General features: G+C 39.7%; 1 protein-coding gene across 3 annotated transcripts; it reads right to left on the bottom strand.

Annotated features, from left to right (window-relative positions):
* Window positions 1-1900: 1900 nt before the first annotated feature.
* On the bottom strand, window positions 1901-101686 carry dlgap4b (discs, large (Drosophila) homolog-associated protein 4b). 3 transcript variants are annotated; one of them, XM_027279549.1, is made up of 15 exons: window positions 101292-101686; window positions 71370-71436; window positions 36876-36924; window positions 23736-25015; window positions 23335-23549; window positions 21692-21793; window positions 20815-20965; window positions 19235-19490; window positions 18731-18898; window positions 10554-10993; window positions 9836-9924; window positions 8347-8834; window positions 7112-7203; window positions 4448-4618; window positions 1901-3531 (listed from the first exon to the last, which is right to left on the bottom strand). In XM_027279549.1, the coding sequence occupies exons 4-15, from the start codon at window positions 24939-24941 to the stop codon at window positions 3289-3291; spliced, it is 3621 nt and encodes a 1206-aa protein (XP_027135350.1). In that variant the 5' UTR covers window positions 24942-25015; window positions 36876-36924; window positions 71370-71436; window positions 101292-101686; the 3' UTR covers window positions 1901-3288. The 3 variants fall into 3 exon arrangements, with proteins under 3 accessions (XP_027135350.1, XP_027135349.1, XP_027135351.1); XM_027279548.1 differs by lacking the exons at window positions 36876-36924; window positions 71370-71436; window positions 101292-101686 and adding an exon at window positions 25611-25647; XM_027279550.1 differs by lacking the exons at window positions 21692-21793; window positions 36876-36924; window positions 71370-71436; window positions 101292-101686 and adding an exon at window positions 25611-25647.
* Between the last annotated feature and the right edge of the window lie 18500 nt (window positions 101687-120186).

Raw genomic sequence — 120186 nt, 5'->3', positions numbered from 1 at the left:
TAATTTTTACAATGATGGATGATAACATACTCCACCAACTTCACTACTATTGTTTAGTATGGCTGAAAGAGGCCTATTAAAGAGTGCAGCTGAATACAAGTGTTGAAAAACCAGTTGACTTCTCAAAATAAAGCTTTGCCACGACGGAACGCTGCTTAAGTAAATGCTCATAGTAGTGACAGTTTTGACTTTAAAAGAAGGAACCCATCAAACCTACATGGGGACCATTATCACCTTCAAATCAATGGCTTTACAACAGCAACCCCCCCACAGTGCAGCTGTTTGGATCATGGATAACTCTACCCAGGAAACAGATGTAGGTGTGTCCCAGTGATATCTGTGTGTATTGGGGAGAAGCCTTATTTAAATGTATGAGATGAGCTTTCTTTTTGTTTCCCTAAAAAGGAGGTCACTGACATTGCTCGGTATTTTACACATCCAAGTTTTAGCAGTCTGGAAAAAAAACATTGCTTTTATGTTTGTGATGGTTAGATCACAGAATAACTCTGTGTGTGTGTCCCTGTGCTCCTTCTCTCAGTGTATTTGAGTTGGTGTTTGATGTGCGTTCAAGTCAAGCAAATGTGGAAAAACATGGAAATGATATGTTGTGTGAATTTACTCTGGCAGTGTTTGCACGTGGGAAATATTTAAAGCTAGTTGCATGATTAAATACAAGAATGATTAATTCTTTAGACTGAATATTCAATATCCACGACAAAGATAATCAAAGACGGGTCAAATAATCTGTCTGAAATTTGTGTAAAAGTGGGAGACACCAACAGTACATTGACACCACAAAGGGTGTTTCAGAAAAACAACTTGTCAGACAAACAACTTTTTCCTGGCAGTCAGAAATCAAATCAGGCTAACGACTGAGTTGAAGTCGCACAAAAGGCCTTCAGGTGCTAACAGTGCTAACCACCCCAGTCAAATGGAAAGGGGAGGGGGAGGCATTGACAGCAACCAAGGAACAGGCTATTGACACCCCTGAGCCATTTCTGCTTGTGGAGAGTCATCCACAACAGGCAAACAAAGGCCCGCCATCAAGAGAAAGCTCTTGCCAAGACAGAGAATAGTGGTCATCAGGCTTTTCCAATTCAAAGCCCCCAGGCTGCATTTTTGGGTCACAGTGGGTGAGGAAGAGGCATCACAGCAGTCGAAGCAATGGAGCTACACTGAAATAGTTTAACATAGCTAATTAGGAAGGGGGAGTTAGGATTAGTTTGTTTGCATTTTGGAAGAAACCAAATGTGAGTGGAAGACAGGCAAACAACTGTGGCTGATGTAAGGCAGGTCAGGGTTGACTTTCTGGCTGGATGTGTACTTTTAGATAAATAACTCATAAAACCGAGAGGCCTCATTTCACTGTGTTTTGGGAAACTGGCTTCAAATGAGACAGAGAAGTCTGTAAATATGTGTAATCCACACAATGTGTCGCCTTAATGCAAAACAGGGCAGGACTGAATGTGGCCTTATAGTGCAAATGCCTTTCCATTGTGTGCATACAGTATAGACAATGTACTGCATATCAGATTGGAAATTAACCACTGTTGCCCCCTAGAGGTCAGAAATGGAACATTTCAAGATATGTGTTTCCAGGATGAGGAGGGAAAGGGGTCCTGAATGATGCAAAGCAATCACTCAATATTGTTGTGGTGATGGGCAGTTCTAGTTAAGCTTCCGGGCATGTGCATATCAAAATGTTAAACCTGTAATACAAATGGTGCTGTGGCTACCGTCCACTCCATCTATTTTCACAGTAAACACAGTTACTGCCGCGATCCCTGCTGCTGACATTTAAATACATGAGATGAATTTGAAACAGGGAATTCATCTTTGGCTTATGCAGTCTTCCATGAAAAAAAATAAGCAAGCAGCATTTAATAAATGACACACTGGCTAATGTATGTAATGGTTTAATTAAATATGTCTTATTTGAATAAAAAAAAAGTGCAGGTACTTTGGATGATGTTCAATGGGGGAAACAACAATGGTAACAAAGTAGTAAGATTGATTTTGTGGTGTGACGGGAGGCAAAATAAATGAAAATGCTTTCGGAAACAAAGTAGAAAAATAACAGCAAGACACACATCCTACTGTGTGTACCCATGAACAATAACACAGTGTCATCCTGCATACTCAGCCTGCTGCATTACTTTAATAAAAGCCCTAGATTCATTTGAGATGTACGAGTTGAACGCTAAGTGTGGTTAATAAAAGCACTTAAAGAAGCATTAGATAGACAGATGGAATAAAAATCCTGAAATATTCACATATCTGCAGTTACAGCATGAACATGAAAACAGTTAATGGGACAGAGAGAAGAAAAAGAAGGAGCTGAAGAGGTCTTCCCTACAAAGAAAAAAATGTATTCAGTAATACTGTGGCCACTGATACTCTGACTGAAATAGAGCTCCTCGTGCTCTGTCGTCATTAATATTGGGATGAGCTTTCATTCAAAACCATTAAGAAACTAAACTTTACAGATTCTCACCAGTGTTAAAAATCTTTGACACAAGAACATTTTAAAGGACATACACAAGAGTTAATTGCCAGGAACTAAATACCCCTTCAAATGTGACTTTCAGTTTGAGCATACCAAAACGATGAATAAAGTAAACAAACAAATACAAGGAAGACATACATAAATGTGTGAATTTGCAATGTGAGAGTGCGGTGGATGTAGTGTGCGCGTTGTGTGTGTGTGTTTGTGTGTGATGGCCACAAGGTGGTGTTGTGCAAAGCTACAAGATGGCCAATGACCTGGGAAGAAAGGACGACGATGAGAGACAGAAGAGCATTAATGTTTAGCTCCTGTCCACTTAATAGATCTTATAGCCAAGGTAGAGGAACGTTTAAAACAGTCTTCATATAGATTCTTTAGGATATAATCATCGTAATAACAATACCTTCATTAACAATTTTATGATATCAAGAGTAGTAACAAGAAATGAAGAAGTTCATCGGCTGAGGTTTTCAATGGCAGCCTCAAATGAGGAGTCTGCTTCATGGTCTGTCAAGTCCACAAAAAAAAAAATCCTTTCTTGTTATGTTGTGTTTGATGTCACCAGGACCAGCCTATAATTGTAAGAGTGTGCCAAAAATGCCCAAATCCACACCCTCCCTAATCTCTAGGAATTTGATCTCTCCTCCCCCCCATCTCCGTCCGTGTTTTCTCAGAGTAGCTCATTTGCATTGCAAAAGTTTTCCTCTCCTTCTTCCAGGTATTTCAGCAACACTTATCTGTCCTTTGATCCAACCATATATCCTTCCCTCTCACTGTCTCTCTCAGAGGCGAGTCTGGGCCTCAGGGACATAGATTTCGATGCTGTCCGCACTCTCTGTGGCGGAGTTCTGGCGAAAAGAGGCGGCCTTTTTAGCAGCCAGCAGACGCTTGCGAGCCTCTTGTCTCTGCTTCTCTGCAGAGGCAGAGGAAGATGTGGACGAGGAGTCGCCACTCTTCTCGCGGCCCAGCAATGGTCGTCCTTTACCGGGCTTCTTTGATGCTGGAGGGGTTGCCTTCTCCTCGTCCTGTAGTGTTTGGAATGATGAGGACAGATGAGGGAGGAGAGAGGGAGAAAGCAAGGAGGAGAAAAGACAGATACAAGACAGTGAGAGGATGTAATGTGGAAACTGTCTTCAAGAGGGTCTATTTGTTTAGGCAGGTTTGGCAGACAGGACTTTGACAAAGACATTATGCCAATGCTGACTGTTTTTTTGTTAAAGCTTGAAATAAAATTTAGTGGTTTAAGGTGACAAACAGAAACAGACAGACAACTGGTAAAAATAGTCAGAATTTGAGAAAAACAGTCATTTATATGACAATTTTCACAAGACATGAAATGGTAACATGAATTAATGGGCTTGTTGGATCCAACTTAAAACACAATAAAAAGGATCACAAGACACACAGTCAATGCAATTTGCATTGCAAAGCAACATAAAGCAAGAGCACCTCAGGTACAGCAGTCAGTAAATTTAAAAAACACACACAGACATACGGAGACACACCACAGACCACAGAGAGAGATCAACAAACAATGACAAAGACACACAAACACAAGCAAAGACATTTCAACAGAGAAGGAGAAAAAGCAAGACTCCATTCGGTCATGTGAGCCACTGCATCTTAGCCATGCTCCACTGCAACACGCACATCAGTAAGTGACACATGCATGCTCAAAGCAGGGCTTTACATTTAAAAAACACACCAATGACAGCCCTCTTTGAGATGAAGTTTTCCATGCATGCCTAAAGGGATCTCTCTGGCCCCTTTGTACTGGACAGGGAGGCCCTGTTAGAGGTCCATCTCACGCAGGGACGGGGAAAGTCAAAAGGGGAGGTAAAAAAGACTGGGAAAAATGGTGGTGGTGGTGGGAGGAGAGAGGCCGGTTTCGGCGGCTTTCCTACCCCAGCCAGGGCACTGGGCAGCAGGGGTGGGAAGTACCTTCCGCTCAGGGGGCGACTGGGCAGCCGCAGATGGCACAGGCTGCCAGTCATTGGACTTGAGATGGTAGAGCTCATCAAACTTGAGGCTGATGTCCTCGATGGAGAGCTGCAGCAGGTCCCAGAAACCAGCCAGGTCCTGGGCTGTGGGCCGTGGGTTGGCATTCACATTCTGACCACAAGAGGGAGAAGGGGGGTGAAAATGAGTGAACAATTGAGGAACGATGAGGAGACAGGACACTATTGTAGTGTAGGCTCAGCACAGGGCTATGGTTTCTGATTTTTGGTTTCTTGAAGGAACAGGGAAAAAAAACAGCCTCTACTTCTAATGCATATGTGGTTCCTCAGCTGCAGGTATGACTCAGATACTTGAGAAGATGTGACTCGTAAAAACTAGGCTATGTTTCTAAAAAAAACAACAACAACCCAACTTTAACCTAGATGTTCCCATAATGTAAGAATCAGGACAGTGGATGGGGTATCTCTGGGTGCAGCTTTTGTAATCCCCCCTGCCACCAATCCCAGTTTTTGGTGGTCCTGGTTTGAAAAGTGTTATCTTCATATCCATTATTTTGATGCAACTTAAGCAACCAAGGCTATGTGATGAGGTTGGTATCAGGCTGAAGGTGACTCCAGTGACTGCAGCAATTTCTGGCTGCTTAGCCAAACAGTACCAGTATGTTTGTAGATAAGCACAGCTTTCATCTTATTATTTATACACACAGCAGAATTATGCATTTTGCTCTTGGTTCCACTTGTATAGTGTCTTGTTTGTATTGTATTTCTTGTTTTTTTTTGCTTTGTGTCAGGTGTGATTGGAGTGATGGTAGTTCTGGTACAACGTTAAAGGGGGATAAGGAAGGACAACAAATTTCCACATGCTAGACTTAGGGAAGTTGTAGTTCATGATAAGGTGCCCCGGCAAAATGGTTTATTGGGTTATTACAGTAAATGTATTTTAGCTTATTACTGTGCTAAACCCCTGCACTATATTACTATTACATGGTGTGCTTGTCATCCAGTGCTGCTCTTTTCATATTCATCACTAGGGGGAGCCAAGTCACAGCACAATGCTTTTGTTCAGCTGAACTCCAGTCATGGAAGGTTCATAACAGAACTTTATAATTTCTAGTAAAAATACTGAAAATGTTACAGATGCTTCTTCAGTTTGACCAAGTAAAAAACAAACAAACACTGGGGTGTATTGAGCCAGAGAAATACAATCTTTCAGGATACATTGTCACATTAAGGTTAAAATTAACAGCAGACTTAAACCCCCTACTGTGTACAAACAGCTGCCTCTATGTTTTCCGTTTGTGCAAAGCCCGCTCAGACTGTAAAACAGATTGTAAAGTAAATCCTGGTTTGACATCTTTTCCTCTGTCACAGCCACAGTTTGTAATGCTTCAGGCAGACTGCCGTTTGTTTGTACAGGCGCCGCTCAACTCCTCATACTCAAGCAGCTGCATTCACTGCGGTGAAGTGTTCAGATATTTTCAGCAAAACAAATGTGCTATGTTGCTATCATGCAAACCGACCTGTGACGTTCAGGAAACAGAGCAATTATTGGTTATTATTATGTTTCTAACTGAGTCTAACTTAGATGTACAGCATTTCTGCATACCCAATAAGCACTGTGCTAAATATCAACACCAGATGTTTAGTCCCTGCAAAAAGGTGAAGGAAATCACACTCTGATACAGACAAAATGTCTTTGCCAGTTAGGAGACAGGAGATACAGTGATATGATGCATATGAAGAATTCATTGTTGAATTGCTTAACTAAGGCTAAATCACCTTTTCACAGTGACTTCATTTGTGTCAATAGCACAGTAATAATGATGGAATTTAACAGTGGCTTAAAGTAGACAGTTGATGTGGCTGCATGTGTTGTTCTCCAAATCCTCTTGTGATGCGCCCTGTGCTGTGTTTCTTGCTATCTGACCCGGGCCTGATGGGCCCTGACAAAGTATCAGGCTTCACTGGATTGGGTCATTTTGTTCCGTGCAGTCTTGGGCTCGGTTTGGTTACCTGCAGATGTAATTATTTAGTATTGTCTCTCTCCATTTCCACAGTAACAGCTGCTTAAGATCATGTTGTTATTATATTAAGCTTAATTGTACCCCTGCAAGCACAGTTATGCAAGTTAGTATGTTAGGTTAAATGTTTTGCTGGTACTGTTAAATGAATAATTTCTGCCAGTTTTACTGAACAGCCATGTTCAGTAATATCAATGCACATCAACCAACAGGGAAAAACAGATCTGGTTTACTAATTTGAGATGCTATAGTATCATAGTGTCATATGCTAGTAGTTGGCTATAATTTGTATAATGCCATTTCCAGTAAAACACGTCACCAAAGAGGAATGGCTTATTGGCTTATTATAAGCTACTTGTATTCTGTGCTTGTGCTCCACCATGCATTATTCTGTGTAGGCCTAATATGCTTTGTATCATTGGCTGTTCCCACATTAGTCAGTTTTCTTTTGTGTGAAAGCCTTCATGTGCATCGAGGCAAGCATATCTCACAGAGGACAGAATAGCCCAAATATAACACTGGATTTTGTTCGGTCTAAAAAGAGTACGTGGGTTTGGAATCCTGGGTGTCAGTTTTAGGTCCATGCAGACCTGTAGAGAAGTGTCACAGAAAGGCTTTATACACACCAAGTTTTGTTCACACAGTCCCCGAAACTGCTGGAACTTCTGGGATATTAGGAGCTGGGCACTCCCTACTGCACTGCGAACCTTCCCCAGCACTGAAGAGAGAACAGAAATCAACACATCCATTTGTGAAAATTCTTTTATGATGGTTTATCTCAGTGGCATCCTGCTATCCGAGCTATGAATGACAGACAAACCATTCTACTATTATTAGAAAACATAGTGTACATATGCCTATATACCATATCAAAAAGATACAGGAACAGCCTGAAATATATAAGTGTTCTCTGGGACTGATTCTGATAGCATGAAGAGACGTATGGTGTATTGGACAATGCTGTTCTCATTAAAAAGGCATCTAAAGCTTTTATAGATACTCCAGCCTTCCATCAGTCAGTGGTCACTATGCTAGTCAGCTGCTGTGTGAAAACTAGGACAAACATGTGCCCTGAAAAATGGGGACTCCTATCTGATCACTGGATTCTAAAGTTATGGTAATGTGATTATAGTGTGGTGAGAAGCAGGGATACAGATTCACATCAGATTTAATGCTGACTATTTTACTGTAAAGGAGGTCACACACAAACACACACACAAAACACATTGATCCATGAACTGAGCATCCAAAGCCTTCCACCGATTTATTTGTTTGCGTGTACAGTGTGTATTTGTGTGTGTGTGTACGTGTGTGTGTGCACGCTCACTGCTGATGTTGAAGCACTAATCTAATCTGAAGGTTTAATCAGTTCCAGAGTAGATTTGTGTAATTCTGGGGATTACAGGCCTGCTTGTGTGCGGTAACCCCAGGTATTACTTCCTCATCCCTTCCATGCTGTGTATGTCTGATCAAGTGATTGTAGGGCCTGAGGCAGAACCCTATAACTGAGCCCGTTTGAGGGAGAAGAGGCTCAAGAGTTCATTCAGAGGGCCTGCTGCACTTGCTTGCCTTCAGCAATGCTTTGACTGGACATTTGGCTTTGATCGGCCGTTTCTAGGCCAAATGACTGAGCTTAATAAAACATATCTCTTTGTATCGTCACTTTTTCCCTTACACAAATACTTTGGTATGGGAACAAAAATGATTGGATTGTGCAAGCAGCCCAGATAAACTTGTCAAACCTGGAACACCAGCTTTGTTTACTTCTACCTCACAATACAACATTGCCTGGAGTTATAAACTTGGAGCTGTAATCTAACCAAAAGCCTTGGAGTTGTAGGGAGTACACTCGCAGCCTTACCTTCTTCTGAGAGCTGGTTGTCTTTGGTCTCCTGCTCCATCTGCTGGCACCAGCCTTCCATGCGTCCCGTCTCGGCCTGCAGCAGCTTCATGAACCAGTGGCCGTCTCTCCGACACAGTGTTCCCCCTCCTCCGCTCTGGGGAACACTGCTGTTACTCCCGTTTCCACTCTCCAGCCAAGGGTCTGGAGGTGGTAGAGAAGAGGGGTCCAGCGCTGGGTCCAGACTTTCTGAGAAGGAGGAAGAGCTACTTCGTGTGGTGGAGCGATTGAGGATCTGTCTGGGAGGTGGAGGTGAAGAGATATCACCAGTAGTGTCTCCGTTGTCTAAAGAGTCTTGTCCAGGAGGGGAGCTCATGGATTGGCTGGCACTATTTACCATGATTTTCTTCTCAGAGTGTTTGACATTATTGATATGGGAGATGAAAGAGATGTCCTGTGTGTCTGAGTCTGTTTCTTGTTTTGAGGCCATGCTACTGGAGCGACTGAGCCTGAAACAAACAGGGTGAGACTCACTGTTACAAGATGGGCTTTTTCAATAGAACAAGAATTCTCATTTTTGGCAACTTAGTTTCCTTTGGCCACTGTTATGTGCACTGCAGTGGGCAAAGAACACACTAAATTATTCAAGAATGATGTCTCCATTACTGGAACAAACATGCAATGCTCAGTTTCGACGTGGAGTCACTTCTGCTGGTCAATATAGATATGAACTAACAGGACTGATCAGACTGGCACCGGACTGATCTCTCACAGGAGTCGAGCTTCTTGTTTTATCTGGCAAATGGAAGAACAGGCTGAACATAAATGTTGTCTAAAACATTATTCCCATTTCCTGTTATCACTCTGGAAATGCTTGATTCAGATAATGAAATAGTATGAGTGCTTGACTGAAGAATCTTAACTAGTATCAGAGAAGGACAAGAACAGCAAAAGAATGGAAAACAGGATAAGCTATATTTTGGTCATTGTTGAACCAAAACAAACACAGCTGAGGGGATTGTCACACAGCACAAAAGTATGTACATCAATAAGAACAGAGGAAGGACAATGTTTAAATTAACAGAGAAACTCTTGATCAGCTATGTTGATAAAATATCAGCCAAGACACTAAGCAGCTGCTACATAAAAAGCACTAAGTGCTGCATGTAAAAGTAGGAAAATATAGGAGGGAGGCATGAGGCGTCCCAGAACTTCCTGGAAATCTAAACATCATACGCACACAATACAAACTACACACAAAAAAAAAACTAGATACATAGAGTACGCAGAGACAATACTACAAAGTAAATGCTTGTGCCAAAAATCTATTTTAACACTACCAATACAACACACAAAGATAAGTGTTAAGACAAAAAAACAAAACAACAACAGACATTCACATTATTTTCACACATACATAACTCCTGTAAAGGGAAAGAATAGTCAGAACAGTGTGTGTGGCTATAATATAAATTCCTCACGTTGTTACAAGGACAGGAAGAGGACTTACTGCCACCCGTCCTCCACCTGTACTCCGATTGACTGAAATTTGGCCAGTGGTGGGGTCTCTTCTCGTGGAACTTCCTGAATACAGTCAACCTTAGAAGAGATAAAAAGTGAAATAAAGAATAAATAAATAAATAAATAAATAAAAACATGCAGGGGTATAAGTGAAAGTTCCAAAGATTCATTTCAAGGCAAAAATCTTGTCATGACTGATTTTAGAGATCGTTGATCAATGACTTTGAGCTAGCAAAGTTTTTAATTTTCCAAGTAATAAATCACATCATCAGAACATTAAAATGCAGGGGAAAAAAAATCACAATTAATGGTTACCACAGCTGAGCTATTTTAATGTGTAGGTTCTGGAAAACGGAGAAAAAGGCTGTCATTTTAGTACATGCAGAACATAAAGTTATAGTTGAGGGGGAACGAAACTATGAATTTTCTGCCTTCTATACTACATTACACAGCCAGCTCTAATGACAGAGGGATGTTCACTCTAATGAGACCTTTAGCTTGCAAGCACATATTTGGGCTTGAGGTGACACACACAGACATAGCGATACACCACAGAGGATTTCTGTTAAAAATGATCCTTTTCCTGGATTTAAGCGCAACAGGAGGAACAAGCTCAACACTTTAGAAAGCTATCTTGACTTTAGTATGCTTTAATATATGGTAACATACCACAAACTGCATGCCCTGTTTAGTGCAACATTACTTACCTGAATGCCAATGGATGACAGTTTCCGCCTGGGTACTGGCACTACTAGGGGTTCCTCTGCCACGAGATTCCCTTTATTTAATCCTGATTTCAGGGATTCATGCTGGGTGACTGGGTCACTTGTATCAGTGGAAGCATTAGAGGTGGTGGGGATGATTGGCTCTCTAGGGGTGGCGATGGGAGTGGGGATGATGTGTGGAGGGCGGGGAATCCCCCGGGCCAAGCTGTTGGCACGGGTGCTGTCAAGGCTGTCAGAGGAGTTGCTGTGAGCGTGGCTTGACTGGCTGTTGACCTCTGACCTCCGGTCTTGCTGGTCCAGGTAGTTGTCTTGGGCTGATTCTGTGCTGCTCTGTACTGTCACAGAGATGTAGGGCTTGGAGGTTGTACGGGGCGGCACTGGTGGAGGAGCAACCTTCTTACATGTGGTTATGCATGTAGAGACTGAAGGGGAAAAGAGGGGAGGAGGATGACAAGAGGAGAGGACATGAGAAAGAGAGAAAAAAGGACACAGGTTTTAGCAAATCTTTAAGGGCTAACACTACTTAACAACTCAAAACAAGAATATACTAATTACAGAAAAAATAGTGTGCTGAAAACTGCTTGAAGCATTGCCCTATTTGTTTATCAGCATCACTAACAAGTTGTCTCAGCATGTCCAGAGCAGAACTTTTATACCATACATGAATACACAGGGACATTGTAACATGAAAGCTGGAGCACCAGCAGAAATGGAAAATCATCCCATGAAGTGGAAAATCAAATCAGGCAGGACACTGAACAAACATACTGTTCCCTACCGGTGACTAAATGAAATCTCACAGAGACACACACAGACACACACAGACACACACATCAAAGCCTCGATCATGAGACAGGTGATGAAATCAGTAGAGCAATTTGTTGAACATCTGAGTGAATATGGTTGGGAAGTTGAGGGAAGGCTATCTGAACCACTCCCTTTTCCAGATGTCATCCAGCCAAATAGGAGACAATAGAGAGGTTCATTAAGCACAGAGACACTGGAGGGAAAGACAACTCAGACAGAAAGAAGTGCATTATACTTTATGACATGAACTTTGCATAGTTTAATTTGAGTGTTACTCAGACTATTTTACACTGCTTATTTTGCTGGTCATGTAGTAGCATAATATATACAAGGTTAAAAATCTAATGCTGAGCTTCTTACAGTGCAAATGTATGTGTACTTATGTGGTTTGAATGAAATCCACATAGCACGAGTAAAGTAATAAAAAGCAGAATTTGTTGCACAAAAAAAAGACTCATTGTTATTCCTCTGTCCTGTCTGTCCGAGTACATTATTTGACTTCCAGTAGAGCTGTTCATTTACTGCTCTTATCTATCAAACAAACGGCCTGGTCAATGGTTACTTTCCCTTAGAGTCAGAGCAGGAACAAATGGCCTGACTGTGAGCAGGAATTCACACAGTGGAATTCACACAGTGTGTCAGAAGAGATGGAGTTAATGGGCTACAAATAGAAATTGTATTAAAAAGTAGTGGCAAATTACAACTGTGTGCAATTGAGACATGAATCAGACATTGTGTTCAATCATCAAGACGGAATGCAAATAAAAAAGTACAAGAGAGAGTTCTCATGCAGATAGATTAAAGACACAAAGGTTATGTTAAGTCTATGATGCCATCTTTAAGAAGGCCACAGAAATCCCATCATGCTACATATTTAGTGAATCTATAATCAAAAACATTAAGCCTGTGACTATTATATGATCCCTTAAACAGGTGCCTTTATTTGACACCACACAAGAAAAGCAACAACAACAGAGGAAGGAACAAACTGTAGGCTGAGAGGAAGAGAAAAATAAAGTTTGTATATATAAAAGTATAATATAGTACAAATGGAAAATTATGTTAACAGTAGTGGTTTTCAAATCAAAATACCTGTAATACGAGTAAGAAAATAATAAGAACTAAATAAATGTAATAATAATTCAATTTGTGGATACACGGTGCATTTGCTTCCTTTGACATTTTTGCTTACTCTGGAAATCAGTGGGACAGTTAATGCCCAATATTAATGTCTAACTCTCAGACTGCTGTCAGTGCAGTACCAACAGATGATGGATATTAATGTCATTAAATGATTTTCCAGGGAATTACATGGTGTGTATTACAAGTGAGAGACATACTGTGTCGGATGGACAAATTCAAAATGTGTTGTTGAACAGTCTGTTGGTCATATTATTGACTTTGGTAAGTGGGCCCACACCTTTCTGTAAAAGTCAGCCATTCTGTGCTACAAGCCCTGGCTCAAAGGGTAAAAACTTGCACGGACACAGTACATAATCACCAGATTTGAGGCATTTGTCTATATGAGCAAAACTTTTATGAATACAGAGATTGTAATAAATAGTCACAATTTCCTGTGGTGACACTCAGAAGGAATACATCTGAGATAAGAGGAAACTACATGACAGCATTTAATGACCCCCGTGAGGCACTGCATGAAGAAAACATTGTTTATGCCCTGTGTTACTTTTTTGAATGTTGTGGTCATAAATCTACACAAGTCATCAAGGAGTTTAGAAAAGCCTTGCAGCAAACATGTGAAGTGCTGAGAAAACACTCAAACAAAAGGCTTGTTGTTCACTGTAATCCACTTTTTTACCTCACACATATCTTTATGTCAGATTAAGCTCCTGAACTGTGAGTTCAATCGTCAAACTTCTGGCAGTCAGCTGTTTCAGGGAATTGTATAAGCCTGAACAAATGCACCACAAGTGGTTCCACGGTCCTCCTCGTCTTCCTTTCAGAGTAACTGAGTGCGTTTGTGGGTTTGCTGCCCTATTATTAAGAAAAGCACGCTATTGCATTTACAGTCTACTATTGGCTGATATTTAAGCAAAAGATCATCCAGTCCATTCCTGCTGTGTTCAGGAATGGACTTGGAATTGAGGGAGCTTAGCAAACTTTATAACTGACAGTGGCTTCAGTCATACCGCTCTTCTTTAGAGACACTGTCCTTTGTGAGTAGTAATCTGGAGTCAGCTGCAGACTGGCTCTGCTTTTAATCACTACCAAAAGTTACAATCTTTTTGTACTTATAATAATAACTTCATACCTGAACTCGTACATTCTTCACCTGATTTTTTTTCCCCCCCAGGAGCCACAAACTCAGCTGGATCACTAAATAGCAAACTGCTCTGATGCATGCAAGATCACAGATATGACATCCAAACCACACCCAAACTGGACCATCTCCAGACCTTGCTTATGCCTTTATATTGCACCCATGAACAATACAAAGAGGAACTTGTACATACACACCCTTTTGGATGTGCAGCCCTAATTGCAGATAATAAGTGGACAATACAAACATCACTCCAAATGTACGAGGATGCATGCTGGTGCCTTAGCGCACACTTTGCAAGGGAATCTAAATGTGGTGCTTTGATAGCCGGAACATACCTTAATCCCCATATTTTTAAGAAGGGAACCAGTCTGCTAGTAAAAAAGCCGTCCCTGAAAGTAAATGTGTCAACATCGAGCTAAGCTCGCCAAATGTATTATGCTTAACCAGCAGTTTAACATCTTACAGCACTTGCTGCTAGCCATGGATTATCCACCGGCCTCTGACTATCATCGTTGCTTTATGAAAACCTGCTGAGACAGCTTTTCACTGTCCATGTTCCCTCACATCATGACAGCGATAGATGCTGGGCAGAATAGGGTTGTCCCTGTTGTGGCAGCTATGTGATGCACCGGCTCCTCTCTTGTATCCCAGTCTGCAGGATAGCTGTCAGTAACTGGGTGTGAGAGAGAATAGATATGGGTGTACGTGTGTGTGTGTGTGTGTCTCTGTGTTTGGACACCTGCCCTGCAGTTCTACAAGTGTCACGTTGTGCTTTCGTCATTCTGAACACAATACACCCTAAAGCCTTAATGCCAAAGAATCTGCTTTACCCACCAAAAACAAGCCGTGAAATCATAACTGACAGCTGCCTATGAGATTAGAGTAACAGAGTGGACACAATAAATGTACCGAGCCAATATAATCAGCAGATTTTGGCTCACAACAAATAAATAGATGCTATGTTTATGTTGCCTAATGGAGTCCCTAGGGATGGCAATGTCTATCTGATGATTAGTCAGCCACTTTTGTTAAGAGCGACATATCTCAGCTTTAGTGTCCTCATGTCAGAAACTCAGATAGTTAAGAGTGTGCTTCTCCTGTCTTAAGACAATTTATTCTGATTGTCAATAAGAGCATGTTAGCATGTTGAAATTAGCATTCAGCTCCAAGCACCATTGTGCTCAAGTGCAGTCACACAGAGATGCCAGCACGACTGGAGATATTCAGTCTTGTAAATGTCCCACTCAGTACATATTTTGAAAAAACATTTTTATATTTAGTTAGAGTTTACTGCTTATTGTTAAGACTTTATTGTTCTACTTTATATATTTAGCTAAGAGTCTATTGTCTATCTTATATTGTATTTTTAAGTGTCTGTATGTTACTGGAAATTCAATTTTCTAAAGGGATCACTTTTATATGTGTTATCAAAATAGCAGCTGATATATCATTATCAGATATTCTCATTGCTAAAATATGGGGATGTAATCTGATTAGATCCCTCTCATCTATGGCATGGGCAAACAGCAACCACGTAAGTGAGCAGACAGGTTTTAAACAAGTTTGAAGTTTAACCACATTGTCTACTGTTTACACTGTATTATGGCTGTAGATCCTGCTTTTTGAGCTTTTAAGAGTGAAACCAACTACCCAAAACTAAAAAAAAAAAGCCAAATGTAAAACATAGTGTGGTAAAGAGATTAGAGCGTAGAAAAAGAGAAATCTAGCTGATTCCCGAGAAATGGCTGTTAAAACCAGAGAATGCAGCCCTGGCAGAAACTTCCTACAGACAGATGGATAGCAAGTGGCACATGCTCTAATTCAGACTGTTTCCTGTGCTTATTTTACAGAATTCAGCCTCACAAACATACACAGCTGTGCAAGCACAAAAGACATCCTTGACAATAGAACAAACGCTGACAAAGCCTTTCTTAAATCCAAACACTCATCAGTTACCACAGAAAAGAGCTATGAAAATGGACATGAACATAAGTACTGCTGCAGCTTAAATAGGCTAAATTTAGTGAGCAGGAGTTGCTCCGTAGAACTTATTGGTTGCTCTACTGAAGGGAATTTGACAACAGAAACAACGAGACGCTTTGTGCCAAAATGTTTGAGTGGAATCTAGAGTGGGCACTGAGCACTGCTGTTTAATGCCATCTGGACAGTACCTCTGTTGTCTACTGCAAGCCCTGGTTCAAGATGTGATTTTCAAGGCTGGAAAACAATTAGCTGTAAGAAGCTACAAGCTACAAACTGTTTCCAGCAACCCAGACTGCTTTCCACTAACCCTTTCAAAAGCCTAAGAAGTTTTCACCACTTTATAAAAACAATCAAATTCTCAGATGATGCATCAGCAATGAAATGCATACCAGCAGATTATATCTTGGCCAGATACTCACAAACTGAAAGAAAAGCCACGGAAATTGGAAACTTTGGTCAACTTTAATGTGCTAGAACCCACGCAGTGGTCTCCTCCCTGTTAATAGCATTTTACTGTTTGCTTTGGGAAGACTGGAGAGATAATTATCCAACCACAGTTCCCACAATGACATCACAACATCTTTTCAGACACTGAAAACTTATTTATTACAGAGGTTCTATGTGAGGCATTTATCTTATAATGACATGAATGTTGTGAAGTGACATTTTTACCTCGAAAGTCATAAAATTGTAAATAATGAGTAAAGTAAAATGAGGTCCTTGGCATTGCCATCATATTAGCCTTAATTGGGCAAACTGACCTGGGTCTCAAATGTTTATCTTTGTTAATTTTAATGGATCCATCGCCTCATTGGGCACAATAATCCTCCTGTAAAAGAAAAAACTGAGGGTAAACAAAGTGGTTGGTGCGTCTGAGGATGGTAAAACAATCTCAATAACTGTGGGTTAGAATAAACACCCAGGATGTCAGTTCTGGTCCCCCTTTCTTTGGTGTTATATAGGCCAGCAACAATATACATTTTAAGCTGATTGGTGGAGGTGGTGCTGTCCTGTGTTCAGTTGAAGCTGGACAAGAAGCAGTGACAATGAGAAACAAAAGGTGGATTGTGATGCTCTATTTAACAGTTTAGCATTGCTTGCCAGGTTGCCTGCTGTCTGCCAGTTGACCCATCTGTATTATTTAATCAATTAACAGCCACAAGATGAGCACAGCCTCGCCTGAACTTATCACTACTCCCTTGCCACAAAAGCCACTATTCCAATGAATTATCACGTGAAATGCTTTTCAACAAGAGCACAGCTACAACACCACATCATTAAAAAATGTGACCTAAAAATGTGATTTAAGCCATGTTGCAATACACAGGACACCACATGGAACAAAAGTGGGGCAGACCTCAAATAATCCCCCATGAAGGCCAATTTTCCATTTCAGCAACCAAAAAGAAACAGCTTTTATACAGACAGGCAAATGTGCTCAACTGGATACAGTAAACACACTTATCCCGATTCCCATGATAGAGCATCACATCCAAACATGGAAAGAAACATCTAATAACTGAAATAATAAAAAGTGCATCACTGGTAGCAATGCACCAGAAAACATTTCAATGATGGAGGCAGATGTGGACATAAATAAATACATAAAGTCACATATTTCCCTTCATTGTTTTAGTTTGGCTTTTAAATGTGTGACAGATACAGATACTTCATAAGTTGAATGTGTTGAATAAATTAGACAATTCCTCTAGATTTAGTTAAAGTCAGACAACAAATGAGCACATATAAAGGTCAATGTGAGACAGACAGAGAGGGAGACTGGATGACTTAAGGAGTCAAGAGTAATGTAAATGTCTACTAAATAATTAAGTTTATATTACCGGTGAACAACACGCACACACACAAATGTCAGATCATGGCTTTGAGTTAATTTACTGGTGATAAAGCGACTAACAGAGAGCAAAGCAGCGGTACAAGTTTCGGTGGTCAGCGTTTAAAGAGCGTCCAGTCACCGCGCAAAACTAGTTTGTCTACTGACGTTAGTGATGGGAAAACACACATAAGCGCTCCCAACACAAGCGGTTCAAATACTTACCGTGCTGTCAGGCGCAGACAAACACAAGCACACAATCGCCTTCAATTAAAGCATTTACAGCGCAGCAGTAACCGGAGTCTCTGTCAGGGCAGTGGGGAACAAACGCCGGGTTTGGTTGCCTTTTGTTTGCGTCTCTAAGCCCGAGGGAGGCGTGCCTGCTGATGCCTTCAGGAGCGCGTCGGACACTCAAACTCCTATAGTTTGTTTATCGTAGAAGGGGAATTTGGTGGATACTGTATTTGAGTTATTACTTTTTGGGGACACACACAAAAAAAAATCTTTATACTCTGTGGTGAGAGATGTGTCTGCCCCAATGATCTTGTCCTTGCTCACGCACCCAGGTCACGTCACTCTGGCCTGATGCAGAACCAGAAAAAACCCCCACACTGGATACCCATTACATTTGAGGCTGTAATATGTCACACTCGAACACACAGACGGTTGCACCACCAAATTGTACTATTAATATATAAGTAAGGACATCAAAACATATCAGAGAAATACAATCTGTCTGATGCAGACTGAGAATGAAAAAAGGGGACAATCTAGGAAGTTATTTTTTTCCCATCAGCTCTAAGGACCAATAACCTCTCCTCATTTCCTCAAAGGTTTCCTCAGCAATATCATCCTGGAGAGTGAAAAATTCTACTCAAATGAAGGCAGCATACACTCTAGGGACCATTTAGAAGACTGTGGTGCAGAGCGCCACGATGTGGATGATCTGTGGTAATAATCAAGCAGATGCAAATACTGTTTATCCATGCTCTAATTCTGCACCACAAAGTCAGATCTTAACAACTGGCTCTAAAGTTTGTTTGACCATCATCGCACACGTTCACAATTCCTCTGCTGTAGCAAATTCAACATCAGTGTCTGTCCCATAAATGTCTGTCCAACAACTGAAAGGACAGATGTTTGATAAAAGCAGCTGTATGCTCAGCACAGCTTTTTTTCGGTCATCTTTTGTAGTCCTTGACGTGGTACATTGCTAAACATATTTTTTTTAACATAATGGTTTCAACTTGTTACCTGTGCGTGTGGGTAGGATGGTCTGTCTGGTGGTCTGTGGTCTGTCTGTCCCCAAATGCTGAAGAAAAAGTGCAAGTTGTTTCTCCTTTGGGGCTTTGTCCAAGCCAGTGGCTATCAGGTAAGAGCCAAACTGTTCTTTCCATGTCTTCAACTGTGTAGGAAGGTCATCTAGCATGGGCAAGAGGATGCATTTGAGCTAAAAAATGCTAGTGTGTGCATGTTGGACCCAGGACCAAGTCTATGAAGAGTTTTCTAATTAATGTCATAGAAAATACAAATCAAAGCAAGAATTTGGCCCATGTGTCTGAGTTACTCTGCAAAAATTATGACCAAGTAATCAAATCAGATATGTACTACTGTGTATGTTATAAAGAAAACATTCTGACCTCAGTTTAGCAACACTACATCATGGTAAGAACTCTTCAGTTTTCCCACTTTATATGATTTATGATGTCAAATAAATTCATTTGCAGCAAATGTATCATCTGTTTTTCAGTGACTCACCAGTGCTGGTGCTGTAGGTGCGAACAGTGGTGTCAGTCAGAGGTGGTGAGCAGCCTGAGTCTATGGATGCTGTGTCGTCATCTTGGGAACAGCCAGCCTGGATGGCTCTCAGGTAGCTATGGCTGCGTGATCTGAAGCATGTTGGCATGGGCAAGTCTGGAGGCTCTGAGTTGTCCTGAGAGTGAGAACGGGAATCTCTAAATGTGGACTCGGAGCTGCGGTCCTCATAATGATGACTCATTTCCAGGTCTCGTAGCTGCAGGAAGGAAAGGACAAAATTGGTAAAGAGGGAGCAGTCGTATAGCCAGGAGAACAGCACTCTGTGACAGGGTTTGTTTTGGTCACAGTAGCTGCTCCCAGAGCTGAGGGTGAATTACTGACTGCCCATCCTCCACCGGTGAGACACATTTGATAGGATGCTATAAAACGGCACAAGAGGTGTTAACCGTGTAACAATTAGGGACAAAAAATACAATCAGCACTAAGCAGTGCAGAACAGTGAGCTCTTCAACCCCAGTGAAGCCAGTGTTGCTCCTCCTCCTTCACTTCATGATGGATTATGGGCTGTCATTTCATCGTTAAAATGTGTTTTCATTTTTTGACATTTCTTACATGGCATGCTACACAAAAAGCTTGCACAAAATAAAAGAAATGCCAAAAGATATCACTTTGAAAAGTTTTTAGTATGTTTTATGCAGCACCTACAGGCTGATAAAAAAGTCAGAGACTTCTTTTGAAGAGTAAGAACCAGCCTTGCAGATGATGAGTTTCATATTCTGTTGAGTGACTGAAACAGGAGTCAGAGTGTGTTTGTGGCAAAGTTAATTTGATGGTTCAGTGATGGCTGAGTTCAGGAGAGGCAACACAAAGGAACACGAAGCAGAAAGTCTGGGTGGTTTCAACTCTACACATTTTAGAAATCATGTTAAATGTTGGATGTTTTCACTTGTTCTGATTCAAATGAATTTTGTTTTGGTACAGCTTGACCTCAAAACGTCTGAATTATAATGAATAATACATTTGTTTGGTGTGCTGCTATGCAAACAAATTAAAGCAATAAATTGGACATATTTGTTGTAATGCTGTGACCTGTCAGAGATTGGGTGCAAATCCTGTGCTAATAGCCTTCATGATGTTCATCATCTTAGTGGCCTTGTCAGTGTGAGGCTAATAGCTCTTATGTAAGTAGATGAATTAGACTTAAACCTTCTAATGTCATTCATTTGGATTTTAGGTTCAAAACATTGATATGAGATACATTTAGAAAATAGGGATTCTTTGTTCACTGGAAGCTCATTTTGTCGGTCTGTACTGTATCTGTGAAAATACAAATTATACTACGGAAATTAGTGCTTGTTAGTTAAAGGCAGACAAAGAGATCTTTGAAACTCACTGGTGGTTTGACAGTAGAGCGTTTGCTAAGAGCTAAGTGATGTCAATTTGAGCAAGTACATATGCATTATTTTGCTGAGCTAAAGAGAGAAAAAGAGACACAAACATTCACATTCATTATCTGGCCCCTGAAAGCTCACAAATTCCACATTCACTGCAATCCCAGTCTGTCCTGTGCAGGTACTGACCTGTGCCATGCAGCTACGTCTGCCTAACGTGCTGCAGGCCTGGCTGAAGTCATCATCATCCCAGGGTGGCAATGATGAGCCTGTACCCCCAATGCAGTCTAGATTGTCCAGGCTGCGATTATTGGAGAGCTCCCGGAGAGATGGAAGACAGCTGGAAAGAGGAGTAAGATAAAAGTGAAAGTGTGAAAGAGTACATATTCTGGGAAAACAGTTGATGTTAATATACAATGACGGGAAGGCAGAAGGGAAAAATGGATTGAGGGGAGAAAATGAACAATCAGCAAAACCAGGAACTGAAAGAGAGATAAAAGGAGGATAAGATTGCTGTTCAAGTTATCCCTTTCATTTCCACTTTCACTTATGAGCCATCATGAATCCACATCTCGACTCATTTCCAATTTCATCTAATTTCAGCATCAATTGTTGTAGCATCTGAGCATGCAAAGCCAGCGATGTCAGGCGACGCATGTCTGTGCCATCATGGTGCCAAAGACAAAGAACAGGTTCAGGTTTATTCAAACAGCAGCTCTGTTGTTACAGCTCATGTTTTTACATATTCTTTGTTGGCACACAGTGATAGTTACATGGCAGTGAGCTGCCATGCCATGGTCTAAGCACACAGGTGTCCCCTGTTCTTACCAATTGAATAGTTTCAACGCTACTTTTCACCTAAAAGCACCAGCAGATGGTATTCACAAGCTTCAGCTAGGTTGGCAGTTGTTGGCAGCGGGATATGTATTTGGCATTTGGAGTTGCCACTGACTTTATGGACATTTGAGGAGGGCGCAGTGCAAAGTCAATGATTGTAAATGATCCAATCAGACATAAGCGTTTTGCACCGCACCCCTGAGACGTGGCTTACAGACCTATCACTGACCTGCTCATTGATCTGCCCAACTGGTGCAGAGAGGACACACTGTGGAGTGGAGACCACAGGGCATCCAGCTCCCCCTGCAACAAGGTGTATTCCAGGGTTCTGCTGCTCACGCCAAACAGGGTGAAGCAGACCGGGAGAGAGTGGGGTTGGTCAGGGATTGGCAGTGGGAGTAGGGTTAGTCATTCAAACACGCTTTAGGGAAGAATAAATCCTTAAATTTCTATACATAGACTTTAAAGGGATTTCAAATCTTATGTGGAGGTGTGTATGTCAGGTAGGCCTGTGGCTGTGTTTCTCAGTGATTCCCTCTTGTTTCGCTTGAATGGGCTCCTTTCTTACATCAATACTCTATCATGGATCCAGCCAGAAATATGCCCCCTGTTGATGTTGCTGAGAGTCTGTATATAGTTCAACACTGACATTTTGAGGCTGCAACCTCCAAACTTAACAAAAAACAAGAGCTGCTTTCTAGAAGCTATTGTCATAAACATACATTGTATTTATAAATCTGAATACATTGGCAAAAATCTGAAAACATATCCAAAATACATGACTCAAAACATGAATATTCATGGTAAAAGACAAAAATAAATTGAATCATTAAAATTTCATAATTTTTTCTCAAATGCCTGCTGACAGTCATTTGAGATAGAAACTTAATAACACAGAAACTACTTTCTTAGACAGCTGCTGCCAAACACTTTTTGCCCCTTTAGAGCATCAGGAGCTCTGAAACCGAGTAGTCTTTACAAAACATGACACTTCTGTCTTGCTTAAATTTGTTTAACATCGTCTCGGACACAAATGAAAGAATATGAATATATTTTCATTTTCATAAAAAGGCACAATGAACTTAGATATGTCCCATTGCACCTGCATTGTATACTGTACTGCACAATATATCTGCTTCAGAGAGCATGTAATTTAAAGACAAGTGTGGCGCAGTGCCACTCAGTCGGAGAGATGAGACTGATTTATGTTGATTTAATGGTTGAGTGGAAACAAAAGTCTGTCATATTGTGTAACTACACTGATGTTGTCTGTTTCCTGTTTGCTAGAGTGATGCTTTGTGGGTCCAACAGTAGGAAGGTAAATCACAGATGAGGTATGGTAGTAAGGCTGGCATGTGGAGGCCAACAGGGAGTCTGACACCACTTAATTCTATGCGTGAGTAAGCGCAGCGTGGACTGTGTGTGCTTGTGTTGCATGCTGTATGCATTTGTATTTTCTTGAACACTGGCATGATGAGACTGGGCATGATAGTTTCCTTCCTGTATGCACAGAAATGGTTGGCTTATTTATTTTCTTTTGATTTTGATGATTTAAAGACACTAAATAGTAACTTTCCATCTAAGCATATTCATTGTAGTATATACGTAACTGATAACTTTAAGTTATACATTAAAAATATTACTGAGGTAATCAAAGTTTTAACAGCATCAGAAAACATTAATAACTCAAATTCATAATCTGTCTGATGTTAGTTCCTTTTTGAAAAGACCTGACCAGTAGACTGGGACTGATAAAATTTTGCAATCCTGTATTTTCAATTTTAATAATGGGGCGTTTGAATTGTGAATTATACCAACATGCTGTTGGATACTAATATGTAATGCATAATAAAGCTTAGTTTGTTGTCTTACTTTCGTTGGGGTAGCTGGTCGCTCAGAGACTGCTGCGTAGCCCTGAGGTAGCTCTGGCGACGAGCTGTGGTTTTTGGCGAGGGTTTGGGGCTTCCCTCCGAGTCGTCGCTGTCTTCCATGTCTCCCATGGCCTTCACATAGCTACCACTGCGCATCCGCCGACATGGGATTTCATTGGCACCCCCGCTGCGACCTAATGTGCTGCTCCAATCCCCCTACAGGCAGCATTAATTTGGTAAAACATGTCTTTAGTTTTTTCACAATCTATGTCATTCCTTTACCACTGTATTACTGCTCTTGATAGTACAGAGAATATACACATTGGCATTAATGAGTGTAAAAATAGGCACTCTGTAAATATAACTTTTATCAAACAGTACATTGACTTCAGACTTACTCACCCTTCGTCCAACCTGTAGGTAGTTGCAGGTTAGTTCCTGTTGGCAGGATTTGGATTTGAGCATGGACCTGTCCAGAGTAGCTGAGCCCTTCTGAAGGACCTGTCTTGGGTGGCCCATTGTCAGTGTGGACCAGGACCCTCCTTTCATATAGTCACTATCATTTATTACCATTCTTCCTGTTCCACCTATTCCACCAACTCCTCCATCCCCAGGCATAGAAAGTGTCTGATACTTCATGTCATTGCTGCTTTTGGAGGAGCTGATTGTGTTGTACCCACTGTGGATGTATCTGCTCTGGCTCTCCTGGCTGTCGTGGCCAGCTGGACGTCCCAGAGTCATCATGGCCATGGTGTTATGGTAGCTGCTCAGATCACTGCTGTCCAAATCGTCTGAGCTCCAATAACCTGACATGTTGGAGCGTGGTCGCCGCTTAGCAGTTGCTTCTGATTTTGTTCCCCGATCTTTACTTTTGGCCCTGCGATTCTGCTTTCCTCCATCTTCAGTGCCAGATGAGCCTCCACCACTGCCAGTAGAGCGTCCATTGACTCCTTTCATGTTGTGGCTCTCCAGTGACTGGGACTTTGCGAAGAGCTTCTGCACTGAGTGCAACATGTAACGAATGCGACCAGGACTGTCTGTGCGCTGCTTGGCAGTGGCAACAGCAGTCGTTCGATGAAACTGCAACGTACTGAATCCGTCATGGCTTCCAGGTAGCTGCTTGTCAAACTCCAGTAGACTTGGTGGTGCCTGGTTCTTGGTCATATGATGTGATATAGTTGCTGAGCCACTCGTAATCATAGGTGTTCGTCCACTCAGCCCTGCCATGCCCATGCCCATGCCCATGCCTGTTCCCATACCCATGGACATGGATGTGCCCAGGGTTCCTGTACTTATTCCCCCGATGCTGTCCCCAGGTGGGGAGAAGTCAGATTGATCATAGGAGTTGTATTGAATCCTGGGGAAGGTGCTGCTGTTGGACAGCTGGTTGTTGAGGGGCAGCATGCAGTCTGGTGGAAGGGTGCCTGGGTTGGCTGACTGATAGAGATGAGGGTCCATGGTCCCATAGTGGTCCATCGTGGGGCTCAGTAGGTAAGGGCTGCGTGGCAGGGTGCTGATCCTCTGATTGTAGAGGGCGTCTGGATGGCCTGAAGAAGGTTCACAGGAGTCAGACAGGTGTCTGTTACGGTTGGTCCCCAACCCTTTCATGGTGGCAAGGAGGTCCAGCCCTCTAGAAGACCCCCAGGCCAAGTAAAGGTGACTGATTACCTCGAAGGTGATTCCTAGAAAACAGAGAATAGCAGGACAGACAGACAACACAAGAGAGAGGAAGGAGGTTTAGAACTGGTTAATACAGTACTGTACAAAACACACAGACACATTCAAACGCAACAACGCCTATTAGCTTGGCCACGCCCACTCATGAGTCAAACCAGACTACAATCAGGCTAGTTGAAGGGCTGTGAGGGAAATACTGTGCAGCTTTCCATTGCTACCCACAGCAAACATCTGTGTTCAAATGCTGGAAGTGGATTGAAAAACAACATGTGGAACAATGACGAGCTGCAGCCAGTGGGCCAGGGCACACATTATGTGAACAATTGCTGGCAGTCATCCATAACACCAGACACCTCCACAGTTATGTGGGGCTACAGTACATGCCAGCAGTCAGTAAACAAATATCACATTTGGAACAAGAAGATTAGAAGAACATTAATTCACAGGGCACAAACATTTCAATTCATTTGCACAAATCAACATATTACACTTGTTGTTGTGCGAAGGTGTAGAATTGGATATTGAATTGTGTGCCCTTTTATCAGAAAACAAACAAACAAGAATGATTAGAGATAATAAAAGAAAGTTTGCATAATATACCTGCTGTGAAGAATCTCTGCATATCTTACAGGTTAGTTGTGATACAGAACAGCTAAATCTTTGGGAGAGCCCTTTCTTTCAGCTTGTCTCTGCCCATCTGTTTCTCTTTCTCTCTCTTCCTCCACTGTTCCCTCGGTTTCCTCTTCCCACCTCCAGTAGATATCACTGGCGCTGGTCACTGTGCTCCTGTCCTATCTTTGCATGGCGAGCCAAGAATGGCGAGCAGACTGTCATAGTGAAACCAGTAAAGAGGATTTGACCAGTGGGTGGTGGGTTGCAGGAGTTGGCAGCCACATCTCCTTGTCCTCCTAGTCATGCTGCACCAATGCCCTACCTGGCAAGGCAGCAAGGGTGGTACTTTTTGTCATGGAAATGAATAATGGATGAGGGATACCATGTAAGGGTAAAGCAAAGGTGATAGAAACATTTAAGCTATTATTATTATTATTATTAATATTATTCTTCTTATTATTATTATTATATTATTATTATTAACAAATGTATTGAAAGTAAGACACATTTTAAGTAAAACTTATACTGTTCTCTTTTTCTGGTTTGTGAAGAATATATGACTAAATAAAGTCTAGCAAGTATCTAAAAAGAAGTGATTCTTTTAATCATTCCTGCTGCACTAAAGGAGACCTGCAGATATTATTGTTGAAAGTTGATTTCAGTCTCAGTGATGTGAACGCAGTTTATCAGATTGCTGTTCTACTTTGGGTCTACAGGTTATCTGAAACTCCAGAACTGGATCTTTCCTTTTCTACAGCATGTGGATCCAACCGGAAATCATTTTTTGGCCCTTTATCACAAATGTTTCCTGAATCCATCTGTCATGTATCATTAGTCTTGGCAGCTGCAGCTGAATGACACATTTAAATCAGCCCCCATAACTCGCATGTCAAATATTCTTTTTTTCCTTGCACATTTTGGTGGATCAAATTCCTCTAGAAGATTCATACTCTAATACTAGTTGAGAACAAAACTAATATAGTAGTTAAAAATGTAATCTTATCTTCATCACAGTACATTTATTCTTAATTTATCCAGAGGTATAAATGTTACTGCAGACTTGTTTGCTATAGGGTGTGGGCTGCAGTCTATCCATGACTTCCCCACTTTAATTATGGCCAGGTACTCCTTTTGCAAAAATCTAAAAAGATGAACGACAAACTATGACTTAAAGGAGGGAACAGCGTTGCCCCTTTGTTTTCCTCACTTATAGTTTCCCAGGTGAAACAGGCTATTTGAACTGTCAACCTTACAAGTATTTCATTTCTAAAACTCAAAAATCAAGTTGGAAATAAGTCCCCCAAAACTGTTGTATCTCAGTCTGGTCCATTTTTTAAAAAGAGAAATCTACAGAGAAGACTGATCTATTTGTTAATGTGTTGTAAGGAAGGATATTTGCTGTAAATCACCTTCAGAGAGTTGATGTGATAATTGCACGTACAGACAGACAATATGTGACAGCAGCTCACTTACAAGATTGCACATTATTCACAGCACAATGTGATCTGATTGTAATTTACTGTTTTAGAGACTCAGGTACTAAAATGTTTTGTGTTACCTTGCTTTTGCATAATATGTACACACGCATATTACCGCAACACACTTCTAGCAATTAGTTATTTGCGAGAAATCTCCATATAAATTATAAGCCTGCCTTTCTTGCCACCATTATTAGCATGCTGCAGGCACAGGCTCATTTAGTGTCATTAACAGAGCCTCTCTGAGTGTCATCTCTGCTGATAGGGTCAAATCCTCTAAATCCTTTTACACCACATTAGCTAACTGCCTCATATCCCGTCGTGACACGCCACTCAGCTAAGCTTAGCATACCCTCCTCAATGTGTCAACCAGTATGGCTCGAAATGACAGTGATAGTCACATTATTAATGGAGGCAGGATTGTAAACTGTACACTGTCAGTCAAAAGTTTTAAACACTTTAGCACATTTACAAAATGTTGGCGTTTACTCTTAATGCACAATAAGTGTAGATGATAAAATTACAGTCATGAAAAAGTTAGTGTGTCTTTTTTATTTTATAGTAGATGTCCTATAAATTGTCTTGAATCTCTAATGCTTTAATTCAGGATTTGTAGCAGAAAACAAAAGTTAATTTGTTTGTCTTATAATTGACATATTCTAAATGATCAAGTTGCTGACTTTTCAATGCACTGCTTTAATAATTTTTATCCATTTTTATTTATTTAAACATTATTCAAATTGTTCGTACAATATGAATTACTTGGTCAAATAAGTAAAAAGTTACAAGGATCAGTGTGTGCACTCTGTCCACTCACCCTCTCAATAAAAATGTTAGATCATTTGGTGGTTTGAGCTCACCAAGATGACACAAAATGCTTGGAAGACGCTGCAGGAAACACGGTTTCCATTAAGCAGGGCAAGTATAATTACAGAGGTCAAGATAAATTCTGACCCACGGGAAAGAACAATAAAAGAATTCAGATCAAGCTTCTGCATTCAGCAGCTCAGTGCTGGATAGACAAGTGTATGCGTGCATCTCAAGTCTGTGTACAGCGCAATACAAGAACACATGAATGTGTCTGTGTTTGTGTGTGTTTTTACACCCTGCTTGGAGCGTCTGGTTGCAGTATCTCCCTGCCTTGTGCACTGGGGAGCTACCATCTGCTCTTCCAGTGGGAAAAGGGGCGTTTGGCACCAGGTCCAACTCATGACCTTAGTGATTCCCTCAGCCACCACAGCCTCGGAGCCACAGGCAGTTCACACGGCTAACCAGAGGAGGGCAATCACACTCAGTACAGGCTGGATTATATTTCTGCCAAGTCCCATCACTCTCTAGTGTTTTCATACAACATGTGTGCATGTCATTACTTGTTCAGGTCAGAATTCATAGAATAATTTGTCATTTACAGAATCTGAAAGAAAGTGTTGGAGAAGGGATCAAATGGACTGATGTCAAGTAATGTTTAAAGTCCCTCACCAAACTAAATAGTAAATGGACTATACTTTTTGACCATTCAGGACTTCAAAATTTTACAAAACACATCACATTCACCCATTCATACACACATCATACACTAACAACATTGGCTGCCATGCAAAGTGCCAGCTGCTCATCAGAAGGGAGCTAATCACATTTACACACACTCTCACACCGAGGGCGCAGCCTTCGGGAGCAATTTTGGGTTCAGTACCTTGCCCAAGGACAATCTGACGTTCCAGATGGAGGAGCAGGGGATTGGATCACCAATATTCTGATTCGTGGAAGACTTGCTCCTGAGCCGCAAACCATAAACTATATTGAAGCAATCAATATCTTTTCTTGTGATGCTCATAAATGAGAGACTGACTGACTGAGGGAGTGTTGCTTAATATAAATCACTTTTAGAGGAAGCAGAAAAAAGGGTTGCTGTGAAATGAATTAAAAACATGAACTGCCCTATCTAGAGGCAGTGTTTAATTTGTCCATTCTGGGCCTACTGTAGAAACATGGCGGTTTAAAAAGGCAGAGTGGAAGAGGACCTGTGACATCTGTAGATATAAAATGCAAATTCTAAGGTAACAAAAATATGACAATTCTTATTTTTAAATGATTATAGTTGTATGAAAACATAGTTAGGCATATTCTATTCAATTTCTGTGATATTGTGTAAATAGAAACCCCTAACACAATTAAAGGTCCAGCCTTTAAATGGAAAAGTATTCTTAGTAGTAGCATAAAATGGAAATACTCAAGTTTTCAGTAAGTGCAGCACATAAGTAAATGTACTTTCCTTATAATTTCTCAAAAATACTACAGCAGTGGCACAGAGGGATGTAAGATGTTAAATATCAGCACAAAAGAATAGAAGTATAAAAAGTATAAAACAATAGAAATAAAAAAGAGGTCAATTTTTTGATCTTCAAACATCCGAAAATCACGTGTAATATATAACTTTTCATTATTTTTGTACTATCTGTCAGTGTTTACCCAAATAGCCCATTTATTTACATTTAGTAAAACACCTGTCTGTCAATATTTGACCATGAAAAAACACCAATACAAATACAGATTTCATCCATTTTAATTCAAGCAATATTTCCTTATTCCAAAAAAAAAAACAAAAAAACAGTGAGAATTTTTATTCCCAATATTTTCATTGACAAACCTGAGCTTTGGTCTCCTGGAAATATCCAAGCTGATTGCTAGATTGTGTATCAAAACGTATCTGGCTTGTCTGTGTTGCACCCCTTGAGTTGCCAGGTTTTTCTACTGGTTGCCAGTTTCTAGATTGGCAAGTCTGTGGGCGGACAGATTAAGATGAGAGACTGTGCAAAGGACATCATCTCCTCATCTGAGCAACACTGTACAGAGAGAGGCAGTTTGTCAGAGCACAGCTCAGTCAGGCAGTGAGCCCATCTGCTCCATAGGCTTACAGCAATGCCCTGGAAGACAGGGGGCAGATCTGTGTGTGTGTGTGTGTGTGTGTGTGTGTGTGTGTGTGTGATGTGTCTAAAGGCAGTGTGTGTTGCATGTAACAAGGGAGGCGAATGCTTACAGACTGCTGGTGAGGAGGAAGGGACAGAAGGAAGTGAGGGAAAAGCTGTGGGGAGAAAGGTGTCGGTTTTGACAGCAGTGAAAATGAAAGCAATCCAAAGGGAATGAAGAAGGTGTGAAAATGAGTAAATGTGTTGTAAACTGAGCACAGGGGAGAAGAAATATAAAGTGAAAATAAGAGCAGAGGAAATGAGTGACAGAAATCAGCAAGTGGAGGAGGAAGAATGAGAGAGGATAGTGTCAAGAGAGTTATGAGTTTGCATATATTCAGGACATGTTTAGTTGAAGAAATCATATTCTGGAGGAGGAGGAGTGTTTGATGTATGTGTTTATCCCAGAAAAGGTGTGAGGGTGTAAATGAGTGTGAATATGTGAGGCATATGCATGTGCAAGATAATTGCCTGCGACCGCTTGAAAAATTTGAATTATCTTGCTTTAAGTTATGATATGATTGAATCATTTGTCAGTCACTGAATGCCTCTGAGTGCAGAGTGAAGACACAAACACTCACTTGTATGTATGTGTGTCACGTAATTAATAATAAATAGTGTGTAATGTGTGTGCATGCATGCGTGTGTATCTGTGTGCATGTGGGTGTGAAGCAGGCTAACCTTGTCCTAATTACACTCTATCTGTTCCATCAGTGCTGTGCTCTGGCCTATTTTCACGGCTATAAATTTACCACTCTCCCCTCTGTTGTGATAGATGACCCACTCATTTTAGCCCATCTCTGAAGACTGCGAGCCAGAAAGGAAGTCGGTGAAAGACAGCGGCACCACTTCACTGCTTATGATGTGCGGCAGAACTTTCCATGTCCTCAAAAACTATTTCTTTGTGTTAAGCTGATACGTTAAAAAGGTGCGCAGTGTGACGTTGTTTTTGTTTATCCAGATGAGGAAAGCCTTGTACCAAAAAACTGTGAATAAATTTAGGAGTTGAGCGTGCCATCTGGAGATCTCCAGAATGTTTTTGTAGAGTTTTACATTTAAGAAAACAGCTCAGATTATTCACATAGTCCTGATTATCATGAAATACTAGCAACAGTTAGAGACTTGCTGTGTATTAAGCATCTAGGTCAATAAAAACAGGTCTGAAAAATACACTATTCTGTCTTGCCAAAATAACTATCTTATTTTAAAATACCATAATTACATTTTGCCATTAATCTCCACAATATTTACACATGAATAATATTAATATTCAGCATGTCAACAGGTTTATTGGTTGCGAGGGCTCAAGGGTCATGCAGTCCAAATTCAATTCAATACAAATAATATTTCAAATAAATTAATAAAAACACTGAAATCCCACTTACAGGTCCTACAGTGGTGATAACCAATTATGTTCTGCATGTTTATGTAAAAATATGTTGATTTCAGTGCTGAATTATTTCTCAACCTATTTTATAATCCACATAGTAAACAAACACAGAGCTTTCTAAATGTTTGCACTTTGTTCGTTTCCACGTCCAAAACCAAATATGACTGCAAATCAGACCAAAACAATGCATCTGTATAAACTAAACCACAGAGCGACTGTGGATTTGAAAATAACATGCTGGAAAGTGAAAACATTTAATCCTAAAGCCATATGAGATATAAAATGATCCATATTCCTTTTCTCCTTCACCTCTAATCTGTGTGGCAGCTGTTGTCATAGCCATGTTCCTACATAAATCATCCACCACCACCCTTTTGACCTTGTTGATGTCCCTTTGTGGATCTATTGGTGCAGTCTACCTGTAGGTGTGAAGTGCTCTACTGAGCACATCACCAGGCAACAGGCAGCATTAAGATGGACTAGTGAGCATGATGCTATTGAACAGCTTCCCTTCTTATCAATCAGTTGTGACGATTACAGCTGATAGAGTCACATTTACCTTCATATAAATCTCACTTTTCATTTAAATTATTTCTCCATAACATGACCCCTTTATAGTGTGAGATACAAACATATACTGTATGCATATATTCATATATGATACATTTTAGGGGTCAATATGAGCTAATATAAGGCTTCAGCAGTAGCAAATTAAATGGGTATCTTCCAGAGTCACCGACTTTTTAGCATGCCATTCACAGTGTTTTCTTGCTGAGCAGCAGCAACACAGAATTTTGCACAATAAAGGATGTAACTTGAGGATTATTGATTTCTTCTTTAACATTAAAACTGTTCAACGTTGGGAATTCCTCGCAGACATTATGAACAGGAGGACTAGTAGTTATGTAGTACTGTGTAATGATTGACTTTAACTGAAAAAATCTGAACTGCTCTTTTCACTGATGAATCTGCAGAAAGCAAGAGTTGTAGGTTAGCTTCTTGAATTAGCACCAGGTTTGAAAGGATCGATGCTAAACCTTAAAGATATAACAAATCTGTAGCCAGTTTTAAGATGAAGACATGGCGGCCACACATGGCCTAGTGCTACTTAATTCAACAGTGTATTTTTATATTTGGGAACAACACTGAGATGGGTGTCTCTTGCTGGGTCCTGCACGCAGGGAAGAACAGGGGGGAAGAGAGGGTTGTGGGCTACAGCTGTGGCCTCTATCTCTAGATTCAGGGCAAATCAGAAGAACTAATGCAAACAGACATAGAGATATGCACATGTGCATGCACGCACACTCGCACACAGACACTGGCATACTTTTATGAATGCACATATATTAAGATGCCTGAATTCAAAGACACTTTTCAAACACACAATCTTGCACAGAGACACACACCATCTTCCACTCACAGTATCCACTTCAAAGGCTAAAAAAATATAGCATTATCTATTATACTGAAGGCGCTACATGCTCTAAAACCTTACCTATAAACCTCAGATTTTCTTTGATATCAAACTATTACATAATATCAGAGTAGTATCTTTCCAATTATATGCTATGGCAAACAACATATGCATCAGTGAGTATTAATATTTAAAGTTCAGGCCAGTATTCAGCTACTCTTTCATGATTATGAACTAAAACTGAGGATAACTTCCAGAGTGCAAAATATAAGAAGACGTTTGATGTTTTTATAATGAGTAAACTTTTATAAGACCTGAAAGCATTAATGATCTACTACAGCTCTCAAATCTTATTCCTAAGTTTCAGCTCATTATGTGCTGCGTCTGTTTCTGTGACTTGCTGTAGCGCATGTGTAAATGTGTGCTGGGAGCAGTCACCCACAGCCTGTTATGAACAACCACAGCACAGCTATAAATCCCACCAGGATAAGCCGTAAAACCTCAGCCACTTCAAAACGCCCTTGGCCTGACACACAATAGCCATGGTTCAGTGTAATACATCCACGCAGCCTTGACCTCCGCAGAGGAACCAGCGCTGCAATGAGATTTCCTGCTGTGAAAAGGAGAAGGTGAAAAGTCACTTCCTGTGGAGATGTGAAGGATGGTCATGTGACAGGTGGTAGAGAACAGGGGTCCCCTTCTGCACACCAAATGGGTCAACCCTGCATCCATGCCTCACAATCCCCAGGTGACGTCACAATAATACCCTAATGGCCGTCTGTCAACCCATCAACCCATCAATGGCACAGGGATGAGCCATTGCCATGACAACAGCAATAAAGGCATCAGAACAGGCAGAGATGGTATGTATATACAGTTTTATATGACACAGAGAGTTGACATTTAAGGGACGTGAGCTCGAGCACTGTTGCCCAAAGTTACATGGATAGATTATATGACAGTACAGGCTGATGGGAATGTCATTAGTTTTGTGGGTATTTGGTAATAGAGGATGAATGTATTATTATTTCAGTCTGAACCAAAGTGGTGGACAGGCATTAGGATCTTGGAAGCCACTAGCGAGGCTAAAAGTCACATGACATTTTGATTTTCCTCTAATTACTATGTTCAGACTATTGTTTCATGTTAAATAAGCTTTAGCATTACTTGTTCACTCACTCCCTAATGCATGGTTGTGTGAAATTGTAATGTTTAATGTTTCACCATGCTGCAAGTGTGAAACATATAGAATTTCTCTCTCCATTTACTTTATTTGTGTTCTTTTATTTGCATACTTTTAGCTCACAAAATACATTATGCCATGAAGTAAAAATACTCATTTTACCTCTGTGGTGGGAAGGTCAAATGGCTTTTTATGTTGTAGCACCTGAGGAATGAGTCTGACATGCTGCACAATGGCTGAGATTAAAACCAACTCAACAGTATTTGGATTTACATACAATAATACAAGATTGTTTTAATGTATATAAAAGCTGTAAACAATGCTCTATTGTCCTGCTGTGTTCTCCAAGTGGGGGTTTATAAATTAAAGGCTATTCTACTACATTAAGTCTGCTTAATCAACTGGCTCCCATGAGCTTTTGTTCCCACTGCGGTTTGATTATCACCACTGAGACTCATTACCTTGTTAAACTGCAATGAAGCAGATATGTGGATCTTTGCTGATAGGATTTCTGAGTCAGAGAGGATGTTGACCTTGACATAGTAACACAGAGTGACATTAATTAATTTCTTACATGTTCTATTCACAGCATGAGTGGGCTGTGTGTTTTCGAGTGAGTTCTTTCATGGTGTACTAGAACATATGCATTTAGCGAATGTTTTCTCTGCTGTGACTCATCTAAAAATACACACATTTCAGAGCTGAAGGCGCATGTTATCCCTGGAGGTAACCAACAAGTCATCTTTGCTACAAATAACATAACAAAAGGTAGAAATATGGTGGTCATGTTTGAAATATGTTTGGTATAGAAACTTAAAGGCAGTAGTAAATAGAATGAACTGTTCAGGTGTTATAATTTATATTCAATGTGTAGGACAATAAGAGCATTTTGAAGCTATCCTAGTCAAACTAAAAAAATGTTTCTGCGCCTGCTTCTATCTGTCTGCGCACATAAGAGTTCTACACACTGATTCAGGGAAATTGCCACAGTCTCCTTGCCTTTGTGCGCTGACGGCTAGGAGAGAGTAATGCATCAATCACAGCTGTCCTTTGCAGCCCTCTCCTCCCTAAATTCTCATTCACACAGCGAGCTCAGCTTTGATCCTAGTGTTTCAATATTGCGGCCGTATCCTTTCTGTCTTTCCCCCTGCAAGGCGATCATTGATCTGATTATCCCCTGGCAAATGCTGCGTGTCTCACTTTGACCTAAAAAGGAAAGCATGAATTAATCCGCCACGGAGAAGGTTGTGTAGTTAATTTATTATCAAGCGACTGTGCACCTTTTGTGCGCAGTTACTGTACAAAACCCGGTGTCAAATGCAACCTCCGGATACAATTTTAACACCTCTTGCATGGCCTATTGTGAGTGTGATGTCAGCTATACCCTCTCATCCTTCACCCCAGGGAGACTCCCATCAGGCGCCTTATGGGAAGGATTGAGAGAAGTCCTGTGAGTGGTGCTTCCTGTTATCTCCTAACCGCAGCAACACGTCTGGCATAGCCCCGTTCCTGCAGAAATGTGTGCACGCGTGGGTCCGCTGAGGAACACATGTGCCTGTGCGTGTGAATGTCAGGGGCTATATTTGTAGATACATGCATGTCTGAGAGTGCGTGTGTATATGTGTGATATAGGAAGCGTGGATGTGAATATCTGAGAGAGAAACTACAAAGACAGGATATTGTGTGTGTAGGAATGAAGGACACTGGGGCTTGACATTGAATATGTGGTTTTTATGTGAGAAGTGGTGATTCTTAAATTCAATCTGGTGCACTGCTAATGTACTATTCAGTCCATAACAACCACAACATAATGCTGCAGACACAATGTTCAATGATCTGTGAAATTTTACAATCATGTTTCCTCTATTTTCTCATTATAATTACATTGTTACAATGTACAATTACAGCAGAGCAGGGATAAAAACTTCATCTTCTCAAGTCATTTCAGTCCATAATTAAATCCTATAAATCTTATTTTCATGAGGTAAATGAAAAAATCTTCCATTGTTGGAAGAATATTTCAACATGTTTCCTATACAAGCTAGAGCTTGTTTCTAGATAGGAAAAATGTAGGTTGGTGCACTAGAATAAAGAAAAATATAGCTGATTAGAACATACTTGAAGCTGAAATATTCTTTCTGGTTTCTAGTTTAAAGCTGCACTAATCGATAATTTTATATTAAGAGTTTACTCTAAACATGGATCTACTTTTTGTTAAATGCAGTATAAAACGTCTGTACAAATTTACCTAAAATCTCACATTCTTATCCTCAGTGATTCCCTGAAAGCGCCAGCTTCTTATCTTTGCTGAGAGCAGCACTGACTGATTGCACTGCCTCGAGAACTGCTTGAAAGCTACAACACCAGTTTCCAGGTGCGCAGAGAGCCCGTCCTGCCGGGTTTTAAATACAAGAACTGAAGCTTCTGGAAAACTCGCTGGAAAGTCTCACATCCTCATCCATTATTGATGGAGCCTTAAGCCTTCCTTGTGCTCGGGATGACAAACTAAAACCAGAAGTGGCAACTCTGTAGCATAATACTGAAGGAAGGGGTTTGTGTTTGAAATTTGAATTTCACTAGCTTGTCCTGTGTGAGTCATCCTTTGATGTCCCATCAGCATGTTTGCAGGGAATAGCAATTAGCTCCAAATAAATGAAGTCAGTGGTGAATGGAGTTGGCGAGTTGAAGGCAGTTAAAGTTTAGGGGTTCAAGGCTAAGGCTTTGTGAGTGTTTGTGTATTCAATTACAACTTTCCGTCAGTTCAATTGATTTAAAAGCAACATTACCGGTTGATGATTGCTGAGGTCAGGGAAAGGACTTACATTGGCAGCTCATTTCTCAGAGGTCTGGATCTGAGTAGGAGGAGGTTTCCTGAAAGAGATATGAGCAAAACTGTGTCAGTGTTTATGTGTGTTATGAACCCATACAACCATGTCATTCTTTACTTGTTAACTGACAAAAAAAACCCTGAACCTTTTGCTACAGACACACACACACACACACACACACACACACACACACACACAAAGAGATGAGGATAAAGCTTTGCCATGCAGCATTGAGAGTCGGGTTAAAATAATCTGAATGAGAAGCAGTGCTTGAGGGCAACTTGTGTTCGGGCTCAGGCCAGCAAAGTATCAGCAGGCAGCTCCACCTTGTTGTCTTCTTCACTCCCTCTGCCCTACTTTCTCTCTCTCTTCCTCCTCTCTCACACCTTGGAGGGTAGTACAAAGGCACAGACTCGCTTTAGCACATTTCAATCACGACAGTCTCGCACTCATCCATATTCCAGTCGCTTTTATAACACCTGCAGTGTAACAGAAGCTATGACAATGTTCAATCAGGGCTCCTTTTACGCCAGGCCTCTGCAAACAGTCATTCACTCACCATGCATCCTGTGATCATACTACAGTTCACGCTGAAGAGTCTAGTCAGTGCCTGGATAGATGATTGTGTGTGTGCCTTTGGACATCAACAGTATTTATGTATGATTCAGTTTATTACACTGTTAAGTTATATTATGACTCTGTTGAACACACTACAAACACTGTCTTTATATATTCTTTCTCATTTCTACTGTCAGAGAAGGAGTTCCAGCTTATCAGCACCAACTACAAAGACCATACTTTGACAAGTGCCATCTAAAATCTGCAGCATAACGAGTTTTAAGGTCATACATCAAACTGCATCTCTGCATTCTTATATTGCATTATGGATTTCCCTTTTCCTCAAATATTCAGTCAGAATCAGTTCATCCGTCCCACGAGCACTCAAATATATGGTGTGTAGTAAGGTATAACCTTGATGTTAATAGTCAAATGCTGCTGTGGTTAGTATTTTATCCCACTGTTTCATTCCCTTACTCATATTCAACCCACAGCGTGAAAACTGTTGGATATTCTCTTTTATATTTTAGACATTCATCTGTTGGTAGCCTTCGATGGCAGCAAACATACATAGATACTCAGGAGAGTGGATGGCGCATAAACAACACAGGTATACAATGCAGAAGAACATGACTCTGCACAAACAGACGGGTCCTGTTTTTGAATGTACATGACACAGAGAAATATTCACAAGATGGAGGATGTTTCTATTTCTACGCACAGATGTTTATCAGTTTATCTTGAACAAACATAACTCTCTGCAGATCCATCAATAGGGGTTTGGAAGACTGCTGCCACATTGTCTCAAACACTAAACGAAATGAATGTCAGTTCCTCTAATAGTTAAACAGGCACTATTCATAGTATGGTAATTGTACTGCACATATATAGTACTTCATCATCTTACGACAAAGTGCTTTACAGGTTCCAGCATCGCTCAGGGACACTTCAACATCTGGACAGGAGTTCTCGCATATCACATTTGTGATTAATAGCCGACCTGTATACCACCTCTCAAACCTTTTAGGGATGAGGGTGAAGAGACTTGCATAACTGAAATATACATATATAAATGACTAAAGTGCTTGTGTTGGAGGTTCTATCAAGTGCTCCAACCTAAATCACATAATAGATTTTTCCTTTCTGTCTTCTAAAATCACCCATATGAGCTTTGATCTGGTGCTCCATATCGGCAGGATGATGTTCATCAGTGCTGTCCTAAAACCTTTACAAATAACCGTTGCAGAAATGATTCATTTGATTTGACAATTTGACATTAACTAAGATCTGAAGCAGGCCAAATGATCAAACTTTAAGAAACTATTTAGCTTATGTGTTAGAATTACATTAAACTGTCATCTGTGGTTGGCTTTCAACAGCTACTCTGCCTCAACTCTTGATGATTTACTGATGGACAGATAGCTTTACTTGTTGCTAAAGTAACCACTAACCGAGCTAACTAGCTAACGGCAGCTACTTGTTGCTTGTAACCACTTAGAGTTGATAAACTGAGCAACAGGTAACTGTAGCTGCTGTCAGCTAGTTAACTCTTGGCTCTCAAAAATTGGGAGAGCAGAACACCCAGAGGATGAGTGCACGGGGTTAGGACTGCCAGGAGTAGGGGGATTTCAGGTCTGGGGTGTAGGAGACCAGGCGAGGAACGCTGGCAGGGAGGAACTCGAATGGGCTCCAGAACAGGGGCCGGGTGAGAAGGTGATGGAACCGGGCTCAGCAGCCTCCCAGTAAACATGGTTGGACTGGGACCACTCTCTGAGACAGTTGCCAGTTTGACGATGGTCTTACAAATCTCCTCTGCTCGCAGTGTAAACACAAACACTCCCCTGGATGACGTGCATCCAGCCTTAGTGGTGGAGCATACAAAATGTCATGATCCTTGATCAGACCATTCAGAACCTGAACATCCACAACCATTGTAAAATATATGCAGTTTCACCTCTATGGTTAGGTTAGAACAAACACCAAATGCAGAAGTGCTGCGACCTTTAACAATAAAATGTCAAAATAAATTGCACAGACACACATACACACACCTCTTAAAAGCGTTATCGGTTAGCTACAAGAAGAAGAATGACAAAAATTCAATTTAACATGTGTCTACAAAGAATAATGTGATTTTAATGTAAGCAAGGCACCCAATGACTGCAAATGTGTAGGATAAGAATAGTGAATAGCTGAGTCTCCCTCACTTTTTCCATGTACAGCCGAAAATACATCAGGAAGCCATCAGGTATCCTTATACATCCTGGTAGAACAGAGCACATTTTGAAGATAATTCATAAAGCACAGAACAACCTGAATTGGAGAAAAATGAAGGGCACTTTATGGAGTTTGGGGGATTAAATTTGGAACTGGATTCATGCCAAACTACTTTTTTCTCACTTCGTCGCACACTGCAGATTCCAAGGACCAATGTCACACTGCACTATACAGCACTGCGTTTGTTGGGGCAGAGTAAGATAAATTAGAAATGGGATTGTGAAACAGATTGAGGCATCAGGCCAGAGGGATCTGCTGATTGGGCTCTTCACTCAGGGAATGCATTATAAATGTCTGTTCACTGGCTGTGGAAAATCTCTCTCATTGATGGAAATTGGACTCAATTGAGTAACAATTACATTAGATTAGATGTTTCAGATTTTGCATCTAAACTGAGTGCATTGATGATTAAGAATTTTATTTTATTTTTTACTACAGTAGATGTCTCACAGCAGGAAAGGTGTAGTTCTGACTTTTCCCACGATGGAGATTCTCTGACTTTTCTTCAGTGTCATCATGAGTTTGACATTTGTTGTTCCTTGACAACTATTGAATTGATTGCCATAACATTATGATATGTGATCCCTTAACGTTTCACTCTGTCACATCACACATCATCAAATAAGACAAAACTAATGACATTCTCACCTGCATAAGCCATGTTAACATTGTCATTGTGAGCATGTTGGTGTGCTGATGTTAGTATTTAGCTTGGAGCACCACTGTGTCAGCCTCACAGAGATGCTAGTCTAGCTATAGATAAGTCATCTTTTAATTTGCTTTTGATTTTTCTAAATGCTCTGTTCAGGCCATGGCCTATTGGGTTTTTGTTCTCAAACATCAAAGAACCCGAAGGTCCATTGATCCTAGGCCTGCTTCGCTCTCTGCTATAAAGTAAGCTGCACCCCTACAAGACTGTAGACTGACTATATCATACTCAACATGTTTCTCTCATATGTGACTGTTTATGTTTGCACACAGCCTGCAGTAACCAGAAGTAAATGACTGTGTTAGAAGTTATCCCAAGCATGTAATCCGTGTGTGGGACTTTGGGTCAAGCCCTGATGCACACGATAAATATAAACCAGTGTGTTGCTTCCATCATTAAACACGTCTGGTTGGGTGTTAGTATAACCGTCTGGAGGATGATGCGAGCTCCTCTCAGTCACTTGTTTTTTGAAAACTGTGTCTGTAGTTGATTTGTCACTGAAGTGTGTTGCTGTGAATCTCTAATTGTGCTGTTGGTCAAAACATGATTCTGCATGGCGGAGCATATTCTTTCTCTCTTATTTTAATGATGGCTGTTCATTAACTTCATTAAATACATGTATTTATTTATTTGATGTACGCTCCAAACCTAGCTGGTCCCCCCAGTGTCTTTCCCTCTTGAGTTAATCACTAAGTAAACTTTTCAGTAGGTGCATTCATACTTACTACATACTCAAGTAGTTATACTATAAAATACCAACATTTGAAGTTTTTAGCCCACATAAGAATATCATACTTTTATGATCAATGATCATTTCTCATATCACAAACCAAAATTTAGGGAGAAAAGCCTGTAGATTATCTGTACTCTAAATTAAACAATTCTTTGTCATCACTTCTCAACCATAAAATCCAATTACAGCAGGACATGAAGGTCACCTTGTGCAGGTGCATTATCAGAAGAACATTAATTATCCAGAGACTCTAACTGCAGCATGTAACTTGTGCACACAGTTCATATAAATGTTGGAGGAACCATGTAAATCTGAGGAGGAAAAGGCTTATGTAAAGGCGAACAGAGACGAGAGTTCTTTAGAAATCTGTTTGGCCATTTCATGAAGATGAGGACGAGTACTTCTCCTACTTATACAATTTGTAGTATTCAGTGAGCAGATGGGAGGCAACTTGAGTGTGACTGAAGATAAATCCCACAGAGGCAGTGTGACAACGCTTTTGGAAAGAATCACACGCGCATTCCAAAAATCTCATGCATGTTATAATTATGTTAATGAGTCAGCAGCGGATATAGCGGCTGGTTTAAATGTGGTCACTGCAATAATGGAAGTTGTGTGTGTGAAAGAGAGAGGTGTGAGTGTATATGACAACAAAACAAGTGCCAACAATATGTTAATTTATTAATGCTAATTTTGAAAAGAATCCTTCTAAATCTCTTTGACTTCGAGGCTGTTTTTAAAAAAAAAGTTGCTCTGTAATTTGTTATTTCATGAAGAGAACTCATGTAGTGATTATCAGATTGTAACAAGATGTATTCAGAATTTGCTCTTGATGTCCTGGAAAGATTTTTGCATGATTGAATGAACAGATGCTGCATTGTTAAGTGGCATTGTCTTTTTGCTTTTTCTTCCATAATAGTGTATTCTGAGGATTACAGTCTGGAATTCATCAAGATGTTAAATCTCACTGATGAGCTCTATGCAAAATGTTAAATCTGTCTTTGATAAATCATTTTTTGCACCATATTTTAAGTGTGCAAGTTCCACAACCAGTATGGTAGATGCTGGGTGAGTGAACTGTGTAGGCATTTCATGGGTAAGGTGAGGTATGGATATAGATACAGAGGGTGTGGTGACGAGCCAATCATAGTGATGCATGATGGCTCAAACAAATGGAAAGACGGTGCTTCAGGAACTCAAATTATTGTCTGCATCGAGCCAACGTTATTTCAGTTTGAATTGTTCTGTATTTCAATAGAAATGGTCATAACTAGAAGTGTTTGCACTGTTGACACACAGGAGTCGGCGTGACTCACAGAAACCACACGATACAGAGTTATAACTGACCAGTCTGGTGTTTCTAATAGTGTTCTAATCAAGGTAAACACAGTGAACAGTAATGACACTGCCCTCTGGCTCCACACAACTGCAATCAGAGGCTGCAGATTTGTCGACATATGTGTCGTGCTGCATTCAGATGGCTGCAGGGATTTGATGAGCTGAGGGAGAAGGAAAAAGCTGCACACAACAGAGACTGTAAGAATCACTCATATAAGTTAATAGATCCACGCAGGCCCCCTCACAAGTGTTCCTGCTTCACCCACATAAAAAAAAGTCCTTGATTAGATTGAGTCTTAGATTGGATAGTGATTAGTTAAAACGTTTTATTTATATTTCAACATTACTTAAATTGTTTGTTTTTGTTGACAAAATCATTGGATCAGCACTAGAAACACAAATAGCTGTCGTGCTTCTTGCACTGGCCACCATGAAAACCTTTAGACTCTTTTATTGCTAATTAACTATGCATATGCAACATCATTTCTCATCCGGTTCTGCTGATTCAGATTCTTCATATTAGTTCTGCAAAATTAGACTGTAACTCTGGGGAAGTTTAAGGACAACGTTCTTGTAAAACAATTATTTAAATTTACCAATTTCATATTTAAACTTGTACTTAAAGAGGTCTTCAACTTGACCAAAGATAAATGTGTATGATTTCAGGATCCACTAGGTATTACATGTCAATGGAAGTACAGAACTCCTTTGCTCTGCAGCACATCAGAAAGTTTTTGAGGACAGCAGTCTGCTTTCGTATTCGTTCTTTGAACTTCCTGCATGCTCTCAGCAAGGGGATGGAGTACAGAGAGAGACAGTACTGGAAAAACAGCCAGCTCAGCCAGTCCTCAGGGCTAAAAAGTCACACATAAGAATAAGTTGAAAATAAAACTCTTTCAGTAGATGCCAAGTTTCTGCTTTAATGAGTTCGCACTTGGGTTCCAAAAGTTCTAAATAAACCATTACGTCGACAGGGATGCAAGGTCAGTGTGAGGCAAAGATTAATTGGTCTTTCTGTGTTTTCATTAGACCTCAAATCAACCCACTCAAGATACAAATAGAGTAGTAAACAGTAAAATATTTGACTTAAAGACAACCAGGATTCATTACTCTGTAGCTCCAAAAAATAGCTCTCACATTCTTAATCATACCATCCATACCACCATCATACCCAAACATTAATCAGTGACATCTTCTGACTTCATATAGCACTAATAAAATTAGTCCAGTGTGTACAGTGTTTACAAAATATGACAGAAGTGCATAACTGTACTTTCATTAGTGTATAACCACCACTTAGAATGAATCTTTTGCATCTACAGATGCTGTTGGTCCTGTGCATATTTGTGCATTGACTAATACACAAATTTACAATTACATGATATACCATTATATATTTTGCTACTCTAACTGGTTGTTGTGTCCAGTCTGCAGTCCATCTAGCGCAACGCATCAGGCTCAAGAAACTCAAACAAAAAGAAGAAAGAAGATCAAACTGTCAAACCAGGCAGTGCAGATCAAACATGATTCTCTAACTGTATTGCTTATTTCTCACCTCAATTGTTTTCAGGAAGAGTGTTTAGCTGCAATTTGATGAATTTCTGCTTGAAAACTGACTGAGTACTGAACTTGGACTATTGTCCAGAAGGATTTGATCTGTGTCTGTTGATAACACCCTTTGGGAATTGAAAATTAACTGAGAAGTTTCAGATTAATTAGCATTTGCAAATTAGTCTTGTGATGTCAATATCATTTAAACATGATATTTTTTACTACTTACTGTACATGCAGCTATGATTGTTCTTTTATGGTTGTATGTGTATGTTGTGTGTGAAATTGAGCAGCAAATATCTTTCATTTTAATTTCAGATAAAACTTTTGCATCTTAAAACCACACAAAACTGTTGCTTTAGGCAAGTTTTTTTTCCTAATCTGACAAAAGTTCAGAGAACAGAAGTTATTTTTTTTTACTTTCATTTTCTTGCAGATATTTCAGTTTGATCACCAGCAGTTTCCTCTAGACAGGATTTCATTAAATATAACTTATACAGCTTTAACCTTACGTCAAGTTTGCCCTTGATATAATTCTCTGTTGACCCAGTTCCCATACAGCAGTTATATTTCAACATTCATGCTTGAGTTTTCTGAAAACGAAAGGCTCTAATTCCCCTGCACATGAATCAAGAGTCCACCCTGTTCTAATATATAATATTGACAGATTAGCCTACTGATATTTTGTACATATGCTGATATTACGAATGGTTTGTGTGATCAGGGTTTCTTTGCCTCTGTCTTTATTAGATTAAAACGCTTAGATCTTGAAGAACCTGTGGAGGAAACTGCTTGTTGATTTAAGGAGTTGGTTCCTTTTGTTCCCCAGAATTAAAACAGTCAATTAGCTGTCCAAATCAATCAAAGAGTCCACTTAATTTGAATAACATTAGCCTTGAAACACCAATCCCTGGTCTCAAGCTCAAACTGCCTGAAGCTCATTCTAAGTGCAAACAATGTACCTCCTTTTCCCAGTGTTCTCCCGTTGCTTCGCCCTCCCTTTATGATATGTTTGTCTTGTCCGTCTCTCTATATCTGTGTGAGTACTGCTGGGCGTGGCTCCTAGTTCTCTCTCACCTGCCAGCCTACCAGAAATTTACCACCATTTTGCCACCATCAGTCCTACACCACCAAGACATCTCCTGCTACCTTGCTTTTCACTTTCTGGGTTTCATTATTGAAAGTAGACTGATGGGCAGACCCAAAGTCAGAGCAGTGGCCTTAACTCACCTCTAGGAAGCAGTTACAAAGATTCTTGGGCTTTGCTAATTTCTATCACTAGTTCAATTCACAAAGTTGCAGCACCTCTACCCAAATGGAGGGGGCAGAATAACCATTTGTGGCTTGGACAGACCATAACAACCTTGACTACATCTGTCTGTCAGCTAAGTGGTTTAACTCCCACCAAGCACAATGGGCCTTGTTTTTCCTATTTCACCCTTACCTATTGTCCTGGCTCTTCAAATGTGAAGCCAAATGCTCTCTCCCACAGAGGAGCTAAATCCTAGTCCTGACACTATTCTTTCTCACTCAGTTATTGTGGCCACTGTTATTTGGGAAATTGAGCAAGCTGGTAAAGAGGCACAAATAGGGCCAACAGGACCCCCTAACCATTTGTTTGTTCCTGATTCTTTCCATTCTCAGCAGTTGCAGTGGGTTGAATGGGTGCCGCTTTTCCTGGCTACGTTTTCCTGGTATGACTTGAATTGGTGACCGTCAATGAACCTGAGCATTGGTTGTTGCCTGAAACATCTACAACTGTAGGAAAGTGTCTCATTGGACTCTGGAAGGTCTGCTCCACCTATTACCCATGCCCAGCCGCCCTTGGTCTCACATCATTCTGTATTTTGTCACCTGTTTACTTCCATCTCAAGGTAGCATCGCTGACAAGTTGCTAAGTACCAAAGAAACCTCTGACTTGATGACTTGTGTTTTCCGTCTGCATAGTCTTTTTCCTTTGGGTCCACACTGTTCATTACAACACCTTCTTCAGCTTTAGGGTTAAAACATGTTAGAATATAGAGACAGTGGCATATACAGTAGAGGCAGTGGTTACATAGTTTAGTTAAAGGCTGATTTGTCTACATAAAATACTCTGTAAACACCAGTGGACCAATCAGCCAATGTTCTATTCAACCCCGTGAGGCGGGATTGATCAAATTATAATGTTAAGTATAAGACATATAAATCTTTCAGTGGGTTGCCCTAAGCTGTCTGTACCTGTTATAAGCCAGAGAATCCATACATGTTTCAACTGTGGACAGTCGAGTGGCAGACGGTGTAAATGGAGACTGCTGGTAAAATGCAGACTGACTGTGAACACAGCACGCTAGCTCTACAGGCCCTGGCTCAAGAGAGATGCACTACCTCCAGTCAATATGTGCGCACACAGACACACACACACACACTGTACATATGCGTTTGTGCATGGATACCTTTGTTAAACAACACCACATGTACATAGTCACACAAATACACACAAACATGGACACACACACAGGACAGAGACGCACTCAAGGCAGACAGCACCTGTCTCTCTCTGCCTGACTGTCTCTCCCTGGGTCTGCCATAGCACAGAGTCCAGGAGAAGGAATGTAAAATAAATCCTCATTCTGCATCACCCATCGTACAGCCAGCCTCCCCAAACACCGCCCACATTGACACACACTCTGAGGTGACCAAGGTCTCGAAGCCCATTGACAGATGGATAGAGAGAGCAGTGAGGTAGGGCAGGAAGGATGAAAATAGTGTCTTGGACTAAATTATCACATAGCATTTCTTCAGACAGCTTTTAGGTGATTAAGTGTTTATCTCTGCTGCCTCCGAGTAAAAATATGAAGTGGAAATTGATGGCAATGAGAGCCCACATTTCTTTCCATGTTGTAACTGTGAAATAATGTGTTTATGTCTATCAGCGTATACGTGGGCAGCATATAATGCATTTAGACTTGTATCATCCGCTTAGACCCAGAAGCTTGTGAGTGTTTTTTGTGAGGGCTTAGGGTAAGTGTTTGTGTGTAGTTTTGTGTATTTATTTATATCTTTTCATAAGTGTTTGATCGGGGATTAAAGTGCTTCCGATGTCTCCAATCTATTATTAATTTATTGATTTAGCCTACAAACAGCATATTCACTTACTCATTCCCTAGCCTTGGTTTTCTGGCTAAATGGACTACTGGCCATCTCTCACATATGTGAAAATAGCAGGTTCCAGGTGAAGTCTCATGTAGGAGAGAGATGCCAAAAATCTACAACTGGTCCTTACTTTACTGCCAGAAATGTTGTAGGTAGCTGTAGGCCTGCTTTAAGCTTGAGTCAGTGAGCACAGTATAGCAGGTTACAGCTGCCAGCTGAGCTCTGCAACCAACCAAAATGAACTCATGTCAGTGAAGCTACCAGGAAAAAAATATGACCATTGTGCCTTTCAGCAAGGTTGCTGAATGATAATGTAACGATAAGCGGGCCTCGGGTTAACAAGTACCCACATCAGGCCAACCACTGCGTGTGAGCACTGGGTCTTGCTGGTAACATGATTATTTGTTGTGATGGGACTATGTAATAAAAACATCATGATGGAGAGATGTGTTGCAGTTTAGTTTTATTTTCTGCCATATAACAATGGGTGAATAGAATCACATCACCGAGCCATGAAAACAACTGTGCAATATGACACTCCAGATTTTCAATTATACTGGCAGGTAGCAGCCATTAAAGTGCCATTATTGTTATTAAAATCTTTGCTGTCTTTATTGCAGGATGAAACTCAGGAGACACTTTCAAAGCCCCAGCGGGACACAGATATATATATGTGTAACTGAATACGTTACATTCAATTTCAGCCTGTTGAGACCTGTAGCATTACCAATGATGCTATTACCGCTGTCTGGAATATGGCCGACGGTGCTGCCAACAACCTGGCTATGGCAGTGATCCTCAATTTAACATCCTGTTTATTGGTTTAGAGCAGCTGCTGACGGCAAAAAGTCGAACCCCCCCCCCCATCCCTGCCACTGTGATATTGTTAGCCTTGAACATAGCGTCACCGGGCCCTTTGTGAGTTAGAGGCCATTTGAAGAGAGAGAATAGAGTACAGAAGGAAGTAGGCTGGAGGGATAAAAGCCTAACTGAAACAAATGATGTGCTTGCAGGACCTGACCAGACGGCCCAGATTCATGAGAAGCAAAAGATGGATGAATGTCAGTGGGGAGGCTTTCACGAGAGGAGGGAATTGGATTTTACGGAGGAAAACAAGATGGATGGATGCAGACCGAGCCACTGTGGCTTCTCGGCTAGTGGCTCTGCTGTCGGATACCTCAGAGAGGTTGGTGAGAAGGGGGCCAGCATGTCACATTTAACAGACAACAAGAAGGGAGGACAGGCGTGCTGGAAAGTAGGACAAGAACAAGCTGGCCTACTGTAAAAGCCCATGGGATGCTGATAGATAAAGAAAGACCGCTCACACTGTCAGCAGAGTGCTGCATTCACTGAGCCGCAACAATAGCCTCTTAAGACACCAAAGCAGCAACACAGCAAGAAAGCAACGTGTGATTTTAAGCTTTTATTAGAGTTGTTTGTTTATGTGCTATTTATATTTGCTTGCGGCAATAGATTAGTCACCGGCTATATTACAGGTTAAGTATTGTTTACCTCTCTCCTTTTCACAATATCCGTGATTTAAAGTGGTCTCTGAGTCACATGGTGTAATGGCTACTGAGGATTTAGAGACCAGAGTCTTAAAATATCTAAAAATCAAAAAGCTGCGAAATGGCCGTTACAGAAAACTGATGTATAGCACACTGGCATGCAATTAGTTGAATAGCCTCAGGGTTATTACAGTTGAAAATTGGAGTTTTATGCTGGTTTGACCTGAAAAGGACAGCATAGATGCGTCACTGTGTTCACTTTGTTGGGTTAAAAAGTCACATTTTCTTCAACCATCATAATTTAATAAACAATTCAATCCGAATATATTCATCCTCCAATTTTCACAGAGATAATACCAAAAAATAAGCAGCTTGAGTAAACCACTTTAAGTGAGGAAATAGGGACAGAAGGGCATGGAGAGGAATCTAGGCTAAGTATGAAAGGTCTCAATATGCTTTTCCTCACAATAATAGTCTCTAAATGGTCCTTGTGTACCCTGCAGTCTGCTTTGTGTTTTTTTCCTCTCAATAAAGAAGCATGAAGCAGACATCTGGACAGTCTTCGAGTACTGGCTCAAACATCTGCTACAGCTCAGCTCAGATTGTGTGTGTACTGTGCAGGTGTTCCTCAGACGCATTTCTTCATGCTGGAAATTGACATAATTACTTCATTTGAGTCAGTTGTTCTACTATAAGGGACAAGCAAATGATCAGTCAGTATCATTGGACAACTGGATTCATCTATCACCACCTGCACTAAAGCGTAATGCTGAATACATTTGAAAAATATATTTTTTATAATGGGAAGAAAGCAGAAATGTTACGGTTTATTAAAAGTGATACTGTGATTAGATATTATTGAGTAAAACGTTGAAAAGTAATCAGTAAAACTTGCATTGTATTTGTGCAGTTGCTGAAATTTTGTGTAATGCAATAATTGTGCCGCTTTGATTGCCCTTTGTTGTTCAGTAATCACTGCGTACTGTATGTAAAACAGAACTGTGCAGCAGCATACTGATGTGCAGATGTCCCCATACTTTGTGTTTAATCACTGATGTAACTATGAACGCAACACTTTGCCCTTCAATCTATTCACTTTGCCTCCGGCACGGTGAGGCATGTAATGTCACACCTGGCTGTGCAGCTTCTTATTGGTGTTTCATCACTATTACGCTGGGACCCGCTATCCATGTACTACTTTATGTTGGATGACTTTTAAAGCCTGAAATGTGACGGAACCTAGGAAAGGCTACCGTGACCCCAGATAAGGGGAAGAAAATGGATAGATGGATGGATGGATTGGTCCAAAATAAATTCCAATCAGTCACTTTGTGTTTAGTGCTAATTAGAGAATGTTAGGGCTGTACTTTAAAAATAATTTTTCTGTATGTGTCGGATTAAAAAATCTAAAATCAATTGTTTAATTTGTCACTGCTTCTTCTTTTTACAACAGCTTTACAAAGTATCATCTGCCTATCGTCACTGCATTCACTAATCATACAGCCACAGAATACATTTAATGTAATGCAGAAAGAAATGAGGATTCTACCATTGAAACGCTACCCCCTTTGGGTTTAGTGTTAAGGCGAGGTTAAAGGATTTAAAGGGTTTAAAGGAATCAAAGGCTCGCTGCCTTTTGATGACACTTAAAACAAGTTTTAAGGAAATGAGAAGTGGAGGGTGATCATCTTTGCTGAGAATGTGGAGCATTGCTATGTGATGTATTTCTGCTATGTTCTACCAGGCATTGTTGTTTAAGTCCCTATGAGCATAAACCACATTTACACACTTACACACACACACACTACTTGTAATTAACAGCACAATATTGTAACAAATTACAATAAGAAAAGATTAAGAATAGTACTAGACTATATTTAACTAAAGAGGAACAGTCTGCTGCTGACTGTGGAAAATCTATTCTTATTTAGCATTGATTTTTAAATGTCAGATGACAAACACCTTTAAAAAAATTTAAATCAAACTTTACAAGATGGAAACATGGTCCTGAACATTTTGTTCCTGTCATCTTTGCATCACACAAAGATGATGTAACATTTGATTTGACTTTTTTATGTCTCCATACTTGACAAGGATTGCTTAGTTTGTCTTATAGGCTAGCCTGAAACACTACTGACATGTCTTCTGTACAGTTATGATTCATGAAAGTGCTGCAGATCTGTATTTTCACATCTGTGACTTGTCCCAGGAGAATCCTCAAAACACACACTGCAGTGATGCTAGCCGCCTTAATGTTCATAGTCATCACTACTGACACATGTCCTCCTGCTCCCCAAATTGCTTTAGAGGAGGGTTCCAAACAAAAACATGACGCAAGAAAGTAGGCTACTTGTTGTTGTTGATACTTTAATATTCACTGATGTCATCTTGAGGTCTATATTCTGCCACTGCCTGCTGGAGGTTGTGATAAACTATTATAAACTATATAAACTATATACTTTTACTTGTTGTTAGCAGTTTGCTAGTTTATCTGCTATTTCTAGCTGCTGTTAGATAGTCAGCCGTGCAGCTAACTTAGGCATCCTATTAGCTGACTCTGCCCAGACTGGGAGCTTAAAGCCAACCAGGGGAGTGTTGTTGTTTAACGTTATACATCTATTACAGAAGCTCTGACTGCCAAAGCACTGTATGTCCATGAAAGAAAACATGTAACTTCCCCTCTCAACAGAAAAGGTATTTTCTTTAAAACAAAATACAACAACTTGAACAGTAGTCCTGAGTAGAGTGGTCTAATAACTTAGTGGGTGGATGGGCATATTTCTGTACATTGTGGCCACGCAGAGCCATTCTGCGCCTGGAGCTGATGACCAATCAGAGAACTCAAGCTGACATTGGTTCATTATTGGAAAAAAGTAGAAAAGTAGAAAAAACATGTTTTATGCATTGCAGTCAGAACAGTTTACCTCATTATTTGGGCTTGTTTAAGATCAACATCCAACATTGTAACATTATGCATAGGACAAAAACTAAGGAAAAGCATAAGAGGTCCTCTTTAAACAGATACACACACATTTTTTGGGTGAAACACACTGTGATAAATTTAATTTGGTCTGCTTTATTGGCACTGCAGAAGAAGGCGCTCTTGCAGTTCGTCCTTCTTAGTTCCTTTAAAAAAAGTCGCCGATTTTTCCCTCTCAAGACAGGGGGAACACATGACTAGAGGACAGAGTGGAAGTCAAATTATCACAGAACGGACAGATAACACACTAAAATGGGCTAGAGGAGTAAAATAAGTTTGACATTCGGTTTGTAAGACTAAAAACAAACCCATGGGCCATATTTATCGGACTTCTAGGAATTACTTATAAGAATAACTCAAAACTGCAACACTAAAAAGTCAAATAAATCAGTCCTGCTCTACAAAGGATCCTTCATAACATACAATGCTTTTTCACAGATTTTCTTATAATTAATGCATCCAATCTAATATAATATCTAATACATGAATGAATATTCTATCGTTTTATCCCTTACTGTTGATCCCTCACATGCTTCACATTGAGTGAAGCATGTGAGGGATCAACAGACTGTGATTAGTCTGACGTATCTACTGCAACAGGCAACAGAAGACTGCACAGAATCTAAACGTAGAAGTAGAACAACTCAAGCTGAGCCCTCATTTTGTTCTACTAAGGTGCTATCTTTGTACCAATAAGACAATTTTGTACGTTTTGTACTGAATTGTAAATGGGGACAAATTAGAATCAGCATGACTCATCTATGATACACTTTATACTCACTCATATTTCTGCTTTAAACATAAGAGGAAAGGATGTCACAAGAATGCAAAACAAGACAGACTGCACAGTTGTTACCTAAAACCGTGGCTACAGTTCAACAACTCCTTTTGTGTTAATGTTGTTATATTATTATTACATTTTTTTAAAATCTGCAAATCCCAAATGTTCACAAAGAGTGAATATGTGGAAACAAGGGTAAAAACAGAAAGAAAACACACACATTGTGGATAATATTATTTTACACAGCCATAACCATAACAAATGTGATCAAACTATGGGATCAAAACCTTGGCTTAGTATTTTCTACACCATACTTTTAAGAAATCTTGAAGCACCAAGAAGTCAGTTTTCTTATTTATCCATGTTTCCTCCCTGAGGAAAAAAAAAGCGTATTCCTGTCCCTGTGATCTAAATAAATAGGACTTCTCCTGCTTGAGGCTCTCCTTTAATTTTCCACTTCATATCCTGAGTCAAGCCGTGTAAATATGACAAACAACCATGCCGGCCTGTCACAGACAAATTCAGTGTCACCTGCAGAGAGGAAGGATTGAGACAACTGGTGTTTTCATCCGCATGCTGTCATTCACGGGTAGAGACACTCACTTCATGACGGGGGAGTCGGCTGAATCCTTGGTTTCCTGAAGCGGTTTAGAGTGTCAGTAACTCGTCTGCAGGATGTGAATAGGTGATTCACTGACAGTGAGATGTGTCACCGGATGTGTTCTCCCCGTTGAAGCTATGATTATGCTGATTCAAGGAGAAAACATGATGGGGATGAATTGGTGTATTTCTTTGACCTTGGCGGCTGAGTAATAACCTGTTATGGAGACTTCCTGGGATTCACAGGTGAGAAGAATGCAATTAGCATGGGTGAAAGATGCATTTAGCACGGTAGGAGTATATACAGCACGAGCACTGCTCTACTTTTACGTGCACGACTTTTGCAGGGAAAAAAATATACTGTATGTAGGCCATTTTCAGCTGAGCAATCGTAAAGAGAGCTGTGGCAACACACTGTGCTTTGCTGTGGTATGGGCTTTGTATCAGAATCTTGAAGTGAACTCCTCCACCAAATATGCAGCACTTGACAGGACTGGCTTCTTTTTTTACCTCCCACCAAGACTTAAGACATCACATTTAAAATGCTAAGTAGAATTGAATATGTCAACCATAACTACAGAGACTCTATTAGTCCTCTTTAATGTAAATCACAGAGGCGTTAGGAGATTCCTTTGAAGACTGAACATTACTGTGTCACTGCCAGAGGCTTTGGAGGTGCTCAGGCATTGGTGAATTCCACGGAAATACAGCTTAGTCATCTCTGACTCCATGCTGTGTGTTTGCTGGTGTGTGAGATCACTGACTTTCTTTTCTTTCTCTCTTTACCGTCAGGGTTATCCGTCCTCATTCCTACTGTATGTCACTTCAGCCTAATGAGATGTCTTTCCTACACCTTTGTCATCTGCTCCACTCCACACTGAAAAAGGTCTCTCCACTCTCGATCATTCTCTGGTTCTTTCGCTCCACCTCCTCCTCCTCCTCCTCCTCTGCTCTCTCCTCTGTCTTTCTCTCTGTGTGGCTGCAGAAAGCTCTTTAAAGATGCCCGGGAGGCTTAACCACTTTGACATTATTACATGAGCCTGTCTCTCTCAAACCAATCCCAAGCCAATTGAGAAGCTTACGTCTTTGCCACAGCAGCTTTACTAGGAAGAGGGAAGCTCCTAGTCCACTGACATGACCAAACACCAACTGTACACTTCAACACATCTGGCTCATTCATGCATTTTCATTGCTGAATGGACAGACATATAAAATAAGAGAGGAATGTAATTTACATTTACTTCACAGCACAGTACATTTCTGCTGAAGAGCAAATACAGCTTAAGGGAAATCCATAATGCCAGATTTAAATATTCTATATGTGCTGTACATTACATTTGCTGTTGTGACTCATCGTGCTGTAATGAAAATTATAATCAGCTTATGTAAAAGTTCTTTTTGATATTCAAACAGCACGTCACACAGTGTAGCATAGTTTGTAAAATTTAAATATCTGCAGCACATTTTTTAGGCGTTGAAGAGAAAGATTTCCACTACTGTGTACACCCATTTAATAGTTATTTTAATACAGGAAGTTTTGAAAGATTTTCAAGTTAGGTGACTTTAATCATGCGTACCCCTGCCTGCAAACAATCATCGTTACCACTTTAATTTTCAGGTCATATTTTATGTTTTAACATACTGTTGACTGATGGTGGCATACAGGCAGCTGACAAATGAATGGAAACACGTGGAAAAACATAAAGAATGCAGATGCACTAGGGTCATTAAATGTTTGAATTAGTCCGAAAATATGTGATGTGTCATATGTCATGGCCTTTACAGTTACCGTGCGTCAATCATTAGGTGGACTGACCTTTCTACCTATTGATCTGTTTGATTCAATATAATCGAAGCTTTAAAATCTCTTACATCAAATATCATCAACTTGTATCGCGTGTCTGCTCATCTCTGCCCCACTGCACCAGCCTCAAATGTACATTACCCTAGTCATTACTCCAGTGCTTCTATCCCTTTAATGGATTTTGATATTAAATGAATAAACTCAGCTATCACTCAAAAAGCGCACAGCAGTCCTCACTCACCACGCAAAAGTTTCAGGACAGCAAACTTTAAAAAACAAAAAGCCCTTTCACTTCCCTGGAAGTGTCCATATTTGTCAAAGCACACTGGGTTCAGTTGACCTGTCAGCTCGATTTGACTTTGCCTTTTGTTCAACAGCCTCATGCACTGGAACGAAATGCAGGCAGAGACACAGCGGGGAATGAATGGCAGCGATGGAAGGAGATTAAAAAAAAGAAAGAACAGACAGATCTTCAAGAACTGTGTTGCACACACAGAGATGATGATGACATATCAAGAAAGAGACATCTAAAGTGGTGGGAGGCGTGTTTGTGTGAGCTAACGGCAAAGTACAACCCTCCTCAGAACAATTAGGTAATCTTAGCAGTCTGTTCTTATTTCTTTATTTCTATTTTTATATTTAAGGAAAGAGTGAGAATGCAGTCTCTAAAGCTCCTGCTCAACCTTGACGTGATGACTTTTTTAGACTTTTTTAAACCCAAGCCTGAGTCATATTTCCCAGACTGCTGGTCCTCCTCTCACATTTAATACGACTGCGTGGCTGTGACACAGAATGTGATAGCACCACTTCCTGTGCCAAGTACACAGTGTGTCTCTGGGGGGGTGGAAATGACTGTAGGATGCAGGAAACTGTCTCATCCTGGCACCCACGCTGATAAGGTCCATGTTCATTGTTAATGGGTGTCGCTGAATGAAATCCAAAGATTAACAACAATTCAAAACAATGCCTAAGAGAGCTTTAATCCCTGAATAACTTTGACAGTGGACTGAAAATAGCACTGTTTTGAACGTGTCAGCTCTTCTCTTTGTTAGCACGGTTATATTTGCACTTGCACTGTTGTCGAGGATCATTGAATACATAGCCCAGTCAAAACTAAGGTTTGCTTTGAAACTATACACCAAATTCAACATCTATTACCGCATTTAGCCACATATGTTATTTCTCCTCAGTATTCTGCACAGTGGACCCTGGTTGTAAAGAAATGTATAAGACCATGTGGTGCTCAATCTAAACAGACATATGACTCACTCATATGTAAAGCAGGTAAACATGCTCTTTCTGCTCAAAAACAAAGACTATTTAATAATTAAAATATAATGTGTTTTCTTCCTTGGAATTGAGGTTTAGGAATAGTTAACAGGATTAATTTGTCACCAACCCTCATACTTTTATGCTAATTCAGCTTCTTAAGATCTTCAAGAGCCTAAATCGAGTCAAGCTGTGAAGACAGAGGCACATTCATCAAAAAAAGGCGTATCAAATATCATCATTTCTATTTCTAAAAGTCTCCAACTGAAGCCGTCTTGGAAAATAAATCTTTCACAGAGCAATTGACCGTTCAATAAGCCCCGAGTCCCTTAGCTACTGCTGCCTCTCAAGCTCTCTGTTCAGGTTTACAGTGATAATGGTGGTAGATTTAGTGCTCAAAATTCAAATATAGGTCTCAGGAAAGAAATATTTCCAGCCAATGACACATCATTTTTCTAAGCTGAAATGACAACTGTTTCTAGCTAGTAAATGTAGTTAAGACTATCTCTACAAGTTGATTGAACATGTTGGTGTCTTAAATATGCATGTGATGATCAGATACTAGTTTAAAAGTTAAAGTTAAAGCTGCATGTTGCAGGTACAACTTTTTTCCTCACCAATAGATGATCTATGTGGAAGATATGGACATAAAGAAATAGCTCCTATATTGTAGCATAAAGCTAGTTAGTCCTAATTTTAAGAACATTTTAAGATCAGACTCTTATTTTTAATCCCACATAAGCTTGTTTAGCTGCTTACAAACTTGTACTGGAAAGATAGAGGTTAGATTTATGCAGCATTGTTTTTATTTTCAGTATGCTGCTTTTTAACGTGATAAGAGAAAAGGCTTTAATGAGGACTACCCAAGTGTTTGGCAAGCGTAACATTGTCTGTGAGTGAGTTTGGCTGTGTTTGCTGGAGTGTCGACTTTCCCAAATCCAACAGAGTACACTTATCTAATATGCTCTGTCTACAGCAGGGGTCCTTAATGTTTTTCAGGCCAAGGACCCTGTAGCTGATAGACAGACAGAGCAGGGAACCCCTACTACTACTAGCATACTACATATGTTGGATTTATGCTAATGTGTGTTTACAGACATATTTTATTTAAATCGAAGACAGAAAGATCAAACAATAGTTTGACCCCCTGTTGAAGACAAGGGAATATTTTTAACCACGGCTCAATTGGCAACACTATGAACACGAAATAGTCAGTTTGAGTGCAAGTATGCATGTGTTTGTGTGAATGCTATTTCTGCCGTTCTTTTCCTTGGGGTTGGACACCTGCCTGAGGCCTGTATGGTGCATGCAACAGCACAAGATATGTACGTCACAGGCTATAACTGCTGCGTGAATGCACGCTAACCCGCCGTAAATACTTTAAAAAGGGGCCTTTATAATATATGTAGTGGCTGCTACCTCAATTTTTGCTGTTTGCACTCATGTTGTTATTTACTTCCCTGCATATGTGAGGAAAAGAAACAGATGTGGGCATCTTCACAGGATTGCACGACAGCCCTCTTCCACTGCCTGCTCCAGGCTTCAGTTCTGTTTTTTTGCCTGGCCAGATGGGATGCTCAACTTCCACACAATCCACAAACACACACAAACACACACACACACACACACAGACACACACACACACACACACACACACAAATCCAAACAACAGATGTGCTCCTCTACTTCCTTGCAACAGACCACTGGAGGTCATGGTCAACTGTGGTTCTAGAAAAAAGAAAGAAAGAAAGAAAGAAAACAAACAAACAAAAATCGGCATTAACCTACCCCATCATTCACCACGTCATCACCACTTCCATCCATCCAACCATCTATCCCAGATTTGGAGCAGACAGCAGGTGGTTTCAAATCCTAAGCCAGACACAGTCACGCGTCATAGTTCCAGAAAGGCTCAAGCACGCCATTTTAATGGGTCCACAATGACTACTGTAGCTTACTGAATGGGTAGGACATGATGCTACAACAGGTAAATCACAGATGGAGGAAAAAATGACATGGGGACAAGGACAACAGAGCTCGAGATCTGAAGGATGAGGAGATGAAAAGGGTCTAGGTAGAAAGAGAAACAGGTGAGGGATTGAGACAGTAAAAATGGAAAGTGACCCAGTGACCTTAGTTTGGTACTGCTGGCAACATGATTTGATGTCTTTGTGACAGAGTAACAAAGAGAGTAGCTCTTAGCAGGATGATCTGGACAGGAGTGTTTTAATAAAGCTTTGCACATGTGTTGACATGTGGACATCCTGTAGTGACGTGTTGATGATGCCAAAGCTGGAGTTGTGGCCATTTGACGTGGCCTTAATCTCATCTCCTCTCAGCCCCCCTCCAGGTACTATTTAACATTTTGGTGCATTAGCCTTATTGCAAACCACAGCTGTAGAGCAGACACAGGAATACACCATCACACTCCTGAGTTTTACCTCTGTGCATTAAATATAGTTAAATCTAGTGCAAAGGCATCCATTAGCACACTATCTGATAACTTTATGGTATCTACCATGTCCTCCTCCATTTAAAAATACACATACAGAAGTGACATGATGATAATGCTAAAGTTAGGATTGCAAGGCAGCTGTGGGGGCTTAATATAAATCCTTTATTCCTTCTGGAGGATTAATTGTGCATGGATTTGAATGAAATTGAATGAATAGTGCATATTCTCAGACCAGGAGCTTCTTCCGTGTTCATCCTCAAAAGAAGGAAGAGAGGTAAATACTGTCATAGCTATATGCCTTGACAGTACAGTGCAACGCAAAATACATAGTGAGGATATGAACGTGCTGTTGTATTAGAAATACACATTTTAAATCCCTAGAAATAGTCTCTGAACTTTGGCTTTAATTAGTTCAAGTATGAGTACAGGCTAGTTCCTGAAGTGAAGAAACAGGTTTAATAAGAAAGGTTATTTACTGTAACAGTGACTGCTGAAATGTCTGATAGATTTGCAGATTATTTTTTTATATAGCTTTTTGAAGTATTCCATTATTTCTGGTGTCCACTCGTTCTCGCTGCACCATAGCCATCAGAGTGGATCGCGGCTGTTGTAGACAATACTTGTGAGTCCACCAGAAGTGACGCAGCACTTTACAGAAGCATCCCAGAAGTGTTTCAGGGAGCAGCTCTCCAATCTTCTCTGTGGAGAATAGGCGTCTGGTCTATTTTTGAGATAGGCAGATGGAGCAACCAGCCACGCACAGAGCAGATCAAGTTGGCCAGAAGTCAGACGCAGAAATGCCAAAGAGAATCCAGTCAATTTTTGTCCTGATCGTAAAACGGGACATAAGGGAAACAATTTGTAGCCAATTTACTCATGGTAAAAGCACATAAAACAAGAAATGTATAATGACCAAAAGGTCTGGCGGCAAAAGGCTCCGCTACAGAATCACTCCTGACCCAAACAGCCTCAAAGCTGCAATGTCTGGGGCGGTCGGTAGCGTAGTGGGTTAAGCGGCCGCCCCGTGTGTAGAGGCTACAGTCCTTGCTGCAGCTGGCCCCAGTTCAAATCCCGCATCGGACAGCCCTTTACTGCGTGTGATTCCCCCTCTCTCTGCTTCCTGTCTATCTTCAACTTAAAAAATAATCTTAAAAAAAAAAAAGGCACAATGTCACGTAGGTGTGCCTGCTGGAATGAAGGTGTAGACTACAGTTGTTGTGGTGGGGGCAGTTGTGTAGTGCAGATATATGAGTATACCTACTTATTTTTTGGGTATAACCATTTCTGAAACTCCTCTGATGCGCATCATCAAGCGGTGTTCTGCGAGTTGATTTTTTTTCATAGATAGTGGAATCATTTTCATGCGTCATTCAAGTAAGGACTGACAGATACTTATTTCTTCTCCAGAAACCACTACACCACTGGGTGGGGGTGTGTGAATACAATTTGTAAAACCTCCAGTTACTGTACAAGCCTACCATCCTAACCTTCTCCAACCTTCAGGCTACTGCCTCCCCATCTGAATTTTAACTGCCATATCTTAATCGCAGTCTCTCCTGGGAATACTAACAAGCGCTACACCTGCAAACATCTGGAGCCTGCCACTTCACAGTGCTAATCACTGCTAAGTCCCTATTTTCTATTCTTCAGGACCAGAGCATTAATACAGCATACTTTATTATCCACCTCTCAATTACTGATACAGAACAAAGCCCATTTCTTGCATAGTCCCTGTCTCCTCGTTAAAAGGAAGAAAAGCCTGTAAAAAAAAAAAGCCTCCCTGAAGGGCTGTGGAGGTGAGCAGCCTGCTGTTACAGATTTTCAGGAAACTGCTCTCAAGCTGAGCTATAAAGCTTTGTCATTGTAAAGACCAAGCTGGGGTTCTAGTAATACAGTACCACAGCACAAAAGTATGTGAAATGATATTCATAGATCCACATCTGTTATTGAATAGAAATGCATAATGCATCCCATGTCCTTGTCTACAGTAATGGTGCAATTTTAAGGAAAGTGGCAACACAGCCCCATGCATCACTGTATGTCTACATGGTATGTCACTGCAACTCCAGGACATTAACATATTAATGAACTGGAAATACCAAGAAAAAGCCTCCACGGCCTTGAGGCCACAGTAGTCTTTTTCATCCTACTTACTTATAATAGTAATGCTGCTTATGTGTATGCAGATATGATATAAACAATACATGCTTATAGAGAGAAATTATTTGTATTCATATACAGGTGTACTGGAAAAAAAGATGAAAGCAAAGACATTTTAACAACTCAGTGTCCTTTTGCAATGTAAAATACATTACATTTGAAGTTATAATAAAACAAGGTATAATAAAAAAGATATAAAAATAATTCATCAACTTTGCTCAAGTTAAATGATATTTGCAATGGGTGCAGTTTTCCCATAAAAAAAAGCGGTGGCACTTTTAATCATTGTTAAGGCCCTGTAATTGTTCCATTTTAGTGCAAGTTGACAGATATTATGGTGCTTGCTCAATATAATAGGCTATAAGTCTTTCAAATGTAACATTTCTCTATCATACTTAAAATGATGCCTGCCCATGGTCAGTATTATGTTCAGTCCAGACTGTGACAATGGATAAATTCATCTACAACCTGCAGTGGCATTAACAATTTTAAACCCTGTGAATCAAGAAAAAGCCGGTAGAAGTTCGGTATAAGACATTTGGATACAAATGACAAATAGATGTAGCCTGTTTACATGGTTTTCAAGCAGTTTGTCTCATCTGTAATGCTGAATGTATCCATAAACATTGTATTGTGTAATTTTTTTTCAGCCTGTCTTAGTCAAACAGGAAGCCTTTGTGTAAAAATTCCACACAAGTTGAAAAGAAATGTGTGTCATGTAACAACTGCTGAGATTGTCCACAGTCATCTTGTCAAATTCAGTGACGGAGAGAAATAGTCATGTCAGAAGAAGGTAAGACCAAAACTAAACGGCCCATTTTGAGGAGCTTGGGAGGAGAGTATGTAGGTATGGAGTTAAAGAAAGATGGATTGTATTTCTATATTTTTGGCAAATGATCATGTTACAAATTGCAAGTTGCTGAATTTCTGTCTATTGTCATTCAGTTTTGCATTTGGCTGGTAGTGAATTTGTATAGTCCATATTGTCATATTGCCTTCATGTCATTTATCTTGACAGGACTGTGACATTTAGAATCTTCTGCACAAGCAGGATACTTTTTATTCTCCCCCCAAAATCTTACTACAATAAAAACATCTGGTACAAATCATAGCCAAAACAAAGCATCCCTCAGAAGGTCTTCACGTGAGGATTACAAAGAAACTGTCTACGATGTGCCTCAGTTTGATTTTTCCATACGGTCCAATTACGCCTTTAATTGAGGCCAGCCTCGTTAATTAGCATGCAAGATAAATTGCTTTTGCTGGAAAAAGAAAATACAAGTGGAGGGTAAGAAGAGTTTAAGAGACACGTTGGACAAAATTAAAGAACAAAATGTGTCTGGAGGGGCAGAAACTATAATTGGCCAAATAAACAAAACAAAATCTGTTAAATGTTAACACCATCCTATTGCTGTTATGTGGAGTTTACCAGGGTGCTGGGCTTGGCCAAAGGGTATGTATTATGTCATTAATAAGAAACTGTCACATTCCCAGAAGAAATAATGTGCTGTGAGTGTGGCGTAATAAAACTTTCTTATACAGTACTACTAAATTACTGAGAATATAAGGGCAGAGCGATGATGATGTGCAACATAGGCTCACAACTGGACAACAGAGTACTGGTAACCAACCTGGGTTGTAAGGATATATATGGCAGCCCAGCTAACAAACTGAGCTAACATTAGCTAACAGCAGCTACAGTTTTCCTTGTTCTTGTTTTTCCCTTTACTGCCTGAAAATGCCTTGAAAGCATTTCTTTGGTTCTATTTGACATAAGCTTTTCTAAAAGGCCTGAGGCCTGTAATTCTTGGTTACTCATATGACATTCTTTTCCCCAAAACTGATAACAGCAAGATATTATTTTTACTACTTTTTACAGACACACTGTGTGTCCTTAAAGTGGGAAAAGATGTCATCATTTAGATAAATATATTCTATATTCATATCTCAAATCGGTTGGCTTTTAGAGGGATTCCAAGTTTAGGGAAATGACATTTATGCTGCCAGCTGGGTGGTTTCAATCGGTCTGTGACCTAGCCTGACACTGGAAGATAAGAGGGAGTCACATTTTATGTATTACGTCTAAAGGCACATGAGAGTCATTAGACAGAAGTCTTTAACATTAAACAGGTTAAATATATGTATACATATATGTATTTTACCTGAATCCTTTTTGGCAAGGTGAGGTGTCAGTGTCAAGAGGGGGAAAAAAAAGGGAAAAAGCCGGTTCATCTGCTCATGGCCAGTGTCAAACTTATCTCCTCTCAATGATCCCTATCGAAATGAGCAGCTTATATCTGTCTGAGGTTCACTATATTAATCTTGTCAAATGGATTCAGAGAGCAAAGATACTGCAGTCAGACATGAGGCTGAGAACAGAGGACCAGATGGCCTTGCAGATTGGAGGGGAAAATACAAAGCAGTCAGTAGATATAAAGAGTAGAAAGTGAGGGGTAAACATTTATCGCACTCAGTAAAGAAGGGTGAGAATGAGAATGGGAGAAGTATTTGTAGGAATGAGATGTCATGAAGAGAGATTCACAGAAGGGAAGCAGTCAGTGAAAATGACAGGATATGGTTTCTGCTGTCACAAGCTCTCAGATGTTAAGTCGTAGTGCTTTCCTCTACAACTTGCTGTCATTACATGAGCCAAAAACTCAGCTCCCCGTTGAATTATGCATGGTGGGGGCAAGTCAGGTATTAAGAAAACACATGTATGTAAAAAAAAAAAAGCACAGAGAGGACTGCAGCTACCCACAACCTTCACTGAAGAGCATTTAATTAGGGATGTTCCTGATGACTAATTTTGCTGTCAGTTAAATAGAAAATGAAATTCAGACTTAGACTACTAAGAAAACACTCAGAAAACAGTCAAAAATTAACAAAATCTAAAGACCTCGTAAACACACAAACCTCACAAACACATCTAGGCTTCACAAGTTACATAGCAAGGTATATCCTGTTACATGACAGCGAGGGCAGTCGGTTACATTATTGGCACGTTGGGATACTACTAAATTGTGTGACATATGGACAAAATCTTCTTGCTGGATAATGATGTGAATGATTATGAATTAAATTAAGAAGCTTTTCATGTAATTAGATGAAGAGACATAATTTGCCATTTTGGTGGCTGGATTAACTTTGTGATGTGAATGACCAAATGTAGATAGGATGGCATCAGAGATGATGTGAAGTTACAGAGGATAATGGTGCAGCTTTCAGAGAGCCGGTAAGCTAAGGCTTCGTTATCTAGCATCACCTGTCAGTCAGCATATAGAGAGCCTGACAGGTATTTTATAATGTGATTTCTAGTTTCTCACTGCTTAATGAGTTTGTAACTCGCCATACGTCAATTTCATCATCCTCAAACGGAGATTGTGAGAGATTTGATGATACAGAGTGACATAGGCTGTCAGAAACCCAAATCAGACTGCATTCATGAAATGACTATGACTATAACGTAACTTTCTAAAGTGGGAGGAAGATGACATCTTATACAATCAGCATGGGCATTAACGTTGGGATGGGGTTGCTGCCTGTTGGATGGCTGCAAAAATCTTACAACACAACAGTTAGCTGGCGTTATGCATCATTCAAATATGAATAAATAGTTTAACCAACTAGTATTTCTGGTGTCACCTAGCGAGAGTGGCAACATTTAGTTGAGTACATGACTAATTGTGCAAATCCACAGGGGGCAGTTTTAAAGGTTGATGTGACACTAGATGAAATTTAAATGTGAAATATAACTTTGTCTTCCATGACTGCACTGCTGAACAGTGCTAAAAATAACAGGTAGAGCAGCTATATTGTGGGAATATCCATAAAAGTCACCAACTGTGGCAGATCAGGCTGAGCTTAATAAATAAATAAATTACTCAAGTGAAAAAAATGACCTTCACATGAGAACTTCAGGGCCGTTGAAATTATTTCCACACAAATCTAGGTAGTTATAATGCCAGTGTGCTGTCATGTAATTTGCCAGATTTGATGATGCAACTTGAATGCACACATGCATAAAAACATTATTAGCCCGGTGAGCATATTTTTGACAACATGCAGTCAAATGTTCCATCGGTATTCTCAGTAGCTGGAAGATTCAATTATTTTTGCATTAATGTAAACTGGTGATATACAATATACAGTTGCCATATAATAAGTCGCAACCTCCTGGTGTGACTCTACAGATTTGATAAGGCCTTTTCTCAATTACCTCTCAGTAATGTTACAATATACTTTCTCTTTTCAAATATTATCTGGAATGAGATCATATTTGAGAAATTAAAGCATCTGTCTCTGTCACATTAATTAGGTTACATCGTGTGATACTGGATATTGAAGACCTACGGTAATTGGTCATGAGGTTATTAAAATAGAAGTCACATGTTAATAATAGGCACATTCACCCTGATATTCATTTTGTCTGTGAAACACGTTCAGCCAAGTCAGACATTCATAAAAACGAGAAAGACAGAGCAACAGAATTTCATTTTCTCTGTTCATTGGCCTTCATACTGTAGATGAGCAAAATAGTCCTTTGTACTGTTAAATGTTTTTCTATTTTTGATTCAGTCCCTTCATAAACAACGCCATGGGCGGATTAGTGTGTGAGATGTAAGAGCTCTAGTAATTTTTTGGGTAAACACTTCTTTACATAGATACAACTTTTCCTGGTGACAGACGGGGTAATCAGGGATAGTCACCAAACTATAATTTCTGCAGCTGTTCTCAATCAAGTTAGGCAGAGAGAGGCTTTGCTTCACAAGTTTTGAATGTTGGAGTTTTTTTAGTAGTGGTATGTTCTTGCTAAGAAACTGGAAAGTGAAAACCGAGTCAGAGACTCAAGGTTTTAGGATATGTCATAGTTCAGCTCTGTCTTGTACAAATTACATCTATATACAACTAAACAGCAAAAACATTTTGGGGGAAACATAATGTCAAACAGATTACATTTTCCATGAACATGTGTCACATCCAGTCCCTGCTCCGCCTACTCCAGTTTCCCGCCTTATGTTTGTCACACCCTAATCCAGGGCCGGTCCTAGCTATGGGCAATGTGGGCGGCCACCCAGGGCGCATTCTCCGTGGGGGGCGCACGAACGCCCGAAAAAGCCAAAACCCTCGGTAATTTTCGATACCGCTCATTAAGTTAGCGGAGCGGGCGCCCCGATAGCGGGGTGTTGACAAGGCAGAGGGGGGCGTCGGACAGACCAATGGGGGCGCACGCATTCCGGGGCACACGGCGCATCCAGGGGCGCACGGGCGGCCGTTCGGGCGCACGAGAAAATGTTCGCCTCGGGGGGGGTGTTCGCCCAGGGCGCAAATGTGGCCAGGACCGGCGCTGCCCTAATCACCTGTGTATTTAAACCCTTTGTTTCCCCTTCCCCAGTGCCAGATTGTTAGTGTACTATGTGTCCTACTCTCCAGCGTTTTCCTTGTGTGTTTCCCGGTTTTGACCCTTGCCTGTTTTTGGACACTGCCTTTGCCTCACCCATTTGGATTGTCTGCCTGCCTTATCTGACTGATCTCCCGTGTACTGAACTATTGCCTGTGATTAAAGACTGGTTGAGTCCTGTGTCCGTGCCTTGTAACAACATGATGAGGAAATGTTGTTGATTAACGTATCTACAGAAATACTGAAATGTTATATGGTTATGTTTAGGCCAAGCAGTAACCTCCGTGGCTGTGAAGTGAATCCAATGTGCAAGCGCCAAAAGAATTGCAGTTCTTTCAATGTCCACTTGAGCCTATCTCCATAATGTGTAAAATGCCCAACTTCACAGCAAAATGTTCACACAAAAAAACACTACAGCTAGTTTCCTCATTTACTACTGAGTTTGAATTTCTATTTAACTAACCTGTTCAAATTATATTAAGGTATAAAGTTATGCATAATCATTACCTTTATTGACATGTGGGTGCTGTTAAAGGAGGCTTGTTTGAGCACCCAAGCGTCATTCAGCCTGCCTCAGATCCACTGATGATCTTTTGCAGATTTTTAGATTAGATAAGATGTGGAGGAGGCAGGACTGCCATGACAGTGGCAGACGGAGCCACCACACTCTGGAAACCTCTGGGTGATATCATGAATACGACATCCATTCTTTATGCTGTCAATAGGCACAAAGTTGTGAAAGACTATGGACATGGTTGGATTGTAGATGCAAACTTGGTGTTCTGATCTTACAGTCCATGCAGGAACTGAAGGAAGACACAGAGAGGAGGAACGACATATAGTGCAAGACCCTGGATTGACTTGGACTGGGGGAGCTGAGATTAAATGGTCACTTGATGGTCACTTGACAGCTGGTAATGTAACCATGAAGCTCAAACACACATTTCGTCCAAATCAAAGTACACAATGTTCAACTAAGGCTTTATCTCAGTATAAACCTTTCATTATCGCTTTGTGCAATCAAGTGTGTGCATACAAGACGGATGCAGTATATTGATATTTCTGATTAAAAATACATCACATACAACATGTACACACCATGAAATATACACAGTCACATTGCACATATTATATATTATTCAACTAGAGCTGCTTCCAAATGTAGAATATAAATTTCATTCTTAAACTAATATGACAGCTTGACATCACTCTGCAGCAGTGATCATTCAAATTCAGAAGCCAGAAAACAGATTTAAAACTCACAGTTTATTTTCAGTACATTATCAGTACTGACTTGAAAAACCATGTCAAACTACACTTACATTGAACAATGAGTAAAGACAGTAAAGACAAATGTTGTAATATTTTAGTTGAAGGTCCAGTGTGTAACATTCGGGCAGCTCTATTTAAAGAATAATGGAATATAATTTTCATATCTATGCTGACAACCATCAAGCCATTTTTATTTGAGATAACTGTAGTTGTCCTAATTTTGGGACTGGTCAGCATGTATATATTCCCAATAAATCGAGCATCAGATGTGGTCTAAATATGAAGGTGAAGACGTTGTGACAACAAGGGTGAATTTGGAAAATATGTGGAAGTAAGGAGAGAGACAGAGACAGAGAAATGAAAAGGCAGGAGCTTTAAAAGCTTTGGAAGGATTTGGATCCAATAAGCCATCCAGAGGATTAAACCATGTTAATGCAATGGCTACAAAACCTGGACACAGTGCACACACACAGTGCACACACACACACACACACACATAGAGTGAAAGGGGGAGAGAGAGAGATGGTGGCATGTGAGCAGTATAAGCCTAAAAACTGTAGTATGTTAATATGGTACCACACAACACTGTTGTGGTGAGGCAGCATGTGCACAATACTGTGTCAGCACATTTTTAGGTATTTTTGTCAGAACAGTCCAGCAAGAGTATCAGCGTCCTTCAATGGTGAGGGTCAGTGATCTCTACAGTGTACTGCTAGTATCACCATTACATTTAAACATCTGACACACCACAGTTTATACCAGCATCAGTCAGATGTTATGTCTCCGAATGCAGCAATAGAGCGACCCATACAACTTTCTGTATATAATGACTCAATGTTCCAAGATGTTGCCCGGTAATTATTACTACAAATGAAGCATTGCATTTTAAATCTAATATATATTTTTTGCAGGGGTGTCAGCACTTTTTGTTCTTCTGGCCACAGTAGATTTAACCCTCTAAAAGGAAGTTTTATAAAAGCTCCTTGCATGAGGAGTTGTGCTGCAACTTCATTAAAGCCAATCTAAGGCCTCTATGCAAATTAATGGAACAAAATGTTCTCACGAGAGACAGAAATCCCCTGCAGAGCTGCAGCCTTGGTCTTGGCCTGCTGTCTACAGCTGTGACACACCTGATTTCTCAGTCATAAGATACAGTGTTGTGAATTTACAACAAGAGGAGAAATCCGGTAGAAAAACTTTGAGTAGGAATTTTCATTTTTGTATTTTTAAAAGGAATTCTTTCAGTATAGTACAGTATGAGTACGCAGAGTCAAGAGTCATGTTATCTGTATGCTCATAATTTATTCTGACAGGTGAGGGAGTAGGTAATGCTAATAGATAAACACTTATTATCTGTCCCTATATCATTAGCAATTTCCAGAGGGTTGGGTAATTGATGGTATAGTGCTGAAATGATGAGATTATTGCTGTTAGTCATTCAGTCAAGCAAAACTGAACTCCCACTCACTGAATATCTTCATATTTTTGGACTGTTGGTCAGACAAAACAAGCTATTTTGAGACAAAATCTTGAGCTCAGGGGAAATATGAATATTACTGCCAATATTACTGATCACAATCACAGTGATAAGCCTAACTTTCTCAGTAAAGTCACAAACAATTTACAAGGATTGTTGAACAATGACTGGCATGATCAACAATCCAAATGAATTGTTTTTGTTGTGTGCTGAAGATGAATTAGAACAGTCTCCCTTGATATATAAAAGCGAAACATGATAACATTAACAATTCATCATGGTTAAAATGCAATACTGTGACTCTCGGGAGAGAAAAGAGCAAATTGATTGTAGGATAAATGAAGGCAATGGGATCAGAGCTTTTGGGACAGCATGTCTCTTTGGCATTTAGTGATGAATACATTTCAAGCTGTGAAGAAATTAACCAAATGTACCGTAATGTCATCTTGTCAGAGACATGGAGGATCCCGGCACTCACATGTGAAGGTATTTCTCTAATAAGGAAAGGGAAAAAGATAAACTGTGCAGTGAATTCACCTCACTTTAAAAGTATAATTATTTAATGCCCTATGTATAGTAGCTTCTCCTGCATAATTACACTCTGTCCTCTCAGTCTTGAAACCTAAAATGCTTTACATAAGCAATGATAAACAAACACATACACTTCTATCTTCGACAGACAGAAAACTGCATAATTAGCTTTTATGTTTTCCTGACGATAATTGTTTGAATTTCAAATGAAATGTTTTATGCATAATGTGCTGCTACACTTAACATTAAATAATTCAAATATCATCAATGCAACTCAAGCTCATTGTTCACTACCACCATTTAAACTCAGAAAACACCTTGGTGTCTAATATCTAATTAACACTAAAATGGAATATGCAGTTTGATGGCGCTTCTTGAGACCATTTATTTGTGAAAATGGATTTGCATACACACAATATTAACAGCCGTCAACAGTCCTGTCTGGAACATCTGGGTGATCAATTTGAGTAAGTTGGTCCTAAGAGAGTACTACAGCGTGACACTTTAAGTGTCCTAATATGTAAATGAAAGATGGCTGTGTCATGCAAATTACTGCGACAAAATACATTTGTAAACTAGGCAGCAAACTAGAAGTCAAATACAACAGATGTGTTTATGTCTAATGATGCATATTGTTTGTGCTGTTAACTACTGTTAACACTTTTGACCAGGGTTAAAATGTGTGAAGGGTTGGAGTCAGTCAGTTATTGGTTGTAGTTTCTACTTATGCTTGCCGTTGCTACCATTAACCATTGCTACCCAGGAAGTAAATGGATATCCAGTCCAGTGAAAATGCGATTTTCTATTTCATTAGGGGTTTATGCTCTCAGATATTTGTCCATTTATGATTCCACCCTACAGAACAGTTTTATTTTAGGTAATACTGATTCAATCAATATTTTCAGAGGTCAGCCATTTGTTCAAAAATGTATTAAACCAGTTTTTTTTTTGTATCCCAGACTGTAAAAAAGTTAGGCTTTTAAACTTTTCACCCTTTAATGTTTTCAGTATGCCCTGATGAATGGGTAACTGTGTTGTATGTACGTCGAGCAGCTCAGTGGAGCAAAAAATCACTACCAGCTGCAGAAAGGATATTGATTTGTTTCTTTGAGTACAAAAATCAAGGAGGTACTATCAGTGTCACTGGACATTTAACGACAAGGTGCACAGTCACAGGTTCTGCCTTTTCACATTAAACATTAAAATGCGACTTAATTTTCCTCTGAAGAGCAACAAGCACCATAGTCTTTGGAAAAACAAAGCTGCTGTGTTATATGTAAAGAAGCTGCTTCACATGACTGTCAGTTTGCTCTTATGGATAGCATCGCAGAAGAGGTTTGTGCTCAGAGTGAAATTAATCCAGTGTGAAATCAAGAGTCCACTGTTGTACCTCAGGGAAGCCCACAGAGGACACTCATGATGCTGAGCATCGTGGCTATGTTCCATCAGTGCTCACTGGCCTGCAGGCAACATTGTGCATGCGTCTGCATGACAAAACATGCCCTGCCATCCATGCAACAACACAATACTGGTACATTTACTGTACTCCTGTTACATTCAAACTATTTAACATCGCATACAATGACATTTCTATTCGGATTCAGGTTTTGGCCTGAGCAAAGAAAAACCCTCCGAGATTTGCACAAAGGACAATTTCTGTCTCCCACAGCTTCATACTTTTTTTCTGTTTGACAGCTGCGTTCAGTCTAAATGCCTTGAGGATCCATCGTAGTTTAATCTGGACAAGGTCAAGGCGTGCTGTCTTTCTGTTGCCTATTAGCTGATTCTCCTGGCGGTTTCAATGTATCCAGCAAAAACATAAAGCAGGCCACTGTCTCATTAGCAGTGGCTCTCTAGTCCATTTCACAACTGGGTAGAAGATGCTAACGAAGGCATTATATGAAGACACAATATCACAATCCTGAGGGCTGGAGAAAAAACATGTACTGTACCTTATTGGAGGGACTGAAAAGATTCTTGTTGAGGTCAGAGCAGAGCAGGTTCAGAGAGGAAGAAATCCTGTAACACAGAGATAGCTCATCAGCTTCGTCATAACAAACCACACATAAAATTTAAAAAATATGTGTTCCTGCTAAACTGCTCTAAAGGTTAGATTTTTACTAGCCAGCATAGTTTTGATTTGTGAATAAGAACATTTTTATAGCGCTTTGTGAATGTGTTTCATTGTCTTCGAAACTGCTTATTGTCTCGACAACTTTTTACTTTATTTGGAAAATCAATTAGTTGTTCAAGATAGGCAAGCTGGCACATCTTGAGAGATAAAGCATTTCAATTAAAAACCATAGATTAGATTAGGAAAATGCTTCCTAAGGCAGTAAAACTCCAGGAAAGCCATATCATGAATCAGCAGAATTTTTTTCCACTTACATAATGACTTTTGGTTTTTGTTCACTAACAGTATGAAGGCACAACTTTTCAATGTACAATAAATCCAGTTGGCACTCTGAGCTTTTCTTTTGACTTTTTTTTTTTTTTTAAATATGTTTCATACCTGAAGGTAATATTCAGAGATTAGAGTGCAGCACAAACAGACCTTAACTAAGAGAAGCTAATGTCTGGGTAAAGTATATATTTTTTTCTAAGACAAACATACTACTGTGATTTATTAGAGCATCTTAGGACCACACATGACACAGGCAGCGCATGACAGACCCTAATTTTGGGATGCTGTTGGAGTCTTGTATTAAATATTATAGGATCCATCCATTGCTGCCTGGTGTCACCTAAAACATTAGACTATTTCTAGTGACAAATGTGTGTTTGACATAAGCAGAAATATCAAAGTGCTGTGGTTCAGTTGAAAAACAAGGACAACCTTAATTAACTTCTAGTCTATTCTGTTTTTCGGATCTCATCACACCTGGATGCATTTAGTATTCACATTTTAAGTTTAAAATAATCTAGTGTGAGTTTGTGTGTGCTAATCATGACACTGTGTTGTGAGAAGGTGCATTAAAATAGCAAGTGTTACACACAGAAAAATACCCTTCCTTTTAAATCTAAGTTGTGTCACAGGGCCTATTAAAAGTTTCAATTCCCCTTTGAAGTTTTCTTGTCTTACAACATTGGATCAAAGTAGATTTAATGCTGCTTTTTGTTAATTTAAGGTCAGGTCATTCTATCATTTTCGTTAGGGCTTTTAGAACCATTTCAGAACTTCACAGGTTTAACACTTGTGAGGTAATTGCATTCCATCTGGATTAAATCTCTCCAGAAACTCTTCTTGTTTGATGCAGGCCTGACTGTATTTTGGAGAGTCACATTGCTAAACATAATATACTGTAAATATTCAGACAAACCCCTTATAACAAACTAAACTGAAGAACTGAACTCTTTTCATAATGCTGTTTTATATACTAATATTAATATGATCAAGTTTAACTGAACTTGAATTGGGATGTATTGTTCATGTTTTGCAATCAACCACTTATTATTTTTAATAAAGATAGAAAGTATGACAGAAAACAAGTCAGAAAACAAATATGTTTTGTGTGCTTTCCCCGATATTTAAATCAGGAAGTAGTGACATATAATGTCATGTCACTTTAAAGTTTTTTTTTTTAGTATTATTTGAGTCAGGACAAGTATTAAAAAGAAGTTGCCTAGTCGCCTGTCCTTTTTTTCATCTTCCTTCACATGGTGAGAATCAATGATGATATCACAATGGTTATTGGATGTTTGCCACCAAGACAGGACTGATCGATGACCTAAACTGACCTTACCCTGACCTCTGCTTGATTAGAGAAGTTGTGGCTCCCCCGAGGTTTTCAAAGCTCTGATGCAGGCTAAATATCTGACCTCATACACTCCTACCATCATTTTGGGTTTTGCTAGTGGGTTCATCTTTCATTAGCCAGAGGTCAACTGTGGCATGTGTGTGCGTGTGTGTGTGTGTGTGTGTGTGTGTGTGTGTGTGTATGCAGCAGTATGTTCACTGAAAGTATTTGCATATGAGTGAATGGTACATTATACCTGTATACCTTTGTGAGGATCTATGTGTGTGTGTGATTCAATCAATAAACAACTGCATCTTTTACATAAGGGGGACTCAGAAATCAAATGAAACAACCCATCTGCTGGGACACAAAAAAATGCCTGTAGAGTAATTGGCAGCCTGCAGCCATAATCAAATGTGCTTATGGTATTCATGAGAGTGAATATTCGAGAGAGTGTTGAGGCCTATTTTCCCAGAGTGATATTAAAAACAACAAAAACAAGACCAAGATGAACATCTTAAAGATTTAAAGAAGAAAGTATGGATTTTCCAGTGCAAGTTCTAACACAAGATTTAGCTCAGATTTAGAGGTGCGGTGGAACTACATTGTTTGTATCTTGTTCAACAAATATATACACGAAGAAGGGGATGATGCAGTTTTAACTGACTGGGTGGTAACAGCTAGTGGCTATGATGAACTGAAATATCACAATAACAACAATACAATACAAATAAAGAACTGGATGGATTGGGTCACTCCAACTATCTGGAAATCCATTACTAAATGATACACTGAACTTAAAGTGTAGAGTTAGTTCAAACTGTTTAGTTTGAGAGGGGAAAAAACGGATCATGCTAACCTAACCAATGCTATTTGGTCTGTCAAATATTATTAAAATACAATGTTGTACTGTTTTTGTCAAATGCAATTTCAAAACTTCCCGATTAGATCATCATTATACAGCATTTTAATCATGCCAGGTATCATCCCATTATCTCTTTTATTCTTCACTTCAAACAGGAAGATCATTTTTTTGTGTAAGAATGTAAGAACTAGTTTGTGTGGTACAATGTGTTTTACTTCACTAATACATTATTAATCTAAACTTTTTTTTTCTCATGTGGTACCTTTAACTTCAAAGCACTATGTTGCAAACTGACTCTGTAAGTATCACTGCATATTTTGAGATCAATAACTCTGCCAATACTGTATTGATCCTTGAAAGTGCACACAGCTTTGCTATTTGTTTAGCTGAATTTGGATTCTTTGCCAGTCTCTGGTGCTTTTAAGGTCATCTGAGGAGAAAAAAAAAACATTTCTAGACTGAACAGCGATTAGTGACTAGTGTAGATCCTCACAGCAGAGTTTGACCGCAGGCCTGTTTTACCCATGTATGAGCTAAACCCTTCATTGTGTCTCATGCTGTTATGGCTTCTTGGGGCATGACGTGTGCAAACAGTAACAGTAAGTGCTAACCGGGAGGGCATGAATGCAGCAGGGGCTCACTGAGGCAACATTAGCCTGGTGCATTAACGTAGCTCTCCTGTGACACACTTTTTGCTGTCTGAGGCAGCCACTCTGAGCCACATCAGACTGTTTGACTACAGGCCACGCAGCCTCTCTGCTGCTCATCAGCCGCTCATCTCTGTCATCTCCCATTCAACTCTCCTTTCTCTTTCTGCTAACCCGTCGATGTCTTTGTTTCACCACTCTGTCTAATTGCTTTCTCATAAGCCCCGTGCAACATCTCTTTTTATCAGTTTGATTTTCTCTCTCCTTCTATCTTTTTGCTAACACTCACAGTTGATCACTCTTAATCCTGCTTTGATCGGACACACCAAGCTGCTTTGTAAATAAACAACAACACCCCCCTTCTTAGTTGAGCTTGGATTACAAAAGGCATAAAAAAGCAAATAGCGACTACACCGCTGAGAGATAGATGCGAAGACGTTTAGTTCAGAGAAGCAAACATGACATCATGTTGCTTTTTCTCTCTCTTTATCCGGCTCTCTTACAGTATGCGCTCTCATAGAAATGTGCACACTTCTGTATCAAATTTCTGCACATTGTCATCCTTTTCTACTTCCCAGCACGGCCCTTTATTCAGACTCAGGCAGTGCACCAAAGGAGTAGGTCCCCGTAATCCACTTTGGATGTGGAGGATTTACCCACTGTCCCTCTCTCCTGTCCTGTCAGTGATAGGAATGTAGCCTCAGCAAAAGTGCTTAAAGGTAACTTATCTAGAGCCAGGATGGTGGGTCATGGCTAGGTGAAGTCTCTGATAAAACCACAGAGGCATCAGAGGTGATACATAGGGACACTCACCTTCCAAAGTGTTTTGGAAAGCGCTGTGGGAGAAGCTTGAGGGTGATCTCTTTGTGTCAAAGTGTGATCAAATTAGAGGATGGTTGAGAGGGCAGTGCCAAGGACTTGGTCGATATTTCATATCACCCCATGGATATTTTATCAGCTTCTCTATTTACAGAGATAGTGACGGCTACTCAACAACCTCAAATTATTTTCACACCTAGACAAGACATTTTAAAATCACTGGGATACAGGATCCTCTGCTTGACATCAGCAAAACATATTTCCATTTACATGAAGTATGGGTCAGAGGTCACTCACTGTTTCCTTTTCCTTTTTGCTGTGAGAGCTCACAGTCAACCCTATTGGGGTCAAATATCTTACTGGTCATTGTTACAGTGAAACTGCAGCTGACTCCAGGGGGAACACCACAAGAGACTCATTTTAGTTTAGCCTTGCTCTGTGAGTGCTACTTTCTTGCTCTACTTCATGCTCCACTTCTTGTCCCCTATAAGTTATCTCTGGCATACTTAACTTCTTTAACTAGTCCATCATCACTGACAAATGTTCATGCTGTAAAGAGAGTAATATGCAAAAAAGGAAATGACCAGACCCGTAAAACAGGTTTTAAAACCATACAAATAACAACACAAGAGGATAAAGCTATTAAATATATAATGTATTGTACATGGATACAGTAGGGGATAGAACAGCCTACTTTGGTTTTGTATTTTTAGCCATGCTAGCAGGGTGGCTCCGGGGATGGCAGTGTCAGTGGGTTGATCAGTCTGTCCACCACTTTGGTCTAGATTGAAATATCTCACTATTTCATGGATTGCTGCAAAAGTTACAGAGGTACAGACGATCATAGTTTTCTGACTACAAGACAAATTAACTCTGGTGACCCTGTCTTTTTCCTCTGGGGGAACATGAGGATGACATTGTTTTGTGTGAAATGTCTCAACAATGCACTGCCAAAGAAGTTTGTGCACTCATAATATCCAATTAGCATGTTAGCAAGTTAGCATGTTAACACAAATTAAACTGAACTAAATTGATAAAGACAATAAATGTTGTACTGGTTAAACATTTGCAAGTTAGCATGATCATTTTGAGCATGTTAGCAATCATCTCATAGCACTGCTGTCAGGTACAGCCTTGCAGAGCTCCTAGCATGGCTGGCACCTTTGTTTTAAAATATATTGTCAGGGCATCACATATGTTGACCTACTGTATCTGTGCAGTTGAATTGTCAACAAAACGTGTTATTGATGTACATATTATGTCTATAATATAACGTTCTGCAGCTGCAGAGTTTAGCTAAAGGTCAACTACCTACGATGTAGTTTATTAAGACTCCGATCTGTGATTTATGTACAAACCTTTAAGAAATTACAATCTTTGTCATTATAGCTCCATGTTTTATGGTCTCATTGGTCAGTAAAAGATCAAGCTTAATTTCTAATCAATGTAAACATCTTATTGGCTAATGAACTATAACTCACTACAATGATTGCTTTCACATTACACCCATAAACAACCTCAACATATCGACCATGACTGGGGATGCAGTGTCTCTTCTCTGATTGCCCCCAGGAACCTCCTTACTATGGTAACGAACCCTAATGACCACCATTGTGGCAACAGCTGTAGTCGTAGCAACAGTTGGCTAAGGCAGCTCTTTAACACTGAGACAAAAGGAAGAGAGGGTGAGGAGGAAAGGAGAGCAGGAGGCTCTCTGTCAGCAGTCAGACAGGATGAGCATCTGTGTCTGGTGAACCCCTCTAAATCCATCCATCCATCCATCCATCCATCCATCCATCCATCCATCCATCTCTTGCTCACTTTCCACTCCGTATTCACATCTGTCCCTCCATGTTATTGCCCCATTTTCAATAGATAATTAACTGCTTAATGTTCTCCTCAAGCAAATGGATTTTCAGAGTCATAAATATACAGATCGTTACCATTATCACAATTATTTCTCTCTTTCTCTTGCTCTCTCTTCCAAGATTTACTCTCCAGTTCATCATGCAACACTGATAGGGCTACATTAACAATCCTGACAAATCCAGTGGCCATCCATCCAGAAACAAAACAGAAAAATTATGTTTTCATCAACCCATTTTTCACTCACCCAGCCTGGTGCTTCTTCCATTCTCTACATTATCTCTGCATTATCCGCATTTCATGTCTACATCTATTTCCCCCTTTACTCATTCTTTGATAGTGCACACTATCATTTGGTCCTCATATTCATTCACCCCTCTCCATCACTCAACCTATCATTTACTCTCCCATATCATACCTGCTCTGTCTCACCTATCAGTCTCCAGCTCTAATCTTTTTCCCTCCTCCTCTGTCTCTCCATCAGCACCTCCCCCTGGGCTCTGAGTGGCCCATCTACCCTACTATGAGCAAGAGTGTTGAGAGAGTCTGAAATATTGATGGCCCCAGGCGAAGGCCACCTCCAGCACACTCTGCAGGGGGTACAGCCCTGGACTGCTGTCACGTAGAGTCAGAGAGGGTGAACTTTAGCAAGGAGGACGGTTATGACACGGCAGATTGAGGTGAGATGGAGTGAAGCAAACAAGGAGAAATGATGGAGTGTGTGTGTGTATGTAAAATCCATGTTATCCCAGATGCCAGCTGGCTTCTTTGCATGCAACTGCTGATTTGCTTCCAGGTTATCTGGAGCTTCATCCAAAGCAGAGCGTGTATAGAGTGAGTGGACTCCTGAGCTGGACTCTTTCTATACATCGTTCACTAAACAGGTTTCTCCAAGAGTGTTGTTTAGCTCAGTTGGTAGAGCGTCCGCCCCATGTACAAAAGGCTTAGTCCTTGCTGCAGTGGCCCAGGGTTTGAATCTGACCTGCAGCCATTATCTGCATGTCATTCTCCATCTCTCTCTCCCCACATTCCTGTCACTCTTCAGCTGTCTCTATATACAATAAACGCTTGAAAAGGCCAAAAGAATATCTTAAAAAAAAAGAAAAACATGTTTCTCTAAGATTAGCTTCAACCCAAGCATGAGGTTTGCTTTGAGCTGTTTGCTTGTTTATGCACCCCTCCCCCTTTCCTTGCTCCTCTTTTCTGTTGTTTTCCACCATCTTCTTCCATCTCTGTTGGCATCTCTTCCCCCACAATCAAATCCTTGATTTTCTTCCTTCCTTCTCATTTTCTGCTTGTTAGTCACGCTCCTTATCTTTGTTTTAAAAATTGACATTGTTCTTCATGTTCCTGGCGCATTCTTCTCTGGGTGACTTTCTTGCTCTGGTGAAGGTGACCTTGCCAAAAAGACCTATTAGAATCACCATGGAGACAGCATCCTGTTAGATGCTTTGTGATGCTACGGAGAGAGGGGGCTTAAGGGGGGAGGGGGAACCAAAGAAAGAGAGTAGAAATGATAAAGCAATGGTGTCAAGGCAGCTTCACCACAGAGCTTATTTTCTGTGGTTCCTGATTCATGTTCCCATCACTCTGGTTTAGATTACTATAATATTGCCTCACACTATGTGTCTCTCCCTCTTTCTCAGTCTGTTTGAACTTAGGGCAAAAATGAAAAGCTGCCCTGTTAAAAAGAGAATTAAAGTAAATCAGATGTGAAGCAACGTGTGCCTTTCTTTTCTCTAAACCCTTGTTTCAGAGGATCTGTAAGTCTAATTGGCACAGTGAAATACCGCTCCTCTTATGGGAAGTGCTGACAAAGTTGAAATCTTTTCTCTCTACAATATAAATTCAGCTTGGCAGTATCTAACTAATGTCTAAACAATTCAGAAAAGTCAAAGTAAAATGTGTCAACATGCATTTAACTGAATATGTTAAAAACACAATCTGTCAAAAATATGTCAATTCCACACATATATTATTAAAAAAAAATGGTAACAAGTTAATGGATTCTCTTTCTTCTTCATGTGGTTAATGTAGTCAGATTTCCCGTCCTTTTAATCCTTTACAGTGAAGAAATAGGTTTTAATTTTAGTGTAGGGAGGCACCGGAGAATAGTGAAGCTAACCAGAAGTGTTGAAACTGCAGTTCCTTGAACTGCCACTTGAGGCTGGCTACAAAATGAGTCGAGCTCCCCACATTAAAATATCCAGCTTGACAGCAGAAATAAACATGTTTACAACCTGGTACAAAAAATGGTTTTGGTTCATGACAACTGTACTGGGGGTGATTTTTTATACAACTGACCCGTTCAAATTATTAAGGCTTTATTGAGGCTTAAAATTATGCATAATTAAGAGTATAGATGCTTTGACAGGTGAGTGTCATCACAGGTGACTTGTTTGAGCCTATGCCACACGTCCTTGCCCATTTTTGGATTCAAAAGAGTTGATGGAGTCAGGACTGCCAAGATAGCAGCGACCAGAGCAACCACTGGGTGATGTCATGGATAACGTACTGTATATCTTTTAGAAAGTCTATGGATTGAACACAAAAGTGCTAAATGACTGCTGTCCAGAACCACTCAGAACATTCTGAATGATTTTAATACATTCTGGATGGAAAGTACATCTGGTTAAGTACGGTTATATTTAGGAATAGCTTTATCCTCATTAGACTTTCACAAAAGGCCAATATGATTGATAACTTGGCCTCCAGAGTCAAAGACTGAGTCTGACCCTGCCACTGACCTGTCTACCTACATAAATATTATATTTCTTTTACTGGTACTGAATGTTGGCGCCGGACGTAAACTTCATAAACATCACATTGGCATTATACCTGGAGGACACTGATATGGTGATTCATTGCCCTTTTTGTCTTTATCAGCACAAATCTAAAACACAATGGGACAGACAAATTTGATCAGGCATAATTCAGCTATGTGAAGCAAAGCCTTTATATATTTAAATATTCATTGCTGTTCTTGTGTTGCATTCTTATTGTAACATTTTCCTTCCATGTAGTCGGACACATGAGACAGCTGAAATATCCAGTAACAGGAAGTCATTTGGATCAGCAGAAAAAGAAAACATGGTTTCTTCACTTGCAAATCCTCAGTTGTTGTGTAGGGAGATGTGATCAGGCCTGCAATGTGTCACTCTCACAGCTGTAGGCAGAAACATTCACAGCTGCCTGTCAAAATTAGGGCATTAACTCTAAATGTAAATGCAAATATGTTACTGAGGCATAAAAACTTCAGTTGTTATTTGTAACAATTTTATAATGAATTCAAGAGGACCACAGGCAGGTTTGATCTGCGTCAAAGCTCTCAGAGCAGCGAGCTTCACAGTTTTGTGTCAGTTTTGCTGCATTGTAGTGTATAATCTGCCATGGATGGGACCATATTTACTGTCCAACATCAGATTGGAAATACAAGTGAAGCACCAACTTTTTAGATTTCATTGTTGTGGTTGGGAGACAAAAAGAACTTTCAAAAACTCTCTGTGGTGACTCTAACATGCACGCATCATGTCAAAACATACAGGCTGGTAATAGTAAAATATAGGTGAAGAAAATCTTGGACACTAGCTGCTGAGTTTCAGTTTTGATTTGCAGTAGAGTTTGCATTACAAACACTGATCATCCACTGGTTCATTGGAAGTTTCCAGAAACCTCTAAAAGAAAGAAATGCAGCCTTTGTCTGGAACACTACTTATAGAGATCAGGAAAGCCAGCTCTCTGAATATTTTTAAAATTAAAATAAAAACCATATCTCTTCACATTAACTTTGTTTAAGAAGGAATGATGGGAGTGTTTATGAAATATTGTTCGAAATAGCCACGGTGTAGTTGTTGAGTTGCGGTAAAGCTATCTGTCTATGTATAGTTTGTCGACCACTATGTAGGCTTTTATATTTTTCCGTCAATGCTCTTTCATGATTGGGTAAAGGATTTTTCTCCCTTTGTTTATTTCTCTTGGGAAGTCTAACTTGCATGTCTTTTATTATGGAGTGGAGTGTTATGATCAGATGCAGAACCAGAAGTTTCTGGTTGATGGATTGTAAAACACTGAGATCAATTTCAGTTGTGGGCAGATCATCTGTGACTCAGTTTTTTTTCCTTTTGGCCGGGTTTATTTCTTTGTCGATGGGGTTGGATGGATAGGTTGTGGTTGTGGGTCGTCATGATGGATCTCCCATTGTTTCGTCTCTCTTGTGTTTTATGTACTGTTTATTGATTTACTGATTACTGATTTATTTGGCCACTGACAAACAGTGTTTAGACATCCAACGGAAACAAACCAACATTAGCATTAATTTGGACTTGTGTTTGTGTCCACCTAAAAATTTAAGTCCAATATTTAGTCCTCTGTTTTGGTTTCCAACAACTGAGAGAAATAACTGCCTCTTTAACTGCTAAATGCTCCACTATGCTTGCCAGCCAGTCACTAACTGTGCTTGTCATTTGGTGCTGGCAAGGTAGTGTACAATGGGTTTATCAGCTTGTTGGTTGAAAACAGCTGCCTGCTGTGAGTGGGTACAAGGATTAGGACAGCTGTGAGACTGAACCAAAAAAGTTGTTGGCTGTACATACAAAACAATGACCTGAAAGATGCTAAACCGTGACCAGCACAGTTCAGAGTTAAGGGATGATTCTCTATGGGTTTGACGCAAAAAAAGACCCATTTCACATTCATCTGAAACAAAATCAATAGAAAATATTGATTTGTCCAGCTTTAAATAATACATTTCATGGTTGAGTATATAATTGTCTGCATAGTCGACTGCTTGTGGGTTTAATATTAAAAATAAAATTTTCATCTAATCTCATGCAGTTTGGCTAGACAGTGGGTGGCTTTTTATGCCAGGAATAGCTTATTGTGTGAGTTTGTGAGCATGCATGTGCACGCAGTGTAAGTTTAGAAGGGCTTTCTTGTGTCTGTGCGAGCACATGTATATTCTCAATAAGAGGTTGGCCTGTACCAACGCTGAATGAGAGTAGTACGGCTGAAACAAATGGTGCTTTCTAACAGCTAACCATGGAGGACTAGACGGACGGAAGCAACCCTGTATTTGTGCCCCATCACTGATAAAGAGAATTAAAGAGCACTCGACAGACAGCAAGTCAGGAAGTGGGATGCAGAGGGTGCAAAAGACAGCGGGGATGAGAGAGACAGCAATATAACGGGAGGTAGTTTGAGAGGTTTGCCAGAAATATAATTTTCTTCTGACCATCTTTTTTCAAAGCAATCTCGAAACAACCAAACCACACCAACAGGCTGAGTTTTGTACGTGGACAATGTAATACAGATAATCAATACTGTTTATGCAGACACACTCACACTAGACAGACATATAAACACACAGAGACACATTATCAAGCTCATCAGAACTTGATACTACAATGAAATCTCCTTCCAATCCAGTAAAATCCTTCAATCCTGCTTTTCTATATTTCTAATGAATCTTATTTAAATTCAGAACAGCAAAGTGTGATTAGTGTGATTGATCCCTAAACACGCTGTCAGGATTTGCTTACCATGAACAGTATAAAATAAGGCCAAAACAAACACCAGTAAGTCTTAATTAATTAATCAGTAGAGATAAGTAAAGCTTTCAATTAGAGCATAATAAATGGTATATAAATGCAACCATTTATAATATAGCCAGAAACATACTGTATGTGTTAGCAAGCTGTGGGTGACAACAGAACAGAGCATATATTTGTATTTTACACTGAAGTTCATGCACACAAAAAGTTGTTTTGAGTTGTTTTGACTTGAGTTCACATGAATATTCTGCCAGGCTCGTTGTGGAGGTGTAAACTGTTCAAACACAGAGTAAATTAGCATGAAAAGGACAAAACTGGGCCCGAGGCACAGAAAATGATAATTATATGGAATTAGCTCCACAGACTCTTACTGTTATAAAACCTGACCTCGGGATGTTAGGAACTGTATCTGTACCTGCAAATGCTTCAGCATGCAAAGTCTCGTCTCAGCCTTCTGTCACTTTTTATTTCCGCTGCGTAAGTCATGTGGGTGTGATTACCACCAACAAGGAAATAATATTTCATTATGCTAAAGAGCTGCTGTAAAACGGGTGGAAACAGCTCAAAGGATTATGTAAAACTATAGTAATTTAAAAAAATAAATAGATACATGAACTAATTTCTTTCTTCTGTAATATAAAATCGCTAATTACTAATTGTCGAACACAACATGGGTCAGTTGAGGTAATAAGAGCTACAGAGGGTAAACATTGTCAGAAATGTCCTGAATGTGACCCTTGTTATATATCCCCATTATTTATACACACTGTAATTCAAGGCAAAAGATGCTTCACTGCTACCAGAACATTTCTCAGCTGAATTTAAACCTCAACAATTTTCCATAAATACGCACCAAGCCCCCAAATGAGGTCAGTACTTGATGAACTAAATTAAGTTGACTCACAGGCTTACAGCACAGGCTTGCTGCAGGGTTTCCTAATGATCTGAATGAGTCTCAATGTGACCTCTCACTGACCTCTGTGCTCAGATAAGGTTCTGGTCAGCCTCAATACCATTTTGGCCGACGAGGGCTACAGCTGGTATCCCGCATTAGCACAGTTATGAGTAAACAAAGGAGGCTGAATGAGGCCGGGCTTATCAGGCAAATGGATTTTTTTGGAAAATGTGGAGTAAAGCATCTGAATAAAACTACCGTTGATATTTTTAGCAACTTCAAAAATTTGATGTTTGACATTTCAAATGTTCCAGTGCGAGAGATCATAGAAATGGCTTCACAATAGTCTGATATTTATTCAGCAAAGGATAGAGCCCTTCACAATGCACTAACACAACAATCACACACTTTTATCTGTCGTACTCAGACCTGCAGAAAAGCACTTTGCACATTCATGTTACTGAGGCTGAGATGCTTTTGTCACTGAGATGACACTCAAGTCTCTCAGGCCAGTAGATTTTCTGATGTGATATTTGGGGATGTTGTGTATAAAATGGATTAAACCTTGAGAACTAAACATATAGTTTCTTCTGAAATATTTCAACAAAACAAAAACAAAACAAACTGTGGCGTTAACTATACATGTGAAATAACAATACCTAACTTGCACAAATGCTGTGTGTGTGTGTGTCTTTACACAGCATTACTACCTGGTCATTAACGTCTCTGTCATACGTCTCCAATACAGATTTGTACCTCAAGTCTGCAGTGTCAGTGCTGCTACTGAAGTGAGCTATTATCTCCCAGCAGGGGCAACCCCTGAAGGATTAACCACCAATCCTTCTTAAATCTGCCCTCATCATAAAAAAAACCTGATACAAGCTTCCGCAGGGGATACTGCTGGTGCAGCAAAAACATTTATAATAATAACAGGCACTTTTAAGACTCCATCACTACCGACTATCAATGGCCTGACTTCACCAGCTAGCTCTACCCTAGGGTTCAAATGTCAGACTGTCATAGCAATTTGCAAATCCTTTTGCATATGTCACGCTGAGAAGTAAAGTGCTTCCTCTTCTGTTGTTATGTGGAGTTTGCTCTGAGTCACCTTTGTCCTCAAGAAATTAATCTTCCTTTAATCATTTTTAAATTAGAACAAACTGATCCGCTGTAATAGATCAACTAGACAAGAGGAAAAAAAAGAGACTAAAAAGTAGGTTAGCCTCAGCCAAGTATCTCTTAGTGTTGATCTTTTCTTGCATATTTAACATGAATGTCTCCAGGTATGACCATGTGTGCCAGTTGAGATTGTTCTGTGCTGTTCATGCAATATCGTAATGTTATTCTGCAGAAGAACAACATATTTTGATGGCAATCTCCTGTGAGAATTGTATTAAGTTTATGACACTAATGTCGTAGTTTTGAGTTTCTTGTTCAGCGTTTCCAGTTTTATTTTGTAATTCTCCACTCTCTTTATGTCTGTAACTTTACTTCCTGCCTTTGTTGCGTTTTCTGCCAGTTTTGATCCAACCGGATTACTTTCACCTGTGACTTTTTTTCCCCCTGTTTTCACGTGCGTGTGTCTGTGAGCTCCCTTGGTTTCAGTGTCAGTTCGTTGTCTTACCATGTGTCAAGTGTTCAGCCCTGTGTTTTGTCCTTGTGCTTTGGGATCTTTTGTTTTTCTGGACCTTGCCTTTTCTTTTGGTTTGTTTTACTCTTGTCTGGCTTGCCACCATCTAAGTTTTGTGTTTTGTGTTATTAAATCATTTTTGGACTGCACAAACTCTGCCTCCTGTGCGTCTGCATTTGGGTCTTTTCTCGAGTTACCCTGCTTGCACAACCATGACAACTAAGTCACACACCACCAACTATGTCAACGCAACTAGGCTCAGCAGTGGTAGGGCATGACCAGCAAAGATACCGAAGAGGACAACAGAGAAAGCTATGAAGAGAAAAAGAGAGTGGCCGAGCAAGAGGTCGCCAGACAAGAGTAAATCTGGGTCTTTTAGTCATTGGCGACGTGCTTGATGTTTGGCGGTGTTACCAAAGTTCTTGAGTTGCTAGTTTTTGAAGAAATGTAATCATATCAAATGTGTGTATACAGCTGCCAATATTTACGACAGCTCTAAGCTGTAAAAAATACCAATTCTTACACTGTGTCACATTGAGCAACCGTCACTGCCATGATAATCTCCCTATTGCCATTTTCAAATGCTTGAGTAATGGAGCTGAGATAAATTGACAATGACAAGTGAATTATTCCCAAAGATTATTTCTGAGGACAGTTTTTGGAAGGAGAATTGACACAAATCAAGCCTATGTAAGAATCAGCAATTTGTTCATAAAACACTTGTCGTGGTCTCACTATGAGTCAACCATGACGAAATACAGTCTTGTTAAACCTTACAACTCCCATGTGTGTAACACATTGCTGATGGCTAAGTGAAGCTGGCGCAGAGACCAAATCCTTGTGTCGTCAGGACATGGTACAGGTCATTATATAGGTCAAAAACAAGGACAATGGAGGCTGCGGGAAGGGGGGGGTGAAGGGGCAGAGAAAGACAGAAGACAGCGAGAGGAGCTCAGAGAGTGCAGAGGGAACAAAGGAGGAATAAAGCAATAGCATTAAAAGAGACAGAAGCTGACCTCAGAGCACCCTGGCATTAGCTTGCTCAGAACAGAGCATGGATTTGAACAAATCAAAGCTTTCCACTTTAAAATAATCCACATTTGATAGCTTCCTATCAGCCAAATTGGGACAGACCAGTCAAAAGCTCAACAGTCAGACACATATGCACATACATGCATCAAGGAAAGGACATGTAAACATGCAAATATACAAAAGTACATCTCTTTCCTTGTCCTCCTCCTCCTCACACAAACACATACACTAGCCTCTGCCTGTCCATCACCAGGAGGGTACCAGTTCACAATCGTGCTCTCACATCTCTTTCTATTTTCTCTGCTTAAGAAAATCTGTCGTTCTGTCAGGGCTGCAAGATTAACTGAGGAACAGTTTCTTCCTCAAGTCAAATTTACAGAGGTGCCATCAAAATAGCTTGGTTATTTTTGTTCTCTGAGAGTATGTGTGTGCACATCGTACGTGTGAATGCAGTGACCATATGTGATGAATATCATAGTCAAGACAAGCAAGACAGCCATCAGCTGCAAACCACACCTCCATCTCTATTTCTGCTCCTCTTCTGTGGAGGACTTCATTACTTCTCTTCACCCATTACTCGTCTTCTTCATCTTCAAGCATTTACATTTTCTTGTCTTTTCTCCTCTCCTCTTGTCATTGGAGCACCAGTCCCATTTCCACTGACAGGAGTACCAGCAATGAGGTCAGCAGTTGGCCTATATAAAGCAAGAGGAACTTAGGGCCTAGATTTGTTCTGTCACTTAAGAACATCAAAGGCTGCAATAAATCACAGAAAGTCGACATATAAAGATAAAAAAGGCATCAAAATATGCCTAATTTGAGGAGGCGTCTCAGAAGGGGTATCTTCTGTTGTACTTTCAAAGAGGTCGAGTGAGGTTTTGCATCAAATATGCATGTGCTCATGTGGCCAGCTAACAGCCCTGGACAAGTGTAGAGTGTACATCTATTGTGAAGGTCAGCCTTCTCTTACAACAGCTTTGACACACACCGTGGGAGTCCAGATGGCTTAACAGACTAAGTCGCATGTATTTTCTCGCATTGTCTTGGAGTGTCAAAGACTTATGACCTTGATCACACAAAGTGACCTGTGATAAGTCAGACTGACTGAAGCACTAAGCCTAGAGGACTTGGACAGCTGAGTAACCTAAGATTGTCCTAATCATTACCACTAAGACTAAAAACTGCTTCTGTGTGTTGATAATGTTTGTGTAAAGACGTTTTCTTTCACTTAAACCATCTAAACAGATGCCCACACTCTTTACTGTGTTACTAATTAAAAGCAACTTCCAGTATACTTTATTAAATTGTAATATTGACCATCCATCAGGCTAATGATCTCATTAAAATCAACTTAAAATTCCACTGCACCACATTTTAACTGCATGGCTTGGTAATTAAAAACACTCACTTTGGGGACTCGATGTGATGAACTTCTTGGTCATTACCCTGCTGTTAGGCACTTACAATAATGCACCACTTGTGGCTACAAAAGTTAGATTTTATTTCTACATTACACAATTAAATTCTTTACAGTATTACAACATTTTATATTGTATCCGATAACAGGCAGCACAGCTTCTGTTAGCCAAAGACTGCAGGTCAAGATTACATGAGAATCACTGCAGGGAAATTCACTTCAGGACAAGTACTTGTCACCACAGGAGCAGGAAGATACATGTCCATCGGTATAAATAAGCCTTAGGGCAACAATGACCATCCTGTTAAAGACAGTGCTGTCTTATAATGCCCAACCAAGCAAGGACAGGTGTTATCTGGGAAAAAAGTGTTTCTCTTTGCTACTCAATTCCCCAGAAATTGTTTAAGATTTCTTTTTCTTATTTAGTCTAAATATTTGTCCAATACTTTGGTTCATGACCAGATCATTTGAAAACCTGATTTCATTCCCATCGGCCTCAGCTGCACTTTGCATGTTTAGTGCATGTTAGCATGCCATATTAGTATTTAGCTCGAAGCACCTCCTACTAAATCGAAGAAAGACACGAAACACACACCAGTGAAACATCAAACAGACACAAAAACACAAATCATTGGATACACACACCACACATGCACACATGACCCCCCCCGCCCCCAAGGCAAGGAGCTCAGTCAAAGCTGTTGTAGAGGATTCAGTGTTGTTCCTTTTTAAAAATCAATTGATTCACCACGCTCGTGATTTAGCATCAATCCCCCTAACCGATCCCTCAACTCTTTCATTGTTAGGCTTTCACAGTGAACAATGTTAGACGCCATTGATGAAACATGAGGCGTGACTGGTGGCTAGACAGAGAGGCTACCAGTCATGCAGCAATACACTCACAAACACAAGTAAGCCTACTACATCTTACATTGCATTATTGCTGCCCTATTTTAAATGTGTGACATGACATGTATTCAGCCAGTGATGGATGGAATGCAGAATGATTCAGCGTAAGCATAAAGGCATTAAATAAAGAGTAAAATTCTTTCTCCAGAAAACCATTTGGCTGTTTTATATTATTGTATAAACAAATACTCATGTTCATAATCTGCCCTGTAATGGCATTAACTTACATGGGCCAGATTCAAGCTGGCTGTTTGCAGCTGGTACGCCCCACACTTACAATGAGCACAGAATAAAATCAGGTCACAAAGAATACACTAACATGACATTAACACTACTGGAAATGTCTCACAGTCATATGGAAAAACAATGAACACATTTTTATCAAAGTGGTTCATTCACTTTAAATGGACCTCTTTATCAGAGTGATCAATAGAGCCCGTCGCACTAATTACAGCTACCAGAGTGCATTGTTATTGTCGCTACAAAACATGGAGTGTGGATCGTGCAGCACTTAAAAGTTTAATGATATGCTTAGTAGTGATATTCTCATCTCCTGCACATATAATGCAATATTTAGTGTGCAGCATTGCATGACAGCATATTTAATGGCATGTGTTTCCCAAAAGCAAAAGGAAACAAATCAATGTAGATCATGCAGAGGCACGTACACCTAGTTGGTACATCGAGCTAAAACTAATGCAGTCTAATACAATTAGTAGAATATTTTGCAGGACTAGACACAGGGTGAGTATAATATTGGCTATTTATTCATGTCTACTTGACATATAAAAACAACAAAAATAAAGGGTTGGACCCCACTGAAAAGAATAGACAATGTATGCTTGATGTCACTGACAAGTTTCTGAAGAGCCGTTTTGAAGCTTAGAAACGGTGGTGCTGGTAGTCCTGCCTCTGCCAGCTCCTGGATAATCTAAAATAGAGCAAAGATGTGGCTCATTGATTGACCTAAAGAGGGTCAAATGACGCCTGGGTGCTCAAACAAGCCATACCAGGCTGTAAATATGATTATTTCTGCTGGACATTTTAATATTGGTGCTTATAGCGACTGACTTGTTCTGTAGGACATTGTAATATCCATCTTTAATGTATCATTCTGTAACCTAAAATGTAAATTATTAGAAAGCGCTTCATTTCTGCTCATGCCACAGTGGCTGGATTTTAACCCGCACATACTGTAGCTCTGGCATCAGTTCACTAGTTATCCATTTTTAGAATTCACTGGCTGATCTCAGTGATAACATTTATCCTCCAGTTATATGTCTGGCCTCTTACACTGTCACTGTCGTGAGCCTTAACCAAACTCTGGTCAAGGTCCACCGACTGCTTCCCCTGACATAAGTAGCATAATCTCATTAATATAACTTTGTGCAAATTGTCTTTTTATGCAGTGTATTTGTGAATATAAGCTCTTCTACATTCTGCTTAAGGCTTTGTTTTTATTTAAGCTGTTTCACTTATCAGATACAACAATCAACCATCTACGGCATATATAACATATTATCACAGCTTAAAAAAGCAAGTACAGACACTAGAAATGTGTCAAGACAAAGATGGTTCCTATTAAAGAAAGTATTGATTGCTTCTAGACAGAAATCTGAAAATCCTCTGATTTTTATCCTTGTTGCTAACATCTGTCATTGGTGTTGTAAAGAGCTGGTATGAGATGCTAAGTGCTCTAGTGCCAAGAGGGCTCATTCCTCCCTTCACAACTTCTCAAATGCACTGACAAGTTGTCAGTGACTCAGCCTGACGAGTATGAGTGAGGAAGGTTAGCATGAATTAGCTCTCCGATGCTAAACTACAGTGACTCTGCAAAACAAAACAAAAATATATACATATATAATATAATATAGATATAATTAGCTGCACTCTTCAGATAAGCCAAGGTTGCTTCAGGCCATTCAGTCAAGACCTGCTTATGATTTGACTGACAGAGATAACCTTGTTAATCTGTGACTGGGAGCTTTTAATGGATGTTAGATGGCTGTTAGGGTTACTGAAGTTACAGCGTTTCCTTACTCTATGTTGTAGTGCGCATTTTATGTATGAAGAACATTTTTAAAGCCACACATAAGAGAGCTTAATATTAAAGTCTTGCTGTGTCTTTTAAAAATGATTATGAATGGTATGTTGAAGGCTGGCTAGAGAGGACATGATTTCCTCTTCTACATCTGTGCATTAAAGATAAATTTGATCTATTTTCAAAACTACACGACAAACAATCACCATTTCTGATATACTGGCTAACATCTAGTTATGGGTAGCCAATAAGTAACAAGGTTTCACGATTGATTTTAGTATACAGGTTGTCATTTCCAAGTTTTTTTTAATGCAACAAGTCTATAGCCATACTAGCGGCTTTGTGAGGCTGTACGTCATTGCTTCACCATTTTAGTTTAGCATGTTAACTTTGCACATTAATGAATTAGCACGACTATAAAGCCACAAATGTTATTAGAAATCTCCACTGGGCACCATGAATGGCTGATAGATGATCAGATATTTCATAGGATAAATGAAAACACTGAGCTGCTGGTGGAGCTATAGATGCACATTGACACACACTGAGATATGGACAGTACACAGAAATACACACATACACACAAACAAACAAAATATATGCAAGTAGTATACAATATTGAACACTGCGACACAGCTGAAGCTTATTATGAACCCTATTGTACTGTCAAGCATCTTGCAAATGAAACAATTTAACAGAATCTAAAGGGCTTCAGCTGTTAATCTAATAGAAATTGTACTTTGGAGGGTGAAAAGAACTACAGAAAGTCATTATACAGAGAAGAAAAGCCAACAAAGACTTGACTGACACTGACAGAGAACAACAAGTGTGGGAATGAGCTCCTGACATCAGTTGCGAGGGGAAACAAGCTCTCTTTGTAGTTACAGATCAAAGGCATGGCCCTAATATATAGATTTATTAATACACCACATTAGATTTATGTTTGTCTCTCCAGAGCTTTAACACTCACCATGGCTCATTTTTTGTCTGAAGCTGGCATCTAACCCTGGCAGTTTCCCTGCATGTCTATTCATCTCCACAATCCTTTACTTTCTTCCATCCCTGTTGTTCTTCCTCTCACTCTGAGATATCCTTTATGAGTCACCTGCAGGTCTATGCTGCAGAGGACTCCAGTAATTACTCCAAAACAACTCATATGGAAAGCATTGGCAGGTTTATTTATATTTCAAACATAGGGAATATTAAAGCGCTTCAAAATAGACTAAAACAACACAAATAGATCAATTTGCAACAACAGCAGAGGCAAAAACCTATAAAAATAAAGCAGAAGACATAAAAACTGTAAGAGTGAATTTGAAATATATTGCAGAAACTATATAATCATACAAATCACACCAGAACCCATGCATTCAGCTGAACATACTGTAATACATCTTTATCAAACAGACCATCCTCAGCTTTCATTAGGGAGGCAAACAACCTGACAATAAATCACTCTCAAGCAGCAAAAAATAATCAAAACCCAAACGAAGAGCAAGGTCCAACTAACTGAGTCATGTTGCAACTATTAGTTATGTCTCAGCAGAGTGCAACCAAACTCAGCATCATGTCAGGCAATTAGTGAGAGAAACCAAACTCTCTCTCTGTTCCTCTGGTTTCATCAATCTTTCCAGCATTGTTAATTTGTGCCACACTGTGTTATTTCTCCTGTGGTGAATGTACTGTATTTGTTAATATACAATTAGTGACAGAAAATCAGCCTACTGTAACAAAGCAATTATGCACCATGGCTTACCCCAGCAAGCACTATATTTTTCCGTAAAGTAATAATCCATGACGTTTTGATATGAATACATTTCGCTGCTTGCTAATGCGGAGTGTTATGTGTTTAGCTGTACTGAAGACTGATGAACAGGTGTGTCAGGAAGTGATGAAATCTCTTTTATTTGTGGGGCAATTGGATGAGAAACTGCTGGCAACAACTCAAACTTGATCAACAGAGAATGAAAAAAGAAAAAGGTCTCATCCGTTACCTACAAATCAAAGCTCTCAGACATGATAAATCAGCTGACAGGTTCTGCTGCTGGCTTAGCAGAGCCTTATGTTGGACCCGTGTTTAATTAAGTAGATCTCCACTGAGCACTCGCATCTGTTCTGGTTTTTAGTTAATGTCATTATGCAATAACTATGCAGTTATTGTTTTGTATTACATGTCGAAATTAGTAAACAAACTATATCAGTATTTATGGTGACATTGTCTTATACACACACACACACGCGCGCACACACACACACACACAATGCGACAGAGAGAGATGAAGAGAGGGTGAGTGGTTATGTCTGTGGGCAATGGAGAGCAATAAGAGAGCCATAAAAGTGTTTAAAAGCATTTCACCAATCACTGGGGGATGTTGAGGTCAAGCCCTGATTAATTTGAGCACAGCCCAGATTGTGTGAAGGTCAGTGTGTGTAGATGTGTGCCATGTGTTTGTGTATGTCTGAAAGTTTGACTGACATATTATCAGAATGTTTCAAATACGAGCTGCAGTGCGTACTGTGCTTGTGTAACAACACAGTAAAATTATACTTGCACTGTTGCACTATGATGCACTATTTTGCTAATTGTATTAACAACACAGAACAAAATGATTATTAATTATTATTAATTGATTATATATTCTTTATTTTTTGTATTTCATCGTATTACATACTGACATTACATGTCAACACATTAACGTCCTGGGTGACTTCAAACTTCAAACTGGGAACTGCTTCTACATTGTGAATTTTTAGCAAACTACATTAATAAACAAAAAGTGAAACAAAATCTTTGATGTTGACAATGTGTAATTTATCAGTCAGATGTGTTCTGCTCACCTGCACAGCACTGGCAACACGGATGACATTATTATTAAGCAGTATTCACAGACAATATCTAAGTGAATCTATTCATCTTAACACTGTGTGTGTGAGAGATGATTACAGGGGCATAGTGAGTAGATTTAACATGTAAATTGAACACAGAGGTGGGTCTCCTCTCTGTGTATTCTCGTGTCCTCTAATTTAATTTTTTCACTCGGTTCTCTAGAGGGGGCCTTGCATCTCAATGAGGCTCCATCCAGCTGGAAAGTGGTCTCACTACTAATAAAGAAGAATTCTCTCGCATAATTAGAGAAACTGGCGAGAGGGGAGGGGGGCAGATTTTATCTGAGAAAGTGTTCAAAGAGTTTTTGGTGGTGTTCTTTAAAGAAGAACGAAGGAGTGTGTTTCCAAATAAGTTACATTCTGATTTCACTCAAAAACACTAAAAGTAGCAAAATACTATTCGCACAGTCACAAAATTACACACTTATAGAATAATATTGGCTTGTAAATCAAGATAACATTCTACATTAGGCAAAATAAATGTCTTGTTTAGTTGCAACTTAAATAAGATGTGAAGATTAATACCCGTATCTGTACACTAAATATGACACTTCAGGTTTGGAGACAGTTAGCTTTGCTTGGCATACCACCTGGAAGAACTGGAAGATGAAACAACACAGGGGGTTACGTGCTCGACCAGGGGTTCCCCAGACTTTTCCAAATAGGATTAGGTTGTGACCATAAACTCATATAACAGGAGGTGGAGGTGCTGAAGGCTAGTTTTTGGGAGTCTTGCTAACTATGCCAACGTTATTTTTACTGTAAGAGGGCAATCAAGCTAATTTACAGCATAATGACGAAGCTGAATTGTGTATATGTAAAATTCAATTAGGTCAACAACTATGACTTGCAACTCAAGGGGTCACATAACTGACAGTGGTAATCAGGCTACCACGAGTGCTAGATCACCTGATAAGCTTCAACGTATAAGTAACATTAATACAGCTATCAAAGCTACTGAAAAAGTAGCCTACAGCTGCCTACACCTGAACGCTGCGGCCTGTCAATAGCCTCCCTTCTTGGATGGCCAGCCATAACCTTCCTCTATGAGGTTATTAAGCAACCAGTGTAGACTCCAGAGAGTCACTGTACTGACGAAATTAGTATGGCACATAATCCAGCCTAAAACCACCACTTACTCTATAGTTCAAGCTAAAATAACTAATCTCTGGCGTATTGTGGTATCAATCTTATCATCTAACTCGAATAAGGTAAATATCTAACTATTCCTTTAAGTAAATGCATTTGTGTGCAAGGGTTGTTTTCTACAGTATCTGTTCATAGAATTTTCCTTAAAAATATAAAGTAAAGCAGCTGCAGGTTCAGTAGGCCTACAAGCATTTTGCAAATGAAGACAGGAACTAACTAATATAATTAGACGGCAGTAGCACACAAACAAAAACACATAGCATCTCTTGTTGTTAATACAGTGACAGCTGATGTAAACAGACCCAGATGAACACACATATTGCACAGCTTCACACATCTGATCAGAAACCAAAACCAGATCTGGATTCGCTCACTCTAAATAAAACTAATAGACTGTCAGATTACTGTAAATCACCCACAGTCATCAAGAAAAAGGCTTCACAAATCTTTACCATAATCTGAGTTAATAAAGATAAACCCAAAAAAGGTGCTACCATCAACTCTCTACATTATCTGCTCTGACCCCCAACAGGGACCTTTTCTCTCTGCCATGGTTCCAGGTCTATGGTCCCACCGTTATGACTGAGCAGCTGACAGCTTGACCTCTCCTCACCGACACACATCTTTTGACTGCGGCCATTTTCTCACAGTTATGTTTAGCAATGGGCCTGTGCCTGCCAGAGACAGGGGGCTAGTTGCTGAGGCTATCATTCATAGCAGAGAGGAGAAAAGGATTAAGGCCACTGAGAAAGAGCAGGAGAGAGAGGGGTTTGAATCTTAATGCAGGCCTGAGTGTGGAACAGCCTTGTTATGAGGTGGCTCAGTGGAGAAGGAGGAAGATGCAGCGGCTCGGTGGGTTAGTAGGTGGCTGCTGGTGTGAGGTGGGGACAGGATTAGGGTATGGAAAAAAAGGCAGATGCAGAAACGATTTTTTGACACCAAGAAAGCTGCTGCTGTTTAAATTTGTCCTCTCTTTTTTTTTTTTATTCTCAAAATAATTCAAAGCCTTTATTGTCAGAGATGGAGCACATAGTGTGAATTTCTCCATGACTGAATGATTTGAGCACACAAATCTAAAAAACATTTGTCTCCCATTCCATTGACTTTGGAAAACATTTTCTACCTAAATTGTATCAGTCAATACTTCACGGATGATTCAGATGATTTTGTCCTTGACAACGTAATAAGTTCCAAGTTAAAAAAACATAATCTGTGTTGTGCTTCACTTTAAATTTTTCAAATGGTTTAAGGAATCAGGATCAAGGAATCAAGGACGTTTTGTTTTTAGTACTTAAACATGTATTGGGAGAGATGATAATGTAGAGACAGATTAAATGAGGAAGAGAAAGATGGGGTAGGACATGCAACAAAGGTTCATGGCAATCTGTTTCTTGTTGGGGGGTTCTGACAGCCTCTAAGACATATAGTCAAAGCTCAGTGGTTGAAAAAACATAAAGCAAAAGTGCCAGAGTTTATGCAGTTTTTCAGCCAGTGAAAGCTGAGGCAGTACACACTAAAACATGACAGAATAGATGAGTTCGGTTTAAAAAGAAGTCGCTCTTCAACATTTGGCTGATGGGAGCAGGAAATAATTTCACTCAGAGAAAAATACATTTTACAACACTTCAAAGGACCTCTGCATTACAGTCAGACACAATCCACAGCTCTCTCTCTCTCTCACACACACACACACACACACACACTGTACTGTACATACACACAAACCCAACATGGATCTATCATAACAGCATTACACACTCCATTTGGCCTCCTTCAGTCATGGCTGTTTGCTCTCACTCTGTTAGGTTACAGTCAGTTAATCACCTCAAAGAAAACAGATCTTCTTGCAGCCAAAGCAGCTGATACAGTCTCCTCATGACCGCTTTACTGTCTCACACAGGAATTTAATCCAGGTGCCTACCTAACAAAAACCTGTTACTTTCTGTATTTGGTTTGTTGATCTCTTTAAGCGATCTAATGGATGCCACTTGTTTAAACAAACAGTGTTACCACCTGAGACACACATGTGTTTTTCTACTGAGTTATTACAGTGCCAAGATGGGATGTCAGCATATGTCTGCTGGTCCAATGACTGACTGACCACTTGGTATTTCCATACACAATCCAAGCTATAACTTAATCCAACAAACGCAAAATAAAAATTTGAAATGAATTGTTTTTTTTAATTTCTCCCAGGTATACTTTTGTTGACCTTTTGCATAACGTTATACAGTCATTAGTAGATGTTTGGAAAATTGCATAATTATCCTTGAGCTTCCACAGACTTTTAAGCTTTGCAGAATAGAAAATGTGGAGAGCCACAGTAAGAAGTCCTTAGTGGATGCTTATTTCAATGCATGACATGCATTTCAAGCAGGCAGCAGATAAACATTTGACAAATCAGTATGCAAACTTTGTACCTAGTGTATCTTTTCCCATGTCTGATCCTCATATAGTATTACATCAACTGACATTTTCATGTACTAATTAGCATTTCAACACCATGCCTTCAAAACTTTGCTTACTTCACATTGCCGCGTCTAGAATTAATCATCATCCAAGACGACTGCCTGTGTTTGGTGCCATGGCAGGAGTTAGTTCACATTATGATGTGCAGCATGAAGTAAGGAAGTGGTGGTCAGAGTTGACAATGTGTACAATGTGGTTATCTTTGACACCAAAAGTCCAAGTTCTTATGCCGTCATACCAACAATCAAATGTCAATACTATAAAGACATTTCCATAATTGCCATGCACAAACAAAGCATAGGAGTAATCAATGGGAAAACACTGCTGGTGAACATTCATAAATATCACTAATAATTCACAATTCTGTAAAATGCTTCTGTTCGACAAGTGGGTTGTAATTCCTCCCTAAATCCTTGACTTGTAGGTGCACAAGAGATTCTTTTTGCAGTGTTAATTAGTGTTTCCTAGCGTCACACCAACCATAGCAGCACGTCATGTTGTGTGCAGAATTACAACAGCCTCAGTGGTAAAGCTCCCCCTTGCCAGCCTGAACCTGTGCCAAACCTAGTATCCCAGCGCAGCACGGCTAGCATGGCTGTTAGCTGCCGGGCAGGTGAAAAGAGGGTTTGGCACCCATTCCTAAGCCTGCCGCCTCCAGGGACATGAGACGTAAGGTTTAATTAGAGAGGATAGTCTTGGGTTTTGGACTCATAGTGGAGGCTTTAATTGATGTCAGAATTGTCTTATTTCATGTCAGCAACATCCACAGTACTGCTGTGATTTCAAAGGCGTGGGAGGTTTGGAGCGGGAGGGGGGACATGACCCTTTTTCCAAATCATAGGTTTTAAGTAAAGATAGAGTCAGCTAGTTTGTGCTTACGAGAGCTGAAATGTGAGTGTCTGACAGGTAAGAGTAAATAGAGAGCAAAGAGAACTGTAAGCAAAACTAGGAGGAAGAACTGCAGAGGTGTCAGTGATTTGATCGTTTCCTAAAATGATACGTCATTTTGTGACTTTTACATTCAGTAATTAGCAGATAGGTGTGTAATGTGCCATAACTTAATTTGAATGAAAATATTGTCTTCATTCACTTGCATTATCCTTCATGACAATCACTGCAAATTCTTAAACAAGTTACTGATTGTTTTTGCTGAGCATAATCCAATTTCATGACAATATTCTAGGAAATGTTTGCTTGTTTTCAACTTTACAATACAACTACTAACACAATCACTGATACATGGAGCAAAAAAGAGTGATTGCTTGACATTCTAACATTGTGAATTATTCTATTATGAGTTTTGACATTTTTGGTTATACCTGTCAACCCCAGAAAAGTAAACAAACAAATGTGAAATCTTTTTTGCTCTCATACCAAAACAGGTGCACACTCTTTACCAAAAACAGCCTATAACAATGTTGTACATTTCTAAAAAGCCTCACTGAGAACAAGTCAAAAAAGGACACAGAGATATGAATTGATATGATTTGGTTTCTTCTGCAGACAGTTTCCAAGTGGGGGGAATGACGACATCCTATCTCTCTAGTGAGGCCATTTAAATATAGACTTCTGTTACTTTATCTGCTTCTGCAGCATCAGAGTCTGTTGATACATGATCATAGACTTCTTTACTTTTGTGTTTTCATCCTTGAACTTCAGCACCAGTAACTTTTTCTAAAGGACTTTTTTTTTTCCTTTCTTTTTTTTTTTTTACCATTTCTCCATACTGCCTTCATCCCTCCATTGATGCAATATTGTGTAATCTAGCCCCCCTGACTGAGCAGTGGAATACACACCTCCGACTCTGCAGATATTTAATATGGGACTGCTCTATACATTATGAATGGCCCTCTGCAATATACCATCCCTCTAAAACGAAGCCACTGCGCAAATAGAGAAAATAGAAACGACCTGCCCTTGGAATACCACAGGGGTTTGGAAACTCTATTCTGGTGCCTTTTCGTTTCCATCCATACAATATGTCACATGAAATGCAGACTTCAACAGATACCCTTGTACTAAGGTCAAAGAGGTCATCACGTAGAGCAGTCAAACACCAACTCATGAGTGCAGGAACACATGAACCAAGAGAATAGACACAAACTATCAAAGTGTGACACAAGATGACGCACATGAGAGGTAAGTGCAAAGATCACAGATTTTTATCAAATTATATTCAACATGGCTGTGGGCTGGTATGCTTCTCTTTGCATGTGTGTGTGACGGAGACAAGCAGAGAGGGCAGAGTGCCGCTGAGAGTGACGAGATGCGATGAGACACAGTTTGAGTGAGTGCATACTAGCAGGAGGGAGAGAGGGGTGGAGTGTGTGAAAGTGGATGAAAGAGGGAGAGAACAACAGAGGGAAGATGGACATAAATGGCTATGAGTTAGCATTGCCTACTAGTCTTTTTTTTTCTGCAGCTGAAGCAAATTGAGGCCACTAACGCAGCAGTTAGGCTGCTTTTCAGGTCACGCAAAAAGCTGTGCTAAAAGGGAAGCTAGACCTAAATCCATTGTTAATTTGATGGAATGAAAGACACTGCAACCTACTAAAAGGATTCATGCATGTTGTAGTACATCGAGTGATTACAACTTGTCTCGTGTCATCTGTACACTGGAGTTAATTTAATTAAACTGTTAGGAAAAACACTATTGATTTATCTTGATGAGTGTCCCCCGGTGGCTGAGCACAGCTGGATCTGCTTCCTTTAAAATGGCAAACAGAGATAGACAGATTCTTCTTGTTATTCATACGTCTCTGCTTTTGATTATCACAGTTTTATCTTGTCAATATTTCTGATTCTTTTTTTGATAATGTATTCTGTATCCTCAGCCATGCTGTGGGAAAGCATGTCTGCTGAGTGGACAGAGCTGCATCAGTGATTCATTTGAGTTTATGGAGTAACTGACCTTGTAAATATGGAACTGGGAGTCTGAGCTGAATCAACATCTCTCAAAGCAGGCTAACTGTGAGGATATCCCAGTAGCTACATGGCAGCCAGTTTCTCATCTTTGTATCACTTGAGAGTCCCTCAAATGTATCATTATTTGCAGAAATCTAATCTTCCACTAAATATATTGTTTGCCATCCTCCATAAAACACATGCAGATTCCGGTTGTCACAGTTCTCAGTGCAAGAAACAGAGTAAATAAAGATATACTTTATTCATTGCTCTTTAGAGTGGATGTGGATGTTGAAGAGACACAAGTCTATCCAGTTTCCTCAGGGCCACCTGACATTGTGGTTTGACATAAAATACATTAAACGGTGAGGATACCAGAAAGATTACTTCTAAGAAACATATGTTGAGTATTGACTCAACTGAGGCTATATGAGCCAATATAAACTATAAATGGAAACAGGAATGTAGTTATTTGTCTTCATGTGGCCCAGCAGCTTTAAAACTCTCATTTGACCACTTTCTCCTCCTAAATGGGGAACCAAGGAACTAATCCTGTAGTCTTAGATGAACATGTCATTAACCTAACCTGACAAGTCACAATGTCATCCGGCCAGAACACCATCCCAAGACTCCAAACCTCCATTACGTATTTCTTTACCTGTCAAAAATAATATTGCTGAGGAAAAGCGTGAAGGAGGAGAAGCTGCATCGTTTCAGACACACATCACAGCATCACACAGACAGATCGCCCACTGTTGTTTTTGTTTAACCGCATAGACATCGGCACTGTGACAGTGCCTGGGAAAAATGTCAAGGAAACAAGCCTATAGCCTGTATGTCTTTTTAAGCCCGCAAAGGCGCAGTGTAAATACTGACTCCGAAACAGCGTTTCAGTCAGCATGAGTCACCTTCCCACCCACTTTGGGCGAAATATTCACTCCTGTCTAACACATTTTATTTCATATGTAAAACACATATACATTCAGGGGGTGGTATGTAGGCTAGACGCAAACATGAAGCAGCAATTCAACAGTTTTGGTTTCTGTGGAGCGGGTTTACCTTCTGGTGAGAAGAGAGCGCCTCTTGGAAAATTGGAGAACACGACTTGGAGGATTTATCCGTGTTTTGTCCGTAACTTCCCGAGCAGGGCATCTGTTTTGTTTGAAGTCGTTTTTTAGAGAACAGATGGAGAAATAGACACCAGCAAAGCGTCAATGTGATGAACAGCAGCGGCGGCGTTTTACCGAAGAAAACCGGTGTGTGTCGCCTTATTTGTCCGGTGAGTTTGTGTCTCTCCGGCGGGGAGAAAAGCAAGAGCCCCGGTCCACAGCGGTCTCCATCAGCGAGATTTATATTCACCTAAACGCTTAGAGGCGACAGACAGACAGACAGACACATAATGAGGCAGGTAGAAAGAGAGGATGACTGCCTCTGTATGCCAGGGGAGCCGGCTAGATACTGAGGTACTGCTGCAACCAGCCAACAAACTCCAGAGAGAGAGAGAGAGAGAGAGAGAGAGAGAGAGAGCCTTCAGTGTATTTAGTCTGCTAATCATTCATTATTCGCTATGCAGCCCACATACTACATATTCTTTGCACTTACATCACACCTCTTACAAACTGTGCTTTTGTGTGAGAAATCTGGTTGTCCTGGATCGACTTTTTCTACTGTTTGAGGCTTCTATTAATTTCAAAAAAATTATAAGCAAAGTCTTAATGTGTAATCGTTGATAAGAAACATAAAGTCTGCATTAGAGATTAAAACAGTTTGAGAATTGCACTTTTATAAAATTGGGAGACTCACAAGAGAGATGTTTGTTTCTTAAAACAAACATCATAATCAATGCAGCAGAGGTCAAAAATACTGACTTAGTATGGATCAAGTTACATAATCCTACATTGCCCATAATGCAACACTGTAGCATTATTCTACACCCCCCTTCCCCCCTGCTGTGTAAATGACCACATATTTCAAACTGAGCAGTTTGTGACCCAGGCTTTCTGCTGTGCGCCCCTTTAATGTCAAACTTTAATTACCATTATGAATCTGCACATAAAATACATATAAATACCACATACAGCAATGATGTGACGCTGTGCTGGATCACAAAACACAAGATAGTTTCACCTACTGAGTAAAAATAAATACAAACCAATGGAGGCCTAGAACTGTAGAAAATAATGCACACACAAAACATGCATTCAAAAATGTAAAAATAATACATGATCTACAGTTAAGGAGGTAAAACAAACACAATTAGTAAAGACACTGACACAAGAGTATGTGTAAATATTTTGTTTTCAATTATATCTCAAGGTCAACCCTATTGGTGAAATCCTTTGGCAACCTTAAGTTTTAGCCCCTGTAAAGCCATGAAGGCATATGTTGAGTGAAATGAATAGAAATATTAATCTTTATATATTTAGTCCAAGATTTGTTGATTGTTGCCATTACGGGAAACTGGCAGGTGTGCTAAATACAAACCAACACTGTAGATCTTCCTATGTTTTCATCAGACTGCACTTTCTGTGCAGGGAATGTAATTCATTTTGTCGCCCTCTGCTTTATCAATGTATGGAGTCTGTATGGCGTGCTGGCAAACCACAGATTGAGGTGAACTGAAAGCGAATGAAAGACAGGATTCAGGACCATGGACAGCTCACTGTGTATCCTAACTAGGCCAAACAGTTTGCTCTTGTTCTTACTGCCACCTCTTTTATCATGTCAGTCAATCTATATTCAGGGTGGAACAGACTAAAGATATGTTGAGATTAGTGTCATTGTTCTATAGCAACAAAGCATTAGATCCGCAAACTACTATGAGAGAACACACGGGAAACATACACCCTTGTCTATAGTCTGAAAAAGACAGGGAAGCATATGAAGTGTGGTGAGACGTCAAACAAGGTGTAGTCAAGCTAATGCAGCAGGAGGACCACAGGGTTATTGCTTTATTATAGGCCTGCTTCCACTTGTCACATTTGATCGCTCTCGTCCCTGGGAGGTGAAGGCCAGGAGAAAATACAAGTATTTCTTAAAAGGTCGACATTTACCTTGATGTGCTATAAAGCTGGCCACACTCGAGAGCTCTTTCTTTCATGCACACTCACACACACTGGAAGTGAGAATGAGCTCATTCATAAATCTTATTAGCACTGCGACTGCAAAATACTTTCTTGTGACTGATTTTGTACCTTTTGGCAAAATAAGGTGATTTAGGTGATTTTAGAGTATAAAAAGTGCTTTGAATTTTAATTTTGCTGGCAACAGTTTTAATTGATCTCTGACTTAATAACCCTACCTTAGCTTTGCAGTAAAATAATCATTAGTGGGTTAGGAGGCTGCTTGTGCAGTAGCACAATGTGAATCTACTCCAAACCACCTCTCTCTCTCTCAATCAATATATTTCTGCAGACTACAGTAACCACTTTTCTCCAAAGCAGGGCGAGTTTGTGCTCATTGATCACTCTTCCATCAGACCGCCCTTCAAGCACTTTGAGAAAAATTTTAAACTGAAGTGTAATGAAGTGACTCCTGAGCTGCTGTTCACTTGACACTTTCTCCAAGAGCGACATGAGGATCTACACACTTCGAGTGAGGTCTAAGAAATGACCGGCTTTGTGACTTAGCGTTTTACACTCACATTTTTTTCTGGCAACTGTGCTGATGAGTAGTTGAAAGGCACCAAAGGAGACAGTCTTGTTGCAAACCCCCTTAAGAGCCAGACTTGAACCTACAATGCATGGCAGGCACCTCGACATGTATTCTGATCTGGAGCAACATGAACCTTGCAGATAAGCCCAACTCATGCATTTGAATCAAAGCGGCTCCCTACTGCTCTCTCCCTCTCTAAGCATGTCTTTCAGCAGCATCTGTGCAGTGTGAGAAGGGAATATGAGGGAGGATTACCTGCTTAATTAGAGGGGGAGGTGAGTTTTGTGTGTATGTTTGTGTGAGGGTGTTACATGCACAGCACACACACACGAGAGAGAGTGTAATCACGAGTAATCAAACACCTTAATAGGCATCTATTTGAGCTTTCCCACAGCATTTGCTTTACATAGTGAATAATTGTGTCCTCTATTACACCATATAACCACATATATTTAAAAAATTAATTTACATTTTGGCTAATTTAGCTTAATTGAAACAGCAGGCTACAACACATTTGTATTCCACACTAGTGTTAGAGGTAAATATGCATTTGTTTGCAATTCATTAATGGATTAACATGAAGGGCAAAGAATGGCTGTGGCAGAGCAGTAAGTCATGTGATGGTCCAGCTGATAAACAGATGGTCTCTATCTCTCTCTCTCACACACACACGCATGCTTCCTCTTAGGAGAAAAAGATAAAAATCCCTACAATTACAAAAAAAACCATGAGATTACCGGTGAAAACTGCACCTCAGAATCAGTAGCGGCATTTCACAGAAAGGAAGGGACCTTTCACTCTGTTCTATGACTACTAGTGTGACTGTGGCCTGGACTAATTAAGGAAACAGTCCTGTTTATGTGTAATGTCTGCACCTGCTCATCAACGTCCCTGACAACATTGATTAACTGCATACTGTGTAAGAGTATGCTTGGCACCTCATTAACCATAGAAACAAAAGTTGAAGGGCATGTTGTCAGCGCCGCGCTGCAGATCAGAGCTTTGTGCCTCTGCATGCTGAGCTTTGACTCCTGAAGAAAAATATAAAGGACTTCATAATTTACACCACATTTGTTTTGATCTGTTGTTCAACACTAGAGGGTGAAGCAGAAGTACAGAGAAACAGTGGTGGATTACATGGCCCTTGATGTCTTAACTTTCAGCTATACCACCTGATGGCTACAGATGGCTGCAACTCATTCTATTATTATTTCAATTACTGATTAACCTAACCTTTTTATTTTTGTATTTTTATATTTTTTCGATTCACTGAATAATTGTTATATCTATAAAATACCAGCTAATAGAGAAAAATGTCCACCTGGTTTCACAGAGCCCAAGGGGTCGTCATCCAAAGTCTTTTTCTGTCTACAAAAATATGGCAAAAATATTAAGTTTACTCTCATGGAAGACTGAGAAAAACAGAAAATATTCAAAATTGATGAAGGAAACTGAATTATTATTTGTAATTTTTGTGTGTTTAATCAGTAGCGTGTGTTTTTTTAAATCATAACAATTTCTCCAGTCTTCACATAAACAGACCAAAACGTGGATATTAGCTATTATACATGATTGAAAATGGCTCTTATAATAAAATAATCAACTAACAACCTACGTATTAAAAAAATACAACACACTGCATTTTCCCCCCAGATTTGTCAGTTTGTCTTTCTGTTGGCAGCAGATAAACATGACAAACTCAACATACCTTTTAAGCTAATTTGAATTCAGTAGTGCAGCAGGTTATAAATACATTTTCCCTGGAATACAATCACTTTAATTAAACAAAAGCCTGCATATCGAGTAGCTCTCAAAGGGAATGCAGAGAACATATACAATGGCACATCCATTTCTATATTTACTCTATCCGCCTGCACTCTGATAGTGTTATGACCGCTTTTGAGCATCTATCCCTGACAAACACCTGTCCCCCTGTCAGATCACTCATTTTAATGCAGACACTGCTTTATAAAAGTCAACAGAAAGAGAGCGCTGCCAATTTACAAGTCAAACACACACAAGTGTACACACAAACACACACACACACACATAGAGATGCACCTGTCCGCCTCTGCTAAATGCTACCATCTCAATAGACTGTCAGCTGGTGTCAGTTGCGAGGCTTTTTTGCTCGGCGGGTAATTGGATTTCAAATTTAGAGCTCCCTGCATCATTGAGAGGACATGGTCAAGTAATCAACACACTCAGCCCGGCTTAGCAGGTGAAAATGAAACCACCTTTGATTTGTTTTTGTTATGGGGGAGGGCGTCAATGGTAATCCTATAAAAGTTATGCAATGGAGCACTATTCATTCATTGCAGCGTATGTCTTGCATTGTTGCTGTGAGTGGTTTGTTTTCATCTACTGTAAAACAACCAGCTCAGTTGCACCATTTCACAATGACTCCACGTGGGATCCAGATTACAATGCAAAGCATACAAAAGACATCTGAAGTGCCTCTCATACTGAACTCCGAAATAGTCTTCAAGAAAAATCTGATCATGTCAGCTGAGTATTTCTCAATGCATGTAACAAGCACTCACGGTCTGTAATGAGCGCATTATCCACTTTCACAGTGTGTGTAAGGTATAAATCACACTGTATACTAGGAGTGTAAATTCAGGCAAGGGGAATGTCAGTGCTATATATTGCCCTGTCATCACCTCCAAAACGTGACACAAACAAGCTCTAAAAATGTAGATTTATTATCACCTCGAGTGCTATACTTTTAAAAGATGGTAAATAAATCTATTCTGTGTAGGTCTAGTATCAATTAATTTAGACTGAAACATAGTTTTGCTCATAATTTGGAATAATGGCATTGCAAATTATATTAAAATGTATTCTGGTTATATCTTGTACTATTTTAGAATTTACCCCAATAAGAATAGTAACTTATATTTTTGTTATTTTATATTGCATGTTTACAACTAAACCTCAATGGCCCAGTTGCTGTTGATTCCCACGCAGTGAAAACAGCTGTAGCCACAACACTTCTGTTAATCCTGATGACGGCAATTCTGGGTCAAAAGTCATTCATCACATACATATTAACACTTATTTCATACAAATTATTCAGAATAAATTACCAGACAAGATGTGATTTTATTTATATACAACTATTGTTTAATTTATTTCCTACATTTTACAGAATGTATCCATTATTTTAAACACTGATCTATGGCCAGACTATGATCTCTGTGAGGTTCTGTGTATCGAGCTCAGTGCTGTTGTTTGGCAGGTTATCTTGCTAACCTCATTAGCTTTTTGTGTTAGCATGCTAACATTTTTGCTAAATAGCACAAAAGTACAGCTTAGGGTGACGGCAATGACACAGCTAGGTTGTTCTGTCTGTTGATGGGTCAGTTGATCCAGGCTGAAATCTCTCACTACTGGATGAGGTTTCTATCAGTTCACCATGTGCCATACAGCATTCATCAGATACATTAACACACAAAACCACCAATAACACCAACAGAACCTACAACAAACATCAGCAACAAAACATCTCACCATTAATCAACCTTTTCACCACATATCATTAGTGCTCTAGGTGTGGCATTCTCCCACACAGACGTTCAGTTATTTTTGGTTCACAGCGCGATCAATACACAAATGACACAAACTGAGAGAAGGCACTTTATATCACCTGACTGATGGTAACAGCTTGTATACACTGAACATGCTTCTCTAATAAATACCTACCCTTTCCTCACCACTCGGGACTCAGAGGTCTTTGTCATGCAATTTTGCTGTTTCCCAACAACTTTACTGGACACATCGACTATGTTATGCAGTTTGATTCTATTATTCACCGACAATGAAAAATACAAAGTGATAGAACAGAAAGTTAAGATGTTCTCCTCAAACGAGAGATAGAAGAGTGTCAATATATGTCTATCTACTCTTAACTGTCTCAGTTAAAGCATGAAATATAGATGCTGCATGATTTTTTTTTTCGATAATGTACAAATAAAGACACCAGTCAGAAAGTCAAAGATATTTTCTTTAGTTTTCATGGTGTTGAAATGGAGAAAAACAATCAACAAACTGATCCACTAAAAGGCACCTGATGATGTTGTTAGAGGAAACGTTAAGGGCCATGAAAGTGAAACAAGTTTATAGAAAACTCATCCAGTGGTAAGATATGTCTATGTATTTGGTTCACCGCTGAACCAACTGACCCTCACAGGCTGTAATATCCCATCAACAGACAGAACAACCTGACTACTAGTGTGATGAAAAGACATCCTCCGAAAGAGCACAGCAGTCTTTTTTCGGTATCCTAAAAAACATTGCTCCCTGTAGTTTTCTGCACATAAAGAAGCAAACTGTGTGATTAATGACAGAAAGGACAAGTGAAAACAGCGTAAGGAGCGTTCAAGAGAAATCGGTCAGGTAATGAGTGCTGTGCCTTTGTAGCTATTTAACCTTCCATGCCAACAAGAGCTGATCAAACTGTGCTGTTCAAATCTAGCCAGTCACACGTAGGACAGTTTCAACAGCGAAGACATGAACTACAATAAAGTAGATATTTAAACATTAATCATACATATAATTATAGACTTGATACAATGTTTTTTCAGTGCTCAGGATTTGACAGCAGGTCACAGCAGGACTCTGCAGACCTTGATTCTGGTCTTAGCCAGCTTCCTTCCATGACTGGTCCCTGGAGTGAATGGCAACAAATTAGACTTGAAGCGAGTGACAGGAACACAGGGGAGTTTATGGGCCACTGGGAGAAGCCGACGGCTGATGATGCCTAGTTTACTGCCTCAGACAAAGACATGCCTGGGCTTTTAGCAATCAGAATAGCATTATAGGGAGGGCAATGTTATCTTTGTGCAATCAGGTTAGAGTGCTGTGGGAATCATTATATTACCTTCTTAAAAATAACCTGCATAGGATTTTCTCTAAATATATAATAATGATACAGTATATTATTATGATGGACTGTGATTTGTATTCTTTATCCCATAGAGATTAAGAATGAAATAAATTATTCTATCTGCTATTTCTTTTTTGGATGAAAACAAATTGGAACAAACAGCAGATCTATTGATAAATATATTTTTCTTAAACTTAATTTTACCTGACATATAAATGAAAATTCAATGCCAACTTTGACGTATTGCCTATTTTGCTTGTGCTGGAATGTCACTTCTAACTCTCTGTCCTATTTTTTACAGCAACATATTGCACAATTCATCATCCAGCAGTATCTCTACCTACATCTGTAAATTACTTTCCATGCCACCGTGATCAGCAAATTTCCCATTCCTTCTGAAATGAAACCAAAGATGTGTTGTGATTACAGAGACCATGTTATAATCCAATTCTGAGCGCAAACCTGCAATCTCGTTCTGTAAACCCTTTTTACTTTCACATACCACCTAGTCTATGCTACACCACAGAGTAGGTCCTACCTGCACAATCAGCTGCTTCTCTGACCTTTGCTTCAGTCAGACTATAACAAGACGACTCTGACACAAAAACACAGATAATTGATCTCCCAGAGGTCATACCAATTATTTTCTGTGTAAAAGCCAAGCAAAGGAAGACCAGCTATCCAGTTACATCATGAGAGGATCAGCCAAACTGCTGCATTGTTTTGTTTTTACGTTTCCATCTCTCTTCTCTCATTTAAACGGGAAATGTGACCAGCAGAAATGTCAGAAAGATGTGCCACCTCTCACTCAGCCCAGACCTAATTGGTTTGTTTCTCTTTACGGTTCTCAAGCTTGTGTCTCTTTTTCTATTCTCAGACTTATCGTGTCAACATCTGCCCAGTCAAATGACCTTTGACTCAAAACCAGATGGACACACACACATGAACTGGCACAAATGTATAGTATATACATTACACACACACTATACACACATGCATATCCTGGCAGACGTGAGGATTTACATGTGTGAGAGAGAACGAGCTAGTTAACCAGCACCTGTAAAGCTCACATGTAAATTGGGAAAAACAGGTGAGGGCTATATTGTGATGTGGAGTTATATGTTCATGTTAAGAGTTTTGACCTTCTCTCTTCTCACTTCTTCCTCAGTTATACTCTCACTCACCTCTGAGTTCTTAGTTAATGAAAGCTTTTAAATTTGTTATTCCAAATATCAATGAGAAAAAAGTCGAAGAAGTATAACAAACTAGCTCAGCATTCTGTGTGAAAAGTTTGCATGTTCGTGCTATCACTGCATGGGTTTCCTCCAGAGATTTCCACTCAAAGTACAAAGACGTGTGGATTACGGAAATTGGGCACTCTAAAATTTCCTATAAAGGGGGATTTGCCGGGCATGAAACAGCACAGGGGCTTTCGTTGCTGGGTACAGGTGGGAAAATGAAATACAGCCCCACAGCATTGTTTTGAAGTAATGATGCATCTAAAAAATTAACAGATGCCAACGCATTCTTTTTGTTGCAATGCAATCGTTTGCAATACTAGATTAAACTTTTTTTTTGTTCCATAACACCATATGGCCTTGTGGATGTGGCCTTGTTGTTGCGGTGTGTTGAGGTGTAAAACATAGTTATGGAGCCTACACATAAAGGATACCAAGGAGAGCACAAAATGCTAACTAACAAAATGTAAACACAGCCACTATACTATGGTGTGTTCTCTAAGAGCATGGTATAGACTGAATTGTAGTGGAGCTAATGGCTATGCAGCTGTACATGCTGTAGCTGGTAAAAATGATGAATGAACATGATGATCTAATTTTGCATCTCCTCTTGGGGGATGTGTGTATCCATTCAAAAATATTTATCCTTTAATACACTCAAACATTCATGCTTACACACGAACAAACATTTCTAAACCCTTATGCTTCATTTGGGGCTAACCCTTCCATTGCTTCTATTTAAAAACCAGAGCCTTGAGCCAGTGGCCAGTGAAACACGGCCACAGATGGTTTCTTAATGCTAGCATGGACATTTAGAGATGGGGGGAAAAGAATGAAATCAGCCAAATGGGAGCAGAAGCAGCTTTGCAACAAAGGTACAGACTGAGTGTGTCTAAAGTGGAAAGCTGACAAAGCTGAATGCTTTTCTGACCCTTATGAACAGCAAACAAGAAATTCCTTTTCTTCAACACTGCAGGATGATCTGTGGTACTCAAAGTGTTTTTGAATGTTTCTGTCCATTAACTAACAACGGCATACTGCATATGTTGAACTAAAGCTCATATGTGAAGAGTTTCCAGTATCAAAGTGGGGAGTTTGTAGTCATGTGATAAAAATCCAGGTCAAGCAGTGATTGACCTTTGGCTGAAGATCAGACAAAAAACACTGAAAATGCAAAAATCAAGCTCTAGCAAACTATGTAAGAAAGCTGTCCACCTAATTTAGAATTAAACACACAAGATAATACAGAATACATGACACTACTGTCTTTGTGTACAAAATGGAGAAAATCCACATGAATGTGGGATTGTCATTCACGATTCTGCCGGAAAAATCAGTACCAGCTGCCAGTTCATTCTCTGAACGCTCTATGTATTATAAATACATAGGCTACTATGCATCAGTCCTGAAGTAGTGCACTGAATTATTCAGACCTACAAGGCACTTGGCACAGTCATGCAAAATGTTTCTATGCCTTTGTGGAAATATTACATCAAACACTACTCAGTGTTAAATATAAAGGAATGGTACAAAATGTGTAGGTGAAAATGACGTGAATTTTCTATTTGACTTCACAGCCTCTGTAATGTTTTAGCTTGTTCATACAGTATACCTTAAATATCTACAACTTCTCTCTAAACCATCCGCAGATTACACATATGTATCATACTTGGCCATTACAATAATTTTAAAAGTAGTAAAACAAGTAACAATTTGAATTGCAAATGTGCTGCTAGAGTGTCTGATCTATGGTAGTGCTACATCTTAACCTGTGTTAAAGAATGACATGATATGTTGGTTCCCATGTCGCTGTCGACATCATGCATGACCTTGTACAGTATGTGTTAATGAGCTTGGACATATGCCATGTTCAGAGATGCTTAATCACGCACACACACACCATCTTGTACAACAATACTTCTGAGGACATATTCAAATTGACTTACAGTCTCTGCAAGCTGTAGCTCAGGTGGCCGTTGATCGTTAATCGTAGGGCTGGTGGCAGCGTTTTTTCCCCCCTTTGTAGCAGAATGATAATGGATTCGACCAGACCTTTCTCCAGCACTGGCACAGCGCTAAAGCACAATGTAGAGGTAATATAACATTATTGTAACGGTAGCTATTTTAAAAGTAAGTCATATAGAACTTGTAAGTTTGCAAGACAACATTTGGCTCTCACTGCAGTTGTAGTTAGTTTTGTATAAGGTTGTTCATGTTGGGAGAAATTACAAATTTATGAGAACATATGAACTGCGATCTTCCATAAGGACTTCCTGGGCACATAGTCTTCAGAACCATGTCATGTAGTTACAGATAAACACAATTGATTGCTGAGTCTGTGCAGTGTCCAACAGAAGTTTTAATCATACTTGCTATACTGTAAACATGTCTGTGTTGGATTTGCTTCAGAGATGTGCTTGGCTTTTCATGTTTGTACCAGTTTGGTGTCCTTTAATCTTAGTGTAAAGAGAATCTGCGATTCTGTGATAAGTGTGTCTGAACACTGTGTGTTTGTGTGTTTGTCTATGTGGATTTATGTATGCTTGTGTATCTCCCCATGTCTTTATCTTTATCTCCACCTCTCCTCAGGCAACTGAGCATCTAATGCAAAAGAGCCAAATCCAGTTAAAGTGAGAAAGCAGCATGAACAGTAAAAATGTGAACTCTAAAGACACAATAACTTCTGTTGTTTTGCGCTCTAATAGCTGTTACATTTAAATTTCTAAAACTTCTGCAATCTGCATACTACTCCGCAGTGCTGTGTTTTTCTGCTCTAAAGAAGCATTGTCCCTGGTAGCTACAAACTAAAAAACATGACAACTCAATATCAGCCACATTTTACTGTTAGTAATTTTTCTAAATTTGTTATAATAATTTTAAATATGACAATTGTAATTGTAAAGTGTTGTCTATCATACCTTATTGTGACTTTTTATTTACAAGTTTGGTTGACATTCCGCACACAACAGAGGCATTTAGACAGAAAAAGGTCTATTACGTAGTTCATGTAATTATTTCTCCTTTGCACAATTTCTCTACCTGCACACAGTGTACATTTTTGCTTTCTTATACAATACAAGAAGATGTCTACATACTAAGAAAAAATTACATTGTATAAACAAATGTAACTGAAAATAAAACATTCATTTTGACTCGCATTGTACAAACTGAACAAGGAAATATGCCATTTCAGCTTACATCTCTGTTTGGATTTGGGGAAAGAACTTGCAACTCAAAAAAGGAGGTTAAAAATCATTTCATCATGCAGCAGAGGGAATATTTTTTCCTCCAACAAAAGAGTTGTTTGTTGATCTGGATGTACTGTACATCAAAATAGTGTCGTGTCGCATCATGTTGTTTGTGTTGTTTAACAGCCTGGTCTTTCAAAAATGGTATTTGTCCTTCAGAATAATGGTGTCTGAGCCCTGTGACCCAAATCTAATACATAAAAAACATTCTTCTTTGTTTAGAACAGGAACATTGGACTTAGAGTAAACAAAGACAACACTGCATTGACTGTTATTAACGGTTGTTACAGTACAGTAAGTAAGGAGTGTTAGTGCTAGTGTTAACCCAGCATTTATTTTTTGAATTTTATCTGCCTTAGTCATTGTTTGTATTCTTGTGTTTAGTAATGTATTGCAACAACACTAACTTTCAATTCTGAGTAATTAAGAAGAAGGCTAATTACTATAAGCTGACTTATAGTTTCTTAAGATTGTTTTTCTTTATACCACTACACACCTACAGCTCATACCCATGATGTGAACCACAACCTACTCTTCTCTGTGTCCTTCACTGTCATGATAACCCAATTTACGTTCATGGTCATCCTACTCAGTATAAAGAGATAACTCATTACTCTCCCTCACTACAATGTGCATAATCTGTATTTTACCCTGTCACTTAGCATTGGCAAGAGGAGAGGAGATTTACTTGCATGGAAGAATATCTTACGACACTGTTTGCTTCATTGTAATTTTAATATGTGCGTGCATGGTCAGTGAGGGAAAAGGGAAGCTTAGATAATTAAAGACTATTTGCATGATGGGAAAAATAACTCTCCTCTTCACAGTGCCTTCAGATGCAAGTAGGTGGGTGTCACTGTCTGTGAAGATCATTTCCGACAATTAGCCTTTGATCATCTCTGGTAGCGTCTAATTAAGAAGCCCAGATATTTATGACTTTGTATCTGTATTTAGCTCCTTGCTATCCAGGTATTCAATTATTCATTTCATTTCATCTGTTTTTCTTGTCATTAGGTCATCCTCAGTTTCGTAATTCTAAAATGGTGATTATATCTAAATGGAAATGAAATTACATACACCATCATAAACGTGTATCCTCTTGAGACTCATCTTGCAGTGCATGTGGTCTGACAAAACATGTATTTCCCTTGTTTGAACATGACTAAGTGACACAAATGTGGAAGTCTATTACATGTTTTTCCGTGCTCAGCTGCAGCAGCTTTACATACTTATACCTATTTCTCTGTTCCCCAGCCCAAACATTTTCTCAGCATATCCTAGATGTAGAAGCGGCAGCCGAAACTGTCTTTTTGGTTTGCGCCCTTTTGAAATAGAGCTATTTCATCTACTTGTGACCCCAATCAGTCATGAGCAACCGAAGAGGGAGTTTTCCTTCTAACATTGTTTTGAAGTATTCTAGTATAGTATTGTATTGTATGAAGAGATCTGGGATGAGGCCAGAACAGGCATATTCAATATTTTACCAAAAACCAAACATGTATAAATGAAGAAAAAAAAAGAAAGAAAGAAAATGAAGACCTGAGATCTGTCACAACTGTGTCCACATTCAAAAGAAAACTGGGAACTTTTCTATTTTCTCAGGCTAATAATTAATTACTGTATGTGTGCGTTTGTGTGCATTTGTCAATGTCTATGCCTAAAATGTAGTTTTCGTCACTGTCTTTGGGTCGGTGGGTTTAATTAGTACTGTCTTCTTAGCATGTTACCCGTTTGTGTATACATAATGAAAATTGAATTTACTTGCTTTTAAAGATTTAAAGGGCTTTATTCACAGAAAATGACATACATTGAATATGATAAGCAAAATTATGTTTTTATTGGGTTATAATCACCACCATGTTGAACTACCATGTTTCTACATTAGACCAGAAGAACTTTTATCTCGTGTTTCATGGCCGCTGTTAACCTTCGCACTGGCAAGGAGAGGGTGAAATAACGGGATGCAACTATACTGCTAGATCCCACTATTTCCTACACACCGTTCCTTTAAACGTGCCATATACATTATATAACATTTCCTGACACCTGCCCTTTATTTTTGTCTCTTTATCAACCCTTCACCTGTCTGGAGGAAGATTAAATAAAAGATGAAAACGGGAGCAGACGTCTGATAGAAGTAAAATCTCAGGACATGATTCATCCCTCCACACAGCATCGCAGCTGGGAGTCTCTTCAGATGACATCACTGAAAACTCCATTGTCTCTGCTGCAGAGGTATAATAATCAAACACACACACACACACACACACACACACACACACACACACACACACACACACACACACACACACGTGGGACATACTGTAAATTAACATTACATGTGTTAACATACATTAACACATTTACACGTGGATATTAGCATATTAAAACTTGTTTCCTCATATGTGCATGTGTAAATGTCAAGGACAGCAGCTAACACTGCACCTGCTGAGAAGACCTCACAAAAAGTCACATCCTGGCTCTCACACATAAAATCCGACAGCTATGTTCTGATATTTGGCAGGTGTTGACGGCACTGCTTCTAAGAAACGGAACAGTTATGGTGCAGCACTTTGCTACCAAATTGCAACAACATCCTCTTTTTGATGGGAGTAAATGAAAATCAAATACATTCAGATTTTATTCAGACACACAGCAAGACAAGTTGAATACCCCTGCCTCAAGCGCCCCCTCCCCGCACACACACACACACACACACACACACACATGCACACACAGCCTGTGCCACATTTTTTGTGTTTAACAACTTTGTGAGCTCTGCAGGCATACACCCACACTTTTACAGTATTTGCAGACTTCACAATAAAATTGATGTCTGAACACCCCCATATTCTCTCTCTCTCCCTCTCTCTCTCTCTCTCTCTCTCTCTCTCTCTCTCTCTCTCTCTCTCTTTTTCACACACACACACACACACACACACACACACACACACACACACACACACACACGCACTTCAACAATCTCCCCACCGCCCACCCACCCAGACCTGCTGATCCACTAGAGGTTGCTATTGCTCATGTATTATACACTGTTGCAGTGTCCTAGATTTCACTTGCATTTAGTAGCATCTGTCATTTACTCAGCACCTTCTTTTTCTTTTACCCCGTGTAGTTTTAATAGACCTCCTCTCTCCTTTGCAGTTCCATGACTGTGGTGCTGTGGTGTTCCCTAAAATTATTACATTTTTCAGCAAAGCAGCCTTTTCTTCAGAGCAGTGTTTAGCCATAGTAACTGACAGGCAACATTACAGTGACTGAAAAATAAGAACAGGCATCCATTTAAAACATAATCTTTTGGGGTAATGGTTATGCAGTGATACAAATACAGGCAGGGTCATCCAGGGTTGCATGAAAGTGTGTGTGTAGGAAGACGGAGTATTGTGTATGTTGTGTAACAGTGTGAATGTGTGTGTTTGCATGTATTTGCATTTTAGAAGCTTAGGATCAACTGTTTCAATTTACAGCGGGAGTACTTATGCGCAACTGAGTTTTGAAGTTTGCTCGGTTCATTTAGGGAAAAGCCAAATCAGTTTCTTTGATTTGCATATCTTACCCAAGTGATGTAACATCAGCAAGAATAAACAGTGTCATCTTTGGAGTATAAACGAGACGGTTTGGAAAATGAAATGAAATATTAATGATATGATTCTAAAACTTTTAACTAAGATCTAACTGGAGAGTGGTCAATAATTAGTTAGCAATCAATCTTTAAGAGGGTGTGCAGTTTGTTTTCTCATGATAGTTATCTTCTATCTTCTTTATCAACTTTTCTGGGGCTCTTTTGTGGAGTTTTCCTTATCCAAACTAAGAATAATTGGGGTATATAAATAAAATTCACTTGACTTGGCACATAATTAGATACTCAGTATTGAGTAACTTTGAAACAAAATCGCACATAAAAATTTGTTTTGCCATTTAGGGAGATTTTCTGTGATATTTTCATTAAGACCGTCATGAACGCTGCTTGTCATAGAAGTTAAACATTGAAATTGCTTGTGGAAGAGCTTCACTACACAGAAGATTAATGTAATGTTCTCTTAAATCATACAAATAAATCTGATTTGATCTGTTGCATTATGATAAATGAAGTGTTTGTCGGTTTTCAACATTATCAAAGCAAGAATGCTTGGCTTATTTGTATTTGTGCATGTTTGCTATCGGAAGATCAGTGAGCTAACTGTACTGATTGATTACCTGGCTCTCTGTATGCACCAGATATTATCCTGAACAGTGGCACAATGCACAGCAGGACTGTCTCCATTGATTGGCCCTGTGGTGAGGCTTTTAATAACATCTGAGGTGGAAGTGAAGTTAAATTTCAGGCAAACACAAATATCCCTCATGAGACTCTGTTAGGCGTTAAAGGTTAAGCTGAGGGTTTGAACACACTGAAGCTAGTTTCTTTTAAACATCAGCAACAGTGTTGCATTGTAATGCAGTTTAAGAGTAAAGTAGTGTAAAACATAATCACTATGGCTTTACCATATGTAGAAGGAAGGACTGGGATTAATTTTTCATTTATACACACCATAAAAGTATTTCTGCCTCAAGCAACATGCCTGTTTGAATGTATGCACCCATGTTGACGAGGGGAAATGAGTCATATTTTCCAAAAATACACATCTTTGAAGTCAGAGTTAGCCTAAGGATGAGAAGTATTCCTACAGAGGAGGGTTGTCATGGGTGGGTAAGCATACATTGCATATCTCATCAATCGATCTGAAAGGCAACGGAAACAAACGCTGAATTCCTAATATTTTTTTCTTTTGGTCTCAGACCTGCAGCTTACTATGGCAGATCAAAACCCAACTCATTAGAGTTTCTGTTTGTGTCACAGGCAGTTTACTTACTTTCAGCACTGCATATCAAGCACTTCATTAGTAGTTTTACTGGAAATATCTCAATGCCTGGAGCAAGTTCTTCCGTATCTGGGAGCAAAAGGTAACACGAGTAAATTTAGATGTGAACACTGAATTGTCAGATTAACTGTGACAACAACCAACTGCTTGCTACTACATTTTACACTGCGAAACCTGCTATTATTATCATGGAAACAAAGCAGTTGTGAAACAAGTAACAACAAATGTTTGTACTTGTGTGTGGAGAGCTGCCACTGTAAAAAATATATATTTTTTGAGATTATTAATGATAATTTTCAGTCCAATTCCAACAAAGTATCTCATTATGAGAAGCAATATATTAAAATCTTGTGTCTGATTTTCACCCATTTCTGAATTACAAGTTTCACAATTATCATGTTCTTTGACAATTTCATTTCCTCACTATGAAAAGCACGCAAACTCAAACATTCTCTCATCCTCATAGCCTTTACTGTCTAGTTATAAATAGAACATTTCCTGTTTTTTTCTCAATGTGGCAGCTCTTCCTTACTTGTCCACTGGCATCATCAAAGTCAAAGGACAGCCTGCACGGTAAAAGGACATCGGGTTTGTGGTTTGTCTCTGAACCAGTGACAATAATTAAAGACCTAAAGAGTGAAGGATCAGTGCTCAGACTTAAACTGGCCTATAATGTATCTCTGCATGAACAACACAGCAAGCAACTGGTGATAACATCTTCTCTATAGGAGGAAGTGTAGTCATGCTGAGACAGTCTTGTAAGTGTACTCTATAACGCAGGCAGTAGTCTGTACAGTCAAACACGTGAAGCAGCATGAGAAATCAATATTTTTCATTGTCTAAAAACATGCCATCTGTATCAGATTACATATATTTGTAGCTGATTTACACCAGAAATAACACACTAAAAAACTCTAGATCAAGATTACAACATCCAAGTTAAGTTGTTTGAAATTATGAGAAACAATAGAAATATTATTTATATTATGAGTGTATAATTAATAGTATTCAGTATTTTATAAATAGAATAAATATTAAAATACTTTTGAAGATTAAGACATCTGAGATTTTGATCCATAAATTCATAATGAGATAAAAAGTCATAATGTTGACTTAGATATTTTACTCAGCATGTCATGAATATACTCACTAAATAAAGAGATTGGGAGAGGGGAGGGAGATGTGATCATTATGGAAACAGAATAATAATCTCATGAGCATTTTAAATATTTAATAATTTTCAGCCACTTCTTCATCTTTGTTTTCCTAGCAGAAATGGGCTTTCATATTGAACACGGGGAAGAATTTGTGGAATGTGTATTATTCAGGCTATGCATCAATGCTGCTATATCTGTTAACCAATGTGATTCAAATACACCTACATTTTTCTTTCGTGCCACTTCACCATGAGACTTTTTTTTCTTCTTGAGTCTTTGGGAAATCAAAATACTGCTATCAATTACATTTTTTTACTATGAATTAGAGGAGTTGTGCAGCACAGAACAATGCGTGTGGAGTCAAAATGTCTATCACAGTTGTCATCTTCGTTTGGTTAAAAATAACTAAAACTGCATACAATATATGATCTGATGTTAGGAGCACGTCATGCTTCTGTGCACTGTACATGCTGATGCCTTTTATTAATGTGGTTATCAAGGCACATGAGCACAGGGATAAATAGGAACCTTGTGATTCTGATAAATGTTACAGAACATATACTATAATCCATGCAATGATGCTGCAGCCTGAACAAGACAGCTTTGTAACTCCTGGGGCTGCTTGACCCAAATTCAGAGCTCCATTTTATGTGACTGGTGTAAGGCAGGCACACTGGGCACAGCGAGAACAGGGTCGGGCTGTGCATGAGATAGTACACAGCTATATTTATTCAAAAGAGGTTACCTCCAGCAACCTCTATCACCAGCTGATGTCGTATGAAGGCCAGTGTGTTCTCTGTGGAGACTTCAACGAGGGCACAGATACTTTGTTACTGGTGTTCCACACAGATTTTAGTTTGTGGTAATATTTTATTTTTATTTCATCATT

The sequence above is a fragment of the Larimichthys crocea genome, chromosome VI, assembly GCF_000972845.2.
Source record: "Larimichthys crocea isolate SSNF chromosome VI, L_crocea_2.0, whole genome shotgun sequence".
Taxonomy (NCBI): Eukaryota; Metazoa; Chordata; class Actinopteri; family Sciaenidae; genus Larimichthys; species Larimichthys crocea.
This window is presented reverse-complemented; position numbering and strand designations above follow the sequence as displayed.

Coding starts and splice junctions, on each gene's coding strand:
- dlgap4b (XM_027279548.1), bottom strand. CDS start 25,632: ATGCAGAGATTCTTCACAGCAG. Junction 25,016..25,610: donor GCAGAGATTCTTCACAGCAG/GTATATTATGCA, acceptor TCTGTTTTCTAG/GAATCACCTTCGAGGTAATC. Junction 20,966..21,691: donor TTGGGCAGATCAATGAGCAG/GTCAGTGATAGG, acceptor TCCTCTTTCCAG/CTGTCTTCCATCTCTCCGGG.